General features: G+C 44.2%; 2 protein-coding genes across 3 annotated transcripts; both read left to right on the top strand.

Annotated features, from left to right (window-relative positions):
* Positions 1-8809: 8809 nt before the first annotated feature.
* Positions 8810-92661, top strand: aldh3a2b (aldehyde dehydrogenase 3 family, member A2b). Of its 2 annotated transcripts, XM_034178139.1 has the most exons (12): positions 8810-8957; positions 32624-32630; positions 35067-35232; positions 35905-36136; positions 44844-44929; positions 74071-74279; positions 74368-74485; positions 75324-75465; positions 83889-84055; positions 84142-84241; positions 91416-91654; positions 91772-92661. In XM_034178139.1, the coding sequence occupies exons 3-12, from the start codon at positions 35071-35073 to the stop codon at positions 91784-91786; spliced, it is 1470 nt and encodes a 489-aa protein (XP_034034030.1). In that variant the 5' UTR covers positions 8810-8957; positions 32624-32630; positions 35067-35070; the 3' UTR covers positions 91787-92661. The 2 variants fall into 2 exon arrangements, with proteins under 2 accessions (XP_034034030.1, XP_034034031.1); XM_034178140.1 differs by lacking the exon at positions 32624-32630 and having other exon boundaries at positions 8836-8969; positions 35070-35232.
* Positions 92662-100087: 7426 nt separating this feature from the next.
* ca4c (carbonic anhydrase IV c) lies at positions 100088-117340 on the top strand. The gene is made up of 8 exons (XM_034178141.1): positions 100088-100204; positions 107363-107410; positions 109881-110045; positions 110201-110346; positions 110609-110701; positions 110791-110857; positions 110949-111112; positions 117135-117340. Exons 1-8 carry the CDS (start codon positions 100156-100158, stop codon positions 117315-117317), a joined length of 915 nt encoding a protein of 304 aa, XP_034034032.1. The 5' UTR covers positions 100088-100155; the 3' UTR covers positions 117318-117340.
* Positions 117341-121896: the final 4556 nt, after the last annotated feature.

Raw genomic sequence — 121896 nt, 5'->3', positions numbered from 1 at the left:
CTGATGGCAGCACTAGAGAAGGTAAATCAGGATGTAGAGTCGAGATTGCATTGGATCAAGACTAAGGTCCAAGATGTCAATCACTTCCTGGACTCAGCCATCAGCAGGTGAAAGTGTCGAACTTGTTAATTCTCTAATCTCAGCAGTGATGTTCATGTCTCTGTGAGCTCAGCCTATGAGATAAGGAGATTTCTGGGTAGCACTTACAGAGTCATAGGGTCACTGCACACAGATGTTTAGTGATGCCAAGTTCTTTGCAGGATAATGAAGGTCCAGTTTTTAGGGTCTTGGTGCTTTCCAGTCTTGCTGTACGGTTATATGTGGACTTAACTGGTGACCGAAGACAACTATTGGATTTATTTTTCCCTGTGATTAGCAGCGCATGTGTAGGGTTAAAGAAGTCAGGCAGTGAGACAGTGAGTGGGTTTGTAAAATTTTCATCAATAATTCTTTAAAAAGTACTGCATATTCAGCTTTGGATTTTTAAAATTCTGATAGATACAGGTAAAACCATGAAAAACAAACCAAAGGAGCTTAAATTTTAATATGATGAAGTGTAAATATGAATGTTCCAAAAACAGTTTGTAATGCCAAGATCAGATGATGGTCAATATGTACACAAATAGTAAAATGAACAAAATAAACAGACATTTTCATTCAACTTAAGGTTTATTCAAAGTATTGAACATATTAAACAAATAAAAATGAAGGCATGACAATACTCACTTATCTTCAACCGCTTACTCCAGTTAAGAGTCACAGGGGGCTGGAGCCTATCCCAGCAGTCATAGGGTGTGAGGCAGGGTAGACCCTGGACAGGACGGCAGTCTGTCACAGACAGACACATACACACACCTTAAAGTTTCCAACCTAACCTGCAAGTCTCTGGATGTGGGAGAAAGCCAGAGCACCCGGAGGGAACCCACACAAACAAGGGGAGAACGTGCAAACTCCACACAGAAAGGCCACAGGTGGGAATCAACCCTATGACCTTCTTGCTGTGAGGCAACAGTGCTAACCACTAATCCACCGTGCTGCCCATAGGAATACCACATGGAAAATAATTTTAATTATCCAATTAATGTATTTACTCTGGCTTGACCTCCTGCTCCTCCATCATCTCGAGGTGATGCTTGTTGACTTTGTGCAGCTTGTCAATTTCACTTAGTTTATAAGCTCCAACAGAAACAAACATGTATGATTGTTAGGGTTTCCAAACATTTTAAAAGAATGCTAACTGATTTAAAGTGAGTAGAACAAAATTCAGTGAAAGCTAATTGGTCCGCTAATAGTTTTCAAAGTTAGATGAAAAGTTAATCCAGTAACAAAACGTTAGAGCCAACAGAAACAAACATATAATTGTTAGGGTTTACAAACATTTTAAAAGAATGCTAACTGATTTAAACCAGGAGAACTAAATTCAGTGAAAGCTAATTGGTCTGCTAATGGTTTCCAAAGTTAGCTGAAGAGCTAATACAATAACAAAAATGTTAGAGCCAACAGAAAAAAAAGTATGATTTTAAAGTTTACAAATTTTTTTTGACATTTAAAAAAATATTTTTATAATTAAATTAATTAATTTAATTAATTTATAATTAAATATAATTAATTTATAATTAAAAAAGCCGCCCAGACCTCCCGTGTGTGGATCGGGAGGTCTGGGCGGTTTTGCTTGAGCTGCTGCCCCCGCGACCCGACTCCGGATAAAGCGGAAGAAAATGGATGGATGGATGGATTTTAAAAAATGTTGGCTGATTTAAAGTGAGTAGAAATAAATTTAGTGAAAGCTAATTGGTCTGCTAATGGTTTTCAAAGTTACGGTAGATGAAAAGCTAATCCAATAATAAAAGTTAGGGCCAACAGAAAAAAAAAATCTAGGATTTCAGAGTTTACAAACATTTCTTGACATTTTAAAAAATGTTGGCTGATTTAAAGTGAGTAGAAATAAATTTAGTGGAAACGAATTGAATTCCGCTTAGCTGAAAAGCCAACAAAGATAACGAAAAAGTTAGCGTCAATAATTACTTGTTAGCTGATTAACGAAAAAGTTAGCGTCAATAATTAGATGTTAGCTGATTAAACCTAATTAAACTGTGTCCATCACTTGTGTACTTCAAACCCATAAAGCGAAGAAAATAATGACAGCTAAATAAATTACAAGGCATATTTATTATTAATTGCATGACCATTTTCATATAATACAACTAAATAAATAGATTGCAGCTATTTCACTTGAGACAAGTCATGGGATGGATGCACATGCATTTCCAAGTCAATGAATATGGAGAAAAGGAAGGATCCAGGACCTCACACAAGCAAAGTCTAGTGGTGTTGGTTAGTGTTGGTGTTGGTGTTCTGATGGACTGCCTGCCCAGGTCCAACTGAGAAACTGTGGATTTGGAGGCAGCAACACTTCTGTAATAGAGAATAGAAACACTTCAGTGAAATGACCAATCTTGAAATGAGATCATTTGGAGTTGATTTGTTTTTTGTTTGTTTTTGTTTTGTTTTGTTTTTTTCAGCTCGTCACTCAGAGACTTAAGCAGTTTATATAAAACACTAAGTCGGGAGATTCGTCTGTAGATTTAGGCCTGGGGTATGTTGAACAATGCTTTTGTGAGCTGTACAGTAATCTGAGCTTGTGGGAATGAAGTGGGGAATACCCACTTGAAAGGGAGAAGTCGACAATGTGTGATCCTGCAGAGCTGGGCAAGGGTGTGATAGCTCACAGCGGATTGGAGGGTAAGTGGTCTAAACAACAAGGTTATGGGTTTGCAGTTGACAAGTTTGGAGACATCCGTGTGTGTGTGTGTGCGTGCGCATTCAAGTGAGGGTGTGAAGAACATCAACAGACTGTGGATTGACAATTTAATTGGTTAATTTGACTTTTTGCAAGTTTAAAAATAATTTTAAAAACTTTTCATAATTTAGTTTGATTTAGAATCACTTAATTCAGTGACATATACCTAGCATAATCTATTAAACTGGCTTGGAAACTTGCCTTTAACTTCTTTGAAGCAAAGTTGAAGGTGTTGAACCCCTTGGGGTGGCTTGCAGTCATTAGGGATCTTGAGAAGTGGTGCGTGCAGGGATCTTGCTACTCGTGGAAAAACTGGATTTGCATCACAAGTTAAATTAATTTGATTGATGTGGGTACAATAAACAAAACCTCTATGATAATGTAGCCTAAAAAGCCTGGTAGACAAAGGTTTTTGATGGAGAAGAAACAAGTGATGGTCATCACACACATAAATGAAAGTTCTTTCAGCTTTTTCCTTTGTGATTTATGCAAGACATATTTTAAGTTTAAAAAGTCCAGTTTTAATCTCACATATTTCACGATCAGTGATACGAAATGTGCACGATATGTTCTTGTTGTGTGTCTTTCAGCTGCCCGTAGTTGTTCAGGGTCACCGCAGCAGTTCAAGTATAGATTTGCATTGGGCTTTGGCACAAGTTCTGCATCAGATGTGTTTCCTGATGTGTGTTTCCAAGTGGTCTTCCCAAGAAGTCTCCTAGTCAAGTTCGAATCAGGACCTACTCCACTGGGGATCAGCTGTACACAGAGCAAATTAGCTACATGAAGATATGTTCTTGATAAAAAATAAATCTTTGTGTGTGTGTGTGTGTGTGTGTGTGTGTGTGAACACAATACATCAATAGCAACAAGGGGTGTAACAATTAACCCATAAAAATCTAAATTCTATTTTTACATTATGAATAGGTTGTTATGCTGCTACAAGTCTTTAAAAGTTGAAGATCTGCACAAGGCTCTCACAACATTGATCACAAGAACATTAAAGATGCACTGACACGTACATGACTTTGAGACACACACTTGCACGCACATCGTCGTGATGATCCCACCCGCTGTGTTCCCTGCTGGACGCCGTGCTTTGTTCCACCTCCTGCCACGCACTCTATGCTGGACGATGCATATATAAAGTATTTCATAGCGGATTAATCATTTTCTCTGCAAATTGAATTTGAAAATAGCTCTAATCGCTTCCTGAATCACAGAGGAGCACTCCAGCAGTGCCGTTCGCACGCGTGCATGCTGAATGAGCTGGAGAAAGCATTTGGAGCCATCTAAAAAAGTCATTATTTGTCATGTTTACATTGTCATGGCTTGATAAAACAGTTGCATTTTCTTTCCTTCTTTTCTGCAGCTGTTAAAGTATGTTTATGATAGATTTAACATCTCGTTATAATCCTTCAGACCAGCTGCGCTCTGATGTGATCCGTTGACGCAACCACTTGCTCTGTTCACTTCTTCTTTACTCCACTGGACGAGCTGTTGGCGAGCAAATCACGCCACGTAGCACGACATTTATGCGTGAAGGATTTTTTGAACATTTCAAAATTCTCTTTGCACAATTGCACATGCCGGCGCTCCTCTCACGTTCAGTCTACACCCGTTAAAAACGAGTTTACTCTTCTGCACAACACAGGGCGTGCAAGTGCATGAATCAAAGTTATGCACGTGTCAGTGCACCTTAAGTCTTTTGGGAATATGCGCCTCTTCATCAGGTCCCCGTGGAAACTGAGTCTTAGCCAGATCCAACTATATGAGTAAACCAGATAGCACTATCAGATTAATACTTTCAAAACACTTCATTTAACACTAATGCAGGGTTTCTGTGACAATCACAAGTGTTTAGTTTTAACTGTGATGGTGTCAAATTTACAATTTCAGATTTGCAGTGTTACTTTAGAGGTCTGCTCTGTGTCAGTCTGATCCCGTCAGATCTCAGAAGTTAAGCAGTGCAGGATCTGGTTAGTACTTGGATGGGAGACCTCTTTGGAACACCAGCGGCTATGTGTGTTTCTCCAGGTAACACTGGAGTTGCATCAGGAAGGGCATCCGGCATAAAACTTGTGCCAGTTATCAGTGTGGATCTGGCTGTATCCGCTGTGGTGACTCCAAACAAAATGGGACCAGCCGAATGGACAACATTTTATATAGAAAATACTAGGGATGTGAATCGTACAACAACTCACGATTCAATTCGATTCCGGTTCTTGGGGTGACGATTCGATTCAGAATCGATTTTCGATTCAAAGAGCTCTGAGAAATAGTTATATTACCTAAAAAATGTTTATGTTTAAGAAAATGCAGCTTTACAAGGTTAATCAAGTGATTGTAGATGTAAATTTACTTATCTGCTTTGCTCGTTCAGAGTTGGCTGGCACTTTAGCGAAGCGCTGGTCAGTAGTCGGCAGAGACCGCTGCTCCTCTCCGTTTAGCTCCGGGTGATGGCGTAGCATGTGGGCTTGTGGATTTCAAGTGTTTCCGAAGTACTTGACTTTCATTTTGCAGATTTTGCACACTGCATAAGTCATGTCAAGCGCCTTCTTATGCAGCAAATAATAAAATCCAAAATGCGCCCCAACATTTGCCTTCAGCAAAGATGGTGTTGGCTGAATTAGCTCTTCGTCCACCATGCTAAGCTTCAGCCACTGAACTCTGCAGCTCACAAGTGTTTGAAGCACGCCAGACCCCCCCCCCCCCCGTGGAGACGCTGTAGTACGGAAGCCGTTGCCTGACAAACAGTACACACAGCGAATAAGCAAGAAAATGTTTTAAAAAATGCTTTTTAAAAATCGATTCTTGGACATTTTGGATCGATTCAGAATCGTAATAAATAAGAATCGCGATTCGGACATGAATCGATTTTTTTCCGACACCCCTAGAAAATACATTGATGCTTAGCCAAGCTAGTTCACATAGAAAACCAGTACACTTAACAATTTTGAAAACAAATAGTATGAGCCACGTTACTTGTGATGTCATATCATGGAATTGAGCTTGACATGGAAGTTAGACTTGAATGGGCATTTGGGTTTTTTCCTCTGACATCGAGATTATTAATTGGACATAATAGTGTGTAAATATGTGGTGGGATATTCGGTAGCCAAAGTGTCTTCTTTTAACATCATTAATGGCTAATTAAAATTTGTCCCTGGTTTATTACCTGTGCTAAGGAGGTAATATTTTTGGTCCATTTGTTTGTCTGCTGATTGAAGACATGAATGGATTTCAGTGATGTTTGATGAGCTAGGTCTTGGGTCAAAGAACAGTTGATTAAATTTTGAGGTGACCACATCCAGTGACCCCACAACAAACACAAAAAGAGAGAGCAGAATAAATCAGCCAGAACTAACAACTCTCAGAACACTATTTCTCATCAGTAAAATAGACAGGATCACAGACAGGATACTAATGTGGTCGCCGACAGCTAGCCCTTTGCTTCACTAACAGTCCAAGAATATAGAAATGAGAGTGAGACCTGCTTCATTCTTCGTAAAGTTACTGTAGGATGGAGGTGAAAAGTAATTCAGTACAATACAAGAATCTTACTCATGCAAAAGAACAAATGAGTCTTTAATCTGTCTCCAGAAAATCAGACTGTTTTATCTTAGCAGGCAGATTGTGCCACAGAACAGGTACACAATAAGAAAAAGCTCTGTGGCCTGCTGACTTCTTTTTGACCTTGGGAAATACACAGTAATCCTGCATCCTGAGAATGCAGAGCACAGGCTAGTCCATAAGGTTTAATTAGATGGGCCATATAGGAAGGCACTAGTCCATGGAGGGTTGTAGACATTAGTAACAAAACCTTAAAACCTGACCTCACACAAACAGGAAGCCAGTGGAGGGAGGCCAAAATTGGGGTAATATGGTCAAGCTTTCTTCTAGGCAGAACTCTAGCAGCAGCATTCTGAATCAACTGTGGAGACCTGTGATGCTGAATTACGGTAAACCAGACAATTGGACATAACAGTAATCCAGTCTGGAAGAGATCGTTATCAAGCAAGCATCTGAGCTACAATCACCTTTCACAACTGTATCATGTGAAAGAAATTCCTTTTTCTACAAAAAAAAACTAAGATCATACATAAGTATTAATGGCACTAATTATAGAGCTCCAAATCAAATAAAATCTTAATTAATGCACTGCGATGGAGCAGTTTGGGGTTCAAGCCCTGCTCCAGTTTTCTTGTACATCTGGTGCTGTCTCTACATGGGCATGGAGCACAAAACTTGCACTAAATCAACAAGTGTACTCATACTGGTGAGCTGATCACCAACAAATGGGAGAAGCCAAAACTAAATAGTTATTAATGCGTTGTTACAAGGTCCTTAATTGACTTATTTATTACAAGGTCCTTAATTGACTTAAATGTTACAAGGTCCTTAACTGACTTATTTATTACAAGGTCCTTAATTGACTTAAATGTTACAAGGTCCTTAACTGACTTATTTATTACAAGGTCCTTAATTGACTTAAATGTTACAAGGTCCTTAACTGACTTATTTATTACAAGGTCCTTAATTGACTTATTTATTACAAGGTCCTTAATTGACTTAAATGTTACAAGGTCCTTAACTGACTTATTTGTTACAAGGTCCTTAACTGACTTAAATGTTAGAAGGTCCTTAATTGACTTAAATGTTACAAGGTCCTTAACTGACTTAATTGTTAGAAGGTCCTTAATTGACTTTCTTGCTGGGAGGCAACAGTGCTAACCACTAAGCTACCGTGCTGCCCTTGAATATGACTAAAGTTGTAAAAATGTGAACTCACCCTTAGGACAGACACACTGAGGAGCTGGATCTTGGCAGAGGGATGCCTTCTGTCAGGAAAACAGCTAGTGAGAGAGAGGGGGGGAGAGGGGGTAGGAAAATGGAGAGAGAGATGGAGGGGGGAGAGGGAAAGGGAGAGAGAGAGAAAGAGAGAGGGGGGAGAGAAAGAGAGAGGGGAGACGGAGAGAGAGAAAGGGGGGGAGAGAAAGAGAGGGGGGAGAGAAAGAGAGGGGGAGAGGGGGGAGAGAAAGAGAGAGGGGGGGAGAGAGAGAAAGAGGGAGAGAGGGAGAGAGAGCAAGAGGGGGAGAGAAAGAGAGAGGGGGAGAGAGAAAGAGGGGGAGAGGGAGAGAGAGAGAAAAGAGGGGGGAGAGAAAGAGAGAGGGGGAGAGGGGGAGAGAAAGAGAGAGGGGGAGAGAGAGAAAGAGAGAGGGGGGAGAGAGAAAGAGAGGGGGGAGAAGAGAGAGGGGAGAGAGGGAGGAGAGAAAGAGGGGGAGGGGGAGAGAGAGAAAGAGGGAGGGGAGAGAAAGAGAGGGGGGAGAGAAAGAGAGGGGGGAGAGAGAAAGAGAGGGGGGAGAAAAAGAGAGAGAGGAGAGATGGGGAGAGAGGGGGGGAGAGAAAGAGGGGATGGGGAGAGAGAGAGAAGGGGGGGAGAGAAAGAGAGAGGGGGGAGAGGGGGGAGAGAAAGAGGGGGGAGAGAGGAGAAAGAGGGGGGAGAGAAAGAGAGAGGGGGGAGAGAAAGAGAGGGGGGAGAGAGAGAAAGAGGGGGGAGAGAAGAGAGAGGGGGGGAGAGAAAGAGAGGGGGGGAGAGAGAGAAAGAGAGAGGGGGGGGAGAGAGAAGAGAGAGGGGGAGAGAAAGAGAGAGGGGGAGAGAGAAAGGGGGAGAGAAAGAGAGGGGAGAGAGAGAAAGAGAGAGGGGGGGAGAGAAAGAGGGGGGAGAGAAGGGGGGAGAGAAGAGAGAGGGGGGAGAGAGAAAGAGAGGGGGGAGAGAAGGGGGGGAGAGAAAGAGAGAGGGGGGAGAGAGAGAAAGAGAGAGGGGGGGAGAGAAAGGGGGAGAGAAAGAGAGAGGGGGAGAGGGGGGAGAGAAAGAGAGATGGGGGAGAGAAAGAGAGGGGGGAGAGAGAGAAAGAGAGAGGGGGGGAGAGAAAGGGGGAGAGAAAGAGAGAGGGGGAGAGGGGGGAGAGAAAGAGAGATGGGGGAGAGAAAGAGAGGGGGGGAGAAAGAGAGAGGAGGGAGAGAGAGAGAGAAAGAAAGAGGTGTAGCTCCTGTGGGAGGGGCTTTATAACGGGGAAGGACACAGAGTGATATGTCTTCCTCTCCTCTGCGATCGCTCCTCCGAAAGTGCGACGGATCTAAATCTGCTAATTCTGTCCAAACCCATCAGGTAGGAATTCAGCTAAACTGTTCAGGTTTCTGTCCTTGATGTTGACCTAAAAACTGCGACTCGTCCGACGGCAAGGACCAAGTGCGCGGTTGGTGTAACGTTCAGGGAACAAAAGCTGCACATATTTATATATGTGGCTTGTGTTGATCTGTGTGTGTTATTACAGTCCGTCGTGTCTGCAGCTGTGTGAGTTGTGTGTAAAATGAAGCAGACATTTCTCTCCCCGCAGGCTGAACACTGAACGCTGCCTGGATATATCATGTTTATAAGCGTTTTCAGACCGCAGCCGGCAACTTACCTGCAAACAAACCACAGAAACAGGATTGTGTTTGGCAGCAGGGTTGGGCGTTAAACAGAACGCAAATAATACAGCGGCTGGAGGAGAGTAACACTAACAACTGTACTAACTGTACACGTTTGAATACTGTAATACTGTTCATGTGCGTTGTTAAGACAGACTAAATTTTACTGTTTAAATTTATATGAACCAAGGTTAAAGGGGTGATAGGGCTAAAAAAAAAAAAAAAATCCTGTCATACACTGTATTTTGTTTTAAGTAAGTCCCATGTGACTGCATTTAAAAAGGAAGTGCTTACAGCAGTATATAAACTATAGACAGAGTGGCGACCACATTCTCACGAGCACAACTAGCTTAGCTTAGCTTATGACAAGCTAAAAGTGGACACTCTCGTTATGGCCGAACAACTGTCCAGTTTGTGGATATTCTGTGTTAGTACGCGCCGGCGGCTGATGGGCTTGATGAATTCCTGCGCAAAAAGTAGTTCCCTGTGAGATAATGAGTAATATCTCATGTAAATTAATTCTAAAAATTTATCAGAAATAAAATTATAAAGGTAGCTGAAGTTATAAGAGTTGCCATAATAAATATTTAAGAAATTTAAAGTTTATGAGCAACTTCACCTGTTATTGCTCAAGTACATTCTAATCATTGACACTATGGATTTTGATGCGGAAGAGTTCAGAAAGATACGACTGGAATGTTTTGATTATCATTTACAGTTGGCGATGAAAGACTTGGGTGTTAACTTCGTGTTAAAGTCAGAACAAGAAGCTGCACTGAAAGAGATCTATCTTGGACAAAGAGACATTCTGTGTGTTGTCACTCCAACGAGAGCGGCACACTGAGCAGTGTGGCGAAAGTAGTCTGGCGAGCTATCCCACAATGCCAAAATAGCAGAGATGTCGCTCCAATGAGAGTGGCACACTGAGCAGGGTGAGTGGCGACATCACAAGTTGGGGAAAAAAACGGTCACGTGACTCATGGTGCCATCTTGGGTTCAAAATAGCATTTACTGTTAATCTGTCTACATGGAAATCCAGCTATTTTATTTATTTATTTTCTGAAAATGCCAGGTTGCTGTGCATTTGGATGCACAAATAGACACAGCAAGGGCTTCGAGATGTACAGATTCCCTTCAGATCCCAACAGAAGAAAAATTTGGGAAAATAAAGTCAGCCTTGTGAGATGGAAGTGACTTCATTGTCAAAGTTTTGCGAGGTAAATTTATTGTTCAGTCCCATGTAAAGTAAAACTCATCTAAACCGTCATCGTATAAACCAAATATTCACAGTTACCGGACAAAAAAGTCCCAAAGTTTTTGAATTGTTTTCCATGTAATAAACACTATATATAATGGATTTTGTACAACGGATTTTCACTCGCATCGGATAAACTGTCCTGTCCGATTGCAATGTATTTCCATTAAAAACCCGAGCAGTCTGGACATGCAAAGTAACAGAGGTACAAATTAAAAGTTCAGCTCTGACACTCGCCGATTTGAGTAAAGTGGGACCGGAGTGATTTCCCTGATTAAAAGTCTGACCGTTTATTATTTTTCACACCGTGCTCAGACTCAGACCGACAGCCTGGACGTGCAAAGTAACAGAGGTACAAATTAAAGTTCAGCGCTGACACGCACCGATTTGAGGAAAGTGGGACCGGAGTCATTTCTGTGATTAAAAGCCCGACAATTTATCTTTTTTCACACTGTGCTCAGACTCGGACCCGCAGCCTGACGTGTACGTACCTCTTACATCAGACACCACAAAAGGCTGTGATTTGACACTTTTCTGCTGTCAATCCTTCGTCTGCCATCATATTATAATAGTTTCTGCAGTGCGCATGCTGATTACAAATGGATCAGAAAAGTCTGCAACTTTACAGCACAAAGTCGGTAAAAGAGGAAAATGTACAGCTTGCCTTTTGATTTGGAGGTGATGATTGTAGAAAGAAAAGCTTGTTGAGGGTCACATTTAGTCTAGAATGAAGCATAATCCAGTGACGGACAACTTTAAAACTCACTCACGTCATTGCATGACACGGAGTTACAGCTGCACAGCTGTATAAATCAGGCTTTAAATTAATTAAATAAATCATTATAAATTGTAAATTTGATAGCTTAACTATTTTTATATTTATTTTGATAGCACCTGCACCTGGATGTGTTGCTGTATGTGGTTGATTTAAAAAAAAATGTTGAAAACATTAAAGGTTCATTCAGTAGTTCAGTGCAGATGGAACCAAAATGGTGCCATGTTCTGAGTTGACGCCACTCTCTCAATTAAGGCGACTTAGGCAGCCCCTAACCCAAAATATTGGGGCTGTGCTTGCGCAGCCACAGTAATTTTCTGATGTTCTGTGACTTTGTACTCGTCGTTAACTCCCCGTTTGTGTAGTAGTAGGTATACCTGTCTGCCATGTGGGAGACTGGGGCTTCATTGTCCAAGACTTTTTGGTTTTGGTTTTTTTACTCCCTTCATGTCAACCAACATTTTTTGTTTCAGCTATTCTCGAGGTCGGTCATCCGGCCATTTAACCTCTAGGGGTGGGTTTTGTCAGTGAAAACATCACCAAATGCAATACAAATACATGTAATTTGATCACTTTTCAAAGGGGTCAGTCTCATCAATAAAGTGAATTTAATGTACAGTGGTTCATTTCAGGTCAGCTTGGTGTATAAATCTCATTGTTCCAGGCAGTGAGAGCTGTCAGTTGGCTGATAGAAGCAAGTTAGAGACAAAATCAAATCGGCTGATTACAGTGGAACAGCATACAGACCGAGCGAGCTTTCACCGAGCAGCCAGTCACTGAAGTACAAATTCTCATCTTCAGATTGGCCACTTCGCCAAAGTGACGTGGCGCCGACCTCGAGAATTCTTTTGGTTCATGTATCTCTTAAAGATTTGGGTTATGGGATGGTGTACACGTCACTTCTGGCAAAGTGGCAAATCCTAAGGCAAGAGTTCGTACTTCCATGACTGGCTGCCCGATGAAAACACGGTTGGTCTGCATTGCTTGTCTATTGAAATCAACTGGTTTGGTTGGTGGCCAAGTGGTTAATGCACTTGGTTTCAGTTCAGAAGGTCCCGGGTTCAAATCCCACCCCTGCCACATTTCTCCATGTAATGTGGAGTTGCGTCAGGAAGGGCATCCGGCGTAAAACTTGTGCCAATTCAACATGCAGATCCACCTTGGATTTGCTGTGGCGACCCCAAGTGCAAACAAGGGAGCAGCCGAAGGGACTTACTTTTGCTTCTAACAGTCAGCTGACAGCTATCACTGCCTGGAACGGTGAGATTTATACACCAAGCTGACCTGAAATTAACCATTGTACATTAAATTGACTTTGACGAGTCTGACCCCTTTGAAAAGTGACCAAATTACATGTATTTGTACAGAGTTCTGCAATGTTTTCATTGGCCAAAAATGGCCACCAGAGGGAGATGGGGTAAAGTCCACGGCAACCTCATTTGGGCTAATGACGTTAGGGTGTCACGTGACTGCCGTAATAACCTACCAACACATTCCTACAGTTAGTGTAACAATTATCCAAACATGAAAAATTTTAGTTTGAAATGGCTCATTTCAGAGCAGAGTATTTGTATTTGAAAATACTTAAATACATTTTTCGGAGTATTTGTATTTTCTGATTTTGAATTCAAAGTATTTGTATTTGTATTTCAAATACATCACCAATCCCAAGTATTTCCAAATACTTTTACAAATACTTTTTCAAATACTTTTCAAACTTGGGACTCTCTGTGACACTGTGTTGAATATAGATTGTGATAGTTTGATTATTGCCTGTGATATTATAATAGTGAATTTGTGATAAAACATTCAATCCTTTACTTATCAATAGTATTTGGTCATGCTATTTTCACAATAAATTGTCACCGGTTTATCAGTTTTTGTGTTGATTTGTTGTTTATAGTTCATAGAAAGTATTTGTATTTGTATTTGAAATACTCAAAATATAAAGTATTTGTATTTGTATTTAAATACAATGCAAAGTATTTGACCCCATGTCTGTTTCAGAGTTTCATGACTTTTATCACAAAAGTGTTGAGGCTCATTTTGTGCTCCACTTCTGTTGATGTACTTCTGCCATTAAGACTCAGGAGAGTAAAAATGGTTTAAGATTTAGTCCATAGTTATAGTGTACAGACGATAGTGTACAGACGTTGCCTGTGGGGATCCACGTGCTCTAGATTGGGTAGTGTTTATAAAATAGGTAGCTGACATTTTTCAAGGGTGTTAATAAATTATGCAACGTTTCTATGAGTTGGAATGGTGTGTGAGTCCAGATTGTTTTTAGAACCTTAGATCTCAGTTTTTTGAAGAAGAACTCAACCCTTTTATTTCCTGTTAATTAAGTAATTTTTATGTTAATTTACTGTCATAATGTATTTATAAATTGTTTATGTTCTTGTTATCATATACACACTATAATTATCAGTTTTATTATTATTATTATTATTATTATTATTATTATATTTTGTCATTTGATTTGTAAATGGACCACAAGGAAATAAGTGTTTTCACTTTCTTGTCATCCATGTATTTTTAACATATTTACATTATGTACTTACATTGAACTTACTAAATAAAATTATGCACGCACGTATACATGTACACAAAGACCACTTCACTTTTAATATATAGATGATGTATCGCCCCCTTACATGATTCTGAATAATTTCTTCCACGTTTTTAACTTGTGCAGGCCCTACTATAGCTGTTAAAAGTAAATTAAGACAGATTGCATCAGAAAAACACACGACAGATTACCGTATTCGTGTGTCTGAGTACCCTGGGCACTCCACATGAAATTCTGCCTGAAGTAGGGGTGGGTGTTTGCACAAACCTGGCCAGATATTACGTTTGCCGGACTGCCCAGTTCAATAAAACATCTGATTTCCCCACAAATCAAGAATAAATCACCTGTCTGAGTCTTCCCCCCATCCTTTTATCATTTATTAAATGGGTTCTTTGTCACCTTGATGTCTGTTGCAGAAAAAAAAGGTGACATGCATGGTCAGTTTTCAGTATTAACTACATACACAATAGTTTACTTTACTGAAACATTTTGCACAGAGTTTGTATTAAAACAGAAAACTCTGGCCCTCACAGAAGCTTAAAGTGCCTACGTGTTTAAATCCAGGCAACTCTGCAGTTAAATAATCCATTTGTTGCTGTCCGTACAAAGCTAGCCATATTGTAACAGAATACTTTCTGTTTCTTGCACGAGTCTTTCACAATAAGAGCACAGGACAGCACAGGTTGATGAGAAAAATATTGTGAAAAGTCATTGTTTTTTTTTTTTACAACAAGCAGGGGGTCATGTATTTAATTTAGTTTAGTGTTTAATAACCCTAACTAAAACTAATTTAATTTTGGGTGGGCATTTAACCAACTTTCTGTCTGGTGCATTTATGTCTCTAAAGTAAAAAAAAAAGAAAAAGTGATGTGGCATGCACGGTAACTTTTTGGTGTTAACCAAGCAGACAATAATTTACTTCAGTGAAACATTTTGCACTGCATTGTATTAAAATGGAAAACTCATGAAAGATTAACCTGTTTAAATCCTGACAAATTAGTTTGTTGCTGTCTGTGATTCCTGTTTGTTAAGATAAAAAAAAAATCCACAATTTTCCCATCAGCCTCTCATTGAAAACAGTGGAACATCCAGTTTGTTGCTGACTGGCAACACTTGAAGTCAGTTTTTAAGTCAGTTTTTATTGTGTTCTCGTCCAGATGCGCTGTGTGTTGCTCTCTGTGTCTCTCTCACACTAAAAACAGCAAACAAACATCCAGGCAGCAGAAAAGATCCGTCTCAACTCATCTTTATTTCTAAAGCACATTTAAAACGATAGCGATCGACCAAATTACATCAAATCAATTTTATTTATACGAGGTCTGTGAGAAAAGTATCAGACCTTTTTATTTTATGCAAAAAATATATGGATTTGATTCATATGTTTTTACATCAGCCAAGCTTGAACCTTCGTGCGCATGTGTGAGTTTTTCCACGCCTGTCGGTTGCGTCATTCACCTATGGGCAGGCTTTGAGTGAGCACTGGTCCACCCCTCTTGTCATTGTTTCATTGCAAGGAAATGGCGGAATGATTTGGGCTTTTTTTCCATCAGAATTTTTTCAGAAACTGTTAGAGACAGGCAGCTGGAAACCATTAGAAAAATTTATCTGGCTTTCGGTGAAAATTTTACGGGCTTCACAGAGAATAAGGAGTGTTACTACAGCTTTAATGACAGCCCATAATGGCGCGCGGCACTCCGAGCCGCCATCGAGAGGCAGAAACCACCACATCATTTCTAAATCGCGGATCAAGAAGGATCTGGTAGCTGGAGGTACTTCCTGTCTTCGGAGTGAGATTGCATCAGAATTTTGGCTCTCTGTTGGGACTGTTTACACAGAGACTGCTACCTGCTGCTTTGGACTTTGAACTAACAGTCTTTTTCAAGACTTTTTTACTTTTTTACCTTTTTACTTTTTTTTACTTTTTTACTGTGCTCCAACGCCTAAGGAAGACCTCTAACGGTCGAAACATCGCGACGGAGCACTTTTATCAGCTAACTTTCATCAGCGTTGGCAAGCTAACTAGCTTGCTAACGCTTTCGTTTTTATTTTATTTTATTTTTATTTTATTTTTTTAGCACTGTTGTCGTGCGTTACCTGTGCTGCTCCACAGCGTGTTTGGTCGATTTTTGTTTTGTTTTGGCACCGTTGTCGTGTGTTCGCTGTTGTTGTGCGTTGCCTGTGCTGCTTCATGGCCTGTTTGGTGCCTTAATTAAGGCACTCCTTCTGCTGAATCACCTCTAAATTATTTACACATTATTCACTTTGTGTGTTTTTAGGAATCCGCTAGGTTGCGTAGCTACTAGCTCTTAGCCGATTTAGCATGGCGGCTTCTCCTATCTCTCCCGTACTTTTCTGCTCTGGGTGTGAAATGTTTAGTTATTCCTCGGCCTCCTTTAGCAGTAACGGTACTTGTAATAAGTGCAGCTTATTCGTAGCTTTGGAGGCCAGGCTGGGCGAATTGGAGACTCGGCTCCGCACCGTGGAAAATTCTACAGCTAGCCAGGCCCCTGTAGTCGGTGCGGACCAAGGTAGCTTAGCCGCCGTTAGTTCCCCCCTGGCAGATCCCGGGCAGTCGGGAAAGCAGGCTGACTGGGTGACTGTGAGGAGGAAGCGTAGCCCTAAACAGAAGCCCTGTGTACACCGTCAACCCGTTCACATCTCTAACCGTTTTTCCCCACTCGACGATACACTCGCCGAGGATCAAACTCTGGTTATTGGCGACTCTGTTTTGAGAAATGTGAAGTTAGCGACACCAGCAACCATTGTCAATTGTCTTCCGGGGGCCAGAGCAGGCGACATCGAAGGACATTTGAAATTGCTGGCTAAGGCTAAGCGTAAATTTGGTAAGATTGTAATTCACGTCGGCAGTAATGACACTCGGTTACGCCAATCGGAGGTCACTAAAATTAACATTAAATCGGTGTGTAACTTTGCAAAAACAATGTCGGACTCTGTTGTTTTCTCTGGGCCCCTCCCCAATCGGACCGGGAGTGACATGTTTAGCCGCATGTTCTCCTTGAATTGCTGGCTGTCTGAGTGGTGTCCAAAAAATGAGGTGGGCTTCATTGATAATTGGCAAAGCTTCTGGGGAAAACCTGGTCTTGTTAGGAGAGACGGCATCCATCCCACTTTGGATGGAGCAGCTCTCATTTCTAGAAATCTGGCCAATTTTCTTGGATCCTCCAAACTGTGACTGTCCAGCGTTGGGACCAGGAGGCAGAGCTGTGGTCTTATACACCTCTCTGCAGCTTCTCTCCCCCTGCCGTCCCCTCGTTGCCCCGTCCCCGTGGAGACGGTGCCTGCTCCCAGGCCTCCAATAATCAGCAAAAATCTATTTAAGCATAAAAATTCAAAAAGAAAAAATAATATAGCACCTTCAATTGCACCACAGACTAAAACAGTTAAATGTGGTCTATTAAACATTAGGTCTCTCTCTTCTAAGTCCCTGTTGGTAAATGATATAATAATTGATCAACGTATTGATTTATTCTGCCTAACAGAAACCTGGTTACAGCAGGATGAATATGTTAGTTTAAATGAGTCAACACCCCCGAGTCACACTAACTGTCAGAATGCTCGTAGCACGGGCCGGGGCGGAGGATTAGCAGCAATCTTCCATTTCAGCTTATTAATTAATCAAAAACCCAGACAGAGCTTTAATTCATTTGAAAGCTTGTCTCTTAGTCTTGTCCATCCAAATTGGAAGTCTCAAAAACCAGTTTTATTTGTTATTATCTATCGTCCACCTGGTCGTTACTGTGAGTTTCTCTGTGAATTTTCAGACCTTTTGTCTGACTTAGTGCTTAGCTCAGATAAGATAATTATAGTGGGCGATTTTAACATCCACACAGATGCTGAGAATGACAGCCTCAACACTGCATTTAATCTATTATTAGACTCTATTGGCTTTGCTCAAAAAGTAATTGAGTCCACCCACCACTTTAATCATATCTTAGATCTTGTTCTGACTTATGGTATGGAAATAGAAGACTTAACAGTATTCCCTGAAAACTCCCTTCTGTCTGATCATTTTTTAATAACATTTACATTTACCCTGTTGGACTACCCTGCAGTGGGGAATAAGTTTCATTACACTAGAAGTCTTTCAGAAAGCGCTGTAACTAGGTTTAAGGATATGATTCCTTCTTTATGTTCTCTAATGTCATATACCAACACAGAGCAGAGTAGCTACCTAAACTCTGTAAGGGAGTTAGAGTATCTCGTCAATAGTTTTACATCCTCATTGAAGACAACTTTGGATGCTGTAGCTCCTCTGAAAAAGAGAGCTTTAAATCAGAAGTGTCTGACTCCGTGGTATAACTCACAAACTCGTAGCTTAAAGCAGATAACCCGTAAGTTGGAGAGGAAATGGCGTCTCACTAATTTAGAAGATCTTCACTTAGCCTGGAAAAAGAGTTTGTTGCACTATAAAAAAGCCCTCCGTAAAGCTAGGACATCTTTCTACTCATCACTAATTGAAGAAAATAAGAACAACCCCAGGTTTCTTTTCAGCACTGTAGCCAGGCTGACAAAGAGTCAGAGCTCTATTGAGCTGAGTATTCCATTAACTTTAACTAGTAATTGTTGTGTGGGCCGCTGAAGAGGAGGTACTGCTGGCTCACCACCACCGGATGGCGCCCTGCTTGGAGTGCGGGCTTCAAGCACAAGAGGGCGCCAGAACCACTGGGAGTGACAGCCGTCAATCATCCTCAACACCAGCTGTCACTCATCATCTCATCATCACCATCACCATAAAGGCCGGGTGGCGACTCCACCTCCTCGCCGAGAAATCTCCTACGATACAAGGTAATCTCTCTGCTGACTTATACGTCAAATAATAATCTGATCTGTTTTGCAGCTGTTTTTTCCTGGTGGTATTTCCTTAACTGGATTTTCGGAGCTGCACGTGTGTATGATTGGAGGTGGAGGCTCTCCCTCCACAAGAATCAATAATCAAGGTTGCTGGGTGTGAGGATTCACACTCACTACCTTCTGTTTTTTCTGCCAGCAGTACCAGGGCCGACAACGGAGGACAGAGACCACCTGGGGACTCGGGGCTTGGCGGCTTCAGTGTTCTTCAGGCCGTTGGTGGTAGAAGCGGTGTGGGTCCCGGCTCTTCGTTCATCTGAGGTCTCCTATCTTCGAGCCTGCCCGCAATCCTCTTGTGTGTGATTGGCAGTACCTTTGTTTATTTTACGTTGTGTTCTTGTGCAACATTAAATTGTTACTCCTTCCCTTATCCATTGTCCGTTCATTAGCGCCCCCTGTTGTGGGTCCGTGTTACGACACCTTCCCAACAGGATTTCTCGGCCATTCGTCATGGATCCCGAGGGGCGTCAACCACAGCTTGAACAGCCAATGGGAGAACAGGGAGCGCAGGCGTCAGCAGGAGGCGTGGTAAGTGATCTGCAGCAAATCCTTACCGCTTTCACTGCTCAGTTACAGCTGGTAACTGAGCAAAATGCAAGCCTCAATCAGAGGATGGAGGCTCTCACCGCCAGAGTGGAAGCACGCGAGTCAAGCGTCGCTGCAGTGTCTCCTCCTGCTGGTCCGGGGCCTAATGTAGATGTTCCACTGGCCGTTCAACTACCCCCCCCCACCGTCCCCTGAAGCTTACATAAGTCCTCCTGAACCGTACGGAGGCTGTGTGGAGACGTGCGCAGACTTCTTGATGCAGTGTTCGCTCGTTTTTGCACAGCGTCCAGTCATGTACGCGGCAGACGCCACCCGGGTGGCTTATGTAATTAATCTGCTTCGAGGTGAGGCACGCGCTTGGGCTACAGCGCTCTGGGAACAGCAGTCATGGCTTCTGACGTCATACGCTGGGTTTATACGGGAATTCAAACAGGTGTTTGATCATCCCAACAGAGGCGAGACCGCCTCGACCGTGCTGCTGTCACTGAGACAGGGGCGTCGGAGCGCGGCCGATTACGCTGTCGACTTCCGCATCGCGGCTGCGAGGTCGGGTTGGAATGACGTCGCGCTCCGCGCCGCCTTCATAAGCGGACTGTCTCCAGTACTGAAGGAGCATTTACTGGCTAAGGACGAACCGCAGACTTTCGACGGGCTTGTCACTCTGGTTATACGCTTAGACAACCGTTTGAATGAACACCGTCGGGAGCAGGCCGGGGGGCGTGGCCGGGCACAAGCCGTCCCTCTCTCTTCCGGGTCTGACGGGGTGACGTCGTCCTCACGCTCCATTGCCGGTGGGCTCCGTGTGGCAACAGCTCCCCCTGCTGACGAAGCTATGGACACGAGCAGGGCTAAAGTGAGATCAGATATTAAACAAAGGAGACTGGCCCGCGGGGAATGTTTTTACTGTGGCTCATGTGAGCACCTGTTAAAAGACTGCCCCAAACGGTCAAACACCAACGCCCGTCCTTAGACACTGGGCTAAGGGTGGGCCATAACATGTGCACGGGAAGTTCCCGCAAATCAGCACGAATCCCAGTGGTAATCCTGAGTGGGGATTTAACCCTTCACGCCCCAGCACTGGTGGACACGGGGTCCGAAGGGAATCTGTTGGATAGCAGATGGGCAAAGGAAGTGGGGCTCCCCCTAGTGGCTCTGCCTTCGCCCTTGAAGGTACGGGCACTAGATGGCACTCTACTCCCGCTAATCACACACCGGACCCAGCCTGTGACCTTGGTTGTGTCTGGGAATCACCGGGAGGAGATAGTGTTTTACGTGACATCTTCTACCTCCCGAGTGATTTTGGGTTTTCCTTGGATGGTGAAGCACAATCCCCGGATCGATTGGCCGTCTGGGGTCGTGGTGCAGTGGAGCGAAACCTGCCACCGGGAGTGTTTAGGATCCTCGGTTCCCCCCGGAATGACGGCTAAGGAGGAGGTTAAAACCCCTCCCAATCTGACGGCGGTGCCAGGGGAGTACCATGATCTGGCTGACGTCTTCAGCAAAGATCTGGCGCTCGCCCTTCCACCACACCGACCGTACGATTGTGCCATCGATTTGGTTCCGGGCAGTGAGTTCCCGTCCAGTAGGCTGTACAATCTCTCACGTCCGGAACGCGAATCCATGGAAACCTACATCCGGGACTCCTTGGCCGCCGGGTTGATCCGGAACTCCACCTCCCCGATGGGTGCTGGTTTCTTTTTTGTGGGCAAGAAAGACGGCGGACTTCGTCCATGCATCGATTACAGGGGATTGAACGAGATCACGGTTCGCAATCGATACCCATTGCCCCTCTTGGATTCGGTGTTCACACCCCTGCATGGAGCCAAAATATTCACCAAACTCGATCTTAGGAATGCGTACCATCTAGTTCGGATCCGGAAGGGAGATGAATGGAAGACGGCATTTAACACCCCGTTGGGTCATTTTGAGTACCTGGTCATGCCGTTCGGTCTCACTAACGCCCCCGCGACGTTCCAAGCCTTGGTTAATGACGTCCTGCGGGACTTCCTGCACCGGTTTGTCTTCGTGTATCTGGATGATATACTCATCTTTTCCCCGGATCCTGAGACCCATGTCCGGCATGTACGTCAGGTCCTACAGCGGTTGTTAGAAAACCGGCTGTTTGTGAAGGGCGAGAAGTGTGAGTTTCACCGCACGTCTCTGTCCTTCTTGGGGTTTATCATCTCCTCCAACTCCGTCGCCCCGGATCCGGCCAAGGTTGCGGCGGTGAGGGATTGGCCCCAACCAACGAGCCGTAGGAAGCTGCAACAGTTCCTCGGCTTCGCAAACTTCTACAGGAGGTTCATTAAGGGTTACAGTCAGGTCGTTAGCCCCCTGACCGCCCTGACCTCCACCAAAGTCCCCTTCACCTGGTCGGACCGGTGCGAGGCCGCGTTTAGGGAGTTGAAACGCCGGTTTTCATCTGCTCCAGTTCTGGTGCAGCCTGATCCTACTCGCCAGTTTGTAGTAGAGGTGGACGCCTCAGACTCAGGAATAGGAGCCGTGCTGTCCCAGAGCGGGGAGTCCGATAAGGTTCTCCATCCTTGTGCCTACTTTTCCCGCAGGTTGACCCCCGCTGAACGGAACTATGACGTGGGCAATCGAGAACTCCTCGCGGTGAAGGAGGCTCTAGAAGAGTGGAGACACCTGTTGGAGGGGGCTACGGGGCCTTTCACGGTTTTTACGGACCACCGGAACCTGGAGTACATCCGGACCGCCAAGCGGCTGAACCCCAGGCAAGCCCGCTGGTCCCTGTTCTTCGCACGCTTTGACTTCCGGATCACCTACCGCCCCGGGACCAAAAATCAACGATCTGATGCATTGTCCCGGGTGCACGAAGAGGAAGCCAAGGTCGGGTTGTCGGACCCCATCGACACCATCCTTCCCGAGTCCACTGTCGTGGCTACCCTCACCTGGGACGTGGAGGAGATCGTCCGGGAGGCCCAGACTAAGAACCCGGACCCGGGAAACGGTCCGAAGAATAGACTCTACGTTCCACCAGAGGCTAGGGCTGCCGTCTTGGACTTCTGCCACGGATCCAAGCTCTCCTGTCATCCTGGAGTGCGTAGGACCGTGGCAGTAGTCCAGCAGCGCTTCTGGTGGGCGTCACTGGAAGCCGACGTCCGGGACTACGTCCAGGCCTGCACCACCTGTGCCAGGGGCAAGGCGGACCATCGCAAGACCAGGGGTCTCCTCCAACCCCTGCCTGTGCCTCATCGCCCCTGGTCCCACATCGGTCTGGACTTCGTCACGGGCCTCCCGCCGTCCCAGGGCAACACCGCCATACTGACGATAGTGGACCGGTTCTCCAAGGCGGCCCACTTCGTGGCCCTCCCGAAGCTCCCAACGGCCCAGGAGACGGCAGACCTCCTGGTTCACCACGTCGTGCGTCTGCATGGGATACCGTCGGACATCGTCTCGGATCGTGGTCCCCAGTTTTCCTCGCAGGTCTGGAGGAGTTTTTGTAAGGAACTGGGGGCCACCGTGCGTCTCTCGTCCGGGTACCACCCACAGACGAACGGCCAGGCAGAGCGGGCGAACCAGGAACTTGAACAGGCTCTTCGTTGTGTCACCTCCGCTCACCCGGCGGCCTGGAGTAACCATCTGGCCTGGATCGAGTACGCTCACAACAGCCAAGTATCCTCTGCCACCGGCCTCTCCCCCTTTGAAGCGTGTCTGGGCTACCAGCCCCCGTTGTTCCCACTTGTGGAGGGAGAGGTCGGGGTACCCTCGGTCCAGGCCCACCTGCGGAGGTGCCGCCGGGTGTGGCGGGCCGCCCGCTCTGCCCTGTTGCAGGCCCGGACGAGGGCCAAGGCCCATGCAGACCGCCGGCGTTCCCCGGCCCCTACATACCAACCAGGGCAGGAGGTGTGGCTATCCACCAAAGATATCCCGCTCCAGGTGACCTCCCACAAACTCAAGGACCGCTTCATCGGGCCGTTCCCCATCGCCAAGATCCTCAGTCCGGCCGCAGTGAAGCTAACTCTCCCGGCTTCACTGCGGATCCATCCGGTTTTTCATGTTTCCAAACTCAAGCCATACCACACCTCACCGCTCTGTTCCCCCGGACCCGACCCACCTCCTGCCCGGATCATCGACGGGGAGCCGGCATGGACCGTTCGTCGGCTCCTGGACGTCCGTCGGATGGGTCGGGGCTTTCAGTACTTGGTGGACTGGGAGGGTTACGGACCCGAGGAACGCTCCTGGGTGAAGAGGAGCTTCATCCTGGACCCGGCCCTTTTGGTCGATTTCTACCACCGACACCCAGACAAGCCTGGTCGGGCGCCAGGAGGCGCCCGTTGAGGGGGGGGTCCTGTTGTGTGGGCCGCTGAAGAGGAGGTACTGCTGGCTCACCACCACCGGATGGCGCCCTGCTTGGAGTGCGGGCTTCAAGCACAAGAGGGCGCCAGAACCACTGGGAGTGACAGCCGTCAATCATCCTCAACACCAGCTGTCACTCATCATCTCATCATCACCATCACCATAAAGGCCGGGTGGCGACTCCACCTCCTCGCCGAGAAATCTCCTACGATACAAGGTAATCTCTCTGCTGACTTATACGTCAAATAATAATCTGATCTGTTTTGCAGCTGTTTTTTCCTGGTGGTATTTCCTTAACTGGATTTTCGGAGCTGCACGTGTGTATGATTGGAGGTGGAGGCTCTCCCTCCACAAGAATCAATAATCAAGGTTGCTGGGTGTGAGGATTCACACTCACTACCTTCTGTTTTTTCTGCCAGCAGTACCAGGGCCGACAACGGAGGACAGAGACCACCTGGGGACTCGGGGCTTGGCGGCTTCAGTGTTCTTCAGGCCGTTGGTGGTAGAAGCGGTGTGGGTCCCGGCTCTTCGTTCATCTGAGGTCTCCTATCTTCGAGCCTGCCCGCAATCCTCTTGTGTGTGATTGGCAGTACCTTTGTTTATTTTACGTTGTGTTCTTGTGCAACATTAAATTGTTACTCCTTCCCTTATCCATTGTCCGTTCATTAGCGCCCCCTGTTGTGGGTCCGTGTTACGACACCTTCCCAACAGTAATGACTTCATGACTTTCTTTGCTAACAAAATTTTGACTATTAGAGAAAAAATTACTCATAACCATCCCAAAGATGTATCGTTATCTTTGGCTGCTTTCAGTGATGCCGGTATTTGGTTAGACTCTTTCTCTCCGATTGTTCTGTCTGAGTTATTTTCATTAGTTACTTCATCCAAACCATCAACATGTTTATTAGACCCCATTCCTGCCAGGCTGCTCAAGGAAGTCCTACCATTATTCAATGCTTCAATCTTAAATATGATCAATCTATCTTTGTTAGTTGGTTATGTACCACAGGCCTTTAAGGTGGCAGTAATTAAACCATTACTTAAAAAGCCATCACTTGACCCAGCTATCTTAGCTAATTATAGGCCAATCTCCAACCTTCCTTTTCTCTCAAAGATTCTTGAGAGGGTAGTTGTAAAACAGCTAACTGATCACCTGCAGAGGAATGGTCTATTTGAAGAGTTTCAGTCAGGTTTTAGAATTCATCATAGTACAGAAACAGCATTAGTGAAGGTTACAAATGATCTTCTTATGGCTTCGGACAGTGGACTTATCTCTGTGCTTGTTTTGTTGGACCTCAGTGCTGCTTTTGATACTGTTGACCATAAAATTTTATTACAGAGATTAGAGCATGTCATAGGTATTAAAGGCACTGCGCTGCGGTGGTTTGAATCATATTTGTCTAATAGATTACAGTTTGTTCATGTAAATGGGGAATCTTCTTCACAGACTAAAGTTAATTATGGAGTTCCACAAGGTTCTGTGCTAGGACCAATTTTATTCACTTTATACATGCTTCCCTTAGGCAGTATTATTAGACGGTATTGCTTAAATTTTCATTGTTACGCAGATGATACCCAGCTTTATCTATCCATGAAGCCAGAGGATACACACCAATTAGCTAAACTGCAGGATTGTCTTACAGACATAAAGACATGGATGACCTCTAATTTCCTGCTTTTAAACTCAGATAAAACTGAAGTTATTGTACTTGGCCCCACAAATCTTAGAAGCATGGTGTCTAACCAGATCGTTACTCTGGATGGCATTTCCCTGATCTCTAGTAATACTGTGAGAAATCTTGGAGTCATTTTTGATCAGGATATGTCATTCAAAGCGCATATTAAACAAATATGTAGGACTGCCTTTTTGCATTTACGCAATATCTCTAAAATCAGAAAGGTCTTGTCTCAGAGTGATGCTGAAAAATTAATTCATGCATTTATTTCCTCTAGGCTGGACTATTGTAATTCATTATTATCAGGTTGTCCTAAAAGTTCCCTAAAAAGCCTTCAGTTGGTTCAGAATGCTGCAGCTAGAGTACTGACGGGGACTAGCAGGAGAGAGCATATCTCACCCGTGTTGGCCTCTCTTCATTGGCTTCCTGTTAATTCTAGAATAGAATTTAAAATTCTTCTTCTTACTTATAAGGTTTTGAATAATCAGGTCCCATCTTATCTTAGGGACCTCGTAGTACCATATTACCCCATTAGAGCGCTTCGCTCTCAGACTGCAGGCTTACTTGTAGTTCCTAGGGTTTGTAAGAGTAGAATGGGAGGCAGAGCCTTCAGCTTTCAGGCTCCTCGCCTGTGGAACCAGCTCCCAATTCAGATCAGGGAGACAGATACCCTCTCTACTTTTAAGATTAGGCTTAAAACTTTCCTTTTCGCTAAGGCTTATAGTTAGGGCTGGATTAGGTGACCCTGGACCATCCCTTGGTTATGCTGCTTTAGACGTAGACTGTGGGGGGGTTCCCATGATGCACTGTTTCTTTCTCTTTTTGCTCCGTATGCATCACTCTGCATTTAATCATTAGTGATCGATCTCTGCCCCCCTTCACAGCATGTCTTTTTCCTGGTTCTTTCCCTCAGCCCCAACCAGTCTCAGCAGAAGACTGCCCCTCCCTGAGCCTGGTTCTGCTGGAGGTTTCTTCCTGTTAAAAGGGAGTTTTTCCTTCCCACTGTAGCCAAGTGCTTGCTCATAGGGGGTCGTTTTGACCGTTGGGGTTTTTCATAATTATTGTATGGCCTTGCCTTACAATATAGAGCGCCTTGGGGCAACTGTTTGTTGTGATTTGGCGCTATATAAGAAAAAAGTTGATTGATTGATTGATAAATGGATAGTTGTGTGGAGCTGGGACCCTCGTGTGCAATTTCTCTGGTTATCACAAGAGCTGGACATCAGCCATTTTCCGGCAGATTTCACTTTTCACAAGAGATTTTGTCATGGAAAGCCGCGCAGAGGCTTCGCGCGTCACAACCGATTCGCTGATAAAGCGAGACAAAGGAACACCTCCGTTTCGGAGTGTTAGAGGACACGTTGGGACATGCCCAGCTCTCCACAATTTCTCTTATACTCACTCGACTGGTAGGCACTGAAAGCCGAGATAGGCTTGTCCCAACTTGTCCTCTAACACTCCGAAACGGAGGTGTTCCTTTGTCTCGCTTTATCAGCGAATCGAAGGTTCAAGCTTGGCTGATGTAAAACATATGAATCAAATCCATATAGTTTTTGCATAAAATAAAAAGGTCGGATACTTTTCTCACAGACCTCGTATAGCGCCAAATCACAACAAACAGTTGCCCCAAGGCGCTTTATATTGTTAGGCAAAAGCCATACAATAATTATAGAAAAACCCCAACGGTCAGAACGACCCCCTGTGAGCAAGTACTTGGCGACAGTGGAAAGGAAAAACTCCCTTTTAACAGGAAGAAACCTCCAGCAGAACCAGGCTCAGGGAGGGGCAGTCTTCTGCTGGGACTGGTTGGGGCTGAGGGGAGAGAATCAGGAAAAAGACATGCTGTGGAGGGGAGCAGAGATCAATCACTAATGATTAAATGCAGAGTGGTGCATACAGAGCAAAAAGAGAAAGAAACACTCAGTGCATCATGGGAACCCCCCAGCAGTCTACGTCTATAGCAGCATAACTAAGGGATGGTTCAGGGTCACCTGATCCAGCCCTAACTATAAGCTTTAGCAAAAAGGAACATTTTAAGCCTAATCTTAAAAGTAGAGAGGGTGTCTGTCTCCCTGATCCGAATTGGGAGCTGGTTCCACAGGAGAGGAGCCTGAAAGCTGAAGGCTCTGCCTCCCATTCTACTCTTAAAAACCCTAGGAACTACAAGTAAGCCTGCAGTCTGAGAGCGAAGCGCTCTATTGGGGTGATATGGTACTATGAGGTCCCTAAGATAAGATGGGACCTGATTATTCAAAACCTTATAATAAGAAGAAGAATTTTAAATTCTATTCTAGAATTAACAGGAAGCCAATGAAGAGAGGCCAATATGGGTGAAATATGCTCTCTCCTTCTAAAGTGCTGTACAATAAAAATGGGCACCAGGTTACGCCCATTAAGTAAATAAACAAATAAGTTAAAAAGAAGGCAATAAAAATAATTTTAAAAAATAGAATAAATATAATTTATTTGAAGAGAGTCTAAACTCCCTTCAAAGTTCTGAACATGTACAAAGCTTAATGATAAACTTTGTGGACATCAGCCGACAAGAAACTCATTTTGGTGGATGGAAAAATTTGTTTTGTCTGACAAAAATGAACACAAACAGAACAGCTCCTTTACCATGTGACTGTGATAAAGCTAGCTGTATTGCCACAAAACACTTTGTTTCTTGCACTTCCTGTTTCTCTTTCACAATAAGATCACTGGAAAAACAGATGGCATGGGGGAGGTGATGGTCTAGTGGTTAAGGTGTTGGGCTTGAGTCCAGAAGATCATGGGTTCAAATCCCCGCCTGACTGGAAAATCACTCAGGGCCCTTGGGCAAGGCCTTTAATCCTCAATTGCTACCGGTGTGTAGTGAGCGCCTTGTATGGCAGCACCCTGACATCGGGGTGAATGTGAGGCATAATTGTAAAGCACTTTGAGCGTCTGGCGCTGATGGAATAGCGCTATACGAGGGCTGTCAATAAAGTAAGGGTCCTTTTTATTTTTTTCAAAAACTATATGGATTTCATTCATATGTTTTTACGTCAGACATGCTTGAACCCTCGTGCGCATGCGTGAGTTTTTACACGCCTGTCGGTGACGTCATTCGCCTGTGAGCACTCCTTGTGGGAGGAGTCGTCCAGCCCCTCGTCGGAATTCCTTTGTCTGAGAATTGCTGAGAGACTGGCGCTTTGTTTGATCAAAATTTTTTCTAAACCTGTGAGACACATCGAAGTGGACACAGGTTCGAAAAATTAAGCTGGTTTTCAGTGAAAATTTTAACGGCTGATGAGAGATTTTGAGGTGATTCTGTCGCTTTAAGGACTTCCCACGGTGCGAGACGTCGCTCAGCGCTCTCAGCCGCCGTCGTCAGCCTGTTCAAGCTGAAAACCTCCACATTTCAGGCTCTATTGATCCAGGACGTCGTGAGAGAACAGAGAAGTTTCAGAAGAAGTCGGTTTCAGCATTTTATCCGGATATTCCATTGTTAAAGGAGATTTTTTTAATGAAAGACGTGCGGACGGATCCGCGCATCGGGACGCAGCCGACGTGGTGCGGCGGCACAGGAAAAACACCTCCGTGTTGATAACCATTTGTAAAATCCAGGCGGCTTTTGATGGCTTTCAGTGGAGTGAGTATATGAGAAATTGTTTAACAGGCAGGACATGTTCCAACTTGTCCTTAAGGCTTTCAACAGAGGTGTTTTTCCTGTGGCAGAGCATTGCTTAAAGCAACAGAATCACCTCAAAATCTCTCATCAGCCGTTAAAATTTTCACTGAAAACCATCTTAATTTTTCGAACCGTGTCCACTTCGATGTGTCTCATAGGTTTAGAAAAAATTTTGATCAAACAACGCGCCAGTCTCTCAGCAACTTCTCAGACAAAGGAATTCCGACGAGGGGCTGGACGACTCCTCCCACAAGGAGTGCTCACAGGCGAATGACGTCACCGACAGGCGTGGAAAAACTCACGCATGCGCACGAGGGTTCAAGCATGTCTGACGTAAAAACATATGAATGAAATCCATATAGTTTTTGAAAAAAATAAAAAGGACCGTTACTTTATTGACAGCCCTCGTATAAATGCAGTCCATTTACCATTTATGACATCACCACAAGTCCGACATGGAAGAAGAACTTATTCCTGATTGCTTTTTGCAATATGGTGGGGGTCAAGGAATGAATTTATTTTAGGTGGGCATTTAATGAACTTTAACTTTTTTTAAATAATTTATTTTTGGGTGGGCGCTTTAACCAACTATCTTCGAAAAAAGGGTGTTGGACTGATGCTCGGCCCTGGGCCCTCAGGTGCATCAATAATAGCCATTTTATCCATAATCATTACGTAGCATTTGGAACCAGCATTTAGCTAGCTGAAAGTCACGATGTTCGTCTGCAGCCAGTTAGTTTCATGCTCAGACTTGCCACAGTGCCTCAGTCAGGGTTGCTTTTTGTATTTAGGAAAAAAAACATAAAATACATCTAAATAAGATTGAAAAGCACAAAGTAGTAATAAATACATACCCTTGGAGAGATGCATTCAGAGTACTACTCCTCTTGTGTTTACACACAGCAGTCATGTAGAATTGCACCTGCTCCAGTTCCAAAGTTGTTATCTCCTTTCAAAATGTCTAAATTATACGAACATATGATGGTCAGTTAAGATCCACACACCCATCATCCTGTTTGTGTTGCTTCCATATGTCATTTGTCTGTCCACCATCATTGATCTGGTAAGCAGGTAATGCATTAAATGTTTTGAGGTGGGTCTGGTGTCCATGGCACGTCTCTCAAGTTAAGAATGCAGCAGCAGTCACTTTATTGCAACGTCTTCATGCTCACACTTATAAACACAGATGAAATTCTTCTTTCTGTGTGACTCCAGCTCCAAGTAGTCCTTGAAGCGCATTTCTCACACTATGCTTGGCTGCAATTTCTCCACTCTTTCTGAGAGGCGTATACAAAACACTTCCACTTTTCCATCAAAAACTTTAAACTTAGGAAAGCTGTACAACTAATAAACACCACAACTGGTTACGATGGACCCACCCGAAACACCTGTCCACCATTCCAATGTATTCATCATCACAGTCCACAAAAAACACAATTTCGATCTACGAAAACTTCCGGTTTTCCAATTCATTTCAATGAATGCCTCTGAGGGAGCGGTCCCTTACATGATGTCACTGAAGTCAACATTTCTGGCAGGCTAACATTTCAGAGCGTTTATCAGCTGCAGATGAAAGCAGGCTAATTTCCCCCCATGTTTATGACTTTATTTCTCAGGGCATATGGCACCAAAAATAAAACACAATACATCAATATTTTCATAATTCTTTATTTATTTAGAATAGTCAGCTCATTTGAGATTTCATTTACCAGAGATACGCACTTTAACTTCTAATATCACCACCCAACCACGAGATGTTAGGTGAAATATTGCAACATTGATGTGATAGAAGCTCTTGTTCAACTTTAACTTTTAATTTTTTCATTTATATAGCGCCAAATCGCAACAAAGTTGCCTCAAGGAGCTTCACACAAGTAAGGTCTAACCTCACTAACCCCTAGAGCTGTTATGTGTCGGACGCAGCTCGGAGAACCGACCAGCGTTTGAAGGACCCAGTATGAAATAAGCAGAGCACGGTACAAAGGCTAACTGAATTTAATACATAACAGTGATGTGATACAAACCAACAAAAGAGTGTGCGGTCTGGCGTGGTGGTGATACGGTGCGCTCCCAGCAGCGCTAACGGTCGGAGCCAGAAGCCGTTCGGACCCAAGGACCCCGCCGACACCCCCCAGGTGGCCGCAACAAACCGAGTCTGTGAAAGAAGGAACCATTATGTGAGTCCACACTCTACACACAGAGAGACCACTCAAAGGTGTACATAAACAGCAAACACTTCCTGGCTTAATTACTAATCAGCTTCCCAACCTGCAGGCATGGAACATCCAGTTCACAAAACTCCACTGCAGTGGAAGCCAATACATGACTAACGTACAGCTCAATATAATAAGGTGTGAGGGACACCACATTTACTGACTGTATAAACGTTAGTCACAAAATCTAACGTACCTCAGGAAGTGTGCTGACGAGCGTGAGACCTCACCCCCTCCTCTTTCACAGACCGTGCATCAAACCCTGGACGTTCTCTGCATCCACTGATGATGAGATGGCTCCCGAGACGACGATCTCACCCGTCTGGTCACAAGGTCGAGTCTCTGGCAAATACACACTGTATACTCCAGTCTTAAATGCCACCATGTTCCAATCCATATAGATGCACCACAGCTGTGAGTCCTGACGAGCCGCAGGTGATCAGGGTGAGGTCCTGATAACCTCAGCAACACAGCCACTCAGTCCCAAATGCAAGCCACCTGGAAGGAAAAACAAAAGACAGAAACAAAAAGGCAGCCAGGCCCCCCAGCCATACAACAGTACCCCACCCTCACGGGAAGCCTCCCGGCGACCACACAAACCTGGCCCAGGAGAAACACCCCCCTCCAGGGACCATGGCTGGAAACCGCATCTGCATTCGTCTTCCAACAGAATGGTTGATGTCCTCTCCTCTGGCTGCATCCTTGCCTTTGTTTCAGTCAGTCACTTAGCACAGGTATGGCCAGGAGTTCTTAAACCTGTGCGGTCAGCCTTTATCCAACCATGTTCGGTCTTTAGTCATAAAACAAAAAAGACAAACACAAACAACCAAAACACCCCCCCTCCCCAGGGGACCGTCCCATCAAACCCCGGGAAGAGGAGAAAAGAAAAACCCCAAACTTAAGCTTACAAATAAAAGTGCTAAAACACCCCCCCCCCCCCAAACGACATGTAGGGACCAACACCCCCCAGAGGACTTCCCGCCAGCTCCAGGAGTAATAACCACAGCCGAGGTCCCTCTGGGATCCAACGTCACCCACGGGGACTCCCAGCGCCTCCCAGAGGACCACTCGTCAACCCCAGGAGACGCCTCCCCTCATGACCAACGGACCCAGCCCCGGCCGTCTATGGCTAGATGGACCCACAGCCCTTTCCCCCCCAGAGGACACCACAGTCAAACCCTGAGGGCGGAAACTGGGGGGAAAAACAAGAAGAGAGAAAAAAAAACATACAAACAAAACAACTCCAACCCCACCCCCTTGGCGCAGTGGAAACTGGAAGCACGTCCAGTGTCACCAACCGTGACTATACCCCAGAAGCCAACTGGGAGGAGTGGAACAGCGGTTATGGCAAACGGCACAAAACGGCGCCACTCCTCCGACTTCTACACCAGCCACTAGCTGCGGGTATATCCCACTGCCCCAAACCTCAGCCACGCCGATGGCAGACGGCCAAAGGCGTGCTGAAGCCGGAGGTGGAACAGGGAATCAAAAAACACCCCCCCCCCCCCCCCAGGTGCAGAGGTTACCCGGGAAACGCCCAGTATAACCAAACTGCACCACTCCAGCAACGCCGACACTACGGCTCACCCGGCTGGAGCCAGAGGAGTAGAGAGGGAAGAAAAAGAAAATACCCCAAACACCCCCCCCCCCCTCCCGGGTGCAGAGGCTACCTGGGAAATGCCCAGCACAACCAAACTGCACCCCTCCAGCAACGCCGACACTACGGCTCACCCGGCTGGAGTCAGAGGAGAAGAGAGGGCATAACAAAAACAAACAAAAAAAAAAAAAAAAACCCAAGTACCACCCCATCACCCCCCAGGGGACCGTCCCATCAAACCCTGGGGAGGTGAAACAAAAAGAAATAAAAAGAAAGACTAACAGACCAACATACAGTTGTTTGGGTCCTTTTTTTTTTTTTTTCTTCTTAGACAGGCTGCAGGGTCACAACCCCAGACACAAACAGTGGAAAAAAAAAATAAATCCCACACAAAAACCAACTCAAAAAACACCCACACGAAATGAACTAACACAAAACAAATCAGTGACGTATACCGTTAAGCTCAAACAAATCAAACACACCTGTTCTAACTTAAGAGCTTAACGGTAATGTGACTAAGTCACCAAAAGAGGGAGCCAAAGTGCTAAAAATGAAAAAAAAAACCTTTGGTGACAGAAAACAAACGAGCTGCATCTCCGTGCGCAGCTGTGTGCAACACACAACCAAAATGTGCTCAACTAAATAACGCCGGAGCTGATACAACAGACGCAGTAGTTATCTTTATCCGGGGAAACGGGGCTACAACTGTAACACAAGAAGCTCAGCGACCCGTGCCACAGAGCTCCACCGTGCGCGTGCACCCATTACAGACACACTCTTGCAGCTCCCGTTTAAACCTCTTATCCGGTCGGAGCGTGACGCGAAGCCGTCGCCAGTCACACTCCACCACGACCCACGGATAAGGCACAACACAGGAACACGGCTGCAAGAGAGCAAAAATCAGTATTCAGCAATGGGTCTCAAACACGCACCATCCGGGCGGAGAGCACCCGCAACTGATCCGGATAACTACTGAACGTCTGCTGCCGCCTTCCCGGCGCGTTACCGTCTCTGCTACCGCTGGGTCCGTGATGTTTGGCCAGAGACTACTGTTATGTGTCGGACGCAGCTCGGAGAACCGACCAGCGTTTGAAGGACCCAGTATGAAATAAGCAGAGCACGGTACAAAGGCTAACTGAATTTAATACATAACAGTGATGTGATACAAAACAACAAAAGAGTGTGCGGTCTGGCGTGGTGGTGATACGGTGCGCTCCCAGCAGCGCTAACGGTCCGGAGCCAGAAGCCGTTCGGACCCAAGGACCCCGCCGACACCCCCCAGGTGGCCGCAACAAACCGAGTCTGTGAAAGAAGGAACCATTATGTGAGTCCACACTCTACACACAGAGAGACCACTCAAAGGTGTACATAAACAGCAAACACTTCCTGGCTTAATTACTAATCAGCTTCCCAACCTGCAGGCATGGAACATCCAGTTCACAAAACTCCACTGCAGTGGAAGCCAATACATGACTAACGTACAGCTCAATATAATAAGGTGTGAGGGACACCACATTTACTGACTGTATAAACGTTAGTCACAAAATCTAACGTACCTCAGGAAGTGTGCTGACGAGCGTGAGACCTCACCCCCTCCTCTTTCACAGACCGTGCATCAAACCCTGGACGTTCTCTGCATCCACTGATGATGAGATGGCTCCCGAGACGACGATCTCACCCGTCTGGTCACAAGGTCGAGTCTCTGGCAAATACACACTGTATACTCCAGTCTTAAATGCCACCATGTTCCAATCCATATAGATACACCACAGCTGTGAGTCCTGACGAGCCGCAGGTGATCAGGGTGAGGTCCTGATAACCTCAGCAACACAGCCACTCAGTCCCAAATGCAAGCCACCTGGAAGGAAAAACAAAAGACAGAAACAAAAAGGCAGCCAGGCCCCCCAGCCATACAACAAGAGCAAGCACACGGGTGACAGTGGTAAGGAAAAACTCCCTCTGATGATTTGAGGAAGAAACCTCAAGCAGATCAGACTCAAAGGGGTGACCCTCTGCTTGAGCCATGCTACCAACAACAACTTGTTTTGTGTGTATACTCATATCAGTTTCTGGACAACCACTTACTAAAAGTAAACAAACACAGAACTGAGATTTACATTGAGAAAAAGTTCCATCTTGGTCCTCTTAAGTCTTTACAGGTGGTGTCAGTGGATTTGATGTGACCCAGGAATGTTGCTGTGTCCTCAGTTGTTTGTATTTAATGGCACCTGTAGAAGCTTCTTGGAGCAAGAAGTGTGCTCGTGAAGTCCTGTACACATTTAGTTCCTTCAACTGTCTATCTTTCACTAACATGTTTTTCCAGGATGTCTCGAGAACAGCAAGCAGTGGACCTTGCCAGGAAAGCCTTTGAAACAGGCAGGTCCAAATCCCTGGAGTACCGGATCCGCCAGCTGAAGAACCTACAGAGTTTATTGACCGAAAGACAGAAAGATATTTCGGAGGCTGTTCAGAAAGACCTCAAAAAGGTTAATGAGTCACTTTTTCTGTGTGTACAAATGAAGCATTGCCTCACATTCACCATGTGGGAGTCAAAGTCACTTCCCAGCAAAACAGGAAAAAAGAGCTGCTTTTAACTGTGGTATGTTCATCTTTTTGCAAGTTTTTGTAAGAACAGTACTCTTCATCTGAAACTTAATGAAGTTGTGCTAAATAGTTATACATCCATTGCCTTTAACTGTTTAGAGCCCAAATAGTGCTGTGTATTTAAACTAATACACAGCATAAATGAATACCCATAAATGATGTTAAAAGACATCTGTTTGAGAGAAACTATTCAAGTTCATTTGCATTTAATTGTAAAAAATATTTTAAATTCTGTAGTTAAAATTCATGGATAATTCAAGCAATAATTTTGACCAGGACTGTAGGTTTCAGCTAAAGTCCCCAGTTATTGCTTGCCATTAATTAATGACCCAAGGAGATGATTGAAGTGAGTTTTGAATGTGAGATGGAGACAAACCGGCCCTGTGGATCTGTGCCACATTGCTCTCAGTCTCTTTACAAACCTCTAATTAAGTGTACTGTTGGTGTTAGTTTTACTTGCAGCCTTTTTTGATGCTGTGATAAAAGTAAAATAGATCATAAGAAATTGCCCTGAGCACTAATAACGTCACATCATTCCTTTTGATCATCCCCAGAGTGACATTGGCATCAGGCTGTATGAGGTTATGGGTTTGGAAGGAGAAATCAATCTGGTCATCAAAAAGCTGAAGGACTGGGCCGCCCCTCGGCCAGTGGAGAAGAACCTGCTGACCCTCTCAGACACTGTCTACATCCAGCCACAGCCACTCGGTGTAGTGCTGATCATCGGGGCCTGGAATTACCCCTGGGCTGTCACCATACATCCACTAATTGGCGCCATTGCTGCTGGTACTGTAGGAATGTGTACATGTACAGTTCTTGTCTTGTTCCGTATCTCTGCCCTCAGTTTTGCAATTGCAATGGCCATTTTTCTGTGTAGCTAGACCTGTTGGATGTCTGGCTCTTTGGAACCTTTTGGTGACTTTGGAGTGTGCATGATAAGTCCCTGTTAGTAAATGATATAATAATTGATCAACATATTGATTTATTCTGCCTTACAGAAACCTGGTTACAGCAGCAATCTTCCATTCCAGCTTATTAATTAATCAAAAACCCAGACAGAGCTTTAATTCATTTGAAAGCTTGACTCTTAGTCTTGTCCATCCAAATTGGAAGTCCCAAAAACCAGTTTTATTTGTTGTTATCTATCGTCCTCCTGGTCGTTACTGTGAGTTTCTCTGTGAATTTTCAGAACTTTTGTCTGACTTAGTGCTTAGCTCAGATAAGATAATTATAGTGGGCGATTTTAACATCCACACAGATGCTGAGAATGACAGCCTCAACACTGCATTTAATCTATTATTAGACTCAATTGGCTTTGCTCAAAATGTAAATGAGTCCACCCACCACTTTAATCATATTTATGTTCTCTAATGCCATATACCAACACAGTGCAGAGTAGCTACCTAAACTCTGTAAATGAGATAGAGTATCTCGTCAATAGTTTTACATCCTCATTGAAGACAACTTTGGATGCTGTAGCTCCTCTGAAAAAGAGAGCTTTAAATGAGAAGTGCCTGACTCCGTGGTATAACTCTCAAACTCGCAGCTTAAAGCAGATAACCCGTAAGTTGGAGAGGAAATGGCGTCTCACTAATTTAGAAGATCTTCACTTAGCCTGGAAAAAGAGTCTGTTGCTGTATAAAAAAAGCCCTCCATAAAGCTAGGACATCTTACTACTCATCACTAATTGAAGAAAATAAGAACAACCCCAGGTTTCTTTTCAGCACTGTAGCCAGGCTGACAAAGAGTCAGAGCTCTATTGAGCCGAGTATTCCTTTAACTTTAACTAGTAATGACTTCATGACTTTCTTTGCTAATAAAATTTTAACTATTAGAGAAAAAATTACTCATAACCATCCCAAAGATGTATCGTTATCTTTGGCTGCTTTCAGTGATGCCGGTATTTGGTTAGACTCTTTCTCTCAGATTGTTCTGTCTGAGTTATTTTCATTAGTTACTTCATCCAAACCATCAACATGTCTATTAGACCCCATTCCTACCAGGCTGCTCAAGGAAGCTCTACCATTATTTACTGCTTCGATCTTAAATATGATCAATCTATCTTTATTAGTTGGCTATGTACCACAGGCTTTTAAGGTGGCAGTAATTAAACCATTACTTAAAAAGCCATCACTTGACCCAGCTATCTTAGCTAATTATAGGCCAATCTCCAACCTTCCTTTTCTCTCAAAAATTCTTGAAAGGGTAGTTGTAAAACAGCTAACTGATCATCTGCAGAGGAATGGTCTATTTGAAGAGTTTCAGTCAGGTTTTAGAATTCATCATAGTACAGAAACAGCATTAGTGAAGGTTACAAATGATCTTCTTATGGCCTCAGACAGTGGACTCATCTCTGTGCTTGTTCTGTTAGACCTCAGTGCTGCTTTTGATACTGTTGACCATAAAATTTTATTACAGAGATTAGAGCATGCCATAGGTATTAAAGGCACTGCGCTGCGGTGGTTTGAATCATATTTATCTAATAGATTACAATTTGTTCATGTAAATGGGGAATCTTCTTCACAGACTAAGGTTAATTATGGAGTTCCACAAGGTTCTGTGCTAGGACCAATTTTATTCACTTTATACATGCTTCCCTTAGGCAGTATTATTAGACGGCATTGCTTAAATTTTCATTGTTACGCAGATGATACCCAGCTTTATCTATCCATGAAGCCAGAGGACACACACCAATTAGCTAAACTGCAGGATTGTCTTACAGACATAAGGACATGGATGACCTCTAATTTCCTGCTTTTAAACTCAGATAAAACTGAAGTTATTGTACTTGGCCCCACAAATCTTAGAAACATGGTGTCTAACCAGATCCTTACTCTGGATGGCATTACCCTGACCTCTAGTAATACTGTGAGAAATCTTGGAGTCATTTTTGATCAGGATATGTCATTCAAAGCGCATATTAAACAAATATGTAAGACTGCTTTTTTGCATTTACGCAATATCTCTAAAATTAGAAAGGTCTTGTCTCAGAGTGATGCTGAAAAACTAATTCATGCATTTATTTCCTCTAGGCTGGACTATTGTAATTCATTATTATCAGGTTGTCCTAAAAGTTCCCTGAAAAGCCTTCAGTTAATTCAAAATGCTGCAGCTAGAGTACTGACGGGGACTAGAAGGAGAGAGCATATCTCACCCATATTGGCCTCTCTTCATTGGCTTCCTGTTAATTCTAGAATAGAATTTAAAATTATTCTTCTTACTTATAAGGTTTTGAATAATCAGGTCCCATCTTATCTTAGGGACCTCATAGTACCATATCACCCCAATAGAGCGCTTCGCTCTCAGACTGCAGGCTTACTTGTAGTTCCTAGGGTTTGTAAGAGTAGAATGGGAGGCAGAGCCTTCAGCTTTTAGGCTCCTCTCCTGTGGAACCAGCTCCCACTTCGGATCAGGGAGACAGACACCCTCTCTACTTTTAAGATTAGGCTTAAAACTTTCCTTTTTGCTAAAGCTTATAGTTAGGGCTGGATCAGGTGACCCTGAACCATCCCTTAGTTATGCTGCTATAGACTTAGACTGCTGGGGGGTTCCCATGATGTACTGAGTGTTTCTTTCTCTTTTTGCTCTGTATGCACCACTCTGCATTTAATCATTAGTGATTGATCTCTGCTCCCCTCCACAGCATGTCTTTTTCCTGGTTCTCTCCCTCAGCCCCAACCAGTCCCAGCAGAAGACTGCCCCTCCCTGAGCCTGGTTCTGCTGGAGGTTTCTTCCTGTTAAAAGGGAGTTTTTCCTTCCCACTGTCGCCAAGTGCTTGCTCACAGGGGGTCGTTTTGACCATTGGGGTTTTTACGTAATTATTGTTTGGCCTTGCCTTACAATATAAAGCGCCTTGGGGCAACTGTTTGTTGTGATTTGGCGCTATATAAATAAAATTGATTGATTGATTGATGATGGGTACATACAAGGATTACAGCTCTGAAGTGAGCTCCAATGTGTTGTAACTCTGCCATAAAACCAGCAAAAACCCAGTGAAGGAATGCTTGTGAAAACTACAAGCACAGACTAAGTTGAAATTCTCTTTCCAAACTCACAATTGATACATTGGGTGGGTAGGGAGAGTTCCCATGGGATAAAAAAGCTTTTTAACCTACCATCTCAGGTTCTCAAGACCAGGCACCTAAGTGGCTCTACTCTACTCTTTTCTACTCTCCTATTTTACTTTTCCTTTTTAGATATTTAGGTATACCTTTGTATACTGGCATAGTTCCACCTTAGAATTGGAATATAATATATAAGATATACCTTACTGAATTTTCATTAAATATATATACCTAACTCATCTTATTTGTTGTGTCGATCCCCGGTCTGCACATTGTGCTCGGGTTGCTCTTCAAAACACAAAATGGGCATTTTGAAAATATAGGGTAGAACCAGCTATAGCATTGTCGTGGATACGTGACATCACATTTCAGAGCTCTATAGCTCTGGGAGGCTTTAAAACTATCAAGCTCACACAACGCTATTTTATAACATAACATAATTTATATGGACCCAACATTTATCACTATTCCCAACTAGTGCAAAATTAATAATGTTTAAGATGTGGGAACTGGAGCAGATGAAATCAATATTCCATTCAAGTGATCTCAGTGCTCTGCCCTGAAATTCAGACTATGATGCTCCTGCATCTGAAGAGAGGGTGTAGTAGTCACTATATATAATATATCTGCCTAAGACCCTGCTGGACATATCTGGACGTTGCAAGGAACATGCAGATGTACAGTATGGAACTTGTTTGTGTATTTGTTTAATTTCCCAAGTCTAGGCTTGGTGGTCATTCAGGCTTTTTTTTAAAGCAAGTTTTTAGGATTTCTTTTAATGTTTTGCATTTTTTAGACCTCTTTGGCATTTTTGCCCTGTCATCATAAACCACTGCAGTTCCTTTTTAATGCATTATTGCCCAAGAGTCCAGCATTAGCCAGTGAGCTAGTGGGTCACAGGCTTCTCAGTGAACTCTGCCCTGCAGCAGAGCACAGACGTTATGGAATCTGTAATGTCTACAGCCGTGTCATTTAAAGAGAAGCATATATGACACATACACAGAACACCACGGTGGACAGAGGTTAAGTGCACGTGCTTCCACAGCAGAGGGTTCCTGCTTCAAGACAACCAAAAGGGAAAAGCAAAAAGAATTTATACTAAATGCATATTATTTGGTGTTCGAAAAAGCAGGGAGGGGGGAGATGATTGAATTACTGAACTTCTGAAAAAGTTAGTTATGAAAAGAAAAGAAAGTCTCTTTGGCTTCTATCTTGTTTTTCACTCAGGGTTGCCACAGCAGGTCCAAGGTGCATCTGCACACTGAATTGGCAAAAGTTTTAAGTTGAGTGGCCTTCCTTTCATACATGGAGAATGAATGGGTGGATTTGAAACAAGTACACTTAACCACTTGGCCACCACCCATGATTATAGTCACAATTAAAATCATGACTAATTTGTGTTTTCTAAAGGGCCACTGACACTTGCACGACGTTGATGCATGCTTGCCCGCCCTGTGTTTTGCAAGAGAGTAAACTTGTCTTTAACAGGTGCAGACTGAATGCAAGAGGGTCTTAGGCCTGTGCAATTGCACAAAGAGAATTTTGAAATTTTCAAAAAATCTTTCACGCATAAATGTCATGCAACATGGCACAATCTGCTCGCCAACACTACGTGCAGCTCATCAAGTGAAGTAAAGAAGTGAACAGTGTGAGTGGTTGCGTCAGCGCACTGCATCAGATCACAGCTGGTCTGAACGATTATAAACATACTTTTCCAGCTGCACACAAGAAGGAAAGAACATGCGACTGTTTTACCAAGCCATGACAATGTAAACATAACAAGTAATTACCTTTTTAGATGGCTCCGAATGCTTTCTCCAGCTCGTTCGGCACGTGCGCACGGCTCAGGCTGGAGCGTTCCTCTGTGATCCAGGAGGCAGTTAGAGCCGTTTTCAGCAGCCAACTTGCAGAGAAAATGATTAATCTGCTACAAAATAATTATTTCATATATGCAGCATCCAGCGATCAGCACGTGGCAGCCGGTGGAACAAAGCACGGCGTCCAGCTAGGAACACAGCGGGTGGGATCGTGACAATGACGTGCGTGCATCAAAGTCCTGCAAGTGTCAGGGGGTTTTAAGATACCGTTGTCAATACAAAGCTCTGCCTCAAGTGAGGCAGACCTCACTGACGAGTGTTTGTCTGCAGCTGTTTAGCGTCACAATAGCTGTATTCTTTTAGCAAACATCAGCTCACTGGCTTTTGTCTGATTCTTTATTTGCATCACTCTTGCATTGTGCTTGTCCCCTGGTGACAGTTTTACAGAACAGATTGGACTCTGCAGGTATGTGTTGACAGGAAGGACTTAAACCCATCAGGGTGCACATCATGCAGTGGTTATGAGTCATTGCACAGTTTAAACTTTGTCTTTTTGTCACTCACTATCAGATCTTGCATCATATATTATAACTGCTGAGTGGGCCACAAGTCATTTCCCTTGATTCATTGCTACAAGTGTTTGTAGAATTTTTAAAGGTCAAATCTAATGAAAAAAGCTTCTGTGGATCCTGACATCAAACCCTATTTCCATTTAACGTGGCTTACTTTTAGCAGAGTCAAGATCCAACAGCAGATGACATTAAATTTTATGGGGAAAATGGAAAAGAAGGAACACGCCAGAGGTCCAATACTGATACAGGTTAAAAATAAATATTATCGTATTTCCAGTTGAAATGCATCAGGGAGTGGTGGTCAAGTAGTTAGTACCCTTGGTTTTAGTGTGAAACGTTCACAGTTCAAACCCAACCCCTCCATGTAATGTGGAGTTGCGTCAGGAAGGGCATCTGGTGTAAAAACTTGTGCCAATTCAATATGCAGACCCATCTCAGATTTGTTGTGGGGACCCTGAGTGAAAACAAGGGAGCGGCTGACACTCCATAGACCATACCATACACACCATAGATGTAACATCTTGTCATAATCACTCAGATGCGCTGCGCACATTGACATGAGGTATTTTTGAATAGGTTGCGCAATGTTCATGCGCAAAATTAATGCGTGCCAGAAGTTTTGAACATTTCAAAATTTTCTTTGCACAATGGCATATAGCCACACACAGTTTACAATGGTTTACGATGATTTTACTCATTGGTATGCCAGATTGCATGCCAGGGCGAGGATCAAATTTGTGCAAGTGTCAAGGTGCCTTTACCAGTTGAAATGCATCATTATCACTGAGCGTTCTATCAGCAGTGGGTCACAAAATAGTTAAGGCCCCCTGACACGAGCATGTCTTTGATTCACGCAATAGCACACACGTTGTCATGATGATCCCACCCACTGTGATCCCAGCTGGACGCCCTTCTTTGTTCTTCCACCTGCCACGCGCTCTGCGCTGGACGCTGTGTATATAAAATAATTATTTCCTGTCGGATTAATCATTTTATCTGCAAATTGGCCGTTATAAACGGCTGTAATCACTTCCTGAATCACAGAGGACCGCTCCAGCTTCAGCCGTTCGCACACACGCCTAACAAACTACAGAAAACATTTGGAGCTGTCTTAAAAGGTAATTATTTGTCATGTTTACATTGTCATGGCTTGGTAAAACAGTTGCGTGCTCTTTCCTTCTTGTATGTTTGTATGTTTATAACAGATTTAACTTCTTGTTATAATCGTTCAGACGAGCTGCGCTCTGATGCGATCTGACTACTCACATTGTACGTTCAAAAACCACGTCAGACTCGTGTTTCCAGAAGCAAAACGTAAAGAGAAGCTTTTTTCTTTTTCTTTTTTATTTTTTTCAAACTTTATTTACATTTATTATTTTTACAAAAACTTGATGGGAGACATCAAAGTTTAAAAAAAAAAAATACAAGACTTTACATGAGTTGAAGAGTAAGGGGGGGAAAAAGAAACAGAAGCTGCTCTCCCAAAGAGATGATCACTGTTTATGCTCTCTCCGGTGTTTGCACATGCACAGTGTGAGAGACGCTTGTAGTGCTGCTTCAGCAGCGCGGAACCCTCATGACGGCCAACCAAAATATCAAACAGGTTTGATTTTCATCCGACCATACGATTGCCGATTGGGAGGCGGTCGTGAGAGGTTAAACGCAGCATGTTACTCCATGTATACTAGACAATGCAGGATGCACAATTAAGCTGAAACTCGGCGCGATCCAAAAAATTCTCGCACAAGTGAAAAATCGGCTGAAAAAGGGCCAAAACTCGCACAGTGTAAATCCAGCTTAAAGGTGCCTTGACACTTGCACGTCTGCTGTGCCAGAGAGTAAACTCACTGTAAACCATTCTAAACTCTGCGCGGCTTCGTGCAAGTGCGCAAAGAAAATTTTGAAATGTTCAAAATCTCTGGCACTCATTAATTATGTGAACTTCATATGAACATCGCGCAAACAAAAAAAAACCACTGTCAGTGCGAGTCACTGCGTCAGCGCATCCCACCTCAGTGCAGCTCATCTGAAGGATTATGATAACATGTTAAATCTGTCATAAACATACTCATAAGAAGGATGAAAACTTTTTCAAAGCCATTACAATATAAATATTTCAAATAATTACCTTTTAGACAATTGTGTTCTCCATGTCATGAAGCACACGAGAGACGGAGAAAAAAAGCTGCAGCTTTAGAAAATTCCTCTGTGGTTCCGCAGTTGCCAGACTTGGCAACTGCTTCAAAAAGTAAACTGCGCCCTTGGCCAGAGGTTCAGCAGCTTACATTGCGTGTTTTACCGTTTCTAAATGCTTTAAAAATACTGAGTTGGTGTTTTCTTTTCATGGTGACTGGAGCAGTAAGTACACTTTAATGTTTTGATGGATAGAACGTTGCATTTTTATAGCATTCTGATGGAAAAGCCCACTGTTTTTCCAGTTTTCCTCCCAAACACAGCTATGATTTGTGCAAAGCACGTTTGAATCAAGACACTAAATGTTGTTTCGCACAAGCTACTTTTCCTGTTGTAATACTGAATGATTTTCACAAATAAAGCGGTGACAATCTACTATCTATATTGTTCTGATTGTCACATCTGGGACACGTTTAAGAGACTTTGTCCACCTTTTTCTTTGGGCAAGTTACAGATGCAGTGTTATCCATAGATTCAGTCCGTGTAGTTACACGGAGCCTGCATGCCCGCATTGAAAGGCTCACATTCAACAAATAGTGTAACAACAGTCTATTTGTTCCTTCTTTTGTGTGGAACACAGTGCAGTTTTGCCCATTTAGGCAACTACAGTGGTAAAACTGCAGTGTTATAATCTGGAAAAACTCTGGAGATATAAAGTCACTTTCTAAAGGATACGGCAACCTATGATGTCTCATTTTCATCAACCTACATTCCTGACATCACAATAGATTTATGATAAATTAAGCCAAATTATGTTCAGATAAACTTGAAATATTAGTTACCAGACAGGAAGGACTGAACACAGTATTTCATTATTTTCTAATCTCTGCCTTTGCATTTTTTTCAGGTAATGCTGCTGTGGTGAAGCCCTCTGAGGTGTGTGTGCACACTGCAAAGCTCATGGAAGAGCTGCTGACCATTTACCTTGACAAGGTAACATGTTTCAAAACGTCATCAGCAAATCTTTGATTTGTAATGGAAAATGCATTTTTGCACTTAATAAACACTTGTGCTTGAAGCAGACAGTATCTCCTGATATTACACAAAGATGCTCCAAATGGTAGATTTTCAGGAGTGAGATGTTTTCTTCACCAGCTGGCTCTGGTTAGTTCCAAAAAATTGGAAAAAAAAAATGGATATATACAGCAGTTTGGCAAAAGGGAGTGTGTTCCTACAGAAAAAAACATTACACAACGCTAAAATACCCTCAACCCTATGAGCATAAAAATAGGAAACATAATGTGACCCTTTGACCTCTTAAAATAGGTCAAGGTTAGCCATTTTTGAACTTATCCAAGGTCTGTGTCCCAAGAATACTCCCCGTGAATTTGAAGACCCTAGCAGTAACAGGACTGGACTTAGGCTGAGCACAGACAGAGAGACGGACAGACACAAAGTGCTCGTGATACTCAGTGGCCATATTTTGGCCAAAAAACAGCGTCTCCTTCCATATAGTTCAGTCCATTTGTAGCTTTTATGCTGCTCTGATTACAACATTATTTATTCAAAAGGGTTTGTCAGGAAAAAGAGTGGGTGTGGTTCAGACAGTATTTGCTAATAATTCCTGTCAGTACCAAACAGCACCTTACATCAGAATGAACTGAGTGAATATACACCTCTTAATACTGCAAAAAGGAATTAAATCATTCATTATTTGGGTGTGAATTCAGTATGTACAGCATGATAACTCATAAATGAACTCAGCTTGTAGGAAAAGTGTATTAAATGTGTTTGTTGTGGGCACCACGGAGGCTTAGTGCTGTGCGAGAAGGTCCCACATTTGTATTACTTCATTGAGGTTTAGCTGTGAAAGCTTTGTGAGTGTGTATGTTGTGGCATAGAACGTTACACCCAGAAGCAGAGCAGTAAGATAATAAATTAAGAAGGAATAACATTTATTTGCACTCATGGCTTGTGTTGATGTGGCATGTGCTGGAGGTGATACTGGAGTGGAATGAACCATCAGACAGGAGAGACGGGTTTCTGCCAAGACCTGACCTAGTTTAAAATTTAGCCAGTTAAAGGAGATATCAGGAGATTTCCTATGTTGTTGTTGTCCATGGGCGTGGAATAGCTGCGACAGAAGAGCAGTGATCCTGAAAGAGAGTCTAGATAGTCACTGAGGGAACAACTGTAAACACTGAAGGTCAGTTAGTTAGTTAGTCCCTTTGGCTGCTCCCTTGTTTTGCACTTGGGGTCGCCACAGCAAATCCAAGGTGGATCTGCATGTTGAATTGGCACAAGTTTTACACCGGATGCCCTTCCTGACGCAACTCCACATTACATGGAGAAATGTGGCAGGGGTGGGATTTGAACCCGGAACCTTCTGAACTGAAACCAAGCGCATTAACCACTTGGCCACCACCCCTGCTGCCTATGTCTGAAGGTCAGCATGGTGCACAAACATTGTGGCTACAGGGAGTTCAAAACCCATGGTCTTAAGCTGTTGCTGATTAGTAGATGAGAAGCAAATGAGCCTGATGACCCATGTTCCGCTAAAGCAAACAAGACCAGTGAACACGGTCACAGCACTCCTCTAAAAGCAGAGGTTCACAAACAGGGCAGACAACAGAGACACTACAATAAAGAAGAAGACACAAGGGGGGCACGACATAGCATTAAAAGAAATACAGTAATGTTTATTTTGACACTATTTTTGTATTCCAAATATAAGTTATAATGTGGCATATAAAGTGGTAAATGATCTTCTGCTTGCAGTGGATTCAGACACCACTATGGCTCTGTTACTGTTAGATCTTAGCACTTGATATGGTGGATCATCGTATTCTACATGATAGGCTGGAGAATGTTTTTGGGGGGGATTACTGGGAATGTCCTTTCATGGTTGACATCTTACCTAACCAGTTACTCTCATTGTGTTCTGTACAACAACACTACATCGGTGACATGAAATACGGGGTTCCAAAGGGGTCTGTTTTAGGCCCACTGATTTTCTCCCTTTATATAGCACCCCTCAGGCACATACTGCAGAATTATAAGATTACTTTTCCTTGCTATGCTGATGACACTCAGTTGTACATGCCAATAACTGCTGGTAATCTCATACACATAAAGTGTTTAGTGCCTTGCGTCAGTAAAAAGCCGGATGTGCAACAATTTCTTACTTTTAAACTCAAGACAAAACTGAAATGATGGTCCTTGTTCCAGTGAGACATTGACATTAGTTTGACCAGCTAATGCTTAACCTAGGCTTATGTGTCATACACCACATTGACAAAGTGAGGACATGTACTCCTACACGATGACATGATAGATGGCCCCTGCCAGTGACTGCATGCTTTTCTCAATAATGCACTTTGTTTTGATGCTATTCTGGTTTTTTCTGTTTCCTGTTTCTTCAGCTTGGTAAAAACTTTGTAAAAACCTTGTAACTATTAGAATGGGCTAAACAGTGGGTCACCCCTCTGAGTCTGGTCTGCTTAAGGTTTCTTCCTCAACATAATTAGAGTCGCCTGTGTGCTTGCTCTAGGGGTTGGTAAGGTTAGACCTTACTCATACGGGGTCAGGGGTGCTTTGCAAAGGGCTATCCGGTGTTGTGTGGGCCGCTGAAGAGGAGGTACTGCTGGCCCACCACCAGAGGGCGCCCTGCCTAAAGTGCGGGCTTCAGGCACGAGAGGGCGCTGCCACCACGGACACAGCCGGGGGTGACAGCTGTCACTCATCAACTCATGACAGCTGTCATCCATCTTCACTTCATCAGATCCACTCCATAAAAGCCGGACATCATCTCCACCTTGTTGCCGAGATATCATCTACCTGTGAAGGTAACTGCTCTCAGCTGTTGTTTTTGTCTATTCAGACAGTGTTTGTTTTTGTGTCGTTTACAGTCAGTTCGGTGAGTGCTCGCAGCTGGAGGCTGAGTTTGTGATACGTGGAGGGCTGACGTTTTTGCTCCCCACGCCAAACTGTTGATAAGTACTCACTACTACTGCACGTGCCAGTTTTGTGGATTAGAGGTGGAGGTGGAATTCCCACCGTTATTGTTACTGGGTGTGCACACACCCACATCTCACTGTTTTTGCTCCTCACCAGCAGTACCAGATCCGACATTCGGAGACGGTGGCCACCTGGGGACTCAGGACTTGGCAGCTCCAGTATTCTCCTGGTTCGGTGGCGGAGGAAATCATGTGGTTCTGGTTCCTCTCAGGACAGACGTCTTCTAACCTCGAGCCTGCCCACACGTCACCTCTGTGGATTGACTGTTTGCAAAATTCTGTAATCCTCTGTATTTTGGTTGTGCTCTTTCACAACAGTAAAGTGTTCATATTCGGCTCTTTCATTGTCCATTCATTTACGCCCCCTGTTGTGGGTCCGTGTCCCTACACTTTCCCAACAGGATGTCTTGGCCAGCGTCATGGATCCCGAGGGGCGTCAACCATCTGTTGGACAACCAATGGAAGAGCAGGGTGCACAGGCGTCTGCAGGAGGCGTGATTGGTGAGTTGCAGCACATCCTCACCACCTTTACCGCTCGGTTGGATCTGATGACTGAGCAAAACGTCATCCTTAATTGCAGGATGGAGGCTCTCACCGCGCAGGTGGAAGCGCGCGCTCAGGGCGCTGCTGCAGTTCCTCCTCCTGCTGACCCAGTGCCGAATATAGACATTCCACTGGTCATTCAACGACCCTCCCCACCATCCCCTGAAGCATACATAAGTCCCCCAGAGCCGTACGGAGGTTGTGTGGAGACGTGTGCGGACTTTCTTATGCAGTGTTCGCTCGTCTTTGCACAACGTCCCGTGATGTACGAGTCTGACGCCAGTAAGGTGGCTTATGTAATTAACTTGCTTCGTGGTGAGGCACGCGCTTGGGCTACAGTGCTTTGGGAGCAAAATTCACGGCTCCTTACCACTTATACTGGGTTTGTGAGGGAGTTCAGAACGGTTTTTGATCACCCTAACAGAGGAGAGACTGCTTCAACAGTGCTGCTGTCAATGAGACAGGGGCGCCGGAGCGCAGCCAAATATGCAGTCGACTTCCGCATCACGGCTGAGAGGTCCGGCTGGAATGTGACTGCGCTCCACGCTGCCTTCATAAACGGACTATCGTCGGTCCTGAAGGAGCACCTGGTAGCCAAGGAAGAACCGCGGGACTTAGATGGGCTTATTGATCTCGTTATACGGTTAGACAGTCGGTTAGAGGAACACCGTCGGGAGCGAGATGAAGGACGTGGCCGGGCACGCGCCGTCCCTCTCCCTTCCGGGTCCGAAAAGGTTCCGCCCTCCCCACGCTCCACAGCCTCAACGCTCCGTGTGGCTACAGCTCCCCCTGCTGACGAAGCTATGGACACGAGCAGGGCCACATTCAGACCACCTAACAGACAGAGGAGGCTGACCCGCGGGGAGTACTTTGTCTGCGGCTCGAGTGAGCATCAGCTAAGAGACTGCCCCAAGCGGTTAAACACCAACGCCCGCCCCTAGAAACTGGGCTTAGGGTGGGCCAAAACATTCACGTGGGACATACACATATTTCCACACGACTCCCAGTTACAATCCTGAGCGGGGATTTAACCCTTCAAGCCCCAACACTGGTGGACACGGGGTCAGAAGGGAATCTGCTAGACAGCAGATGGGCTAGGGAGGTAGGGCTCCCTCTGGTGGCGCTCCCTTTGCCATTGCAGGTGCGGGCACTAGATGGCACCCTTCTCCCTTTAATCACGCACAAGACACAACCTGTAACTCTGGTGGTGTCTGAGAATCATCGGGAGGAGATCAAGTTTTTTGTGACTCCTTCTACCTCCCGCGTGATTTTGGGCTTCCCATGGATGTTGAAACACAGTCCCCGGATTGATTGGCCGTCTGGGGTGGTGGTTCAGTGGTGCAAAACCTGCCATCGGGTGTGTTTAGGATCCTCGGTTCCTCCCAGTTTACATGCTAAGGAGGAGGTCAAAGTCCCTCCCAATCTGACGGCAGTGCCGGTTGAGTACCACGATCTTGCTGACGTCTTCAGCAAGGATCTGGCACTCACCCTTCCCCCGCACCGTCCGTACGATTGTGCCATTGATTTGATTCTGGGCGTTGAGTTCCCGTCCAGCAGGCTGTACAACCTCTTATGACCTGAGCACGAATCAATGGAGACCTACATCCGGGACTCATTAGCTGCCGGGCTGATCCGGAATTCCACCTCCCCGATGGGTGCAGGTTTCTTTTTTGTGGGCAAGAAAGACGGTGGACTCTGTCCATACATTGATTACAGGGGGCTGAATGAGATTACGGTTCGCAATCGATACCCGTTGCCCCTGTTAGATTCAGTGTTCACGCCCCTGCATGGAGCCAAAATCTTCACCAAGTTGGATCTTAGGAATGCGTACCACCTGGTTCGGGTCCGGAAGGGAGACGAGTGGAAGACGGCATTCAACACCCCATTAGGTCATTTTGAGTACCTGGTCATGCCGTTCGGCCTCACTAACGCCCCCGCGACGTTCCAAGCTTTGGTTAATGACGTCTTGCGGGACTTCCTGCACCGATTCGTCTTCGTATATCTGGACGATATACTCATCTTTTCTCCAGACCCTGAGACTCATGTCCAGCATGTACGTCAGGTCCTGCAGCGGTTATTGGAGAACCGGCTGTTTGTGAAGGGCGAGAAGTGTGAGTTTCACCGCACCTCTTTGTCCTTCCTGGGGTTTATCATATCCTCCAACTCCATCGCCCCTGATCCGGCCAAGGTTGCGGCGGTGAGAGGTTGGCCCCAACCGACAAGCCGTAGGAAGCTGCAACAGTTCCTCGGCTTTGCAAATTTCTACAGGAGGTTCATTAAGGGCTACAGTCAGGTAGTTAGCCCCTGACAGCCCTGACCTCTCCAAAAGTCCCCTTCACCTGGTCGGATCGGTGCGAAGCCGCGTTCAGGGAGCTGAAACGACGGTTCTCGACTGCACCAGTTTTGGTGCAGCCCGACCCTTGCCGCCAGTTTGTGGTTGAAGTGGACGCCTCTGACTCAGGGATAGGAGCCGTGCTATCCCAGAGCGGAGAGACCGATAAGGTTCTTCACCCGTGTGCCTACTTTTCTCGCAGGTTGACCCCGGCTGAACGGAACTATGACGTCAACTATGACGTCGGCAATGGAGAACTCCTTGCAGTGAAAGAGGCTCTTGAGGAGTGGAGACACCTGTTGGAGGGAGCGTCTGTGCCGTTCACAGTTTTCACTGACCATCGGAACCTGGAGTATATCAGGACCGCCAAGCGGCTGAACCCCAGGCAAGCCCGCTGGTCACTGTTCTTCGAGCGTTTTGACTTCCGGATCACCTATCGCCCCCGGACCAAGAACCAGAGATCAGATGCCTTGTCCCGGGTACACGAAGACGAAGTCAGAACAGAGCTGTCGGATCCACCAGAGCCCATCATTCCGGAGTCCACTGTCATGGCCACCCTCACCTGGGACGTGGAGAAGACCGTCCGGGAGGCCCTGGCACGGAGCCCGGACCCCGGAACTGGTCCGAAGAATCGTATGTACGTCCCACCAGAGGCCAGAGCTGCAGTCTTGGACTTCTGTCACGGTTCCAAGCTCTCCTGTCATCCAGGGGTGCGAAGGACCGTGGCAGTTGTCCGGCAGCGCTTCTGGTGGGCATCTATGGAAGCCGACGTCCGGGAGTATATCCAGGCCTGCACCTGTCAGATCCCGTTATTTTTTTAGATACACGCGGCACACGCTCACCCTCCGATGAGTGCGTTTGTGTACTAAAACCAGCTCTCCGTCTCTGAGGTCCGCCCTTCGTGTCTCCACGGGTATTACCCGGCAGGGCTGCACAAAGGCTGTTCAAGCTGGTGGCGAGGAGATTCGTCTAGCCGCTCACTGCCTCCATCCGGACGTCCACCCCGCTGACGCTGATCTTGCACCCCGGTCGAATAGCCTTCTCTGGAACCAGGATACGAGCCGGCCACGCCCGTTAACGGCAGCTCTCCTCTTATGGATCAGGGCTCTTGCAATGTTGCTAGATTTTGAATTTAGTGACTCGTACAGCGAGTCCCCAGGATGCGTTAATTTCATTAAAAACCAGACTAACCTTTTAGAGCACTTTTTGATGTTATACACCCAATAATCTTTAACTTTTACACCTTAAGAAGCATCAATAAATCCAATGTCTGAGCCTTAACACTTTAACTGCATGCTTGGAAATTTATTGCAGGTTTTGCAAGTGCCGACAACATAATCAAAATAGGTTATATGATGATAATTTCACAACAGTAATTCAAGTATAATCAGAATAACGATTGGCAGAGATTTTTGTTTTTAATTCCATAATGCTGTCTGATCTTACTTTGACTGGACTGGATTGATTTCTTAACAATTTTTCTAGGAGTGAGGGAAGGAGGTTTTTGATGTTAAAATCCCCAGCTCGATGAACTTGATTTCCTCTTCATCAGCTATTAGTCGTTAGCTGACCACGATCCTTGTGTGATGTTGTAATCCTTCAGGAAATTAATCCACATAAGAGTTTATTCCTTCTTCAATCAACCAAAAGTTGATCTAATCCATTCTGGTATGCTGTGATGTTCCTTGAGAGAGAAAACGTTGAAACTTCCCCACACAGACTTAAGGCCAGTGATTATTCTCCAATGCTCTGCTACTCCGTGACTGGATGGTCTGAGTGGGAGTTGAAAACTCTCTCAAATGATCTCTTATGGCTCCAATCCTCTCACTACACGATTCCAATTGCTGCTCACAAGATGGTCAAGTCTTGTGATCTCCTTGTAGCAGGGGAGAAGTGACAACAGCACCTCTCCTTGGAAGAATAACCCCATTTCCTGGTGTTCCACAGTTTATATATGAGCTTGATTCTTTGTTGTTCAGATGATCTTGGTTACCATGGGGATGCTGGTGACTCAAAACCTCCTCCCTTCTCCGTCCCTTACTGGAAGCCATCTGCAGCCCTTTGCCAGTAACTTATTTCTCAAGTTCCTCTTTTCGGTTAACACATTTTCATTCCTTATTATTCATTTCATATTTTATCACATCTTAATCATTTGATCAGTTGTTTATCATCAGCTCTTCTGGCCTCGCTTGCGACATCACTTCCCCTTTCTTCTCTGCACTCTTTATCAAACCAACTTCTTCACTTCCTCTTCTGACTCTGCACTTTTTATGAAAAACAACTCATATAATCATTCATTTCACTTATTTGTAACATACGTTTTCTAATCAACTCTTAATTTTATTACATTAATAGTTCATTTAATCATACTTGTTACATTGGAATCATTCTTAGACATATTCCATTGTCTTCACCACTGAGTTCATTCCGTGGGCCTCCCCATTTGTAATGGAAAAGTCCGGCATGACCTCACTTACTCCGGGAAAGTACCAAACACTGTCCAGTTTAATCCAACAGCATGTATATTAATCCAATGGCATGTAATATATTCCAAGATGAAAACAAGCTAAAAGCAAGCTTAAAGTCATCTTTCCTGACACCCCCTCCATGACTTGAAGCTCTACTGATCTCTTTATACTTCCATAAAAACATCCCCGTCGTCGTCGACAGGGTGAAGGGTGAGCACTTCTTTCTCATCCACCATCGGAGACAGAACAGGAGGAGCTGGAGTTGAACGACACTCATCCAGCACCACGTACTCCTCTCCGCCCATCTGTAGATTGCTGTCGCCATCAGAAGGCTGCTCTTCCAGTAGCGATGCTTGTGATGGTAATCCCGATGGAGATGGAGTTGCCTCATATTCCTGAGATGATAATCCGTCAGGGAACTATGGTGCGCATGGTGAAGTGGGGGTGACGTGTGTATAACACGGTGTAACTGGTGTAGATGGTCGTGGTGATGTATCCTTCGGTTGAGGTGAAGCTTCAGAGTGAATATCCTCAGGCTCGGGCTGTTGAAGGTGTTCGTCCAGGAACACCTGCGTGAGGGCCTCCAAACACCAGTTCATATCCTTGGTCTGCACTCCAACCTCCACAGTGTGCTGTGGAGATGAACGTGGAGCTGGTGGTAATGAAGGACCAATGGCCACGATCCGGCCATCGGCGAGATGAGCTGTGGAGAATCTTATTCCCGTAGGGTACATCCACATTTTGGTAAACACGGGGCAATACATATATCCTTCTGGAGACACTATAGTGTTAGCTCGTATTTGATCAACCAAAAGGGAATGCCAAATCACGGTTGCCTCAGCCTCAATTTTTAGGTATGTTGCTGTTTGTACCTGGGGCAGAAAAGATGTATCCTTCCGTCCCGCTATTCCTCGTGCCACTTGAACAGCAAAGTTGTTGCTATAACACGTCGGGCACCACAGAGTCGGTGTTACCTCCCAGAAGTAAATCGCTTGTTCCAGGGTGGCTTGACAATGAATACATCTTATATCCCCCTATAGTGTAAGAGGAAACATTAGTCTTTTAACTATTATATTGCAAGCAAGCAAAAGAGTTCATTGGGATTATTCAGATGCACGCCAGAGCTGCCTCATGATCACCGTAGGAGAGTGGGACTGTGATGACGTTACCATTCCCGCTGTAGCTGAAGGAGCTGTACGCGGGAAGCAAGCATCATAGGTCGTAAACCATAACAGCAGGAGTAGTTGACTAACCATGGACAGCCAGTATAAAGCTGATAATATTCCCCATCCTAAGGCCCAAATTATGATAAATCCAAGTTTGTAGAGCCAGGGTTTCTTGCGTTGTACGGCTCCAGTTAACGTAGCTATGTACGCCAATAGGGTCAGGGCCATCACAGCTTCACACACAATGTCAGCTATCACTGCCGGGGCATAAAAGATTGCCGTCATATCTATCACCATCCAAACTGTAATCGATGTGTACTGCCATATTCCCCAACAGTCAAACTGGAGAGTAAAGCGACCGAGGACGTGAGTGATGAATAAAGACAACCCTAAGTCACTCTGACCGTAGTGCAGATTGATGATCGCCAATCTGACACATCCATGTAGTAGCGTTACTATTCGCAGTGGTTGTCGTAAGTCCCAACGGCCGACACAGCAGTATAGCAGCCATATTAACAGTAGTGCAATAAACTCCACTCTACTCACTTTGAAGATGGTGTCATTTATGCCGCCAGTATTGTTGGACATTGTGCTCTCTTATTCTTTTTACTTATCTCCTTAAGTTGGTGTGCTGTTATGTAGATGCTTCTTCTTCCTTCACTCCCCCAAGGCAGAATGAACAGGGCGTGTCTCGGCGTCGGGCTTTGTAGGCTCCATCGCTCCTCCCCTAACGGAGGAGGGGCTCCATTTCACTGCGTTGTGTGCTCCTCCCACACAAGCGCAGGGCGGCTGCGAAACTTCCTTTTATCAAAACATATCCAATTACTGCAGCAATAATAAGTCCTATTATGATTAACAGATAGGGCCAAAGATATCCAAACAAATGTCCAATCCAACCAGTCACTACTTCGAGACCTTCTTTAATGACTTCTCCGGTCTCTGCAGCGAAAGTGGTGATGATTCCTCCGGCGATTATTTGCATTCTTTCCCACCAAGAACATTCATGCCGACTTCTTCCTTTTCCACAGCTTAACCAATGTTCTGCAGGCGATTCACATGTACCATTATTGTAAATCCGATTGGGTCCCAACCATTCGTAACCGACAATTTCTCGTCCTTCACATAGACTTTTCTTGAAGGCATATCCTTCTTCAAGCATTATCAAAGCATCTTCAACAAATGGCACTATGTGGCCTAGGATCTGCTTCCTTTTCGACATTCCATGTCCCAGGACAGCCTTGGCACATCCAACGTTAGGTGGGAAAGCTCTTATCCATTCGTTAGCACCGTTCTTCTCCCAAACTGTTTGATGGCCGTAAGTGTCGTACTCGCCGTCATAGTAAGCATCACAATATTCTTCCCAGCCAGGAACTTTTCTACAATTTTGGCGGGCAAGGCTTATTGTGCATGTGGTATTACGTTTATTACAAATCATTTTCCATGGCCGTGGCGTAACATAAGGATTTGGTCTCCAGAGTACACTAGACCAAGTAGCTCTATCTGTGGAGTAGACCGTGGCGATGTATTGATATTTAACCCAATAATTATTACTTTGATCTAAACAGGGGAATACCCAATCTTCAATTTCATATTTCTCCATTCCCCACCAGGTGACGTCCTTACTACGCTTAACTCCTTCCTGCCATGCTTGAAGGGTCCCCTTAATGGTTGGAATCTGTAACAACTTTGTACAGTTATATACCCATCTTAGCCAATTCCCTGTCTTAATTTGGTCTATGGGACATCGGGGAGATTTACCAGAACCTTCAGCCAAATTATTATGGTATTCTGTCTCATGTAAGCTTCCATAGATTTTATTCGCCACGCATTGATCAATTTTGCTAAAATCTTCCCGAGGTACTGACCTTAGCTCATCAGGCTTGGGTAGTTTTTGCACATAGAATTTTGCTTTATGTGGACCCCGCAAACTATGCCCAGTCCACGTGTTTCCCTTTGGAAAATTCCCCTCAAAATGTATCAGTGGAACGCTCCAGACCCACGGAAAGGTGTCGTTAAGCCATTCATCATGTTTTGCCTCTTGTTTTTGTTTCCAAGTTATCCTGTCTATCAAATCAATAACTGGTGTAAGCACCATGTAATTTTGAGATTTACATCCAATAGGTCGATTCCAATAGCATCTATCTAATTTTGCTACTTTTTCTTTTACACAATAATCATGAATCTTCTTCCATCTATTTCTAACCTCATTATCAATACTTTTAACTTTTGGTTCTAATACTTGCTGAGTATCTTGTGTTGGCGATGTAGGGAGTGGTTTAGTTTTTCTCTGTCTTGGTGATATCTTTGTGGATCCCACCAATGCTACTGGTGAGATGGTGGTTGGTTTGGAATATGGTATTCCTGTTCCTGTGTTGGTAGCGTTGTTCAACGGAGGGATTATTGTAGATGTAGTATCCACTTTCGGCACTCTGCTGCGGGTGTTGTCACAGGTGAGGTTATAATTTCCCCAATGTTTCCTGGTAGGCATTATCATTCTGCAAACATCATGTCTTGGTAATGCTGGAAAAACAGCTTCTTTTTCCCAATATCCTGCTCGATAGCCCAGTAGTACTCTGCATCCCCATGAGCAATACCAGGCTGGCTCGCCAGGTTCAGGTCTTATCCAAGTGCAGCCTACTTCTCTTCGCTCTTTTCATTTTAACCGTAAGATGGTCGCCACGATAATCTCTTGATCCCTCACTTGTAGGTTTTGAAGGATTTCTGCTCCGGTGGTCAGGTTGTGATTGGTAGTGACGGTTGGAAATTCCCCACTATCGTTCAAGTATTGCAGCCATTTAGTCTTTTGCATGTGCTGGGTTAAGTTCTTCATCTTTGCCCATTTCTCTGTAGAATTCTGGTCCCATATCATGTAGGTGTTTCTTGATTCAACTCCCCAACATGTCTGTTGAAAAGTTTTAGTTGTTGCGTACTGGACCCTGATATGGGTTAAGGTCCAGGGCGTACTACCATAATGGTACAGGATAGCCAGAAGTACAGCAATGCCGACTAATAATGCTGTAAGTCTGGCAATCCAACTCCAACATTGGAGGCACTTTTTCTTCCAAGGCCGCTTTTGTTGCTGCTGCCTTATTCCAACATTTTCGTAGTAGAATTCACTTGGTACTGGTGGCAGCGGCTCCTGCTTTTGAGGTTGTCGCAGTAGTGGCATTTCTATGCCAGATTCTCCTTCTCTTGGTCTGTCGTTGATTCTTTGAGGTTGCGTGGTGATCACGTTGTCTTCCTGTGGTTCTCCCATCTCGGAGATAGATGATCTTAGGTGCTGTTGTTTGTCTCGTGCCCCCACCAGGGACACTTGATGCTCGTTGCTGAAGAAGAGTGTTTAACAAGGGAGATGGCCATGGGAGTCTAATATCTAGTCCTCGCCACGCCCATTTCCAAGTGACAACTGTCACCTCCTTCATTTCAGGCGGTGGTCCCTGAGGTGTGAAGAAACATTGTGAAGATGCAGGATTCAATTCTCTACGTAGGTGCAAGATATCCTCATAGGCGTTCCAATGTGCCGCTCCATTGTAGACATACTGTGCCATCACAGAGTACAGAGGAGTCGATCTCCGAAATAATCCTCTTCCCGACTTTATGCCCAGTCGTATCAGTATAGCCTTTGGGGGTTGCCAAAGCCCCACTAGTACTCTGGTTCGCCATCCACTTCTAATAGGCGGAACACTTCCACCTTTTTCAATGTCAAGGTACTGTACTGTCGTACATATTGGCAAAGTTTGGTTCTCAATCAAATAAAAAGTTGAACGTGCCTCTTTCTGTTGAAGTCTTTTAAACATATAGGGACTACTGGTCCAAATCTGGAAAGATCCGAGCCAAATATCCACATACATTCCTTGTAATGGATCAACATAATTAGGTCCCCATCTTATTTTAAATCTGTAGCCCCTTTTCTGTACATACACTACGTTCAAGATGCAGGGGTATAAGTCTGGACACCGGGGAATTGGGTAAAACTTCCACCCGACCCCGGGGCAATTCCAGTGTTGTCCACCTTTGTTCACGATAGCTTCCAGAGGAGTGTATATTCCAGGCGCTGCAAGGTCAGCAGTTCTTTTATATGAGTCATTATCTACAAAGTATCCTCCTGTTCCCAGCAACCATCCTTTTTCTTTGTAATCCTTTTGCGTCCAGCGTAAACATATTTTCTTGTAGGGTAATTCCAAATATGGTGTAAGTCCTCTCGGCCCGGAGCGTAGACTATTTACATTATTTTCATCCAATTTGAAGGTCCGCAGCATGATTCAGAGTGAGTTGTTACTCCGCCATCGGTCTCCTTCTCTTCCTGCCAAGATACACCACCATAGGAAACAGTTGTTGTCTCTTAGAGAGATGAGTGTAGATGGGAGATGGGTGCTTAAGTTCTGAATCCATTCCTTTCCACGCCCACTTCCACATCGTAACAATCATTCTGTCAGGTTTAGGGAGGGGTCCCTCAGGGATCCTCTGTGCTCGATGTAGGGGTACATAGTCCCATAGATCTTGCCAATGCTGCCAAAACTGGTGTCCAGAATACCTGGTTTGTGATAGGGCTAGATAAAGGGGAACTATAGGCTTGTTTTCTTGATCCTTGGGCTCAATTTGAAGCTGAATTTTTCTTGCTTGACTACAGTTCCAGACTCCTCTTCTGTACAGGTAGACGAAGTCTTGATTTACAAAAATTGTTGGTATGGTTGGGGGTAGGCAGCTCATACAGGCCAGGGGTTGATCGATAACTCTCAAATTTAATGTCTGGTTATCTAATACGGGATATCTTGGGTCTTGCAGTCGTCTGTTCAATTGACGTTGCATGTTGGGGCTTGTCGTCCAGATCAAGCACTGGTTAAGGTATATCTCCACATAGATTCCTTGAAGTGGCTCGACATAATTAATCCCCCATCTCAATGTGAATCTTAGGTCTCTGAGTTGTAGGTAAACCACATTTAATATCCATGGGTAGGTGTCTGGACATTTTGGAACCGTTTGGGGCATTCTTCGTCATCCTTTCACGTACCAGTGCCGCAGACCTACATCGCTTAGCACTCGTTCAGCGAGTAATTTTTGTCCTGTTGTCTCTGTTAATTCGGCATCTCTTTTATATTCATAATGTGTGACAAAATATCCTTTAGATGCTAGCTCCCAGTCTTCTTCTTCAAAATCTTTTTCTGGCCAATTTAAGTATAGTTTCTCAGCACCGAGGTCACTTTGTATGTAGGGTCCAAGTCTTCCTTGATTATTAATAATGGGTACTGTATTTACACTTGGTCCTTGCGACATTTTGCAAACAGCCGCTTCTTCTTACTTCTTCCTTGTCCCGCAGAAAATGGAGGGAAACACCCAGCGATTCCGAGACTTTCTTGATTTTTCCTCACCTTGAGTCGGTTGATCTAACGACTGCTGCTGTTCCTCCAGGAGGTCAACGTGTGCTCCGACAGAATAAACCCCCACATAGGGAACCAACACCATCAGCACTGTGAGCCGCACCCTAATTGTTTGGTCCGGCCTACTAGGAGTGTCCGCTCTGCTAGCCACTCCCCCTCTAGATTGTATCCTCCTTTTCCCCACCCATTCTTCGGGTGTCACGTGGTACACGGCTGACTTCTTCTTTGGTTTTGCTGCTTTATTTCCCCAGGCGTCTAATCCAGTGGTAAAATAATACATAAGGGTTTCTCTGCCCCCTTTTTCTTGTGGCACCTCTTCTGCATCTTCCAGTAAAATTTCTGGGTTTTTTAGAACTTCTTCTATCAATTTTGCCCAAGTTGTCAATTCCCAAGGGCCGATCCATCCTTCTTCTTGGGCTTTTTGCTGTTGATCATCTGTCAGTCCTTCCATCATGTCTGTATATCCGGGTCGCTCCGGATCTCTATACACTCTGAACACCAGTGGAAGTTGCACTGCGTCTATTGGAGGATCATAAGTTTGCCCATACTCTGGACCCTGGGACCAACTTTGATGTATAGCTTCATGCAACAAAGACGGCTTTCGCTCACTGCCTCCTGCAGCTTGATCACTTCCTCCTGCTCTAGTTGTATCCAACATCAGATAGACACTTGGGGCCATTGGACTCACGTCACCGCTGCCTTGATTCCCCTCAGCTTGATCAAGCGCAGTTGTTGCTGTAGGATTAGCCCAGCAGGCTTCATCGGTGTGAAAGGTCCTCAGAGGGTCTAAAAACCTTCTCACTTGCCATCCATCTGCTTTTGCCACATGCAGTAGTCTTCCCATATGAGTTCTTGCTTTACACACCAGGCAGTACTCAATGTCACGTCCATTCCAATAGCATGAACACACCTGCATATCCACATTGTCTCCACGTAAGTCCCACTGGGTGTAAAAGACCATTCTTGGCAAGTGGGTTAGTCGGCATAACCCACACACTAGTGCATCCAAAACCTTCACCGGCTTGTGAAGTAATTGCTTGAATTCATTTTTTGCTCCATTTGGAATTGGGGGTTTTCTAACCCCAGGTCCCGACCATTGGACCGTCAGCTGTACTTCTCCACGGCAAACCACACAGTGATTCTCAACTTTTTTCCATTGTAATAACTCCTTTTCATTAGATAAAAATCCTTTCTTTGCATGATATAGTATCCTCAGGGCTCTGCCTGCCCAGAGGCCTTCTCTTGTTCTTCTTAAGGCAACCACCCCATTGACAGTGGCCATTCTGAAGAAGGGTGGAACATCTTGGGTGTTTTTGGCCATGTTTAGCTCCTGGTTTCATCTAGTTAGGAGTTGGCTTCAGCTGCTCCACTCCTTGGATTCCTTTCCTCTTCAACTCTGCTGTGTTACTGTCCAGTATCTTCACTACTGTATCTGTGGTCTCATACTTAGGTTTAACAGCAGTGTTGGTTGGGTGATCTCGAGCTCTCACCCACACCTTCTGTCCAACCTTGAATGGGATCTTTGGTTCTGGTTCTCTGTCCCTTTCAGTCTGACTCCGCCCCACTTCCGGTGTCGAAAATGGGCGTTGGTTCAGTTCTTGCGAAGGGGTGGGCCTGCCGGCACGTTGGCGGTCATTCAGGGCCTGTCCAGTTTCCAGGGCCTTAGTACTCCATTCCTTCGTGTTAGCATTTTTTCCAATCCAGTTTTTCACCAGTCCAATAGCCCTTTCCACAACTCCATTTGCTTGTGGAGTGTATGGGGGCGAGTAAATTCTCATTACTCCATTTTTCTGGCACCACTGGTCGACCTGAGCGTTACGGAAATGTGTCCCATTGTCCGTTCTCAGCTCCTTAGGTATCCCCAGATTTGAACACACTTGATCCAACATGCTGATCACACTGCTGCTGTTGGCTTTTCTCACAGGCTTAACAGTCACATAGCCTGACATAGAGTCCACAAGCACCAACAGATACTTTTCTCCTTTCTTACCGGTCACCCCCATGGGCCCGGCAACATCCATGCATACTGATCCCCATGGAACAGTACTCTTTATGGTGAAACCATCCACCCTTTGTCCTCGTCGTCCTGCATTGTATCGACCACATACTTCACAGTCTTTGAGGACTCGGCAGACTTGGTTTCTCGGAATCCAAAGTTGCAGCTTCTCCAGCTCCTTCCGTGTGGGAATGGTGCATGCATGGCCAAGCGCTTCATGTACGGCCAGCACCACTTCTTTCACGGACTCTTTTGGAACTACCCTTCCCTTGGGTGTCTGTTCCCACTTCTCGATCCCGACAACGACGACTTTTCTCAGCTGCACATAGCGGTCCACTTCTTCGTTCCCGCTCCAATGTGCTCCTTCTTTTACATGGGCCTTCTGATGTACCACTTCTAAGTCCATTGTTAGCCTCAACTCGGCTATTTTCCTCCACAAATCCATATGAGCTACAGGCTTCCCCTTAGCTCCCTCGAATCCATTTTCTTCCCAAATGGATAAGTCCTCTTTCAGGGCTTGTGCGCAGTAATGACTGTCTGTAACCACTTTAGCCCTTTTTACTTTCCTCTTGTTTAACTCCAAGAGTCCTTCCAGTATTGCTGTTACTTCTCCAGCTTGGGCACTCCCTGGCGTTTGACCTTTTCGACGATATTTCTCCTTATCTTGATACTTCAGAATATAGCCCCAATAAGCTATATTGTCTGTACCCTTCTTTGATCCATCAGTGTACATAGTCCAGTCATATGGCTCCATAGGGAGTTGCCTCTCCTTCGGTAACTTTTTTGTCGCCGACTGTTTTGGCCCAATTTCCAGCTCAGGGTCTAGCAGGATGTCCTCCCACCTTCCCCATCTGGCATTTGTGGCTTTAGTACTCTCAATAGTTCCTTTTCTTAGGAACCGGTGGACTTGGCTTTGAGTGATAACTTTTATCCCCTGTCCTTGTGCAAGTTCTTTTAACGCACTCCAATATCTAGCCAGGACTGCCAGTTCCTTTTCTTCCGGTGGATATTTTCTCTCAATCGAAGACAGAGTATAGCTCCACAATGTTACCATACCCCCTCCTTCATTGCTCACTTTTACCACCGAATCCTCTTCTTCACAGCTTATTTCGGCTAGCAGACGAGTAGTCAGACTACGTGGCTCCAGCCTAACTGCGTCTTGAATGGCTTTCTTTAGCTTTTCCAAGCAATCCTGATCTGTAGCTGTCCAAATCCATTGCTTCTGCTCTTGTCCATTAGGTTTCTTCTTGAGACGAGCATAAAGGGGCTTTGCGTATTTCTGATAGTGTGGAACGTGATCTCTCACATAGTTACACAGTCCCAATATTTTCTGTAGGTCATTCTCAGATTGAGGTGGTTTAATCTGACTCAATTTTTCTCGGTATACTTCTGAGAGTCCCAGGTCTGATGATACCTGGAATCCCAAATAGTTAACCTTGAATTGCCCAAACTGACATTTCTTCAGGTTGAGTTTTAATCCAGCTTCTGTGAGCTTCTGTATCACCTTTTGCAGCCGCATTAGGTGTTCATTTTCATCATCATCTGCGATAAACACATCATCGATGTAGACTGTTACTCCCAGATCTTTCAATATTTCTATTACTGCTGCTTGGAACACATTTGGTGAATTTCTGTATCCCTGCGGGAGTCGTTGCCACACATAACTTTTCCCCTTATGTGTGAATGCTGTTTTCCCTTGTGACTGTTTTGCTAATCGCAGGAAAAACAATCCATTTGCTAGATCAATGCATGATTTGTATTTCTTAATTTGGAGCGTTTTCAGTGCTCCTTGGGGATTTATCAAACTCGCTCTATTAACTATTGTTCGTCGATTGAGAGCCTTGAAGCTGATTACTGGTCTCCAGCCTCCTCCTGCCGACTCTGGCTTCTTAACCGCTTGGATGGGGCTGTTAGTGATCGGATTCAATTCCACTCGAATGATCCCCAAAGCTTCCAATTCTTTTACTATTTTATCCATTTCCATAACCGCTCCAGGGTTCAAGGGATATTGTCGCACTGGTGGATGTACTCCCCCTTCGATGACATGAATGTGTTTAGTCCCCAACTCTCCACAATCATTTTTAAATCGTGCTACTTTAGCTTCGGAGATAATTTCCCTCAATTTTTCTTTCCCTGCTTCAGAGAAATCACTTTCTTCAATTTTTTCTTCTGTAACAGCCGGTACATCCACTTCTTTGTACCAGCTTACCGGACTCTTTCCAAATGGAGTTATACCCATTCGTACAACTCTTGCTTGTAATTTTTTCACTCGTCGTCTTATTAGAGTTCGAAGTCTTTTGGGCCGATGCAATTTTCTCAAATCCTTGACTGATATCAAATTAAAGGGGCCTTTTAACCAAACTATCCCTTTCCATATTCCAAATGGTGTTCTCTCCGTTGCCCCATTTGCATACTGGATCAATAGGTATCCTATGGTAACAAGGTTTCTGCGGGTCATGGACACCTCTGCTCCCATGTCCACCAGGTACGGTTCTCCATCCACATCAGTGTAGATATCGTCCCCTTCCCAGTAGGCATGGTCTAGCGTGACCCGCGCCTCCGAAGCCATTACTTCTTTTGCCCTCCAGCCGCCGCTGTAGCTTGGCAGACTTCCTGGAGGGCTTTCCTTTGTTCTGAAGTTAATTTGTCGTACTCCTCTTTAGGGAGATAGCCACCACTACGAGGTGCAGGTGTAGGTCACGATTGTGGTGGTGGAGGTGGTGGACCTCTCGGCCAAGAGCTCCATTGTCCAACTGGAGGCCTTTGATTATTCCTCTGTGGTGTTTGATGTGACTGAGGAGGTGGTGGTTTAGGTACTGAATTTCTTTTCTCCACTCCCACCGGTTTTTGTCCTGATCTCGGTGTGCTCTCCTTCTTCCTCTTTTCTTCATAGAACTGCTGCTCCAGATCCCAGCTCTTTACCACCGTGTCCATTTGTGGGACTGTAGTGCCGTCTATGGGCATTTTTACAAAAGTTATCTCCCCTCTTCTTCCTTTAGTGACCTCTCTCAGTGCCCTAATATAGCGTTGTGGCAAAATCGTCTGTTTCAGCCCATGCCAAACTTGAACCAATGTTTGACCTTTGTCTAGTCCAGCTTTAGCTCGAGCAATATGGGAATCTTCATCGTTGGGATCTTCCAACACTAACCTGGCATAATGGTTTCGTGCTGGTTCACCCCGACTGATGGGTTGACTGGTAACTTGGGCTAGCCACATAGATTTACCCTCTTCACTGTTCGAAGCTCTGTCAATAAGGGGCCACACTTCTTTCAAATAGTCCTTTAGGTCTTCATTTGGTTCTTTCTCTCTCACCAGCATCTTTAATTTCTTGAATTCACGGAATTCCCTGCCGTCTGCTTGAATTTCAGCTTGAATTGCTGGCAGACTTTGCTCTCTAGATCCAGCAGGAAAGTTCTGATTTGGGAGGCTCGCTTGTAATCCTGACAATGGTGGAATTGTTTCTCCCTCATCATCCAGATTTTCTTCATTAGTTTCTCTCAACACTTGCCGTGACCAGCGTAAAGCTGCTGTTTTTAGTTTTCTCAACATCACATCATGGGCAACGCCTAAATAGGCGACTCTGAAGTTATTCGTTAACTCTTTACAGGCGGTTAATGTAGGATAGAAAGGCCACATTAGTATATTAGCCCACTCTCCAACAGTAGCTGTTACCTCGAGAGTTTTCTTTTCATCTTGTCGCTCTATCCACTCTTCTGGGATGTCATACCCAGTTTGTCCAACTTCTGGAGCATAGGTTTGTCGCTTATCTCGGGTCTCCACTGGGTTGACTCTGACATCTCTTGCAATTCTCTCAGAGGCTACACGCACATTATACACCCCAACTTCTTTCTTTCGTCCTCTGTAACGTCCAGTTCGTAGTTCTGGGCGTGAGACTTCTCTTTCCCCTACCACAGATAGCGGTTCATCCTCTTCTGAGTCTTGTGGATTGATCTCCTCTTCAGACTCTCTTTCCTGGTCCTCATCCATATCAGATTCATGGGGAGGACTTGGGTCTTGTGGTTGTGGGTCCCCGTTTTGTTCTGACTTTCGGGGTGCCCCAGTTGCTTCATTATTTCCGACTGGTAAAGGACTGAATATAGGATCCTCTTCTCCATTATCCGATGGAGGAGCCTGGAAAGACTCTCTCATCCATGATTGGGAGTCTGTCGGGTGTATGATAGTCTGGAGCCCACTTGCCACTTGTTTTAATGTTGGTCGTGGGGTTTTAATCCTTAATCGCTGCACTCCTACAGCATGTACTGATCTTTTCTCACTTGTCGCCATGGGAATGGGCTGCATCACTAACGGGGGACTAGTTGCCACTCCACTTGCTCCAACTGCACCCTTCTTTGGACCTGCTCTATTTGGTCCTAGGTTCACCGCTTCAAGTGCCCTTCTCACTCGATCTTGCTCCTGCTCATTGCTAGTGACCACCACTATTTCTCTCATTGATCCCCATACTCCTGGGGTACGCATGTGTAGGTTCACGGCTGCCATGGCAACCTTTTCTGCCTCTTCCCATGTCATATGTCCAGATCGTAATCCGTCCACACATATCACCACTCGCCGATGCTGGCGTTCTTTGGCCAAATCAATAGCTATTCCCAGAGTTTTCAACATTTTCTCCGTGTATTCGATTTAATTTTCTCTCCCTGGGTAGCTTTCAAAGGGCACATGTATGAGTGCATGATAATCCATTCGTGGTGCGCTTGTTATCACCATCGATTTTCCGTCCAGACTTCTCCCCTTTATGTTCTTAAGCTCCTCTTGGTATTCTTTGCCTGCCCGCTCCTTGAGCTTTGCTCGGAATTTTCGGTTGGCAATTTTCAGTCTGTGATTTGTTAAGACAATGAGACTATCTCCATCTATATCCCAAGGACCGCCAAAATAATGATATGCCCGTCTTCCATCTTGGGTCACCATTTTTTTGGTTCCTTCGGGCATAGGGTTCAAGTCTTCCATGTAGTCAGATTCAATGTATACATGGTGGGTTTTTGCTTTAGATTTTCTAAAGATTTCCTGCGAGCGCCCTTCCTCTTTAATATGGTAACTCGGTCCGGCAACACATTCTTCAGATTTAAGCTGTCCCAAGCTTCTGTGCCCACATTCCGGCGATTGATGGAATATCTGTCCAGATACGCCTTGAAGGCTTCTTCGTCTTTTATCCTGTTCAATCAGGCGTTCTGTCTGTTTTTTAACTGTTGAGGTTGTTCCTCTCACACTTCCTAAGGGCAAATTTTGCCACACCGGGTCAAAGCTTGTGTGGAGCTGGTCCGGGCTTTTATATTCTTGACCATTTACTCCAGAATTAGGACCTCCCGGGGATGTCAATTCATCTCCACTTCCCTCTGGCTTGTTTTCCTCATCACTTTGTTCGGGTTCAATCTGGAAATTTATGTTGCTCTCGTCTTCATTGTCGAAGAACTGACTTCCATTCCTATCTTCCATTATAGGATATTGTTCCTTAAGCATTCTTCCTAATCCCTTTAGTCGTTCTGCCATGGACTTAAACTCAGCATATACGGACGCTGATTTTGCTTTAACATCTACCAGGACCGTCTCTACTCCCAACAACCCAGCTGTCATTTTTACTACGGAGTCATAACTTTTCTCAGGACTTATTAAGGTGGTGATTTGTCCTCTTTTCCACTCTTCTTCAAGAAGTTTACACCACCACTCAAGCCACTCTCTGGTCCCCGTCTTGTCCTTTGGGACTGGTGGGCTTTCCAAAACGGCCAGGATCTGCCCCTCCTTATGCTGACCTGGATAATATATCCCTAATGTGTGTATAGTTCCTGCCATAGCTTCTTTGAAACTTTCTTCATCAGTTTCTACACTTTGATCTCTGACATATTTTTGAACTGTTTCTGCCCAAGAATCATATCCTCGTCCATACAATACCACTCTGTGTGACCGAATATTCACTTCTTTTTCCTCGTCTTGTTCGGATTCAGGGGTTACTACGGGTCCTGACTCTTCTTCAGCCATATTTTCACTGCTTGTTTTTAACACTAACCTTACTGTTTCGTAATGATTATCCTCTCTTTATTCTCTCGGTTGCTGAGATTGTCGATTCCACCACTGTAGTCTCCTTGACTTCAGCTATGGTCCTTGTCGTCTCGAGTCGTCTGCCTCTCAAAGCCTCTCTTGGCGCCTTGAGTCAGGGATGAGTGACAGACTACTTGGCTATTCAGCGCTAATTCCAGAGGTTAATTCCAAATCAGCTGCTCCTTTCCCCGCTTCTCCCCTCAGGAACCTCACGGGTTGATGATCCTATTCTCTCTTGTAGATCACCATTTTGCACGGCATACTCTCATACCTGCTCTCTTGACGATCCGATCCAGCAGGCTCCCTCGCCTGCTTCCCTTCCTCGTCGTTTCATGACGATCCAGCAGGCTATCCCCGTCTGCTTCTCGTCCCAGTCCAGAAGATCCAGCAGTGACACGTCTGCTTCTCGTCCCAGTTCAGACGATCCAGCAGTGACACGTCTGCTTCTCGTCCCAGTTCAGACGATCCAGCAGTGACACGTCCGCTTCTCGTCCTTGATCCCAGCTCCCTGGGATACTTACTCCTGTTGTCTTTACTTCGTCCTTCTGGTGGTCGCCTCCAAATTTTCACACCTCTGGAAAACAGATATGTTTCAAGCCGTTACTGGACCTATACAGGCCATCAGCCGACACTCTCCACAACACTGTCTCCTTTGGTGATCTATTCAGAGGCTTTCCACCTATCCAATGGCAAAGAATCTCCTTTGGCCAGGATTCTTCCTCAGACCCAACTACACTTCGTCAGGTCCCTGTTCGGGCGCCACGTGTCAGATCCCGTTATTTTTTTAGATACACGCGGCACACGCTCACCCTCCGATGAGTGCGTTTGTGTACTAAAACCAGCTCTCCGTCTCTGAGGTCCGCCCTTCGTGTCTCCACGGGTATTACCCGGCAGGGCTGCACAAAGGCTGTTCAAGCTGGTGGCGAGGAGATTCGTCTAGCCGCTCACTGCCTCCATCCGGACGTCCACCCCGCTGACGCTGATCTCGCACCCCGGTCGAATAGCCTTCTCTGGAACCAGGATACGAGCCGGCCACGCCCGTTAACGGCAGCTCTCCTCTTATGGGATCAGGGCTCTTGGAATGTTGCTAGATTTTGAATTTAGTGACTCGTACAGCGAGTCCCCAGGATGCGTTAATTTCATTAAAAACCAGACTAACCTTTTAGAGCACTTTTTGATGTTATACACCCAATAATCTTTAACTTTTACACCTTAAGAAGCATCAATAAATCCAATGTCCGAGCCTTAACACTTTAACTGCATGCTTGGAAATTTATTGCAGGTTTTGCAAGTGCCGACAACATAATCAAAATAGGTTATATGATGATAATTTCACAACAATAATTCAAGTATAATCAGAATAATGATTGGCAGAGATTTTTGTTTTTAATTCAATAATGCTGTCTGATCTTACTTTGACTGGACTGGATTGATTTCTTAACAATTTTTCTAGGAGTGAGGGAAGGAGGTTTTTGATGTTAAAATCCCCAGCTCGATGAACTTGATTTCCTCTTCATCAGCTATTAGTCGTTAGCTGACCACGATCCTTGTGTGATGTTGTAATCCTTCAGGAAATTAATCCACATAAGAGTTTATTCCTTCTTCAATCAACCAAAAGTTGATCTAATCCATTCTGGTATGATGTGATGTTCCTTGAGAGAGAAAACGTTGAAACTTCCCCACTCAGACTTAAGGCCAGTGATTATTCTCCAATGCTCTGCTACTCCGTGACTGGACGGTCTGAGTGGGAGTTGAAAACTCTCTCAAATGATCTCTTATGGCTCCAATCCTCTCACTCCACGATTCCAATTGCTGCTCACAAGATGGTCAAGTCTTGTGATCTCCTCGTAGCAGGGGAGAAGTGACAACAGCACCTCTCCCTGGAAGAATAACCCCGTTTCCTGGTGTTCCACAGTTTACATATGAGCTTGATTCTTTGTTGTTCAGATGGATGCTGGTGACTCAAAACCTCCTCCCTTCTCCGTCCCTTACTGGAAGCCATCTGCAGCCCTTTGCCAGTAACTTATTTCTCAAGTTCCTCTTTTCGGTTAACACATTTTCATTCCTTATTATTCATTTCATATTTTATCACATCTTAATCATTTGATCAGTTGTTTATCATCAGCTCTTCTGGCCTCGCTCGCGACATCACTTCCCCTTTCTTCTCTGCACTCTTTATCAAACCAACTTCTTCACTTCCTCTTCTGACTCTGCACTTTTTATGAAAAACAACTCATATAATCATTTCACTTATTTGTAACATACTTTTTCTAATCAACTCTTAATTTTATTACATTAATAGTTCATTTAATCATACGTGTTATATTGGAATCATTCTTAGACATATTCCATCGTCTTCACCACTGAGTTCATTCCATGGGCCTCCCCATTTGTAATGGAAAACTCCGGCATGACCTCACTTACTCCGGGAAATTACCAAACATTGTCCAGTTTAATCCAACAGCATGTATATTAATCCAATGGCACATAATATATTCCAAGATGAAAACAAGCTAAAAGCAAGCTTAAAGTCATCTTTCTTGACACACCACCTGTGCCAGGGGCAAGGCAGACCACTCCAAAACCCAGGGACTCCTCCAACCGCTTCCGGTGCCTCATCGCCCCTGGTCCCATATCGGCCTGGATTTCGTCACGGGCCTCCCGCCGTCCCAGGGCATGACGACCATCCTCACGAAAGTGGACCGATTCTCCAAGCCGGCCCACTTCGTGGCCCTCCCGAAGCTTCCAACGGCCCAGGAGACTGCTGACCTCCTGGTCCACCATGTCGTCCGTCTGCATGGGATACCAACTGACGTAGTCTCGGATCGTGGTCCCCAGTTTTCCTCTCAAGTCTGGAGGAGTTTCTGCAGAGAACTGGGGGCCACCGTGAGCCTCTCGTCTGGGTACCACCCACAGACGAACGGGCAGGCAGAACGGGCCAACCAAGAATTGGAACAGACCCTCCGCTGTGTGACATCCGCGCACCCGACGGCCTGGAGTAACCATCTGGCCTGGATCGAGTATGCACATAACAGTCAGGTGTCTTCTGCCACCGGCCTCTCCCCATTTGAGGTGTGTCTGGGGTACCAGCCCCCATTGTTTCCCATGGTGGAGGGAGAGGTCGGTGTGCCCTCGGTCCAGGCCCACCTGCGCAGATGCCGTCGGGTGTGGCACACCGCCCGTTCTGCCTTGTTGAAGGCCCGGACGAGGGCTAAGACCCATGCAGACCGCCGGCGGTCCCCGGCCCCTGCAAACCAGCCCGGGCAGGAGGTGTGGTTATCAACCAAGGACATTCCCCTGCAGGTGGACTCCCCCAAACTGATGGACAGATTCATTGGACCATTCAAAATCGTCAAAGTCCTCAGTCCTGCTGCAGTGAAGCTCCAGCTCCTGGCTTCACTGCAGATCCACCCTGTTTTTCATGTCTCCCGGATTAAACCACACCTCACCTCACCCCTCTGTGCCAGTCCGGCGCCGCCTCCTGCCCGGATCATCGACGGGGAGCCCGCGTGGACTGTACACCGGCTCCTGGACGTCCGTCGAATGGGCCGGGGGTTCCAGTATTTGGTGGACTGGGAGGGGTATGGACCTGAAGAACGCTCCTGGGTGAAGAGGAGCTTCATTCTGGACCCGGCCCTCCTGGCCGATTTCTACCGCCGTCACCCGGACAAGCCTGGCGCCCGTTGAAGGGGGGGTCCTGTTGTGTGGGCCGCTGAAGAGGAGGTACTGCTGGCCCACCACCAGAGGGCGCCCTGTCTGAAGTGCGGGCTTCAGGCACGAGAGGGCGCTGCCACCACGGACACAGCCGGGAGTGACAGCTGTCACTCATCAACTCATAACAGCTGTCATCCATCTTCACTTCATCAAATCCACTCCATAAAAGCCGGACGTCATCTCCACCTCGTTGCCGAGATATCATCTACCTGTGAAGGTAACTGCTCTCAGCCGTTGTTTTTGTCTATTCAGACAGTGTTTGTTTTTGTGTCGTTTACAGTCAGTTCGGTTCAGTTCGGTGAGTGCTCGCAGCTGGAGGCTGAGTTTGTGATACGTGGAGGGCTGACGTTTTTGCTCCCCACGCCAAACTGTTGATAAGTACTCACTACTACTGCACGTGCCAGTTTTCTGGATTAGAGGTGGAGGTGGAATTCCCACCATTATTGTTACTGGGTGTGCACACACCCACATCTCACTGTTTTTGCTCCTCGCCAGCAGTACCAGATCCGACATTCGGAGACGGTGGCCACCTGGGGACTCGGGACTTGGCGGCTCCAGTATTCTCCGGGTTCGGTGGCGGAGGCAATCGTGTGGTTCTAGTTCCTCTCAGGACAGACGTCTTCTGTCCTCGAGCCTGCCCACACGTCACCTCTGTGGATTGATTGTTTGCAAAATTCTGTAATCCTCTGTATTTTGGTTGTGCTCTTTCACAACAGTAAAGTGTTCATATTCGGCTCTTTCATTGTCCATTCATTTACGCCCCCTGTTGTGGGTCCATGTCACTACACTTTCCCAACATCCGGTCCCTGTACGACCGCAGCAGGAGCTTGGTTCGCATTGCCGGTAGTAAGTCAAACCTGTTTCCAGTGCACATTGGCCTCCGCCAGGGCTACCCTTTGTCACCGGTTCTGTTCATTACCTTTATGGACAGAATTTCTAGGCGCAGCCAGGGTGTAGAGGGGGTCCGGTTTGGAAACAACAGAATCTCATGTATCTTTTCCAGAGAAGTTTCAGAAGAAGTCGGTTTCAGTATTTTATCCGGATATTCCACTGTTAAAGGAGATTTTTTTAATGAAAGACGTGCGGGCGGATTGCAGCGTCAGCTCGCAGCCGCCGCGACGCTCCGCCACAGGAAAAACACCTCTGTTGGAAGCCTTAAGGACAAGTTGGAACATGTCCAGCTGTTAAACAATTTCTCATATACTCACTCCACTGAAAGCCATCAAAAGCCGCCTGGATTTTACAAATGGTTATCAACACGGAGGTGACCCGTCCGCACGTCTTTCATTAAAAAAACTCCTTTAACAGTGGAATATCCGGATAAAATGCTGAAACCGACTTCTTCTGAAACTTCTCTGTTCTCTCACGACGTCCTGGATCAATAGAGCCTGAAATGTGGAGGTTTTCAGCTTGAAACAGGCTGACGACGGCGCCTGAGAGCGTTGCGCGACGTCTCGCACCGTGGGAAGTCCTTAAAGCGACAGTATCACCTCAAAATCTCTCATCAGCTGTTAAAATTTTTACCGAAAACCAGCTTAATTTTTCGAACCATGTCCACTTCGATGTGTCTCACAGGTTTAGAAAAAATTTTGATCAAACAAAGCGCCAGTCTCTCACCAACTTCTCAGACAAAGGAATTCCGACGAGGGGCTGGACGACTCCTCCCACAAGGAGTGCTCACAGACGAATGACGTCACCGACAGGCGTGGAAAAACTCACGCATGCGCACGAGGGTTCAAGCATGTCTGACGTAAAAACATATGAATGAAATCCATATAGTTTTTGAAAAAAATAAAAAGGACCTATACTTTATGGACAGACCTCGTATAACATTTTACAATTATTTGTAATGTATGTTTATCTTTTTCTGTTGTTTATATTTTCAATAGAAATTTTCACAATGAAATTTCACATTTTTTGAGTGCAAGCTTAATTACAACACTTTTAATTTCCACATGAATATCCTAAATAGAAAATAACCAAAAAAAATCTATTTTTTCACAACTTTGTAGAAATACACAGATCCAAATATTAAAGGAAATAGGGTCAGACTACTTCAAAATCTGTATGGCAGCTGTGTGAGCTGCTGTGTGCCAATAATAAAGAACTTTGACTATTTAGATACTGAAAAGTAGCTTCAAAGCTAATATAAAAAAGTTGTTATAATCCCACGAGCTAGCATGTAGCTGAGAGTGATAAGTAAGTTATTACATTGGGCAGCACGTTCGCTTAGTAGTTAGCACTGTTGCCTCACAACAAGAAGGTCGTGGGTTTGATTCCCACCTGTGGCCTTTCTGTGTGGAGTTTGCATGTTCTCCCCATGTTTGCGTGGGTTTCCTCCGGGTGCCGCAGTTTCACCCCCACATTCCCCCCCCCCACAGACCTCTCCCTTGCAAAAGTGGTCTTGATCTCAATGGGACTAACCTGATTAAATAAAGGTTAAATAAAAGTGTGGTGTTGTGCTGTACATCAGGAGCTTTACCCCGTCGTAACTGGAGGAGTGACAGAGACACAGGAGCTGCTTCGCCACAAGTTTGATCATATCTTCTACACCGGCAACAGCATGGTCGGCAAGTTGATCATGGAGGCTGCTGCCAAACATCTGACACCAGTCACTCTGGAACTGGGCGGCAAGAGCCCCTGCTACATCGACAAAAACTGTGATTTAAGTGTTGCTTGCAGGTCACAGCAAAACTGATGGCTTAATTGAAAAATTTCCTCCATTTTTTTCCCGCGACCGTCTCATTAACGTCTTTCTACTACCATGCAGGCGTGTCACCTGGGGGAAGTACACTAACTGTGGTCAGACCTGCATTGCTCCAGACTACATCCTGTGTGAGCCCAGCATCCAGGACCAGGTCATCAAAGAGGTCAAGAAGTCAATCGAGGTACAAAATACCTCAAACCCCAAAAGGCAATACTGTGTGAATCCAACATTTTTGTGTAAAAATTTCATTTTCAAATTAATGTATTAATTTGAAAACATACAGAAGTCATATTGTGTTAAATTTGTTTTTTAAATGTACTTTTGTTAAGTTAAATATGTTTAATATCCAGAGTTCTATAGTGTGGTGGCCAAGTGGTCAGTGCACTTGCCTTCACAACAGAAGGTTCCTGGTTTAAAGCCACACCTGCCCATTCTCCAAGTAATGTAGCATTGCATGAAGGAAGGACATCTGTGATAAAACTTCCCAAATCACTTGTCACAGTGCATTTACATAAAAGAAACAAGGGCTGTTTCCACTGCAGGAACTTGGCCGACTCCTCAGATTTCAGGAACGGCTCAGCTGTCGCATCTCTGCTGTCGTGAAGAACCACTGAGCTCACAGTGATAGCAAGCATTTTGTTTGCTATCATTAACATCAGGCGTTAGTGCTTCAGTCAGAAAGCAAAACCAGAAGTGTATTTTTGCTTTTTTAATTTGGCTTCCCACTGGATTGCTGCAGGGTGGTGGCCAAGTGGTTAGCATGCTTGTTGCCAGAGCAGAAGGTTGCCGTTTCAAGGCCACCCCTGCCCATTGTTGGGGGTTTTCCCGCCTCCCAATGGAAACAAGCAGAAGTGTCAGCCCCCTAAGATGGCCTGCACGTTCCTGCAGTGGAAACATTCCTATAGGCTCACTGTAAGTAAAGTAAAGGACTCTTTCTGAAGTGTTTCAGCATTCTTAAGCCAGAGGTCAATGTTTTACAGACAGATCAGTGGAAGTTATGAAACTCTCCCCCCTGACAGGAATTCTACACAGACAACCCAAAATCCTGCCCAGACTATGGCCGCATCATCAACCAGCGCCACTTCAACAGGATCATGGCTATGTTGGAGGGTAGCACCGTGGCCATAGGAGGAGACAATGATGAATCTGATTGCTACATAGGTACTGTTTCTCAAATCCACTCATTCTTCCCACAGATATCAATAAAGGCACAACCTGATTTTAACATACTGCACAAAGCAGAAAAAGTGTGATTGCTAGCATACAAGTGATGCAGCTGTCATTGGAATGCCCAGCACCCACATTTTTAAAATATCAAATATGCTTGTGCTCATCTGTGTTCCCATGCTTGTGTTAGTCTTAAAATGAGGTGTGGTCAGCTGCAGTGTTGGACCGTTGTTATCATGAGGCAGCAGAAAGCAATTGCACCATAAACCAGCTGATCTAAAATCATGCACAGTGTATTTCTGGTATATTTTTATGGCACAATATTCAGATAGGCCTAACAGCAATGTGCTTTAGCGCTCATATTCCTCCCCTTTCCTCATCACACTAAAACAAAACACACACCTTCAACCGCTTATCCAATATCAGGTTGCGGGGGTGCTGGAGCCTATCCTAACAGTCATAGAGCAGGGTACACCCTGGGCAGGATGCCAGTCTGTCACAGGGCCACATAAAGACAAACACATTCACACCCTCACACACCTACGGACAATTTTAACTTTCCAATTCACCTACACTGCATGTCTTTGGATGTGGAAGTAAGCCAGAGCACCCTGAGAGAACCCACGCAAACACGGGGAGAACATGTAAACTCCACACAAAGGCCACAGGTGGGAATCGACCCCATGACCGTCTTTCTGTGAGGCAACAGTGCAAACCACTAACACACCTCGCTGCCCTAAAACAAAACTGAATTGAAAGAAATACTACAAGTGCACATATAAACTAATGATAAAAATATAAAACTTGAACAGCTCTGATTTGTACCATAATTTTATGTTTGTTTTCTTCCTCCTGGAGCATACCAAGGCAGGGCTACCGCGGTTTGGTCCAAGCATGGGGGCTGTCTGCGTCTGATGGGGTATAGTGGAGATCAGGTGGGTGTAGATGAAGAAGGAGGAGGTGTTGTAGGAAGGAGGCACTCACCTGCTTCACCTCAGGGAGTTTTGGTGGATGACTGCTGCTCACAAAAATGATGTGCTGTGTATTGATGCATCTTTTTGCCAGAAAACCTCTCACAACTGTATCCAGACTCCAATTTGTAAATAGCAGTGTGCCACATTCAAGTGCCAATGACGATCTGATTGGTTTATTTCACTGTATGCCCAAAACACATCCATGATTAACTGACTAAACACGACTTTTCACCCTGGACCTTTACTTTCTACTCGGGATTTAAGACACATAAATAGCATAGTAGATTTTGACATGCTCAGAATGCACTTTTGGACCTTTATGGATCGTTAACACAGGGCTCAAAAATATGAGGTCTGTTAGAAAAGTATCGGACCTTTTAATTTTTTTCTAAAACCTGATGGATTTGAATCACGTGTGCTTGCGTGAGCAAACTTGAACCTTCATGCGCATGCGTGAATTTTTTTCCCACCTGTCGATTGCGTCAGTTCCTGGTAAGCAGCCTTTGTGTGAGGATGTGTGGAGCGCGCTGGGCGGATTTTTATTACAAGGAAAATGACGGAACAATTGGAGCAGTGCTACTGCATCAAACTTTGCTTTCGTGTTGTGTGGGCCGCCAGAAGAGGAGGTACTGCTGGCCCACCACCAGAGGGCGCCCTGCCTGAAGTGCGGGCTTCAGGCACGAGAGGGCGCAGTCGCCTCACAGGAGCAGCCAGGGTGACAGCTGTCACGCATCACCTGCAACAGCTGTTACCCATCATCTGATCAGCAGGGGAATATCAGCAGGACGACGCCTCCACCTCTTTGCCAAGATATCGTTCTACCTGGAAGGTAACGTGCTCAGCTGACTGGTTAACAGTGATCTTTTGTGACTTTTGTGAGTTGTTTAGCTGACTCCTTTTCCAACGACTGGTGGAGGTAGTTTTACTGCCGTACGGATTCCTGGGTGCAGACGCACCCACATTTAATTGTTCTTTTGTTCCTCGCCAGCAGTACCAGGTCCGACACGCGAAGGCAGTGGCCACCTGGGAGTTTGGGACTTGGCGGCTCCAGTATTCCCGGGGTCTGGTGGCGGAGGAAATCGTGTGGTTCCGGTTTTGCTTTGGACAGACGTCTCCTATCTTCGAGCCTGCCCACACGACACCTTTTGTGATTTGGCTTTTGTCTATTGTTGTAATCTGATTGTAATTGTTGTGCCCATTCACAACAGTAAAGTGTTGTTATTTGACCTCATCCATTGTCCGTTCATTTGCGCCCCCTGTTGTGGGTCCGTGTACCTACACTTTCCAAACAGGATATCTCGGCCAACGTCATGGACCCCGAGGGGCGTCGACCGGCCGTTGAACGGCCAATGGAAGAGCACGGCGCACAGGCGTCTGCAGGAGGAATGATCGGTGAGTTGCAGCGAATCCTCACCGCTTTTACGGCTCGGCTGGATCTGATGACCGAGCAGAACGTCCTCCTTAACCGCAGGGTGGAGGCTCTCGCCGCGCAGGTGGAAGCGCGCCCTCAGGGCGCTGCTGCGGCTCTCCCTCCTGTCGATCCTGTGCGCAATAATGACGTTCCACAGGTCGTTCAACGACCCCCCCACCTTCCCCTGAAGCATACATAAGCCCTCCAGAACCATACGGGGGTTGTGTGGAGACATGCGCGGACTTTCTTATGCAGTGTTCGCTCGTCTTCGCACAACGTCCCGTCATGTACGCGACTGATGCTAGTAAGATAGCTTATGTGATTAATCTGCTTCGCGGCAAGGCACGCGCTTGGGCTACAGCGCTCTGGGAGCAAAATTCATGGCTCCTTCTGACATATGATGGGTTTGTGAGGGAGTTCAGAACAGTGTTCGATCACCCAAATAGAGGAGAGACCGCTTCAGCCGTGCTGCTGTCAATGAGACAGGGGCGCCGGAGCGCAGCTGCTTATGCAGTCGACTTCCGCATCGCGGCTGCGAGGTCCGGCTGGAATAGCACCGCCCTCCGCGCCGCCTTCGTAAATGGACTATCGTTGGTCCTGAAGGAGCACCTGGTGGCTAAGGACGAACCGCGGGATTTGGACGGGCTTATTGATCTCGTTATACGATTAGACAATCAGTTAGAGGAACGCCGTCGGGAGCGAGGCGAAGGACGTGACCGGATACGCGCCGCCCCTCTCCCTTCCGGGTTCGAAAAGGGGCCGCCCTCCCCACGCTCCACAGCCGCAGCGCTTTGTGGGGCAACAGCTCCCCCTGTTGACGTTAGGGAAACGCACAGGGCCAAAATGGGGAGGCTGATCCGTGGAGAGTGTTTTCTCTGCAGCTCAACAGAGCACACACAGAGAGACTGCCCCAAACGGCCAAGACGTCAACACTCGCCCTTAGAGACTGGGCTAAGGGGGGGTCAAGACATTCAAGTGAGACACACTAAAATTGCCACACGACTCTCAGTCACGATCCTGAGCGGGGATTTAACCCTTCAAGCCCGAGCACTGGTGGACACGGGGTCAGAAGGGAATCTGCTAGATAGCAGATGGGCAAGGGAGGTAGGGCTCCCTCTGGTGGCGCTTCCTTCGCCATTGCAGGTGCGGGCACTAGATGGCACCCTCCTCCCTTTACTCACACACAAGACACAACCAGTAACTCTGGTGGTGTCTGGAAACCACCGGGAGGAGATTGAGTTTTTTGTAACTCCTTCTACCTCCCGCATGATTTTGGGCATCCCATGGATGTTAAAGCACAATCCCCGGATCGATTGGCCGTCTGGGGTGGTGGTTCAGTGGAGCGAAACCTGCCATCGGGTGTGTTTAGGATCCTCGGTTCCTCCCGGTTCCCAGGCTAAGGAGGAGGTCAAAGTCCCTCCCAATCTGACGGCAGTGCCGGTTGAGTACCACGATCTTGCTGACGTCTTCAGCAAGGATCTGGCACTAACCCTTCCCCCGCACCGTCCGTACGATTGTGCCATTGATTTGGTTCCAGGCGCTGAGTTCCCGTCCAGCAGGCTGTACAACCTCTCACGACCTGAGCGCGAATCAATGGAGACCTACATCCGGGACTCATTAGCTGCCGGGCTGATCCGGAACTCCACCTCCCCGATGGGGGCAGGTTTCTTTTTTGTGGGCAAGAAAGATGGCGGACTTCGTCCATGTATTGATTACAGGGGGCTGAATGAGATTACGGTTCGCAACCGATACCCGTTGCCATTATTAGATTCTGTGTTCACCCCCCTGCATGGAGCCAAAATCTTTACTAAGCTGGATCTTAGAAATGCGTATCACCTGATTCGAATCCGGAAGGGAGACGAATGGAAGACGGCATTCAACACCCCATTAGGTCACTTTGAGTACCTGGCCATGCCGTTCGGCCTCACAAACGCCCCCGCGACGTTCCAAGCATTAGTTAATGATGTCTTGCGGGATTTCCTGCACTGATTCGTCTTCGTATATCTAGACGATATACTCATCTTTTCTCCGGATCCTGAGACTCATGTCCGGCATGTACGTCAGGTCCTGCAGCGGTTGTTGGAGAACCGGCTGTTTGTGAAGGGCGAGAAGTGTGAGTTTCACCGCACATCTTTGTCCTTCCTGGGGTTTATCATCTCCCCCAACTACGTCGCTCCTGATCCGGCCAAGGTTGCGGCGGTGAGAGACTGGCCCCAACCCACTAGCCGTAGGAAGCTGCAACAGTTCCTCAGCTTTGCAAATTTCTACAGGAGGTTCATTAAGGGCTACAGTCAGGTAGTTAGCCCCCTGACAGCCCTGACCTCACCAAAAGTCCCCTTCACCTGGTCGGATCGTTGCGATGCCGCGTTCAAGGAGTTGAAACGGCGCTTCTCGTCTGCACCCTTTCTGGTGCAGCCCGATCCTAGTCGCCAGTTAGTGGTTGAAGTGGACGCCTCGGACTCAGGGATAGGAGCTGTGCTTTCCCAGAGCGGGAAGACCGATAAGGTCCTTCACCCGTGTGCCTATTTTTCCCGCAGGTTGACCCCGGCCGAACGGAACTATGACGTCGGCAATCGAGAACTCCTTGCGGTGAAAGAGGCTCTTGAAGAGTGGAGACATCTGTTGGAGGGAACGTCCGTGCCATTCACGGTTTTCACTGACCACCGGAACCTGGAGTATATCAGGACCGCCAAGCGGCTGAATCCCAGGCAAGCCCGCTGGTCACTGTTCTTCGGCCGTTTTGACTTCCGGATCACCTACCGTCCCGGGACCAAAAACCAGAGATCGGATGCCTTGTCCCGGGTACGTGAAGATGAAGTCAAAGCGGAGTTGTCGGATCCACCGGAACCCATCATCCCGGAGTCCACTATCGTGGCCATCCTCACCTGGGACGTAGAGAGAACCGTCCGGGAGGCCCTGGCACGAAGCCCGGACCCCGGAACTGGGCCGAAGAACAAACTATACGTCCCACCAGAAGCTAGGGCTGCAGTCCTGGACTTCTGTCACGGCTCCAAGCTCTCCTGTCATCCAGGGGTGCGAAGAACCATGGCAGTTGTCCGGCAGTGCTTCTGGTGGGCGTCCCTAGAGGCCGACGTCCGGGATTATATCCAGGCCTGCACCACCTGCGCCAGGGGCAAGGCTGACCATCGCAGGGCATCAGGACTACTCCAGCCGCTGCCTGTGCCTCATCGCCCCTGGTCCCACATCGGCCTGGATTTTGTCACGGGCCTCCCGCCGTCCCAGGGTAACACCACCATCCTCACGATAGTGGACCGATTCTCCAAGGCGGCCCACTTCGTGGCCCTCCCGAAGCTCCCAACAGCCCAGGAGACAGCGGACCTCCTGGTCCACCACGTCGTCCGGCTGCATGGGATTCCAACAGACATCATCTCCGATCGCGGTCCCCAGTTCTCCTCGCAAGTCTGGAGGAGCTTCTGCCGGGAACTGGGGGCCACGGTGAGTCTGTCGTCCGGGTACCACCCTCAGACCAACGGGCAAGCAGAACGGGTAAACCAGGAGGTGGAACAGGCTTTGCGCTGCGTGACGGCCGCGCACCCGGCGGCCTGGAGTACCCATTTGGCCTGGATCGAGTATGCTCATAACAGCCAGGTGTCTTCAGCCACCGGCCTCTCCCCTTTTGAGGTATGTCTGGGGTATCATTCCCCGTTGTTTCCGGTGGTTGAGGGAGAGGTCGGTGTGCCCTCGGTCCAGGCCCACCTACGGAAGTGCCGTCGGGTGTGGCGTGCCGCCCGTTCTGCTTTGCTAAAGGCCCGGACGAGGGCAAAAGCCCATGCAGACCATCGGCGGGCCCCGGCCCCTGCGTATCGGCCAGGACAGGAGGTGTGGTTATCCACAAAGGACATTCCCCTCAAGGTGGACTCCCCCAAGCTACAGGACCGTTACATTGGCCCATTTAAGATCCTTAAGGTCATCAGTCCAGCCGCGGTGAGGCTTCAGCTTCCGGCCTCACTGCGGATCCATCCTGTGTTTCATGTGTCCCGAATTAAACCACATCACACCTCACCCCTCTGTACTCCGGGTCCGGCACCGCCTCCTGCCCGGATCATCGATGGCGAGCCGGCTTGGACTGTACGCCGGCTTTTGGATGTCCGTAGGATGGGCCGGGGCTTCCAGTATTTGGTGGACTGGGAGGGGTACGGCCCCGAAGAATGCTCCTGGGTGAAGAGGAGCTTCATCCTGGACCCGGCCCTCCTGGCCGATTTCTACCGCCGCCACCCGGACAAGCCTGGTCGGGCGCCAGGAGGTGCCCGTTGAGGGGGGGGTCCTGTTGTGTGGGCCGCCAGAAGAGGAGGTACTGCTGGCCCACCACCAGAGGGCGCCCTGCCTGAAGTGCGGGCTTCAGGCACGAGAGGGCGCAGTCGCCTCACAGGAGCAGCCAGGGTGACAGCTGTCATGCATCACCTGCAACAGCTGTTACCCATCATCTGATCAGCAGGGGAATATCAGCAGGACGACGCCTCCACCTCTTTGCCGAGATATTGTTCTACCTGGAAGGTAACGTGCTCAGCTGACTGGTTAACAGTGATCTTTTGTGACTTTTGTGAGTTGTTTAGCTGACTCCTTTTCCAACGAGTGGTGGAGGTAGTTTTCCTGCCGTACGGATTCCTGGGTGCAGACGCACCCACATTTAATTGTTCTTTTGTTCCTCGCCAGCAGTACCAGGTCCGACACGCGAAAGTAGTGGCCACCTGGGAGTTCGGGACTTGGCGGCTCCAGTATTCCCGGGGTCTGGTGGCGGAGGAAATCGTGTGGTTCCGGTTCTGCTTTGGACAGACGTCTCCTATCTTCGAGCCTGCCCACACGACACCTTTTGTGATTTGGCTTTTGTCTATTGTTGTAATCTGATTGTATTTGTTGTGCCCATTCACAACAGTAAAGTGTTGTTATTTGACCTCATCCATTGTCCGTTCATTTGCGCCCCCTGTTGTGGGTCCATGTACCTACACTTTCCCAACATTTCGGAGATGATGCAATGAGCATCACACGGATTAAGGAGCGGTACAACCGTTTTAAAGATGGCCGCGTAACGGTGGAGAGCGAGCCGCGCTCCGGTCGACCATCAGCATGCCGAAATGACGAGATCATTTCCAAAGTGAACACTGTGGTGATGCGGGACCTTCGTGTGACTATCCGAAAAATTGTGGAAGAGGTGGACATCAGCACTTTTTTGGCACATTCCACTGTGACAGAAGATTTGGCCATGAAAAGCGTTGCCGCTAAATTTGTGCTGCAGTTGCTGACGGCAGAGCAAAAGCAACTTTGTGTTGAAGTCTCACAGGACATGCTGGACTTCACAAAGACCGGAGTTGTGGGCCACAGGAAATTGGCGCATCCATCACGACAATGCTCCAGCACATTCCTCGCACTTAATTCAGACTTTTTGGTGAAAAACCAGACTCCGGTGGTTCAACAGGCTCCTTACTCTACTGATATGGCCCCTTGCGACTTCTGGCTGTTCCCCAAACTCAAGATGCCATTGAAAGGAACGAGATTTGAGACGAGAGGACATTATGGCTGCAACGACAGCGGAGCTGAACTCCATTTCAAAAGAGGCTTTTTCGGAATGCTTCCAACAGTGGCGGCACCGCTGGGAGAAGTGTGTGGAGTCCCAAGGAGTCTACTTTGAGGGTGATTAGGTTTTCAACGCTCCAGGTATGCCAGTTTTTTTTCCCAGCCAAAGGTCCGATACTTTTCTAACAGACCTCGTACACTGTATGACTGCGTAGGTTCAAAACTATTTTCAGTGACCTTTTCTGTTCTCAGGTAGCTCAGTGGGATAAGAAGTTGTGGATCAGAGGATTGGTGCAGCACCAACAAGCTTTCGGGCCTATGTAGGACTTACTGCTTCTTTTCCATTCACAGGCACTAAACGACAAAGAACACATCACAAACACATTCACATTCGGAGCGCCTTGGGGCAACTGTTTGTTGTGATTTGGCGCTATATAAGAAAAAACTTGATTGATTGATTGACATTCATGTGATATAATGTATTTCCCTATTGTGTTCAGCTCCTACTGTTCTGCGGGATGTGAAGCCCGACGCAAAGGTGATGCAGGATGAAATATTTGGACCTCTTCTTCCAATTGTTCCAGTCAATGGACTGGATGATGCAATCAAGTTTATCAACAAAAGGGAGAAGCCTTTGGCCCTGTACGTCTTCACCCCAGACAACAAGGTATTAAAATCACAGATTCATAAACTGATGCAGATACAAATGTGTGTAGCCATGAAGTTGTGCAAGATTTTGTGTTCTGTCTAAAGGTAATAAACAAAATGAGAGATGAGACCTCCAGTGGAGGACTGCTAGCCAACGATTGCCTTGTGCACTATTCAGTCACCTCTTTGCCTTTCGGTGGAGTCGGTGAGTACGCTTGGCACCACAAGACAGAAATGACTCTTCAGCAACACTTTATGAAGTCATTGCGCTCATAGTGTCAAAAGGACCAGCAGAGGAACAAAGGCATCTGCACCTGCAATTAGATCACAAAACTGTTTTGGGTTCCAGTTGGCCATCATCTGGGCAGACCTGTTTTAATTAAAACACACAGTCAGCATCGCTGATGGCTATTTTCTCAAGCGTCCCACAGTTTTTTACTCAACGTTTGTCCCTCCTTCAGGCTAACTAATGTTTATGCTGCGTTTACACATAACAACGACAAGTTACGAATGCCATGAAATACACATTCTTGGCCGCTGATCACGAATGTGATGATTCGGGGCAGAGGCGTCAGGTGTCCTCAGGAACTGCTACAACCTGTTACCACACATTACGATTAATGGCACGTGTTGCTGGAGAATTATCAGGAACCATTACATAACAGCGCATCGTTAAGTTCTTTCACGTTGTGAACGAGGTGAATTGTCTCCACACACACACCCATATTCATCCAACCGAATTCAGATCGCTCCAGTTTTTCAGAAGAACTTTGTGACTGCATGCGTAGTTGGGCTCTGTGGCATGGAGTGGCGCAGAGAGGAGGAGGAGGAGGAGACGGACAGAGCCAGATGTGTGGCTTCATGCGGCTCTTGTCTCGCGCATTTTCCCAAACATCAGGCACATGCAGCAGGTGGAACACCTGCAGGAGCGCGCTGAAGAGCACTGAAATTAGACTTTTAGCCGACTTGGTGTCAGCAATCAAACTGAAGGTGCAGCAGGGTTTAATTGTGCGCACGCTTCTTCCTCCGCTGGACTGGAGGAGGTGCAGAGATGTCTGGCTGCACGTGAGTCTCCTCTCGCTCCTCTGGTTCCTCTGGCTCAGACTCGTTCTCCCGCTCATCGGTTACAACAGCAGGTGGAACACCTGCAGGAGCGTCCTGAGGAGCTTCAGCAGGAACTGTGGAACGACATTTGGAGCCGAGTTTAATTGTGCGCACGTGACAGAAAACTGATTTATCGTGGCGCACAGTGAAATGTGACACCGCGTTACAAGTCGTGTCAAAACTTGACAGTTTCCGTGTCACTTCGTAATAACGCGTGACAGTTTGGGCTCCAAGAACCATCACAGGAACCACTACGAACGTTGTCACGTTCTATTAAGGATCACTACTCATCAAGACGGATCAACACGCTCAGTTGCGACCTCCACGACGTGAGACGAAATGAGGGTGGTGTGTGACATTCGTGGAAGTTTTTTTGACAGGCAAAAACATGCTCCACGAATATCAAGAATATCACGCACCAACACGCACTATTAAGAAACCTATTCAGATGCGTTAAGTCACATTAAGAATGTCAGGAATGTGTCACGAATGACAGAAAAATGACATTCGTAACGCGTCTTGGTTATGTGTAAACGCACCTTTAGGGGTGTCAGATCTCCTTGAAAATGTGTTTTTAATCACTATATTTCACACAAAAAAATCAATTTCAGCGTAAAATATGTTGCTTAGTTTTCAGTGCAAAAATATTGTGAAGCGAATGCAGTCATGGTTTGCTGCGAAATTTGCCACTCACACCTCTGAATATTGCTAACTAGCATGTCAGGCTGATTAATCTATAAGAAACCAAGACTTGTTTATAGTTGTCTTTGAAACCATTCTGGCCAACTCATCCGATTTACATTATGATTTTAAAGGACATGCAGGTTTCACGACCTTCAGCCCACTTTACTCTCATACATACTCATACTCATACTCTACTTTTAAGATTAGGCTTAAAACTTTCCTTTTTGCTAAAGCTTATAGTTAGGGCTGGATCAGGTGACCCTGAACCATCCCTTAGTTATGCTGCTATAGACTTAGACTGCTGGGGGGTTCCCATGATGCACTGAGTGTTTCTTTCTCTTTTTGCTCTGTATGCACCACTCTGCATTTAATCATTAGTGATTGATCTCTGCTCCCCTCCACAGCATGTCTTTTTCCTGGTTCTCTCCCTCAGCCCCAACCAGTCCCAGCAGAAGACTGCCCCTCCCTGAGCCTGGTTCTGCTGGAGGTTTCTTCCTGTTAAAAGGGAGTTTTTCCTTCCTGCTGTCGCCAAGTGCTTGCTCACAGGGGGTCGTTTTGACCGTTGGGGTTTTTACGTAATTATTGTATGGCCTTGCCTTACAATATAAAGCACCTTGGGGCAACTGTTTGTTGTGATTTGGCGCTATATAAATAATATTGATTTGATTTGATACAGATCAAACCATGAAACATGGGATCTTGCAAACGTGGTGCAGATGTTGTTGTCTTTTAGCTGCTGCCATTTGTCAAGGTTCACCAACACAGACATACATTGGCACAAGTCATTGTGGCACAAGTTTTACACCAAATGGCCTCCTAATGCATCTCCAGTTTTATGTGGAGAAACACGCAGCCTCCGGTCTTCCTACAAGGCCTCCCATCCAAATTCTGACCAGGAACTACTCTGCTTAGCATCCAAGATCTGACAGGCTCAGGCTTACACCAAGCAGAGTGTCTGCTCAGATGACAGCGAATGAAGCTACTTTAAGACGTGACCACAATAACCCATTCCTAACAGTAATCCTCATGACCTTCACATGTCAGATTTTGTAGAAGAGACTGCAACATTCCTTAAAGAGGCCATGTTATTCACCTGTTCATAAGCTAATATCAGTCAATCAATCAATCAATTTTTTTTTATATAGCGCCAAATCACAACAAACAGTTGCCCCAAGGCGCTTTATATTGTAAAGCAAGGCCATACAGTAATTATGTAAAACCCCAACGGTCAAAACGACCCCCTGTGAGCAAGCACTTGGCTACAGTGGGAAGGAAAAACTCCCTTTTAACAGGAAGAAACCTCCAGCAGAACCAGGCTCAGGGAGGGGCAGTCTTCTGCTGGGACTGGTTGGGGCTGAGGGAGAGAACCAGGAAAAAGACATGCTGTGGAGGGGAGCAGAGATCGATCACTAATGATTAAATGCAGAGTGGTGCATACAGAGCAAAAAGAGAAAAAAACAGTGCATCATGGGAACCCCCCAGCAGTCTACGTCTATAGCAGCATAACTAAGGGATGGTTCAGGGTCACCTGATCCAGCCCTAACTATAAGCTTTAGCAAAAAGGAAAGTTTTAAGCCTAATCTTAAAAGTAGAGAGGGTGTCTGTCTCCCTGATCTGAATTGGGAGCTGGTTCCACAGGAGAGGAGCCTGAAAGCTGAAGGCTCTGCCTCCCATTCTACTCTTACAAACCCTAGGAACTACAAGTAAGCCTGCAGTCTGAGAGCGAAGCGCTCTATTGGGGTGATATGGTACTACGAGGTCCCTAAGATAAGATGGGACCTGATTATTCAAAACCTTATAAGTAAGAAGAAGAATTTTAAATTATATTCTAGAATTAACAGGAAGCCAATGAAGAGAGGCCAATATGGGTGAGATATGCTCTCTCCTTCTAGTCCCCGTCAGTACTCTAGCTGCAGCATTTTGAATTAACTGAAGGCTTTTTAGGGAACTTTTAGGACAACCTGATAATAATGAATTACAATAGTCCAGCCTAGAGGAAATAAATGCATGAATTAGTTTTTCAGCATCACTCTGGGACAAGACCTTTCTGATTTTAGAGATATTGCGTAAATGCAAAAAAGCAGTCCTACATATTTGTTTAATATGCGCTTTGAATGACATATCCTGATCAAAAATGACTCCAAGATTTCTCACAGTATTACTAGAGGTCAGGGTAATGCCATCCTGAGTAAGGATCTGGTTAGACACCATGTTTCTAAGATTTGTGGGGCCAAGTACAATAACTTCAGTTTTATCTGAGTTTAAAAGCAGGAAATTAGAGGTCATCCATGTCTTTATGTCTGTAAGACAATCCTGCAGTTTAGCTAATTTGTGTGTGTCCTCTGGCTTCATGGATAGATAAAGCTGGGTATCATCTGCGTAACAATGAAAATTTAAGCAATACCGTCTAATAATACTGCCTAAGGGAAGCATGTATAAAGTGAATAAAATTGGTCCTAGCACAGAACCTTGTGGAACTCCATAATTAACTTTAGTCTGTGAAGAAGATTCCCCATTTACATGAACAAATTGTAATCTATTAGACAAATATGATTCAAACCACCGCAGCGCAGTGCCTTTAATACCTATGGCATGCTCTAATCTCTGTAATAAAATTTTATGGTCAACAGTATCAAAAGCAGCACTGAGGTCTAACAGAACAAGCACAGAGATGAGTCCACTGTCCGAGGCCATAAGAAGATCATTTGTAACCTTCACTAATGCTGTTTCTGTACTATGATGAATTCTAAAACCTGACTGAAACTTCAAATAGACCATTCCTCTGCAGATGATCAGTTAGTTGTTTTACAACTACCCTTTCAAGAATTTTTGAGAGAAAAGGAAGGTTGGAGATTGGCCTATAATTAGCTAAGATAGCTGGGTCAAGTGATGGCTTTTTAAGTAATGGTTTAATTACTGCCACCTTAAAAGCCTGTGGTACATAGCCAACTAACAAAGATAGATTGATCATATTTAAGATCGAAGCATTAAATAATGGTAGGGCTTCCTTGAGCAGCCTGGTAGGAATGGGGTCTAATAAACATGTTGATGGTTTGGATGAAGTAACTAATGAAAATAACTCAGACAGAACAATCGGAGAGAAAGAGTCTAACCAAATACCGGCATCACTGAAAGCAGCCAAAGATAACGATACGTCTTTGGGATTGTTATGAGTAATTTTTTCTCTAATAGTTAAAATTTTGTTAGCAAAGAAAGTCATGAAGTCATTACTAGTTAAAGTTAATGGAGCTGCCAGGTGTCTTTAAAACTAAAACTGTAGTTAAAAATACTTCATAGAAACTATAGTTATACATCCAGGGGGTAAAAAAACAAAAGTTTCTCTGACTGTTGCTTTAATCAGAAATAGCTGCTACTTCAGCGAGGGGGGCCTTTAACTAACCAACCATCTTTTTCTTTTTGTGTTGTTTTTTGTTTTGTCTCTCTGTTAGAAATAGTCCACAAACTATCTCTGTTTGTTTACTCTGAAGTCACGTTTAATCTCGAGAGATTTTGCGAGATTTCCTGTCTGACCTGATCTCATGTGTGAAATCTGTTCATGTGTGTGGTGTTTTGTCTTTACAGTGGGGCTGCACACCACACACGATACGACCAAAACAGATCAATGATTTTTTTATCTCCATGTGTAGGGTTCCGTATCAAGAACCGGTTCTTTTTGGGTATCATTAAGAAGTGATTCGATCTACCGACATCAATAGCATTTTTGCTTAACGATTCCCTTATCGGTCCTTCAGAGCGGCCGTTGTTTTTGAGGGTATATGTCAGGAAAATTATCATTTCTCTACATTGGTTGCAGACCCTGCAGCGGGCCTGTAATCAACCGCATCTGCAGCGCAACTCCACTTTGAAGCTTGGACCAATGAAGCAGTGTTTCTATCCGCTTACTCATTGGTTCTTTGATTCACTGCTCTTCAGAAGCAGAAAGTCCACTTCTTATCCCCTCTCAAAGCCATTAAAATATGTCAATCATGAGTCACTTTTGTGTGGATTAAAGTCACTAACGGGGACTCTTGTCTTGTTGCAGTCAAGAAACGAGAATAGTCTTCTGTTCTGTTGGCACAGCTCCAAATGCTGAGCGGCTCTCTGCCGAGACAGAATCCGGTCGGAATTAATAACTTCAAAACGAACTGCCGCATTAAATAAAATGACACCTCTTTCCAAACGCTGTAATACAGACAATAAACTACAATCGACTAAAATGTTTTTTCCTCCCAAAATGAGACGTCCTGTATTCTTTATGAATTACATAACTGACATGCAGCACAGCCATCTGCAAGAGATCAGCTCAGATATATGGAAAGACATTCATGCCAATAATGTCTGAAAGGAAATGCTTTTGACAAAAACTACAGATTTTATTTATTTCTATTTATGTCCAGAGATCAAGGATCCACCATGTAGGGTTTATTATGTCCAGAGTTTAAGGATCCAGTGAGCAATTTCATATTTATTTACTTTAAGAGTCAATAAATTGTTGTTTTTTATTTTATTTGGTTTATTTGGCAGGGACCATGTACAAAAGCATTAATCAATAAAACATTAAAAAGATGCGTTGTACCAGACTATAGCTCTCAGAGCTAATTTCCATCTGCAGTCCCTATGACATACAAAACGCATCATGTCTTGTTGACATAGAAAACCTGCAAAGCCTACTTTTATTACACAGAAAATTCACAAGAGGTATCAATAAGGGAATCGGATCAATAAGCGGAATTGATAATGGTATCGGTATCGACAAAATCTTAGTACCCATCACTATCCATGTGTGTGGTCTCTCAAGTTTTGGAAACCTACAGACAATTTTAAAATCTTGCCATGTGAACCAGGCATGAGACGGACCACACAGGAGTTCAGATTTGCACTTAATGTCACCACCGTCCACACAGTCTCCTCTACTGCTGCATCACTTTAACTTTCAGTGTCCTGATTCTTTCCAGATGCAGAGACTCTCTCTCTCGTTCTCTATTTTTTTTTACAAATGTTGGACAAAGGTGTTTTTTTTGTGTGTGTGTGTGTTTTTTGGGGTTTTATTAGTCACAGTAATCCAGCCCCTATACCTGACGAGTGTCCCTGTTGTAACTGGTTCTTGTTTCTAGATCAGCAAAATGTTGGTATCATTCTTAGGCCTTTTCCACCAACAGGGAAGAGGCACTGTTTTATTTTCTGCATGAAATTTTAAGCCATTCAGAGGTTTTTGACCAAAAACCTGAAAACTTGGTTCTCAGATGCAAAAATAAAAATAATTTCAGGTTTTTCAGCATGAACTCTGACCCTCCTTTGATGATATCCTTGATTATAAGAAAACTGCTTAAAATTGGTGTGGGCCAGCTTACTACGTAGATGGCATCAGGGTTCAAATAACCCCAAATGTCTCCAGTTCAAGAACCTGTCACCTGTTGGTGGAAAAGGGACCAGTTTTCCTGGCCGAGATCCCATTCTTTGTCTGTGGAAATGCGAACTGTTTCAAGTTTTGGCACTCACTCTGAACCAGCCCTGGAACTGTGCTGTTAAAAAAGGGCCAATCAAGAAGACTATTTGTTGACAAAGTACCATTTATTTGTTGTTTTGTGCAGGAAACAGTGGTATGGGTTGCTACCGTGGCAAGTTCAGCTTTGACCAGCTTAGCCACCTCCGTGGTTGTCTCATCAAACAGCTGAAGATGGAGTCTATGAACAGTATGCGCTACCCGCCGCACACGCCCAAGAAACTGAGCAGGGCACAGTTCTTCTTCCAGAAGAACCCAGACCTGCAGTGGATGGGGCGGATGACCCTCTATGCTATTCTTTCTGTCGTAGCGGCTGTTGTATTAAAGGTACACATAAAACAAAAGAAAAATACAAACTCCATCATATATATGACAACTGTTTTATGAATGCAGAAAAGGCAATTGTTATGCTAAAATTAGTTTTAATTGAGTTTTCTTCCCCAGATTTATTTCCTGTGAAGATATCAGTTACTTCCCAAACAACGCAGTTGCGTCCTTGATCGCTAAGACCCAAGAGGAGAAAAGGCCACAAAACAAAAATACAGTGTGGATTCAGACGCCTCTTCAGAGACAAATCAGTATCTACTAAAGGCATAGTTTTACCAGACTTAGAGCACAGCATGTTTTAGATGTATGTAGAAAGTTGATAACACTATCAGAACTTTATCTAGCTTGCAGATGAGCAGCTCATTTTAATGAAGTAATGATTTATTCACATGTACGGCTCTGACATTTGGGTTCGGTATTACAATTTAACACTTCTGAGATGTACACTTAAAAGAACATGTTTTTAATCATACTTCTCTAAATATAAAAGTTAGAAAATTTTAAAACATATAAAGCTAGTCCATTTTTGCATTTCAGACATGTTGCTCGGACTATGAGCAATATTTTCAGCACTAAACACAACTAACCTGCAGCATCTGGTCCGTTACATTTCACTGTTGAGTCGTTAATTCTGTTTATCCTGATGTTTTTTTGTTTGTTTGTTTTTTCTGTAAGAGAGTACATAAAGGTTTATTTGTCTCTGCTTGTTTGGCCCAGTGGTGGCAGCAGTGAAAAATAAATGATGTCCTGTTTCTCACTAGTTGTTCAGAATATTTCAGCTGGAAGGAAAAAAGCCTGAAAAGATATTTTCATTTCATTTTTTTTTTTTTTTTTAAATCAAATGTCTGGAACAAATGAAAGCAATCATGTGAATAATGTAGCAATGTTTAAACTGTAATGCATAATGTTTTTATCAGATTTGAGATTTTATGGTTTGTAATTAATGTTTGTATTAAAAACTATATTTCTGTATTGATTAATCTACAAATAAATATAGTTTATTTGTACAGGTGTCAGCCAGAGGATTTGGTTATTAAATCACCATAATTCTGACTGCATTATTAACAGATTTATAGGACTATTTGAACAATTATTTAATGGTAGTCTTAACAATGGATTATAAATACTGCCTGTTCCTATCATAATATAAGCATACACCATTTACTTCTTTTTATTTCATATTTACGTTGTTTTTAAAATCAATTCCAATACATCAAAGTCAGCCAAATTCCAATTTTGTCAATTAAATGAGAAACAGATACACTGACTGAAAACCTTTTTGAAGATTTGTCATTATTCAGGCAGTATTATAAGCAGCAGGATGTTCTTTTATTTGGTTTAACTCCTGGATCTGTCTAATTCTACTTGCCAGGAGAACCAAGAACGCAGCATTAGGTTTTGACATTTTCCAAAATCATTCATAGTTTTGATTTTGGTTCTGATGTTCATGAAGATGATGTCTGATAGGTCCTGTCACTCATTTATGGTCTCTTTCATCTGGTGTACTTGGAAACGCATTTTATTGCTAAAAAAAAAAAAAAGTGTTTTTTGTTTTGTATAGACATTTTGTTGCTAATATTGCTTTTATTCAGTGGTGAGGAAAATACATTTGTATTTTGCGTGAATTCATCTAATTTTCATACAAGAAACTTGTTCGGTTAAAGGTGAGGGTGGACTCTGGTTGGAGACATTTGGCCTTCAAATGGAACAACACATTCTGCTGGTGCTGGACAGCAAACTGTGGAACAGCGACAGTAAAATCCAAGCAGAAAAATAAATTATTCCACTCATACATAACACAGTATCTCTGAGGTAACTCATTCATTTGCAGCAGGGAACGTACCTTTTAACAAAATGAGCTGGATACAGTATTTGAACAAGTACAGAAAAGATGATTTGAGAAATGAGAAAAGAACAGTAGATTGGGATTGATTTATTTTAGAAAAAAGAAGTGACAAATTTACTTACGGAACATGTTGATCATATGTCAGCCTCTGTAGGTGACTTATATATATATATATTTTTTTTTTTTTTATAGCGCCAAATCACAACAAACAGTTGCCCCAAGGCGCCTTATATTGTAAGGCAAGGCCATACAATAATTATGTAAAACCCCCTGTGAGCAAGCACTTGGCTTCAGTGGGAAGGAAAAACCCCCTTTTAACAGGAAGAAACCTCCAGCAGAACCAGGCTCAGGGAGGGGCAGTCCCCTGCTGGGACTGGTTGGGGCTGAGGGAGAGAACCAGGAAAAAGACATGCTGTGGAGGGGAGCAGAGATCGATCACTAATGATTAAATGCAGAGTGGTGCATACAGAGCAAAAAGAGAAAGAAACAGTGCATCATGGGAACCCCCCAGCAGTCTACGTCTATAGCAGCATAACTAAGGGATGGTTCAGGGTCACCTGATCCAGCCCTAACTATAAGCTTTAGCAAAAAGGAAAGTTTTAAGCCTAATCTTAAAAGTAGAGAGGGTGTCTGTCTCCCTGATCTGAATTGGGAGCTGGTTCCACAGGAGAGGAGCCTGAAAGCTGAAGGCTCTGCCTCCCATTCTACTCTTACAAACCCTAGGAACTACAAGTAAGCCTGCAGTCTGAGAGCGAAGCACTCTATTGGGGTGATATGGTACTACGAGATCCCTAAGATAAGATGGGACCTGATTATTCAAAACCTTATAAGTAAGAAGAAGAATTTTAAATTCTATTCTAGAATTAACAGGAAGCCAATGAAGAGAGGCCAATATGGGTGAGATATGCTCTCTCCTTCTAGTCCCCGTTAGTACTCTAGCTACAGCATTTTGAATTAACTGAAGGCTTTTTAGGGAACTTTTAGGACAACCTGATAATAATGAATTACAATAGTCCAGCCTAGAGGAAATAAATGCATGAATTAGTATTTCAGCATCACTCTGAGACAAGACCTTTCTAATTTTAGAGATATTGTGTAATTGCAAAAAAAAAAAAAAAGCAGTCCTACATATTTGTTTAATAGGCGCTTTGAATGACATATCCTGATCAAAAATGACTCCAAGATTTCTCACAGTATTACTAGAGGTCAGGGTAATGCCATCCAGAGTAAGGATCTGGTTAGACACCATGTTTCTAAGATTTGTGGGGCCAAGTACAATAACTTCAGTTTTATCTGAGTTTAAAAGCAGGAAACGAGGTCATCCATGTCTTTATGTCTGTAAGACAATTCTGCAGTTTAGCTAATTGGTGTGTGTCCTCTGGCTTCATGGATAGATAAAGCTGGGTATCATCTGCGTAACAATGAAAATTTAAGCAATACCGTCTAATAATACTGCCTAAGGGAAGCATGTATAAAGTGAATAAAATTGGTCCTAGCACAGAACCTTGTGGAACTCCATAATTAACTTTAGTCTGTGAATAAGATTCCCCATTTACATGAACAAATTGTAATCTATTAGACAAATATGATTCAAACCACCGCAGCGCAGTGCCTTTAATACCTACGGCATGCTCTAATCTCTGTAATAAAATTTTATGGTCAACAGTATCAAAAGCAGCACTGAGGTCTAACAGAACAAGCACAGAGATGAGTCCACTGTCCGAGGCCATAAGAAGATCATTTGTAACCTTCACTAATGCTGTTTCTGTACTATGATGAATTCTAAAACCTGACTGAAACTCTTCAAATAGACCATTCCTCTGCAGATGATCAGTTAGCTGTTTTACAACTACCCTTTCAAGAATTTTTGAGAGAAAAGGAAGGTTGGAGATTGGCCTATAATTAGCTAAGATAGCTGGGTCAAGTGATGGCTTTTTAAGTAATGGTTTAATTACTGCCACCTTAAAAGCCTGTGGTACATAGCCAACTAATAAAGATAGATTGATCATATTTAAGATCGAAGCATTAAATAATGGTAGGGCTTCCTTGAGCAGCCTGGTAGGAATGGGGTCTTATATAAAAAAAATAATGTCTTCTCCAGGAGAGTTTTACCAACTTCTGTGTGGTCCAGTTGTAGAGGGTTGTAATACAGTGGGCCTGACTTACTATAAAGGTTTGGGAGTATTAAAACCTGCACCAACACAATATCACTCACCAAAAAAAATGTGCATGATGATTTACTAAGCGTGCACTGAGGATTTTGTCTTTCAAATGCACAAAATGGAGTGTATTGTCCATTTAGCACATTTGTCTATATGAATATGGGGTTTGTCCACTGGAGTGCGCAAAATTGAGGAAGGGAACGTTCAAATACATACACATGAACATGATTCATCAAGATCAAATGGTAATTTTAACAGATGCCGATTGAATCTGTATTTTGTGAGTTTGAATCCGTGGCGTTAACAATTAATTGTAAACTTCAGGCATATTGAAAGAACTATCAGTTAAATGTCTCTATGCCCTCTGTAAATCTAAGTCATTATTATTATTATTATTATTATGTGTAACAGGTGAGTCACACACATATTGGAGTCCGTGAGGGACGTCAGGATGGATGCGCACAACATGTGCATGCACTGGTTACTATAACAGGAACAAAAAAGAACATTCTCCTATTTCAGATATTTGATTATTGTTCCATGGTATTTAAGCAAACTTGAAAATTTAAGCTACGTTCAGCAGGTGTAATGCAGAGATTTGTACACACAGTTGTCTGATTGCATTCCACCGGCAGAACACAGCATAATTATTCACCATTTTGCTTAAATACTGTGGATGGAAAAATCAAATGTGTGAAACAGTAGATTGCTGTTTTATTTATTGGCCAGCACATTTAACATGCTGTTATACAACCCCTGGCAAAAATTATGGAATCACCGGCCTCAGAGGATGTTCATTCATTTGTTTAATTTTGTAGAAAAAAAGCAGATCACAGACATGACACAAAACTAAAGTCATTTCAAATGGCAACTTTCTGGCTTTAACAAACACTATAAGAAATCAAGAAAAAAAGATTGTGGCAGTCAGTAACGGTTACTTTTTTAGACCAAGCAGAGGAAAAAAATATGGAATCACTCAATTCTGAGGAAAAAATTATGGAATCACCCTGTAAATTTTCATCCCCCAAATTAACACCTGCATCAAATCAGATCTGCTCATTGACATTGACCCTATGTGTCTTTTTGCAAGGAATGTTTTTGCAGTTTTTGCTCTATGGCAAGATGCATTATCATCTTGAAAAATGATTTCATCATCCCCAAACATCCTTTCAATTGTCCAAAATATCAACATAAACTTGTGCATTTATTGATGATGTAATGACAGCCATCTCCCCAATGCCTTTACCTGACATGCAGCCCCAAATCATCAATAACTGTGGAAATTTACATGTTCTCTTCAGGCAGTCATCTTTATAAATCTCATTGGAAAGGCACCAAACAAAAGTTCCAGCATCATCACCTTGCCCAATGCAGATTCGAGATTCATCACTGAATATGACTTTCATCCAGTCATCCACAGTCCACAATTGCTTTTCCTTAGCCCATTGTAAACTTGTTTTTTTCTGTTTAGGTGTTAATGATGCCTTTCTTTTAGCTTTTCTGTATTTCCTTTAGGCGGTTTCTTACAGTTCGATCACAGACGTTGACTCCAGTTTCCTCCCATTCGTTCCTCATTTGTTTTGTTGTACATTTTTCGATTTTTGAGACATATTGCTTTAAGTTTTCTGTCTTGACACTTTGATGTCTTCCTTGGTCTACCAGTATGTTTGCCTTTAACAACCTTCCCATGTTGTTTGTATTTGGTCCAGAGTTTAGACACAGCTGACTGTGAACAACCAACATATTTTGCAACACTGTGTGATGATTTACTCTCTTTTAAGAGTTTGATAATCCTCTCCTTTGTTTCAATTGACATCTCTCGTGTTGGAGCCATGATTCATGTCAGTCCACTTGGTGCAACAGCTCTCCAAGGTGTGTTCACTCCTTTTTAGATGCAGACTAACGAGCAGATCTGATATGATGCAGGTGTTAGTTTTGGGAATGAAAATTTACAGGGTGATTCCATAATTTTTTCCTCAGAATTGAGTGATTCCATATTTTTTTCCTCTGCTTGGTCTAAAAAAGTAACCGTTACTGACTGCCACAATCTTTTTTTCTTGATTTCTTATAGTGTTTCTTAAAGCCAGAAAGTTGCCATTTGAAATAACTTTAGTTTTGTGTCATGTCTGTGATCTGCTTTTTTTCTACAAAATTAAACAACTGAATGAACATCCTCCGAGGCTGGTGATTCCATAATTTTTGCCAGGGGTTGTATATGGCTGAATATGTGGAGTTTGGCTTAGTTCTACATTTTTATTATAACCCCTGTCCCAGGATACCGCCTGTTGATAACTAACCACATCCATGGATGACAATTCTACAATGTTAGCGCTTCTAGTTGACATGTTAACTGCTAATCAGGGTTTATAAAAGGTCAGCATAAGCAACAAACATTTCATTATTGCCTGATCTGATTGCCTCAGTGATCTCTTTGATGATGACCCCGTTATTCAGTTTTATTTAATTTCTTATACAGACGCCATTCAGTTTGTTTGACACATTTAAATACTGTACATTTGGCCAACCCTAGCACAACTGAAACTCATCTCAATATTTAGACAAGTAAAAATCTCTGAAATCACATATGACAATCACACATGGTACCCATTCATTGCAAAATATGTAACATATGTTTCAAATAAATCATAATTCAAATTATTTGTTTCAGTTCATATTTCTATTTACACGTGTATGTATGTGTGTATGTATGTGTGTGTGTGTGTGTGTGTGTGTGTGTGTGTGTGTGTGTGTGTGTGTGTGTGTGTGTGTGTGTGTGTGTGTGTGTGTCATCCTTACTATTTTATTTAAGTATTTTCTGTGCAATATTTTATTGGAAAATGAATTAAATACCAGATTGATAATTATTACGCTAAAAGGCTAACCAGCCCATAACAGCCACTTTGCATTTAAAACAGATGTAATTCCAACGGTTAGCCAACAGATGGTGACAAATCACTATAAATATTTAAAACTAATGAAAATTTGCCAGAATTGTGCGCCTGTTTCCAGAGCAGAAGTTTCATAGTTTACTCCCTTTTCTCCCTGTATTGTGCAGTTGCTGTAGCTACAAAATAAATGTTTTCTTATTTCATATGATGAAATTTAAAAATATATATATATAAATTTTGCATGTGTTTGAAGAATTTTAATTAATGAGTGATGTACCTGAAAATCACAGGACCGATCATTTTGATGAGAACTGCAACATTCATTAAATGTACATCAATGAGTTTTCAAAAGTGTGACATAAATTAACTGTTTTTTTGTTTTGTTTTGTTTTTTTACAGTTACATCCAGGTTCTTAGAATTTTCTGAGAAATGCAATAATAATTTTAAATATTGCTTTCCAGTACATTAATACAAAGTGCTGTACGATTTAAAAATTGCAGAAAGAATGATGAAAACACAAAATATAACACCCATCACGAGACAGGAAAAACACCTCCGTTGGAAACCTTAACGGACAAGTTGGAACATGCCCAGCTGTTAAACAATTTCTCAGATACTCACTTGTTGAAAGCCATCAAAAGCCGCCTGAATTTTACAAATGGTTTTCAACACGGAGGTGTTTTTCCTGTCGCGGCGCAGACGGATTTGCGGCGTCGTCACGGAACTGACTCGGTGAATTTGCCCGCACGTCTTTCATTACAAAATCTCCTTTAACAGCGGAATGTCCGCATAAACTCCTCATGCCGGCTTCTTCTGAAACTTCTCTGTTCTCTGATGACGTCCTGGGTGAACAGAGCCTTAAATTAGGATGTTTTCAGCTCGAAACAGCCAGACGGACACCACCTCCGACCGCGCCGATCCGCTTTGTGAGCTGTCCTTAAAGTGAAAGAAACTCCACAATCTCTCATCAGCCTTTAAACTTTTCACCGAGAACCAGCTGAATTTCTCGAATAGTGTCTACTCGGATATCCTTCACAGGTCCTGAAAAAATTTTGATAAAGCAACGCGCGCCGTCTCCAGCAGCGTCTCAGACAAAGGATTTCAGCCGAGAGGGCGGGACCAGTGCTCACTCAAAGCCTGCCCACAGGCGGATGACGTCACCGACACGCGTGAAAAAACTCATGCATGCGCACGAGGGTTCAAGCATGTCTGGTGTAATCGCACGTGATTCAAATCCATATAGTTTTTCGTTTTTTTTAATAAAACTGCCGGTTAGTTTTCTAATAAACCTTGTATATTTAACGACAATATGTGAAGAATATTCAATATAATACCCTGAGATCTACAACATCTATCATATATTGGCAGAATTTCTTAAAACCTTCTTATAATCCAAGCAAAATGTCAGTGTAATTACATAAATCTACATGACAGGTTAAAAATGATTGAATAGTGGCCTCTACAGGTGCCAAGGCACTTTAAAGTGGAATGGACAAATTGAAGAAGAACTCAAGCTCCTCCTCCTCCTCCTCACAGAGCTGTCGAGCAGGTCAGAGAGGCTAGGTGGTCTGTCTGGATCTCCTCTGGTTGGATCTCCTGTCCTGATGATGGACTCTTTCCTGGTTCTGCTCTCTCTGCTCTCTCAGTGCACAGGTAGGGCACCTTCAGATTACCATCCAAAATAAACAAATACAAGTCTCCATGTCTAGTTTAAGATTTCTTCTCCTGTCGTTTGGGGTTGATTACTTTAACAGCCTTCAGAGGGATGCAGAAATACTGAATTGGAATTGAAGATGTATTTATTTTTGTCAGTTAACTCTGTTTCCATAGGCAGCTCTAAAGTGGAGCACAATGGGGTCGTAGTCACCTGGAGAATTTCAATAGCTGCTTCCATAAGCCCACCAGACAATGGACATTTGTTACTGAAAATTTCATTTTCAGCCTGTTTCTTGCTGTTCTGTGACTGATCTGCTCATGTCATGTCCCCACTTCTACACAACATATTATGCAGTGGGATCAAATGAGAAAGTTTGCACCCCTCACAAGATGCATTCCTTATTTGTACTGTGCTATCTGTTAAATACATTTTTTTTGTGCTTGTAAATGTTCTAAAATATTCCAAATTTGCATTTGAGTCCTGTCAGAAAAGTGACAATTACGATTTTCAACAGTGACTCTTACTAGTTCTGAATGTTGTGTATTGTAGTGTGACGAGACATGAACACATTTACTTTAAAATGCACATCTGACTATTTACTGCAAATTCTGCTGGACCACGAGTAAATAATCATGCCCTATACAGCAATTGAATTTAAGTGGAATTGATTATTTTTAAATAATTAAGTTTGAATCAGGTTTATAAAGTCCCTGAAAAAATCATCAGAAAACCTTTATGTGACCCCACTGTCTAATTAGATGAAATCTCTTAGCAGACTGCCATCTGTATGATTGAGTCCTCATCACTGCAGGACCAGTGAAAGTCAATTACAGCATGCATATGCTGAAACACAGATTTATACATATTTTATTAGATTAGATTGGCTAGAACTGTATTAATCTAATGATATGATGTGTGCATGATACATACAGTGCATTATGAAAGTATTCACAGCAGCCTTATTCCAAAATTTTTTCCTCAAAATTATTATTTTTTTTTTAGATTTTTGCAAATTTATTAAAAATAAAAACTAAGAAATCACATGTTCATAAGTATTCACAGCCTTTGCCATGAAGCTCAAAATTGAGCTCAGGTGCATCCTATTCCCACGGATCATCCTTGAGATGTTTCTGCAGCTCAATTGGAGTCCACCTGGGGTAAATACAGTTGATTGAGCATCATTTGGAAAGATACACACCTGTATACATATAAGGTCCCACAGCTGACAGTGCATTTCAGAGCACAAACCAAGCATGAAGTCAAAGGAATTGTCTGTAGACCACAGATACAGGATTGTCTCAAGGCACAAACCTGGGGAAGGGTACAGAAATATTTCTGCTGCTTTGAAGGTCCCAGTGAGCACAGTGGACTCCATCATCCATAAATGGAAAAAGTGTGGATCCACCAGGACTCTTCCTAGAGCTGGCCGGCTGTCTAAACTGAGCGATCAGAGGAGAAGGACCTTAGCCAGGGAGGTAACCAAGAATCCAATAGTCACTCTGTCAGAGCTCCAGCATTCCTCTGTGGAGAGAGGAGAACCTTCCAGAAGGACAACCATACAGGCCTAACTGGTGGATTGCTGCAGAGATGGTTGTGTGGACAGATGGAAGCCACTCCTTAGTAAAAGGCACATGGCAGCCCACCTGGAGTTTGCCAAAAGCCATCTGAAGGACTCTCAGACCACGAGAAACAAAATTCTCTGGTTTGATGAAGCAAAGATTGAAGTCTTTGGCGTGAATGCCAGGCAGTGGCGGTTCTACACTGAATTGCTCCCAGGCAAGAACTCCTCCAACCACAATGTAGATGACAATAAAAAAGAGAGTTTCCAGCTGCTGGAAAATTATAGTAAAAACTGGATAACACACACTCTTGCAGACACACAAAACAGTCAGATTTAAGTCACTTCAGCTAGAAATGTGAACGGAGTTCATGTCCTCTCCGGTGAGATTCAAACCTGTTGGTCCACCCTGTCTGTCCACTTTCAAATGCCTTTTACTTCATAAACTAGCTGCCTGCATCATTTGTAGAGTTCTGGTGCTGCTCTGCTGCATCCTAATGGGCTTCAGTCTGCCAGAGCGGAGACACCGTAGAGGGGGAGCAGTGAGCACGATGCTTACTGTGAGCACGAGCTGTGGAACAGAGCGCACGCCCTGTGGAGGAGCACGCCTGTCCCCGGTTATGCAGGAGACAACTGCCGAACCTCTGTCACTAGTTCTGTTCTGTGCACATCAGCACACAGTGCTGAACATTCACGCTGCCATGAACACACATTTGCTAAAAGTAATGAAGGACTTAACAAACAGAATTTTCAGTTTTCAAATTACCTTTTTTTAACAAATGAAAAAAATTACATATTTACAAATACAGATTTATTTGTAAAACCCACCACACATTTCAGTAACTGTGTGTTATACCGACCAGCCAACCACTGACGTCAGGAAATGAATGTACCCATAATGCAATGCGGCATGTGTGTCTAAACACTAAAACCTTCAAAATTAGTGCATTACTTTAAAACTACAACATATAGCTGATATTTTCACTTTGTAAAATGACAGACGTGATGTTAATTTCAATAACTTGTCCTCAATTAGTTTGTTTAAAATGATACCCATAAGTCAAAGACTGTCTGCCTGTGCAAGACTCCAGTGAAATGAGGGGCAGGTCTATGGTATGAAGAGAAATTATGTTTTATTTTTTTCTTCTCTTCTTCTTTCTTTCTCTGTGGTAGTCAGCTCTTCTCTGCCTGCAGAGAATAGAGCTCTATCATTCATGGCTGTCTGTCTGCTACAAAAAATGTAACAGACAGGCACTAAAATCTCTGATTTCAGACTTTACAAATGTTTTTAGCTGTTAAGCTTTATACACTATGCTCGCAAAAATATTTTGGCATTCTAAAAGTTACTGGAGCTAAATTTATCGGAAGCTAATCGGTCCGCTCATGGTTTTCAAAGTTATCTGGAAAGCTAATCAGCTAATAAAAACACTAGCTTCAATAATTAGCGGAACTGTGCCCACTACTGCATTTGAAGCCTCTTGACTGCAAGGTTGATGAATGTAGATGGCAGCATGCTTTTACATATCCTATGTACATTCTGTGCATGACATGTAACATCCTGACAGATTAAAAAAAAAAAAAAAAACCTCTGAAGCCTCTTGACGGCACAATTGTCAAATGTTAGTGGTTGCATAATGTTACATATGCTACGTAGACTTAGACGTGTATTCTTTGCACTACATGTAACATCTTGACAGTTAAAAATATAATGTTTTAATTGGGGAGGTGATTGTCTAGTGGTTAAGGTGTTGGGCTTGAGTCCAGAAGACCATGGGTTCAAATCCACGCCTGACTGGAAAATCACTAAGGACCCTTGGGCAAGGCCTTTAATCCCCTATTGCTCCCGGTGTGTGTGAATGTGAGGCATAATTGTAAAGCGCTTTGAGCATCTGATGCAGATGTTCTTTTATAATTAGCAGTTGTTTAATTAATTATTAAGATCCTGTTGTCTTACAAACAATTTGTACATGTTCAGTAAAGCCCCTCTATTAATCAGTTAATCAAGAACAATATTTACATTTTAACAGCGTCTGCAAGAGGCTTTGCGTGTGCGTGTACATGAACCTTTGACAAAAGTGGAAGTTATGCAAATCAAGGAATATTTGTAGATCGCTCTCTGTGCATTTGCACAAAATTATCTGGCAGATGCACATTGACAGTGTTAAATATAAACTCAAGTTTAGTACGAATGTCATTTATGATTTAAATATTCCTTTTTGTTGGTGAATTTAATGTGTTAAGTACAGCTGGAATTTTAACGCGAATTATGATGTAAGCCTGAAAAGATTTACACTCTATAATGAATCTGTCTGTTTGTATGTTATATCACGGGAAAATACAGTGTATTGTGTGCTGTTGTGTTATACAAATACGAAGGTGTGTGACCCAGGTGGAGAAAAACTATTTTTCACTTGTGCATTGTTCTCAGATGGTGAGAACGTTTGTCCCCTTTCAAAGCACGGCATTGTTGGATGAGGTAGGGTTAATCTGTATTCCTGTTTTGGCTAAATGGTTCTCTGCAGCACCTTTCATTCCCATCGCTGACTCAGACACTGGAGGTTTATTCACATCAGCAACACAATAAGGGAATCTAAAACTAAATGACTTTATCAGCAGGTTTTGGTGGGACAGTAAGCATAGGATGGAAGGTATTCAGAGCCAGTGAGTGCAATAACACACACACACACACACACACACATCTTCAACCACTTACTCCAATTTAAGATCACTGGAGCCTATCCCAGCAGTCATAGGGAGCGAGACGGGGTTCACCCTGGACAGGACGTCAGTCTGTCGCAGGGTCACGTATAGACAAACAAACACATTCACACCCACACACACACACACACACACACACACACACCTACGGACAATTTTAAAGTTTTCATTTCACCTAACCTGCATATCTTTGGATGTGGGAGGAAGCCAGAGTACCTGGAGGGAACCCACGCAAACACGGGGAGAATGAATGAATGAATGATTTATTCAGCACACAAAACTCCTTATCAAAAAAAAAAAAAAAAAATTACAGTAGCACATGTGACCGAAAGGGTGTAGGCAGAAGCAAAAGCTTATATACACCCACCCCTTTTACTATATATACATATATATATATATATATATACTCATAACAACAAATACAAAAGGAACAACGCACACAGATTTGAGATTAATCAGTGAACTGAATTTTCTCATCATGACAAACTAAATAATAGTGCACAATCCAAAGGAAATAATACCAAATCAATAAACTTAATTGTCCATACTATAACGAGAGATTATATTATTTTTATAGTATTTTAAGGTTGACTAGAGGACCACATAATTTATTATGTTCAGGACAAATGTTTCAGATGTTTATACCTGTTACAGAAACAGTGTTTTTGTTTTGTTTTTTTTTTTGTTTTTTTTGCAGCAGTTCGAGTCTTTAATTTATCAAATAATAATGTTCCTCTCAAATTATAACTGGAGTCCTTCATTTTAAACAAATTTTGGACATGTTGAGGTAGAAGTTTGTTTTTGTTTTGTTTTTTCTTTATGCATGCTTTGTATTGTAATACAGTCAACTAAGTCCTTGAATTTCAGAATTCAAAGAACATGCAAACTCCACACAGAAAGGCTCAGAATGGGAACCAATCCCACCACCTTCTTGTTGTGCGGCAACAGTGCTAACCACTAAGCCACCATGCTGCCTGAGTTAAATATAATGTTAAATATAATCAAAATTACTTTTGAGCAACAGAAACCTCACTTATCTGTAATTCTGTTTTTATTATTATCGATATTTTACATTTAAACATGGTTGATATACTATACTACAGTATGTCTGTGTACGTTGAACAGCCACTGCTGTAAAAAAAAAACCTTTTAGGACATGTCACACATCTGTGAACTATGCGTTCAACAGTCAAAGGAACAAGTTGTAGCTTAGAGAGCTGATAAATGTTTGTGCTTTGTCAGAAGGCATCACTGCAGTGTCTGTAGGGTACTTGTAGTGACAGACTTTAATATCCATGGGGACATACATATATCGGTTTGATGAAAGGTTGCACATAGTAAGCTGTGTAACTCCTCTGCATATCTGCTGCAGCTCTTATGTTTCATAAGAGTGCAAGGATTTATGGTGTCAGGGTTGAATTTCTTCACACAGGGGGCATATGCTGTTCTCTTGGTGTTAAGAAGATGTCGATTCCATCGATACCAAACAGGTATCATCCAACAGACTGGAAGAAAAGGACTTGTCCCTGAATGGAACCTGGATTACATGGCCATGGCAGTCAGTGTCAAGGAAGATTGTCTCTTGGTCACGGTCGATTTAGAGACACCTGTGCCTGTGTTTTATTTAATGTGGGAATGTTGGTGCACGCAGATAAACACACGGTCCTTGACAGACTGATCTGATGGCTGGGAAATCCCAGATGATCACAGCTGTTGGGTTACAAGCCATCGCCTCTTCTGCCTGAGCCACCATTGAGGACTTCTTGTTTCACCAGAGCCCTGTTACTTATGTTCAGAGTCTCTGTTGGGCCTTCATGGCTACTGTAGCGACCACAGGCACACAGGGTTCTACACAGTATTTCAGCCCAACAGGCAATCCCCTACTTGATCCGTTACACAGATGACATGAAGCGGACGAGGGGTTTGATTTGACACCTACCTGGATTACAACAGCTACAAGGGTGTTCCACTGCAGGCTCACTGTTAGCAGGATCCAGTGTCAGATGCTTGTTAAGCAGTGATCAGAGATTTCTAGATTCATATCCAAAAAGTCCACCACTGACTGCACCTTCACTCTGCGAGTACTGTGCATTGTGGATGTGTTCTGGCTCCTAGTCTGAGAACTAGACTGGGTAGAGTTGTGGCAATCAGCAACTTGGGTGCCTTTGATGGAGAGGAAAGGTTCACTGATTTGATTTTGTGGATGATGCTCTGATCTTTATGGAATTAATCGGCGTCCTGGTGGCAGCTGGTTCCCAGATCATTGGTCAGTCTACTGACAACAGAGCGAGCTGAAATGGTGACTGAATTTCTGTAGGGCATTCACATCTGACTCAGATGCTCCAAGTGCTTTTACAATGATGCTTCATGTTCAATCGCTCACACTGATGTCACAATGCTACCACATAAAGTGCCCAACTACACTGAGCAAGCAACTTGGGTAACAAGGCCCTGGATTAGGAACACCTGTGATTATTCCCCCTCCCCCCCGTCTAATGGGAGAATAGAGTTGAGGATGCTCTGGTCACAAGCCACCAGCTCCCCAAAGGTGTGAAAGGTTTCACAAGTAGATGATGCACAATCACAGGTATAATGAATCATGATCCGCCAGCATAAACAGCTCTTACCACTCTGTGCCAGCGTGCATCATGTTAGAGAGACGGATGAACTCAGACATGGTTTGTTCTGACTAAGGATGAACTTCCCACAACATCGTAATGCATCTTATCAACTCAGACTGTGAAAAATGACTCTGGCTAATAGAGTATGAACATGACAAGATATAAATATAAATTTATTAACTAGTCACAGCTGCTTTGGTTCACTGATGAACTGTATTGTATTTGGGCTTGACCTGAGCGTTGTGCTTCCTCCACAGCTCAGTGGTGCTACCAGACTCAGTACTCCTGTGACGACACCTGCAGAGGTAAGAAAACAAAAACAAGGACCAAATCTGTCTCCCTGAGACTGGCTTAATATATCGCTCTGACAGTATGTGGGTACCCACGATGGTCCCTGGACAAAGTGCAGAAGTCCCAGAGAACAAAGAGACCAGATAGACAGGAGACGGAGACAAGAAGAAAAGGAGTGTCTCTCCCTTATTTAGCAGGAGTAGGGGAAAAACTACAGAGGATCTTCAGATAGCACAAAATCCCAGTTTACTTTAAACCAGTTAACACCTTGAGACAGAAATTAGTTCACCCTAAGGACAGGATCCCTAGTTACAAACAGAGCAATGTAGTGTATTCTATCAGATGTCAGGAAAACTGTAACGAACACTGCATAGGTGAGACTAAGCAACCTTTACACAAAAGGCTATACCAGCACCGCAGAGAGGGCGCCAGTGGACCTCAGTCTGCAGTTCATCTCCACCTTAAAGACACTAACCACACGTTTGAGGACAAGGAAGTTAAAATATTAGCCAGAGAGAAGAAATGGTTTGAGAGAGGGGTCAAGGAGGCATTCTTTGTGAAACGTTTGAAACCCAGCCTTAACCGGGGAGGGGGTCTGAGACACGCTTTATCCCCTGTTTACAATGGGGTACTCAGGTCAAAGCAGTTTCAGTCTTTTGTTTATGGTAATGAGTCATTCACGTCATCAGCAGAGTCATCAAGGGAGCCATCAGGAGAGGGACAGCCCTGTCATTAGGAGGGTGCTAACTAGAGCACAATAGGTGCTAATTAGAGCTATTGTTTAGTCACTAGCCTATAACAGTCTGCCTCTCGGTAGGAGGGGTCTGGTTAGGTTTAAAACTCCAGCTTTTGTGACTTCTTGATTATTCTTCTCTACAAGAGTCAAGACAGAAGTCACCAGAGCAAGAATTTTAGCTGAGGAAGCTTCTGCGATTTGAAGCGAAACGTCCTCGTGTCAAGCAACCCAGTCCAGTCGAAGATTCAAGCTTCTGTACTATGTTCCCACTATACAAAAAATAAAATCCTGCCTAGTCATTCTGGACTGTGTATGCCTGATCCTGTCAGGTCTCAAAAGCCAAGGAGAGTAGGTCGACTGCAGCACTTGAGATGCTGAGAGACAAGTCGGAGTGTCTGGGTTTGTGATTGTTCTGGATCAAGACTAAGACTCAGACTTTCAGTGACTTTGGCCATAACAAGTGTATCTGTATGTGGTGAAAAAGTTGAACTTGTGGAGACATTCACTTATCTGCAGGGGAAAAGTATGCCACACTATACTTAAGTAGATGTAACAGTACTGTAAGAACATTTGAACCACATTTATGGTTTCTGCCTTTTTATGTTTACAGCATCGTACAAAAAAAGATTTTGGTTTGTATAGCTAGTTTCCCCATCATGACAAATGTACAAGACATGATTGACATATAATTCACAAGATATTTTAAGCCATAAAGGTATACATAATAGGGGTGTGGTCACATTGATTGACAGGTAGCATATGCCGGTGAGCCAAGTCCAAAGCCCAGTCAGCAGCTGTTGCTAGCTAATGTAGATCTACCATGTCTGTCCTCTCTGAGTATTTTACTACAAATATCTGAGATAATATGGCTTGCACTGTGGTTAATTGTGCTTACAGAGAATCTAAGATGTCTGCGCTCCAGTATGTCTGTGCAGTGACATTTTTGTGTTATTTTATTGTATGTTAGCAGGTATCGGTAGATTTGTTAAGTTAGCTCCATTGCGCCTTGAGGAAACTTTGTTGTGATTTGGCACTATATAAATGAAAATAAATTGAAATTATTCCACAGTTATTCAGGCAATAAGCAGATCACAGTTTGTTATGCCTGCACCAAAGCCATCCTTTATGAAAATCACTGACCAATACACAAGAATATATTAACAAAATACCCAAACCAATCTTAGCCTGTTAGCTTCAACATGTTTGGTAACTCTGAGATGGGGGGCGCGTTCAGGATTCAATGATCCTGCCCATGTCAGGCACAGATACGCTCACGCTCCACCTCTTTATCAATTGATGGGTTGGTTGGGAATTAGGCAGAGTAAGCAGTGCAAATACAGTCACACCCACAACTACATGAGCTTCAAAACCACTCTTCTGAAAACCTGTGGTGGCATCACAAAGGGTTTATCCAGTATATACAGTCTGTATATGTCACATGTAGATATTGCCATCTTGTGGCCATAGATGATAATGCAGTATTTTTTCCATATATAAGTGGCTTCAAAATATAAATCACAGGATCAAACAAGTATTTTTTTTATTCTTCTTATAGTCCAGAAAATATGGTATGTGTGTAAAAACAGATCATAACACTGCAGGCCAAAGAAACAATGAAAAATCATTTGAACTAAACAATTCTGAGCCCTTAGAGCCCTGAGCCTTATATCATCTGTGCAACATAATGAATATCAAGACATGTGCAAAGCCTAAGCTGTAACGATGCTGTTCCTACTTATGTTGTCTAGACCCCAGTCGCTGGCCAGCCCAGTTTCCAAGATGCGGAGGATTACGCCAGTCACCGATCAACATTGCAACCAGCAAAGTGCACGTCAACAGTGCACTGCTACCCTTCAACTTCATTGGTCACACCAGCAGGATCAACATTACAGCGGAAAACAAAGGACACTCTGGTAACAGTCAGCCAAGAAATCAGTAAAACAATGAGGGTCATTTGTTCTTTATGAAATCACATCTTGCTTCACACTGGCATTGCATTTCTTTGAGATATTATTTATTTTGCCACACATATTAGACAAAATCATGTTGTGGTTCATCTTTCTTGCAGCTCACTTTTCTCTGCCGCAGTCGGTCCAACTAACCGGAGGAGCTCTGGCGGGTCGCTATCGGGCCGCTCAGTTCCACTTCCACTGGGGAGGAGATGGCAAACCAGGATCAGAGCACACGATCGATGGAGAGCGATTCCCCATGGAGGTACATCACAGGATAGTTTGTTCCTATGTGTTTAGCATCATAAGTATTTGGAATGGACAGTGACGTGGGTGGGTTTGTTTTTGTTGTTGCCTCTGTAGACTGCCACAATGGAATTAAAATGAAAAAAAAAACAAAATCTACCTTTAGTGTAGACTTTTAGCTTTAATTCAAGGGGTTTAACAAAACATGTCTGATTGTTTTACACTTTTTAATGACATATAAAATGCATTACTGCAACACGTTTTGGACTTCCTCGACCCAGATGCACATCGTTCACTTTAAGGAGCCATATGGTTCCCTTGCGGAGGCGGAACACGATATGGCAGGAATTGCTCTGCTGGCCTTCCTGTTCGAGGTACTATGCTGTGATGTATACACCAAATACAAGTCTAATATCATTACTGCAAAAACCATTCATCGGAGGTGACTGTGTCCTTCTCACAGGAAACTACAGATGACCATCCTCACATGGATGCAGTAATATCTGCTTTGGGCCATGTACAAAATAACGGTGACCGCTCAAGTGCTAAAATATGAACACAATAGGTGGCAGAATAAGATGTTATGTATGTAACACATTTGTTTTTTTTTTTTGTCTTAAGGTAGCACCACCGTGATCCCAAATTTCCGCCTCAGTGACCTTATCCCACCTGCGAAGGACCTCCATGGTTACTATCGCTATGTGGGCTCCATGACAACACCGGGATGTGAACAGGCAGTGGCCTGGACGGTGTTCCACAAGACGCTGCCCATCAGTAGCCGTCAGGTGTGCAAACAGCAGCAAAGATTTAAATTTGGCGGTCAGAGTATAGAGGCGGGTGACAGATTAAAGGAAAAACCAAGATAAAGTGAGGTAATAAAGTAAGGTATTATTCACAACGTGAAACCAGAGCAGTTTCAGTGCACCTGGGCATTGAGTCTACAACTGTGTGAAATTCCACTGGATGATCATGAAACATCATTCTTACAAAAGACATTTAATGGGGTAGATATGTGAAAAGTGTCAGTACAATTGTGTTTTATAGTAAAAGCACCAAAGTTTGCCGACATTGTTTGATGTATCATTTAATATATATATATATATATATATATATATATATATATATATATATATATATATATATATATATATATATATATATATATATATACATACACACACACACAGTGGGGTCAAAAAGTATTTAGTCAGTCCCTGATTGTGCAAGTTCTCCTACTTAGAAAGTTGAGAGAGGTCTGTAATTTTCATCATGGCTAGACTTCAACTATGAGAGACAAAATGAGGAAAAAAATCCAGGAAATCACATTGTAGGATTTTTAAAGAATTTATTGGTAAATTATGGTGGAAAATAAGTATTTGTTCAATAACAAAAATTCAACTCAATACTTTGTAACATAATCTTTGTTGGCAATGACAGAGAGGTCAAACGTTTCCTTTAAGTCTTCACCAGGTTTGCACCCACTGTAGCTGGTATTTTGGCCCATTCCTCCATGCAGATCTCCTCTAGAGCAGTGATGTTTTGGGGCTGTCGCTGGGCAACACGGACTTCCAACTCCCTCAACAAGTTTTCTATGGGGTTGAGGTCTGGAGACTGGCTTGGCCACTCCAGGGCCTTGAAATGCTTTTTACTGAGCCACTCCTTCATTGCCTGAACGGTGTGTTTTGGATCACTGTCGTGCTGGAAGACCCAGCCAAATTGCATTTTCAATGCTCTCACTGATGGAAGGAGGTTTTGTCTTAAAATCTCACAATACATGGCCCCGTTCATTCTTCCCTTAACACAGATCAGTACACGGATCAGTCGTCCTGTCCCTTTTGCAGAAAAACAGCCCCGAAGCATGATGTTTCCACCCCCATGCTTCACAGTAGGTATGGTGTTCTTGGAATGCAACTCAGCATTCTTCTTCCTCCAAACACGGCGAGTTGAGTTTTTACAAAAAAGTTCTACTTTGGTTTCATCTGACCACATGATATTCTCCCAGTCCTCTTCTGGATCATCCACATGCCCTCTGGCAAACTTCAGATGGGTCTGAACATGTACTGGCTTAAGCAGGGGGACACGCCTGGCACTGCACGATTTCAGTCCCTCTCTGCATCGTGTGCAGCCTTTGTTACTTTGGTCCCAGCTCACTGCAGGTCATTCATCAGGTCCCTCCGTGTAGTTCTGGGATTTTTGCTCACCGTTCTCATGATCATTTTGACCCCACAGGATGACATCTTGCATCGAGCCCCAGATCAAGGGAGATTATCAGTGGTCTTTTATGTCTTCCATTTTCTTACAGTTGCTCCCACAGTTGATTTATTCACACCAACCTGCTTATCTATTGTAGATTCACTCTTCCCAGCCTGGTGCACAGCTACAATTTTCTTCCTGGTGTCCTTTGACAGCTCTTTGGTCTTGGCCATGTTTGAGTTTGGAGTCTGACTGTTTGAGGCTGTGGATACGTGTCTTTTATACAAATAACGAGTTCAAACAGGTGCCATTAATACAGGTAACAGGTGGAGGACAGAAGAGCTTCTTAAAGAAGAAGTTACAGGTCTGTGAGAGCCAGAAATCTTGCTTGTTTGTGGGTGACCAAATTCTTATTTTCCACCGTAATTTACAAATAAATTCTTTAAAAAAATCCTACAATGTGATTTTCTCATTTTGTCTCTCATAGTTGAAGTGTACCTATGATGAAAATTACAGACCTCTCTCATCTTCCTAAGTAGGAGATCTTGCACAATAAGGAGCTGACTAAATACTTTTTGGCCCCACTGTAATTCACACACAACTGTGGAAACTATTAATTTTTCAAGTTGTGAGGTCAAAGGTCAAAGTCACAGTGTAGGATCAAATTTTTTCCCTGAAGGAAGTCAATACGCTGAGACATTTTTTACCCATTCAGGGTCATCTGACTGTTGACCCTGACTGGGGATGTTGTCGGGCGGTGAAAGGATTACTTTGAGGATCTCCTCAATCCCATTGTCACATCTTCCGAAGAGGAAGCAGAGACTGGGGACTCATCCATCACCCAGGTCAAAGTCACAGAGGTGGTCAGAAAGCTCCTCGGTGGCAAGGCCTGAGTACATTAAGTCTCTGGATGTTGTGGGACTGTCTTGGTTGACACGCCTCTGCAACATCACGTGGCGGTCGGGGACAGTGCCTCTGGATTGGCAGACCAGGGTGGTGGTCCCTCTGTTTAAGAAGGGGGACTGGTGGATGTGTTCCAACTACAGGGGGATCACACTCCTCAGCCTCCCCAGTAAGGTCTATTCCAGAGTACTGGAGAGGAGAGTTCAACCGATAGTCGAACCTCGGATTCAGGAGGAGCAGTCTGGTTTTCGTCCTGGTCACAGCACACTGGACCAGCTCTACACCCTCCATCGGGTACTCGAGGGTTCATAGGAGTTTGCCCAACTAGTCCACATGTGCTTTGTGGATCTGGAGAAGGCGTTTGACTGTGTCTCTCAGGGCACCCTGTGTGGGTGCTCTGGGAGTACGGGGTCCGGGGTCCTTTGCTAAGGGCTATCCGGTCCCTGTACGACTACAGTAGGAGCTTGGTTTGCATTGCCGGTAGTAAGTCAAACCTATTTCCAGTGCACATTGGCCTCCGCCAGGGCTGCCCTTTGTCACCGGTTCTGTTCATTACCTTTATGTACAAAATTTCTAGGCGCAGCCAGGGTGTAGAGGGGGTCTGGTTTGGGAACCACAGAATCTCATCTCTGCTGTTTGCGGACGATGCGGTTCTGTTGGCTTCGTCAAATCAGGACCTTCAGCGTGCACTGGGGTGGTTTGCAGCCGAGTGTGAAGCGTCCAGGATGAAAATCAGCACCTCCAAACCTGAGGCCATGGTTCTCGACCGGAAAAAGATGCCTTGCCCCCTTCAGGTCGGTGGCGTGTCGTTGCCTCAAGTGGAGGAGTTTAAGTATCTCGGGGTCTTGTTCACGAGCGAGGGAAGGATGGAGTGTGAGATCGACAGACGGATCGGTGCAGCATCTGCAGTGATGTGGTCACTGTATCGGACCGTCGTGGTGAAGAGAGAGCTGAGCAGGGTGGCAAAGCTCTCGATTTACTGATTGATCTACATTCCGACCCTCACCTATGGTCATGAGATTTGGCTCATGACCGAAAGAACGAGATCATGTGTACAAGCGGCCGAGATGAGTTTCCTCCGCAGGGTGGCTGGGCACTCCCTTAGAGATAGGGTGAGGAGCTCGGAGTCGAGCCGCTGCTCCTCCACGTCGAAAGGAGCCAGTTGAGGTGGCTCGGGCATCTTTTCCGGATGCCCCCTGGATGCCTCGCTGGAAAGGTGTTCCGGGCACGTCCCATTGGGAGGAGGCCCCGGGAAAGACCCGGAACACGCTGGAGGGACTACGTCTCTCGGCTGGCTTGGGAACGCCTCAGGGTTCCCCCGGATCTGCTGGGGGAGGTGTGTGTGGATCGGGAGGTCTGGGCGGCTTTGCTTGAGCTGCTGCCCCCGCGACCCGACTCCGGATAAAGCATAAGAAAATGGATGAATGAATTTTTTACCCATGGTTACTGCTAGACATGAACAGGAAGTCATAGGTGGACTTTCAAAATATATGTTTGTATTTGACCTTGAAGTTTATAACCAAGGTCACTCAAGCTTTGATCATTTCATGGCTAAATGGTAACACATGGGTATTTTGGCTTCCGGGCAGATTCACACAGTCAAGTAATCAGCAGCTACTAAAGCGATTTAGAAACTCACTCTTACCAGGTGGTATATCAAAATATGTCCCTGGAAAAATTCCGTCACAAGTCACCTCCAATACACCCAAGGTCAGACTCTTTATATTGTAAAAATGTGTTGTTTTTGAACTTTTATACTGAAACTTTTCCATTGGCTGGTAATTTGTTTATTCTGTATGTGTGGTGGAATGCTGAAATTGACACGTAACCTTGCTGCCTGTCTTGGCCAGGACGCTCTTGTAAAAGAGATTTTTAATCTCAATGAGACTCTTTTCCTGGTTAAATAAAGGTAAGAAGACTCAGGCTGTTGTGATTAAGAACAATGTACTTTTTCCACTGATGCAGATTTTGGCTGTGGGCTTTGCATTCGCTAGAGCATCGCCTTCCAGTTTATTACTCAAACCATTAAAGTGAGCCCTCATGTCCTGAAGATGGCAGCATTGCTTCTCCATTTTCACATTGTTTTTTCTTTGTGTTACACATCTGTAGATGACATTCCAACATTTGAACAGGTTTTTGGGGGGTTTTCAGTGGTCAAAGAGATACAGCACATGCTGAGATTAAAATCTATGAATTGCTCTTGCTTTTAACATTTTTAAAGTTTCACAGTAACTCCAAAATGTTCCAAGTGACTCTAGTGACAGGACTGCTGTATGACCTAATGATCCACATGTGACCTTAAATGGGGACAGCAACAGTTTATTCAAGTGTTTTTGCTACCATTTCGGCTAAAACCCCCATTACGCAACAAAAATAACTCATTGGGACTGAAGCATATAGTTTGAGGATATTGTACTACACTTCAGTATGAAGGGGAGCTTCCAAAGCTACACTGCTGAGCTGATTATGCCTCAGATGTCCACAACCAGGCAGGACAACTGAGGGAACCAACAACAAATGCCTTAGTTGATGAATACTCCGTACACGTACAATTATTTTCAATAATTGCATTTAATGATGGTGGTTTCCTCTAGCAAACAAAAACATGGACATTAAGGTCTGCTTCTTTGTGGGCCTTTGGCCTAGGCAGCATCTTCACAACTGGAGGTGGTCCCTGGATTGGAGCTGCCCATTGTCCCTAGTGGTTGGATTGTGTCCAGCTATAATTATAATCAGTTAAAGACCCTCCTTCTTATTAACCAACGAAACATTTACATTAAAAATTAATTTACATTTCATTTGTAACTGGTTATTAAACTCATGTCACATTTCTATCTAAACCAAAGGAAACTGTCCTATACAGGCTTTGAGACTCATTGGTGCTTATTCGTAATTTGTATTATGTGCAGCAAGTAAGACTCTACAATGTCCCCCGGACAGGACAGCAGTCTGACACAGGTTATTTCCCCCGTCAAGGCCGGTACCCATTTACAGCGAGTGGACTTGTCCATGGACACAGGCAGACAGGTTGCATGACTGGGAATCAAACCGAGGCAGACATATTAGTAGTACAACTGCTTAAACACTGAGCTACCTGCTCGAAGTTAATTTTACTAAATTTAAAAAAAAAACACCTGTTACAAAATAGGTTAAAAACCTATAGTTGACTAGTGACATCCCAAAAATATTTGTTTTTTATAAAAATGGGCAATTCTTCACAACCACACATAAGAGAATTTTTCAAGAAAACACCTGTAGTGGTGGTATGGGCCTGGCCTGCCAATATGTACATCTGGGTTTGAATCCCATTTGTGCTACATGTGTCCTTGACAAGACACTTAATATGCATAGTCTCAATCCATCCAGTTGTAAACGGTAAGCAACTCTGACTGGGTAAGTAACCTGCATCAGACTGGTACCATCCAGGGGGAGACGTAGATGCTCGCTCACTTCACACTACAGAATCTGGAGATAAGCAGCGACACTAAAGGCTCTCAGAGTCTATATATCACTTTACTTCTTCCAAATCAGATCTGAAAATGTCCAGCTGTGATTTTTAACTACTTGCATATCAGATATACGTTGTGTAAATACTGATGATCACTGACCACTGTGCTTAGAGATTTTGTGTCTCCTGGTTTTCCCATTTTAACCCGTTGTCTTTGTATAATCCTGCCTTCTAGTCTTTTGAATCTTTCCTCTCCACACCAGTTGGTGGCAATAACTCAACAGTGCCGATTTTGGACGGGACAACCCATGACGGACATCTTCCGGCCTACGCAGCCTTTGGATGGCAGAGTTGTGTACCGGTCCGAGGCGGGTGCAGTTGTGTCGACTCTGATCCACTTCTTGTTTGGCATTTTGTCATCACTCAGGACAGTGAATCTGATATAGTGACTTGACATGGGTGAACAAAAGGTTAACATGGTACAAGTATGAAACTGTAAACAGTAGCCACCCCCCCCCCCCCAAAAAAAAACACCCTCAGGTAGACAAAACATTGGTCATTAAGATGAAGATACAACAAATATCCACCTTCATTTATTACATACAGTATGCACTCTCCCCATATATGGAAAGTTATTGTTGAGTTTTATATATATATATATATATATATATATATATATATATATATATATATATATATATATAGCTTTGTTGTGCAACATGCTGACATATATACTTTGGCATCCAATGTAGCTTAGCTCAACTGTATTATTTTGTTAAAATGTAAATGATTTATTAAAAAAAAGTGTCATTTTAAAGTTAGTGTGTAGGATTTAAGGGTGTTTCTTAGTAGAATTGGAATACAGAAGTCATGACCATCTGTTCATTGGTGTATAAATTACAGTAACAATGGAATAATGTCCTTGTTGCAACATTATGTTAATACAGTAGCTCAAAATAATTATTTAAGTTTTTACAGTGTGGCTGAAGGAGAAAAGCGCAATCAGGTTGCTCCGCTAAATGCCATCGACTGATTTTTGTGAAATGGAAAAATAATAATAATTACACATACTGATCGTCACATAAAGCAAGAGAGCATGAATCCCTGTTGCCAAAGAAGTAAAAACAAACACAATCATGACTGGCAACAGCATAATGCATTCTGCAAGCTCACCACAAGGTGACACTAAATCCCACACACTGTAACAAAGTTTTCACTGTATTTTTCCCCTTTATGTATCACTAGCTTTGCTATGTTTTCCAAAAGGGAAAAGTGTTGAGTTGGAGGTCTCAGGAAAACTGATTAGCTGGTTGTTTCTCATTCATTGTGTACTGTTCTGGACACTTCTATAACAACACAATTACAATTATAATGAGAGCAAAATCTAGCCATATTTCAGCTGACCATTAAGTTTGTTACCTCCGCCAAGGAGGTTATATTTTCGGTCGCGTTTGTTTGTTTGTCAGCAGGATAACTCAAAAGGTTTTGAACGGATTTTGATGAAATTTTGTGGATTGGTTGGAAATGAAAAGAAGAACAAGTGATTAAATTTTAGTGGTGATCCGGATCACGATCCGGATCCAGGAATTTTTTTAAAGGATTCTTCACCATTGCGGGATAGGGGGAATTTTGACATTGTAGTTTCTAACTCCACAAAAAACAAGGCAGAAAGGGTTGAAAAAAAAATTAGGGTGTAACATAGTCAAATGTTCTATCAAACAACAAAGTTTGGTGATGATCGGATCCGGATTCCAGATTTGGTGATCCAGAATATGCAAAAGTATAGGGAAAATAGAAAATGTGTCAGTGTGAGGTGACAAATGAAGCTAGAGATGCACAACTAACACCAAACTGTAGCTGAATCTGTACTGATTCAGTAAGGTGTCATCAGATTGGATGTAGCTTCAAATGTTATGGAGCTAGATCCAGAAGAAAACCGCCATTACTGAAAAATCATTTTTATACAATAACTTTTGAACTAATAAAGACATAAAAGTGATTCCAAGTTCTAGTGGTATGTTTTCATGGTCAAGGATGTCAAATATAAAGGAAAGAAAAGTGTATGTATCATAGTTTTGGTTGTAACACTGAATTGTTGAATATATCACTGTGCCAAAGAGGGAATCTCTTTAGGGTCAGTGACCCTATGGCCTTGTTTAGAGAAGTGTTTCATAAATGTTAAAAAAAATTCATATATTTGCAGTTAGGTGAATAAGAAATTGAATTTTGTGTCTTATTTGTTTTTGTCTATGAGCACATGCAATATCAATATCAGTGCTCAGATGACAGTAGCTTCTGGGAAAGGTGCAAGTTGCAATAAACTGTGATGCCAAGCGCTAAGGATACATGCTATCCAGTCACAGCAGATGAAACTTTTTTTTACTACTGAGCAAACACCATTGTTAGACTTTTTTAGGTTCAATGATTCCACGGCGTGTAGATGTTATGGTGTCAGTGACCCCATGGCCTTGGCGGAGGGTTGCACTCTCTGAGTGCTTCTAGTTGTTTGTAAATTTGTTACTGTAGAATCATCTGTCTGTTCGAAGAATAGAGGTGTGTGTTACAAAATAACAAAATGCTGTGGTACAATGTTATCTTTCCTGATCTGCTTTATACACTGCTGTGCAAATAAAACCCCACTGTTCAACCGTGACCCCCTTTTACACAAGAATTTGGTTAATTATAAACTTTTTGTGGATAAAACTGGTTGTCCAGTCAAACATTACATCAACAAGCCAACTGTGCATTTTATTACTCATTTACAGTTGTATGTAAAAGTTTGGGCACCCCTGATGATTTCCATGATTTTCCTTCATAAATCATTGGTGGTTTGGATCAGAAATTTCAGTTAAATATAGCAGACAAACACAGTGATATTTGAGAAGTGAAATTAAGTTTATAGGATTTACAGAAAGTGTGCAAAAATTCTTTAAACAAAATTAGGCAGGTGCATAAATTTGGGCACCCCCAACAGAAAAAAATACATCAATATTTAGTACATCCTCCTTTTGCAGAATTAACAGCCTCTAAATGCTTCCTATAGCTTCCAATGAGAGTCTGGATTTCTGGATGAAGATATTTTGGACCATTCTTCTTTACACAACATCTCAGGATTGTTGTTTTCCGAGCATGGACAGCCCACTTAAAATCACACCACAGATTTTCAACAATAAATCAGGTCTGGGAACTGAGATGACCATTCCAGAATGTTGTACTTATTTCTCTGCATGAATGCCTTAGTAGATTTTGAGCAGTGTTTAGGGTCGTTCTCTTGTTGAAAGATCCATCCCCGGGGCAACTTCAATTTTGTAACTGATTCATGAACATTGTTCTCAAGAATCTGCTGATACTGACTGGAATCCATGTGACCGTGAACTTTAACAAGAGTCACAGGACCTGCACTGGCCACACAGCCCCACAGCATGATGGAACCACCTCCAAATTTTACTGTAGGTAGCAAGTGTTTTTCTTGGAATGCTGTGTACTTTTTCAGCCATGCATACAGCCCATTATGTCCAAATAACTCAATTTTAGTTTCATCAGTCCACAGCACCTTATGCAACATACTGGGTGTGGGGCAAGGGGGGTGGGGGGCAAATTATTAGTGCCAAATTCTTGGCACTAATAAACTGAACCAACATGTAGTCCAGAAAACATAATAGTGGAACTGGTTGGTGGAGTTGGTATTTGTGCATACATAGAACCCCAATTCCAGTGAAGTAGGGATGTTGTGTAAAATGTAAATAACAACAGAATACAAAGATTTGCAAATCCTCTTCAACCTTTATTAATTTGAATACACCACAAAGACAAGATATTTAATGTTCAAACTGATAAACTTTATTGTTTTTGTGCAAATATTTGCTCATTTTGAAATGGATGCCTGCAACACATTTCAAAAAAGCTGGGACAGTGGCATATTTACCACTGTGTTACATCACCTTTCCTTCTAACAACACTCAATAAGCGTTTGGGAACTGAGGACATTAATTGTTGAAGCTTTGTAGGTGGAATTCTTTCCCATTCTTGCTTGATGTACGACTTCAATTGTTCAACAGTCCGGGGTCTCTGTTGTCGTATTTTGCACTTCATAATGCGCCACACATTTTCAATGGGCAACAGGTCTGGACTGCAGGCAGGCCAGTCTAGTACCCGCACTATTTTACTACGAAGCCACGCTGTTGTAACACGTGCAGAATGTGGCTTAGCATTGAAATAAGCAGGGACGTCCCTGAAAAAGACGTCGCTTGGATGGCAGCATGTATTGCTCCAAAACCTGGATGTACCTTTCAGCATTGATGGTGCCACCACAGATGTGTAAGTTGCCCATGCCATGGGCACTAACACACCCCCATACCATCACAGATGCTGACTTCTGAACTTTGCGCTTGTAACATTCTGGATGGTCTTCTTCCTCTTTTGTCCGGAGGACACGACGTCCATGATTTCCAAAAACAATTTGAAATGTGGACTCATCAGACCACAGCACACTTTTCCACTTTGCGTCTGTCCATTTCAAATGAGCTCGGGCCCAGAGAAGGCGGCGGCGTTTCTGGATGTTGTTGATGTATGGCTTTCACTTTGCATGGTAGAGTTTTAACTTGCACTTGTAGATGTAGCAAAGAATTGTGTTAACTGACAATGGTTTTCTGAAGTGTTCCTGAGCACATGCGGTAAGATCCTTTACACAATGATGTCGGTTTTTAATGCAGTCCCACCTGAGGGATCGAAGATCACAGGCATTCAATGTTGGTTTTCGGCCTTGCCGCTTACATGTAAAGTTCTCCAGATTCTCTGAATCTTCTGATTATATTATGGACTGTAGATGATGGAATCCCTGAATTCCTTCCAATTGAACGTTGAGAAACATTGTTCTTAAACTGTTGGACTATTTTCATGCAGTTGTTCACAAAGTGGTGATCCTCGCCCCATCTTTGCTTGTGAACGGCTGAGCGTTTTGGGGATGCTCCTTTTATACCCAATTATGACATGTTTCCAATTAACCTGTTCACCTGTGGAATGTTC

Source organism: Thalassophryne amazonica, chromosome 9 (assembly GCF_902500255.1).
Source record: "Thalassophryne amazonica chromosome 9, fThaAma1.1, whole genome shotgun sequence".
Classification (NCBI taxonomy): domain Eukaryota; kingdom Metazoa; phylum Chordata; class Actinopteri; order Batrachoidiformes; family Batrachoididae; genus Thalassophryne; species Thalassophryne amazonica.
Note: the sequence above shows the minus strand (reverse complement) of the source record. Positions and strands in the feature narration are given on the sequence as shown.

Coding starts and splice junctions, on each gene's coding strand:
- aldh3a2b (XM_034178139.1), top strand. CDS start 35,071: ATGTCTCGAGAACAGCAAGCAGTGGACCTTGCCAGGAAAGCCTTTGAA. Junction 35,233..35,904: donor TTCAGAAAGACCTCAAAAAG/GTTAATGAGTCA, acceptor GATCATCCCCAG/AGTGACATTGGCATCAGGCT. Junction 74,280..74,367: donor GATTTAAGTGTTGCTTGCAG/GTCACAGCAAAA, acceptor ACTACCATGCAG/GCGTGTCACCTGGGGGAAGT.
- ca4c (XM_034178141.1), top strand. CDS start 100,156: ATGATGGACTCTTTCCTGGTTCTGCTCTCTCTGCTCTCTCAGTGCACA. Junction 110,347..110,608: donor GAGAGCGATTCCCCATGGAG/GTACATCACAGG, acceptor TCCTCGACCCAG/ATGCACATCGTTCACTTTAA. Junction 110,858..110,948: donor GGGCCATGTACAAAATAACG/GTGACCGCTCAA, acceptor TTTTGTCTTAAG/GTAGCACCACCGTGATCCCA.